The 134,303-nt window shown below is 40.3% G+C and overlaps 7 protein-coding genes and 1 pseudogene across 12 annotated transcripts; 2 read left to right on the top strand and 6 right to left on the bottom strand.

Moving 5' to 3' along the window:
* Positions 1-23,202: 23,202 nt before the first annotated feature.
* Positions 23,203-37,177, bottom strand: LOC134643363 (5-hydroxytryptamine receptor 3A-like). 4 transcript variants are annotated; one of them, XM_063495688.1, is made up of 14 exons: positions 36,696-37,177; positions 34,297-34,339; positions 32,921-32,965; positions 31,454-31,624; positions 30,793-30,856; positions 30,279-30,416; positions 27,864-28,027; positions 27,737-27,781; positions 27,270-27,376; positions 25,665-25,834; positions 25,368-25,531; positions 24,803-25,013; positions 23,732-23,941; positions 23,203-23,643 (listed from the first exon to the last, which is right to left on the bottom strand). In XM_063495688.1, exons 6-14 carry the CDS (start codon positions 30,295-30,297, stop codon positions 23,369-23,371), a joined length of 1,365 nt encoding a protein of 454 aa, XP_063351758.1. In that variant the 5' UTR covers positions 30,298-30,416; positions 30,793-30,856; positions 31,454-31,624; positions 32,921-32,965; positions 34,297-34,339; positions 36,696-37,177; the 3' UTR covers positions 23,203-23,368. The 4 variants fall into 4 exon arrangements, with proteins under 4 accessions (XP_063351758.1, XP_063351761.1, XP_063351760.1 ...); XM_063495691.1 differs by having other exon boundaries at positions 23,203-23,631; XM_063495690.1 differs by lacking the exon at positions 34,297-34,339 and having other exon boundaries at positions 36,696-36,713.
* Positions 37,178-46,159: 8,982 nt separating this feature from the next.
* On the bottom strand, positions 46,160-57,568 carry LOC134642770 (5-hydroxytryptamine receptor 3E-like; annotated as a pseudogene).
* Positions 57,569-58,088: 520 nt separating this feature from the next.
* On the bottom strand, positions 58,089-61,050 carry LOC134642769 (5-hydroxytryptamine receptor 3A-like). Its single transcript, XM_063494721.1, has 6 exons — positions 60,822-61,050; positions 60,508-60,677; positions 60,061-60,271; positions 59,602-59,784; positions 58,932-59,104; positions 58,089-58,100 (listed from the first exon to the last, which is right to left on the bottom strand). Exons 1-6 carry the CDS (start codon positions 61,048-61,050, stop codon positions 58,089-58,091), a joined length of 978 nt encoding a protein of 325 aa, XP_063350791.1.
* A 3,315-nt stretch (positions 61,051-64,365) lies between these two features.
* LOC134642768 (5-hydroxytryptamine receptor 3C-like) lies at positions 64,366-67,410 on the bottom strand. Its single transcript, XM_063494720.1, has 9 exons — positions 67,404-67,410; positions 66,830-67,079; positions 66,688-66,739; positions 66,450-66,556; positions 65,998-66,167; positions 65,735-65,901; positions 65,306-65,516; positions 64,760-64,945; positions 64,366-64,655 (listed from the first exon to the last, which is right to left on the bottom strand). Exons 1-9 carry the CDS (start codon positions 67,408-67,410, stop codon positions 64,366-64,368), a joined length of 1,440 nt encoding a protein of 479 aa, XP_063350790.1.
* A 1,767-nt stretch (positions 67,411-69,177) lies between these two features.
* LOC134643815 (receptor-transporting protein 2-like) lies at positions 69,178-70,053 on the bottom strand. The gene is made up of 2 exons (XM_063496385.1): positions 69,897-70,053; positions 69,178-69,505 (listed from the first exon to the last, which is right to left on the bottom strand). Exons 1-2 carry the CDS (start codon positions 70,043-70,045, stop codon positions 69,178-69,180), a joined length of 477 nt encoding a protein of 158 aa, XP_063352455.1. The 5' UTR covers positions 70,046-70,053.
* Positions 70,054-71,705: 1,652 nt separating this feature from the next.
* LOC134643656 (receptor-transporting protein 3-like) lies at positions 71,706-73,196 on the top strand. Its single transcript, XM_063496132.1, has 2 exons — positions 71,706-71,851; positions 72,763-73,196. Exons 1-2 carry the CDS (start codon positions 71,706-71,708, stop codon positions 73,094-73,096), a joined length of 480 nt encoding a protein of 159 aa, XP_063352202.1. The 3' UTR covers positions 73,097-73,196.
* Positions 73,197-74,234: 1,038 nt separating this feature from the next.
* On the top strand, positions 74,235-78,722 carry dynlt2b (dynein light chain Tctex-type 2B). 3 transcript variants are annotated; one of them, XR_010096393.1, is made up of 6 exons: positions 74,235-74,574; positions 75,116-75,249; positions 75,624-75,693; positions 76,370-76,433; positions 76,511-76,661; positions 78,502-78,587. XR_010096393.1 is itself a non-coding variant. In XM_063496272.1 (5 exons), exons 1-5 carry the CDS (start codon positions 74,528-74,530, stop codon positions 76,556-76,558), a joined length of 363 nt encoding a protein of 120 aa, XP_063352342.1. In that variant the 5' UTR covers positions 74,235-74,527; the 3' UTR covers positions 76,559-78,722. The 3 variants fall into 3 exon arrangements, 2 of the variants coding, with proteins under 2 accessions (XP_063352342.1, XP_063352341.1); XM_063496272.1 differs by having other exon boundaries at positions 76,511-78,722; XM_063496271.2 differs by lacking the exon at positions 76,511-76,661 and having other exon boundaries at positions 78,502-78,710.
* Positions 78,723-107,366: 28,644 nt separating this feature from the next.
* Positions 107,367-122,885, bottom strand: nmur1a (neuromedin U receptor 1a). Its single transcript, XM_063495441.1, has 3 exons — positions 122,789-122,885; positions 114,550-115,488; positions 107,367-109,223 (listed from the first exon to the last, which is right to left on the bottom strand). The coding sequence occupies exons 2-3, from the start codon at positions 115,460-115,462 to the stop codon at positions 108,844-108,846; spliced, it is 1,293 nt and encodes a 430-aa protein (XP_063351511.1). The 5' UTR covers positions 115,463-115,488; positions 122,789-122,885; the 3' UTR covers positions 107,367-108,843.
* Positions 122,886-134,303: the final 11,418 nt, after the last annotated feature.

The raw sequence follows: 134,303 nt of genomic DNA, 5'->3' as shown, positions 1-134,303 counted from the left end.
ACTGGGGTCTGGAGGGACCCCGAACCGCCATTCGAAAGTTACGATGGCAAACACTGGGGTCCGGAGGGACCCCGAACCGCCGGAGCAAACAACTCTCAACTTCAGATCATCATCATCATCATCATCATCAATGTCTCCTTCTCGGCAGTGTTCGCGTAAACCGGCCTAAGTGAGGACCTCGGACTCTCCCTGCCTCTCCATCCTGCGACCTCCTTCTGCTCCGTTCTCCTGCTCCTCGCAGGTGAGCGCTTTGCCGGATGGGCCTCGGGTTACGCGTAAATGGGCCTAAGTGAGGACCTCGGGCTCTCCGTTGCTCCTCGTCTTCCTTGCTCCTTCTCCATCATTCTCCTGCGCCTCGCTAGTGAAAGAGCAGCTGTTTGGCCTGCCTATTACGCGAACACCGCCCTCCAGTTGGACCTCGGGCTCTCCGTGCATCCTCGTCCTCCTTGCTCCCTCTACATCCTTGTCACGCTCCTCGTTAGAGTACGCTTAGCTTTGCAGAGGGCAGTGTTCGCGTAAACCAGCCTAAGCGAGGACCTCGGACGCCCCCTGCATCCCAGTCCTCCTACCTCCTGCTCCTCGGTTCTCCCTCTCCTCGCAGGGTAGGGCTTAGCCGGACGGGCCCCGGGTTACGCGTAAACCGGTCTAAGTGAGGACCTCGGACTCTCCCTGCCTGCTGGTCCTCCTTCCTCCTTCTGCTCCGTTCTCCTGCTCCTCGAAGGCGAGCACCTTGCTGGATGGGCCCCGGGTTACGCGTAAACCGGCCTAAGTAAGGACCGGTAGTGCTCTCTACTCCGTGGGTACACTGTGACCCCTTAGTAATGGCGATGGGGTATTTCGCAACCCCAATGCACATTCGTAAGTTACGATGACAAACACTGGGGTCTGGAAGGACCCCGAACCGCCGGAGAAAAACAACTCTCAACTTTAGATCATCATCATCATCATCATCATCGTCGTCTCCTTCTCGGCAGTGTTCGCGTAAACCGGCCTAAGTGAGGACCTCGGACTCTCTTTGCCTCCTAGTCCTGCGACCTCCTTCTGCTCCGTTCTCCTGCTCCTCGCAGGTGAGCGCTTTGCCGGATGGGCCTTGGGTTACGCGTAAATGGGCCTGAGTGAGGACCTCGGGCTCTCCGTTGCTCCTCGTCTGCCTTGCTCCTTCTCCATCGTTCTCCTGCGCCTCGCTAGTGAAAGAGCAGCTGTTTGGTCTGCCTATTACGCGAACACCGCCCTCCGTTTGGACCTCGGGCTCTCCGTGCCTCCTCGTCCTCCTTGCTCCCTCTACATCCTTGTCCCGCTTAGGTTTGCAGAGGGTGGGTTTCGCGAACACCCTCTTCGGTGAAGACCTTGGGATCTCCGTTGCTCCCCGTCTTCCTTGCCCCTTCTACATTACTCTCAAGTGCCTCGCTAGTGAAAGAGCAGCTGTTTGGCCTGCCTATTACGCGAACACCATCCTCCGTTTGGACTTCAGACACTCCTTGCCTCCTCCTCATCCTTGCTCCCTCTACATCATTCAGATGCTCCTCGCTAGCGTACGCTTAGGTCTCCGGAGGGCCGGTTTCGCGAACACCCCCCTTCGGTGAGGACCTCGGGATCTCCGTTGCTCCGCGTCCTCCTTGCTCCTTCTCCTTCGTTCTCATGCGCCTCGCTAGTGAAAGAGAAGCTGTTTGGCCTGCCTAGTACACGAACACCGCCCTCGGTTTATGCTCCTCGCGAGAGTAGGCTGAGGTCTGCGGAGGGCCTATTACGCGAACACCGCCCTCCAGTTGGACCTCGGGCTCTCCGTTGCTCCTCGTCCTCCTTGCTCCCTCTACATCCTTCTCAAGCGCCTCGCTAGTGAAAGCGCAGCTGTTTGGCCTGCCCATTACACGAACACCGCCCTCCGTTTATGCTCCTCGCGAGCGTACGCTTAGGTCTGCGGATGGCCGGTTTCGCGAACACCGCCCTCTAGTTGGACCTCGGGCTCTCCGTTGTTCCTCGTCCTCCTTGCTCCTTCTTCTTCGTTCTCATGCACTTCGCTAGTGAAAGAGAAGCTGTTTGGCCTTCCTATTACGCGAACACCGCCCTCCAGTTGGATCTCGGGCTCTCCGTTGCTCCTCGTCCTCCTCGCTCCCTCTACATCGTTCTCAAGCGCCTCGGTAGTAAAAGAGAAGCTGTTTGGCCTTCCTATTACGCGAACACCGCCCTCCAGTTGGATCTCGGGCTCTCCGTTGCTCCTCGTCCTCCTCGCTCCCTCTACATCGTTCTCAAGTGCCTCGCTAGTAAAAGAGAAGCTGTTTGGCCTGCCCATTACGCGAACACCGCCCTCCGTTTATGCTCCTCGCTAGCGTACGCTTATGTCTGCGGAGGGCCGGTTTCTTAAACACCGCCATCGGTGAGGACCTCTGGATCTCCTTTGCTCCTCGTCCTCCCTGCTCCCTCTCCTTTGTTCTCATGCGCCTCGCTAGTGAAAGAGAAGCTGTTTGGCCTGCCTATTACGCGAACACTGCCCTCCAGTTGGACCTCGGGCTCTCCATGCCTCCTCGTCCTCCTCGCTCCCTCTACATCGTTCCCCTGCGCCTCGCTAGTGAAAGAGCAGCTGTTTGGCCTGCCTATTACGCGAACACCGCCCTCCATTTGGACCTCGGGCTCTCCGTGCCTCCGTGTCCTCCTTGCTTTCTTTCCATCATTCTCAAGTGCCTCGCTAGTAAAAGTGCAGCTGTTTGGCCTGCCCATTACGCGAACACCGCCCTCCGTTTATGCTCCTCGCTAGCGTACGCTTATGTCTGCGGAGGGCCGGTTTCGCGAACACCCCCTTCGGTGAGGACCTCGGGATCTCCGTTGCTCCTCGTCCTCCTTGCTCCTTCTCCTTCGTTCTCATGCGCCTCGCTAGTGAAAGAGAAGCTGTTTGGCCTTCCTATTACGCGAAGACTGCCCTCCAGTTGGACCTCGGGCTCTCCGTTGCTCCTCGTCCTCCTTGCTCCCTCTACATCGTTCTCAAGTGCCTCGCTAGTGAAAGCGAAGCTGTTTTGCCTGCCTATTACGTGAACACCGCCCTCCAGTTGGACCTCGGGCTCTCCGTGTCTCCTCCTCCTCCTTGCTCCCTCTCATTGTTCTCAAGTGCCTCGCTAGTGAAAGAGCAGCCGTTTGGCCTACCCATTACGTGAACATGGCCCTCCATTTATGCTCCTCGCGAGCGTACGCTTAGGCCTGCGGATGGCCGGTTTCGCGAACACCGCCCTCTAGTTGGACCTCGGGCTCTCCGTTTCTCCTCGTACTCCTTACTCCCTCTACATCTTTCTCAAGCGCCTCGCTAGTGAAAGAGCAGCTCTGTGGCCTGCCTACTACGCGAACACCGCCCTCCGTTTGGACTTCAGACACTCCTTGCCTCCTCCTCATCCTTGCTCCCTCTACATCGTTCTCAAGTGCCTCGATAGCGTACGCTTAGGTCTGCGGAGGGCGGGTTACGCGAACACCACCATTTTTGAGGAACCCAGTACCTCCTACACACACACACACACACACACAGACACACACACACACACACACACACACGAGGCAGTGAGGAGGAGAAGGAGGTTGTTGCTACGCCTGCGTCGCGAAACCAGGGCTCATTGTGTGCGCGCCCGGAGTAGCTACGGGGAAACACGTGGGACAACCGACCAGTTTGGGGTCATGGTTTATTCAACGCGTATTTTCAGTGTGGTTTAACTTGGTAATCTGATCTGAAAGACTTTCCCTGAATGTGCCTTAATTTTACCTCTTTTTCCTTTCTCCTTTTCTTAGCTTACTGAAAATGTTGGCGACCAAAGGCCGGATTCAGGGACGTGTGCTGCTTGTGCTACTCGCGTTACGTGGGCAAACTGCTCGCTGTCATCATCGATACAAAGGTAAAGTGCAATCCCAGGGTTGTGTGCTGCTTGTGGTACTCGCTTTATGTAGACAAACTGCTTGCTGTCAACATCGATACAAAGATAACAAAAGAATAGCCTAGTGTAACGTAGTGTTTCATGTTTTGTTTTGTTTTTTTCTAGAATGATTCAAATGTAACCATCGTTTCCCCAACCCCGCAGGCTCTGCGACCCGTGAAGAACTGAGACTCCTTCTGGTCGGTAAAACAGGCTCGAGAAAGAGTGCGTCCGGAAACACCATCCTGGGGGATGCGTACGCTTTCAAAGAGGACGTTTCGCCCGAGTCTCTCACCGACAGCTGTCTCAGAAAAGAGGCAGAGGGCGACAAACTGGTGGGAGAGGATGTGGTGAAAATCGGCCAGCTGCGGCTGGTCACAGAGTGTTACAAAGGAGATTACTGAGATTCGTTTGTAACAAAAGGCTGATTCTTTCAATGCACGCATCCTACGGTGAGATTTATATCATGTATTCACAGCCACCAGAGGCGCTGTACAGCACCGAGTGCCTGAAACACAGACAGTTTGTTGATATTTTTTTAATGTAAACCTTCTTTTTTTTTCATGTAAACCTGTTCTTGACATATCTACTGAGATTCGTTTGTCTTGAAAGGCTGATTCAACCCTGTTGTTGACTTTTATTTTGCCTTCCAGATTGCCTCAGTTGTATCGTGAGTGTAATTTCAAATAAAATAAAATAAAACTCAGAAGCATCTGTGTGTTGTATTCTTCTTCTTCTTCTTCTTCTTCTCATTATTATTATTATTATTATTATTATTATCATTATTATTATTATTATTGTGATTATGCTTCATTTTCATGTACTGGGGTATCAATGACCCCCATGGTGCCACAGCAGCTTCTGTGCGTGGTCCCCAAGTGCTACGTTTTCTTTCCCGATCCCCTGACGAACCCATTAGAATCGCTCTGGGGCACTCTTCGACCCCAAATGATCATTCTGGTTTTTTTTAACATTTTCATTCACCGGTCTCTACTGAGGTTGGGGTACTCTGGGACCCCCGGGGTCTGGGGCTGCCCCGAAGGGAAGCATGAGGGTTAACATTTTCATTCACCGGTCTCTACTGAGGGTGGGGTACTCTGAGACCCCCGGGGTCTGGGGCTGCCCCGAAGGGGAGCATGAGGGTTAAGTGTGATTTTTATAGCAGAATTAACACCGTCACTCTCCGTCAATGGTTTGATTGGAATGTTTCCGGGTTTTTCTTTCCTTCTCGTTTTTTTTTCTCTTTTTCCCCAAGGACCCTTGTCCTTGTTTTCTTTCTTTCTTTCACTGCTTCGATCACCTGCTTCCACACTCATCCACAAACAACATCCTTTATTTCGACACATATGCACAGCAGGATCACGCACAGTCATGCGCCCAACGGCAGCACATTTACATCAGTCAGACAGCGCACACAGCCGTACAGGATACACACACTTAAGTCAAACGTACTCATATTAGTAAATATGCACACACATAGTCAGACTCAGGGAGCATCTCGCCACACATTTTTTCTCTCTCTCACTCTCTTTATTTACGAACAAGTGATGTACTCTCTCCACCTGTCTAAGCAACACACACAGCATACACCCCTAGTTATACACAGACATCTATGGGTGAACTAAGGCTACGTCCACACGTACACGGGTATTTTTGAAAACGGAGATTTTCCGTTTTCGTTTTTTTTAAAAATCCCGTCCACACGTAAACGCAGAAATGAAGGAAAACGCTGCTAGGAACATGCCAAAGCAACAGGTGGCGATATATTCCTAACCGTGTAGAAATGTTGGCCAATCAGAAGTCTAGAAGCCTGGGTGGGAAATAGTAAACAAAGATGGGGCACAGAATCAGAACCGAGTCCTATGTGTGGAGGGACAGTTAACTGTGTGTGTATATGTAAGCATGTAAACACTGCAGAGAGTACAATTAACAGTAACAGTATTGTAGAAATTCATTTCACCGAAACAAAACGTGGCGCACAGTGTGACGTCAAAAAAGGCGCACACCTTTGACGCTGCGTTTTCTCCGTTTTTCTCGTCCACACGTAAATGCAAAAACGGAGTTTTTGAAAATATCCACCCTGACAGGCGTTTTTAGAAATCTCCGTTTTCAGTGACCGAAAACGCCGTTTACGTGTGGACGAAAGGTGCAAACGCATAGAAAAATCTGCGTTTTCAAAAATACCCGGGTACGTGTGGACGTAGCCTAAGATTCGTTACATGGAATGTAAATGGAGCTGGCTCCAGAGAAAAGAGGTTAAAAATATTTAACCAACTCAGAAAACTACAGGCAGATGTTGTGCTTTTACAAGAGACCCACAGACCTCTCGAATGAACTTAAAACACCTGAGTTTCCTAATGTGTTCTCAGCTTGTTATAATTCTAGACAAAGGGGAGTAGCAATTTTAATACATAAAAATATTAATTTCACAGTACTCGATACAGTTATAGATCCAGAGGGTAGATTTCTAACTATTAAACTATCAATATTGAACAAAAAGCTATGCATTGTAAGTATATACGGTCCAAATGTTGATGATCCCTCATTCTTCCACGGTTTTTTTAGTGCACTCTCTGAACACCACCACCTTTCATTGTTTATACCTCAACCTTGGACTAAATGAAGAAATGGATAGGCTCAACACAACAGGAACTCAGCGTAATTGGCAGTCTACAAATATAATCAAACAGTATATGAGCGACTATGGCCTTTGCGATGCATGGCGCTCCCTTCACCCCACCAGTAAGGAATATTCTTTCTTCTCACATGTTCATCACTCCTACTCTCGTCTGGATTATTTTTTGGTCAGCAGCTCACTGCTGAGTGACATTTCAGACACTGAGATTCACCCTATAGCTGTCAGCGATCATGCTCCTGTATCTTTAACACTAATGCACAAGAATAATACTACACCAAGTAAAAACTGGAGATTTAACACATCACTGCTCAAAGATGAAGACTTTATTAAATATTTTAAAAAAGAGTGGACTTCATATTTAGACTTTAATGACACTCCCGGAACATCTGCTTCTGTTCTATGGCAAGCAGGGAAACCTGTGATGAGAGGTAAAATAATTTCTTTCTCATCACATAAAAAGAAAGAAGAAAACAAAAATATTCAGGAATTAGAAAAAACCATCAAATCCTTAGAAGAAGCCTACGCGTCTGACCAAGATCAAGAAATAATGAACAAAATATGCAAAACAAAACTAGAATTAAATGAAATTATTAATAAAAAAACAGAATTCCTAGTACAAAGACTTCGCTTGCAGAATTTTGAACACAGTAACAAATCCGGTCGATTTCTAGCTAACCAGTTGAAAATAAATAAAGAAAAAACAACTATATGTGCTGTTAAAGATCTATCGGGGAACACAATATATGACCCTGGAAGAATAAACAACATTTTTAGGGATTTCTATGAAACTTTATACTCACCACAAATAAACCTGTCTAAAAATGAAATTGATCAGTTTCTTGACAACGTAACTCTTCCAAAATTACTAGACAGTCAAGCAATGGCACTGGATTCGCCACTGATCCCAGGTGAACTCCAGGAAGCCCTGACAAGTATGCCCAATAATAAGGCTCCAGGTCCAGACGGCTTTCCTGCAGAATTCTACAAAGAATTCTGGACAATTTTGGCACCAGTATTCCACGGAATGTTGCAGGAAATCAAGGAAAATGGCAGACTACCACCAAATATGAATTCTGCCAACATTAGTCTCCTACTAAAACCAGACAAGGACCCTTTATTTCCCTCAAGCTATCGTCCAATTTCTCTTATAAATGTAGACCTCAAAATAATCTGCAAAGCTCTCTCAAAAAGATTAGCGAAAATAACCCCCCTTTTATTTCATCCTGACCAAACTGGTTTCATAAAAGGTGAAACCTCATCAACAAACACTCTTAGATTACTTAATTTAATAGACTACTCATGCAGTAAAAACATTGAAACCATAATATTATCTCTAGATGCAGAAAAAGCGTTTGACAGAGTTAACTGGAAATTTTTATTTGCAACTTTACACAAATTTGGTTTTGGAAACTCTTTCATAAACTGGATAAGAATATTATACAATTCCCCAACAGCTTGTATCAGGACAAATGACCAGACATCCTCCAGCTTCTGTCTCCTGAGGGGCACCAGACAGGGATGCCCACTCTCCCCTTCACTTTTTGCAATTTTTATCGAACCACTAGTGGCAGCATTTAGACAGGCTACAACATAAAATGTAAGAACGTAGAACATAAAATCAGTCTCTATGCGGATGATGTGTTGCTTTTTCTGCAAAACTCACAAACCAACCTTTCTGAGGTAATTACTCTAATAAGCTGGTTTTCAAGAGTTTCAGATTATTCAATTAACTGGCCAAAATCTACAGTTCTTCCCATTAACTGCTCCTTCCATAATTCTTCTTCTGCCCCGCTACATTCTGGAAATATTAAATATTTAGGTATTAATGTTTCTCCTAAGCTTTCAGACTTTTTTTTTAAGTATATTTATTGAGATTTTTTGATATAAGGACAAAAAAGAGACATAAAAATAAACAAAAAAAACCAAAAACAACAGATAACACAACAGCAAGGGCAAAAACACACAAATAAGGCAAAAGATTACACTGCAACGACAAAAATACTACTTCAACACTGACAATAAACAGAAATAAAACGCTAAGGTGGTAAGCTGGGTTATTGGTGATCGATCAAACAGGACTTTGTTTTAATACGTGGTCTAAAACTGGCTGCCACACATCAAAGAAATTACTAAGTTTTTCCGCTAATGTGTACCTAGTTCTCTCCATATGCAGTAAAGCAGTCAGTTCTGTCAGCCACATTTTGAATTGAGGTACAATATCCGACTTCCAGAGAGTCAAAATAATTTTCTTAGCAATTACCATTCCGAACAAAACTGTAGTTTGTGCAGCAGAGCTGAGGTGTAAAAGGGAAGAGGAAGATCCAAACAATGCAATTACTGGGTCCGGCTCTAATGTGCAATTATAGATATCAGAAAAAAATTAAAAAATGTCCAACCAATAGTTATGCAATTTGGGACAAGTCCAAAATAAATGAGTGAGAGAGCCTTCTCCAAGCTTACAACGATCACATATCGGACTAATAGAAGGAAAAATCCTGTGCAGTTTAGTTTTTGAATAATGAAGTCTGTGAAGCACTTTGAATTGAATTAACTGATGCCTTGCATTTATAGAGCAAGAATGGATCCTACACAGACTCCTCTCCCACACCTCATCTCCAATTTGCAAACCAAGCTCCTCCTCCCATGCCGTCTTCAAAAAGTCAGATTTAAGATTTAAATACTCAGAAAAAGCTTTCACAAAACCAGAAACCAACTTTTTAGAATCCGGGGAACTCAGGAGTGTAAAAATTAACCCCTCTTCCGGAAGAGATGGAAAATTAAGGATACTCTGACGAACATAGTTTCTTATCTGTAAATAATGAAAAAAATGTGACGCAGGGAGAGAGAACTTGTTCTGCAACTGAGTAAATGATGCAAACTGCCTGTCAATATATAAGTCTTTGAGAGTAATAATACCTTTCTGTGTCCAGACCTCAAACGAGGCGTCTAAACATGAGGGTGGAAATGCATGATTACAATATATTGGAGTATGGATCGAAGTGTCTGGTAGAGCACAACCTTTTTTGATCTGACTAAAGATTTTAACACAGTTCGAAACTATAAAGTTATTGACCTTGGTTCGCGGATTAGAGGACGAAAAAAGAAGAGCAGGGAGGGAACTATTCTCAACCCCACCACTTTCTATGACCACCCACGGGGGGGTATCGGCAGATATGACCTTTTTGTACCCTTCCTGCCAGTAAACAAGAGTTCTAGCATTTGCAGCCCAATAATAAAACTGAAACAGTGACAGAGCAACTCCACCCTTAAATTTAGACTTACATAGATGAACTTTTGATATCCTGTGAGTTTTAAAGCCCCAAACAAATGGTAATACTACTGAGTCGATCACTTTAAAAAATTGCTTATTCAAAAAAATAGGTAAGTTTAAAAATAAATATAGAAATTTAGGAAGGGAAACCATTTTGATTACATTAATGCGACCTACCATGGAAATAGGGAGAGCCCTCCATTTCTCAATGTCCTTTTTCAATTTTTCAACTTGTTCAAGATAATTCAACTTAAAGATCAATTTAGGATCCTTAGGCAAAATAACACCCAAGTATTTCAATCTGTCTGTAATTTTAAAAGGCAAAATTTTCAAAAAATCAACATCCAAGTTTGCAGTTAAAGCCACAAACTCACTCTTCTGCCAATTAATTGTATAACCTGAGATTTCCCCAAACGACCTCACCACATCTAAAAGTACAGGAACAGATCGCTCAGGATTTGACAAGAACAAAGCAACATCATCCCCATATAAAGAAATGTAGTGCTTGATATTCCCCAATCGGACAGGGTCAATAGAGGGCTCATTCCTAATGGCTACTGCAAGAGGTTCAATAGAAATTGCGAAGAGCAAAGGGCTCAAAGGGCAGCCTTGTTGTGTCCCGCGGTGTAAAAAAAAAGGCGCTGACCTATCTTGGTTAGTAAGAATGGAAGAAGAGGGATGCCTATATATTATATCAACCCATGATATAAACTGTTCGCCTAAACCAAACTTCTCCAGTACCCGAAGCATATAGGCCCACTCGACCTGGTCAAACGCCTTTTCAGCATCTAAGCTCAGTACTGCGATCTTGGAAGCCCCCCAGTGCCTATGATACATAATATTCATCAATCTTCGAACATTAAAGAAGGAAAACCTCTGGGGGACAAACCCAGTTTGATCCGGGTGGATAATTGATCCAACATGTCCATTTAATCTGTTTGCCAAAATTTTAGTGAAAATTTTCATATCCAAATTCAACAAAGCAATAGGTCGATAAGAGGAACATTCTGTTTCATCCTTTCCTTCTTTCAATAACAAAGAAATATTAGCTTCATATAGCGTACGGGGAAATGCTTGAGTATGGAAAGAATGCTTGAACATTCTCAATAAAAGCGGGGCCACCTTTTCAGAGTATTTTTTATACAATTCAATGCCAAACCCATCTGGGCCTGGGGACTTTCCATTGGGGAATGACTTAATAGCTTTCGAAACTTCTTCAATCGTAATATCTGAGTTTAAAGCCTCTCGTGCAGCGTCATTCATTTTCGGAAGATCCAGCTTCCCTAACCAATCAGAAATATTGCCCCAAGATTTCGACATATAGAGCTCTTCATAATATTCTCTAAATCGCTCATTAATAGCTTTAGGGCTAATTAAAATTTCGCCTGATCTTGATTTAATTTTATGTATAGCCCTACTAGCCTCTAGGCCTCTCAGCTGCCGAGAAAGAAGCTTATGAGGCTTATCTCCAAACTCAAAATGCTTCTGTCTGATCCTAAATAGCTGATCTGTTACTTGACTAGATAAAATTGTGTTATACTCAAACTTCCTTTTAATGATGTCTTGAAACAAAGAGGGAGAAGAGGTGGTCCTGTTCTGTGTTAATTCAATTTCTATTTCTAACAGGCGTTCTTTTTTTAACGAAGATTCAAAAGAAATAATTTCTCCTCGCATTACCACTTTAAATGTTTCCCATAAAATCGAATCAGAAACGTCTTGTTTATCATTAGTTTCCAAGAATTCTGATATTTTAGTTGTCATAAATTGACAAAAGGATGTCTCAGACAGGAGTGACGGGTGAAAACGCCAGTTACCCTGTTGTTTCGTACCACAGAAGTCCAGGACTAAAGAGGTTGGAGAGTGATCCGAGATCAAGATGTTGTGATAAGTTGAACATACAACTTTAGACATCAATTTAGAATCAAGCAAAAAATAATCTATTCTGGAGTACGATTTGTGCACTTGTGAAAAATAAGAGTAATCTCTACCAGTAGGGTTACACAGTCTCCAAACATCAACTAAGTTAGTAGAACTCAACATATTATTCAAAACAGTCGAAGCGTTAGACAGCTGGGAGATTTGAGTAGATCTATCCAAATGTTTGTCAAGTACACAATTAAAATCGCCTCCTAAAATTACATGAGTATCAGCGAGACAGGTAATAAATTAAATATTTGTCGAAAGAAAGCTGGGCTATCAAAATTAGGACCATATAAATTCAATAAAGTAACATGGGTTGCATGAATATGGCCCGTCACCAGAACAAATCGACCATTCGGATCACTAACCGTGGACTCATGTCTGAATGGGACTGTTCTACGGATCAATATAGCCACTCCACGGGCTTTACTGGAGAATGTCGACTGAAAAATCTGATTAGCCCAGGAGCACCTGAGCAACCTCTCTTTAGTCGGTTTCATATGAGTTTCCTGAAGATACACAACATCAGCAGCTAGCAATTTTAAGTGAGAAAAAACCTTCGCTCGTTTGTGCACATGCCCAAGTCCTCGCACATTCCAGCTCACAAATCTAATGCCACCACTTAGCGATGATGAATTAGGATTCACTCCAAAAATAATAAATAGCAGTGTACACATGAATTGCCCTTGTATAACATTAATAAGTACAACCTACCAACAACACAAAAAACATAACCCTCTTCCCCCCCATCCCACTTTCCCAAACAAAGAGAAAACCCCGCATACTCACAGAGGGTCCGCATGACCATTACGAAATAAACGGTCCAAGGTGACGAGCTTTCCAACCTCCCCCCAAAAAAGAAAAAAGAAAAAATATATATATATACCCTCAATGCCAACATAATTGAGAAAAAAATGAAATGAAATAGTCACATACATCCCGATGCAATGAGTTTCAAATGAGATGTCAGAGGTTGTTAATTAGTCACTGCCTTCCTGTATAGTTCCCAAAAAATCCTCAGCCTCACATGGCGTGGAGAACACTTTGACCATAGAGCCATGCGTTACTCGTAAACGCGCTGGATAGTAGAAACTACACCGAGCTCCAGCATCCATTAGGCGTTTACGCACGTCCTGGAAGACCTGCCGCTGTTTCACCACCTCCACCGGGAAGTCAGGGAAGATGTGAATCGCCTTACCATTATAGTTCAAGGGAAACTGCTCCCGAGCAAGCTGTAGTATCTTCTCTCTCACTTGAACGCGATGAATCCGCGCTATAGTTACCCGAGGATGATCTCTTTCCCCGGGAGTGCGACTGCCCAAGCGGTGTGCTCGGTCAATGTCCAAAGGCTTGTCAAAATTGTCCGCGCCCAAAAGTTTCGGGAGAAACTTAGACAAAAACTCCACCATACGTCCATTTTCAATTTTTTCGGGCAGACCAACAATTTTAATATTCTGCCGTCTGGACCGACCCTCCAGATCTAATACTTTTAGACGAAGCACCTCGTTATCCGCTTGCAATTTTAAACATGTTTTCTCAACAAGAGAAAGACGATGGTCGTGATCAGAGCTAGCATTTTCAACCTCCTGTAGCCGACCGCTGATACTCGTCAAAGATGCCTGTGCTGTAGCCAGAGACTCTTCAAGACCATCAAACCTTTCAGTCATCGTGATATTTATTTTCTGAATTTTAGAAAGAACCTTGAAAAAACTTTTATTACCATTGTCCGCGTCTTTAGCAGGCTCCGAAGTTAGCTCAGCTTCGTCGACTGGTTCAGAGGGAGCGGTGTCGGTCCCGTTCGGAGACTTATCCTGCTTTTTAGCTTTTTCAGCTTTTGATTTGGGCATCCTATTTGAGTTAAGAAACAAGTATTCTTCAGCAAAACCAAGAATTGTGAGGGATAAGACAATAAAGTCCAAAATGTGAAGAAAGTATGAGGAGCTCCACACAAACACGTCTACTCCATTCGGTGCTCACTAGCACCCCCCTTCCCTAAGCTTTCAGACTTAACTAAATTAAACCACATCCCACTTCTAAAGAAAGTAGAAGGCGATCTGACTAGATGGAAATCTTTACCCATATCACTCATGGGAAGGGTCGCCACTATAAAAATGCTGATCTTGCCAAAAATAAATTACTTATTTTTAATGATCCCTAACAAACCATCACAAGATTGGTTCAGATCTCTGGATTCATATATTTCTAAATTCCTTTGGAAAGATAAACCCCCGCGTATCAGCTTAAAAACGCTACAAAGAACCAAGGATAAAGGAGGATTAGATCTGCCTAATTTTCAACAATACTTCTTAGCCAACAGGCTTCAGTTCATTTCAGAATGGTTAAAACATACCTCCTTAGATGAGACCTGGCTAGATGTTGAACAGGCACTATGCAATGATCTAGAGTTTTCAGACCTACCATTTATCAACTCAAACATCAAAAGACATGAATGCTTCAAAAGTGTCAACATCAGCTCTTCTCTGACAGCATGGTGGGAGTTTCTAAAAATAACGGAGTCTTCATTAATCCCATGCAAACGTACACCTATCTGGAATAACCCTGACATATTACAAAACAATAATATGATTAATTTTCCAGAATGGAGTTGTAAAGGAATTAAATACTTAGAACATATATTAGAGGGAACAGAATTTATTCCATTTGACAAACTAGTTACACAATATGGGATCAACAAGAAAAGATTTTTAGAATATCAACAAATGAAATCCATAGTAAAAAAGAAATTTTACCTCAGTCAAGCTGAATTACAAACACCACCAAGTGCGGTACACTTTCTTACTCTTAAATCCCCCAAATTATTATCTAAAATATACAGAACACTTTCTAAAATAGATGAATCAATATCCCTTCCTATTGCAAAGTGGGAAGCAGATTTATCAGTAAGCTTAGACCAAAACTTCTGGTCTCAGGTATGCTTAAAAACCTTTAAATTGATTAAAAATCCCAGTCTGCAATTAATACAATACAAAATACTACATAGAGTGCACTATACTGGTCATCAGATGTTCAAGATGGGCTTCACATCTTCCAACAACTGCCCACACTGTCAAGGCAATACACCAGACAATTACATCCACGCTCTTTGGTTCTGTCCACCAGTGCAGAAGTTTTGGCGTGAGATATGTAAAGACTTATCAAAGTGTCTGAAATGTAAAATTCCAACCTCCCCTTTAGTATGCTTGTTGGGAAAATTGGATGATGTCACTACAGAAACTAATACAGTCCACATGGTTTTTACTGCCCTATGCATCGCCAAGAAGACGGTCCTCATGAACTGGAAAAATAAAAAATAATCTTAATTCTAGTTCTTGCACCTGGTATTCCCAGGCAGTCTCCCGTCCAGGTACTAACCAAGCCCAACCCTGCTTAGCTTCCGAGATCAGGCGTGCTCAGGGTGGTATGGCCGTAAGCTAACAATTGCTAATATAGAAACCATCTAATAGATCACATTAGTCTCGATACAGCCTCTGCCACCACATTAGATCAATCCCTCTGGGCTCCTTTGATCGGCTCCATCACCTAGCGGGGGTGGGGGGGGTCGTGGTTTGGTCCCGCCTTAGCTATTGTGGTTGATGTGGAGGCTGGGACGGGCTTAGGGTGCCTGGAGAACCCCTAGAGACGTTATCCCTGGAGGGCTCAACCCGGGGGATTGTGGTCATAACCTGATTAGTGGCTCTGGTCGCTCTTAGAGGGTGTTCTCCTCGTGGCTGCGTGCAGCGGGGCTGGGGGATGGTCTGTGCTGGCGGACGTAGGTTACTGGCCTGGTGGCCTGGCTGCCCCTGAGTGGATCCGGGGCAGGCGTGGGGGCTTGGGGTTCGGGGATGCTTCGCCTCCATGCTGGTGCTCTGGCTGGGCCTTGGGGACTTCGGTCCTCGTCGGTGTGTCGCCGAGGTTGTGGGCGGGTGGGTGCACGGGGGCTCAGCCCTGGCGCAGGGGGCCTCTGGTGCATCGGCCTAACTGGGGGGCTCTTCAACTGGCAGGGAGGTTGTTCCATCCTTGCAGGAGTCCACTCTGCAGGTGAGGGAGACACATAGGAGAGGTGGAGAATAAACCTAACCTGGGTGTCTGTTGTCTTGTGTAGTCTGGGAGATGATTGAATGTTGGGGTGGGTACAGTTTCCTCAGCGGTGGGGTAGGGTGGGCTTCCCCGGGTCCTGTGGGGCTTGGCGGTGCTGCTGCCGTAGGTCCCGGTCTGGATGGGCCTGGGCTCCCTTGCCTTGGTGGGTACCAGAGGACGGGGGTGCCTACTGGGGTCAGCGGGGGAGCTGGCCCCTCCCTAGAGCCTCCCCTGCATGGTGGCTCCCTAGGGCCACCATGCATCTTGCCCCTCCCTTCTTTTCCTCCCCATCCCCGGCTGCCTCCCTCTTCCCGCTCCACCACACCCACCCACACAGGTAGGGCCTTGGGGTGCGGGTGTGTCACCAGGGTGACAACAACAATTAACAATGAGCTCACCCGAAACCCTGGCTGATTAGGTCCCACACCCGCTTTCACACCTTGGCTCATGCGATTAGAGGATCACCAGGGGGTCCTTTGTCCCTCTTTGGGGGGATACTCCCACTGGGTTTAAATCTGGGACTCTCGGCCATTTGACCTTAGAACTGAAGAAGCTTCTCGGATGAGAGGTGAAACGTCTTCAAGCAACTTTAAGAAGTCCAGACGCTTTTCTTTCCAAGCTCCTTAGACCAGGGTGCAGGGGAGGCATTCCCCCCCCTCTGTCCCCTTCTGGCCACCTGTGCCTCAATTTTATTCCACAACTTAGACATCCACATTACTCACACTTTCATAACACACACATATATATAGGGCCTTGAGGGTGACCACGTTAACGGCGTCCAGTGGACGGTCTGTGTATTCAACCCTACCTCTGGCGCCGGTGCCCACCTCTCAATTTTAAATCCATGTAGACATTGAGGGTTCTCGGGAGGGGCCGTGCTAACACCTGCTGCTCTCTGGCAGCAGCACCATGCCCTCCCTTGTTTTAAATGCACTTTAGAACAACACGCAGCAACACTACACATGAGCGGGAGGAGGGAGGGTATGGGGTCTTCACACACCCCCGTTCTCTACTAGCCATCGGAGCGGGGGGCAGGGAGGAAGTGTTGGCTGTCCGATTGGCCTCCCTGCTGCTGCGGAGCCTGGGGCAGTCTGCTTGCCTCCGCCCCGTGGGAAAGGGTCACATCTCTTGGGTCTGGGTGCCGTTTCCCCCTCTGGGGGCGAGGGTACCTGGACCCAGGGTATAGAGTATGTTTGGGGAGTGTGATTGTGTGTACATGTCCATGTATGTCTATCCCTACGTTGGGTGAGTGCTGAGTGTTTGTATATGTGTGCATGAGGGTGGGAATGCATGTTTGTGTCTGTGTGTGCCTGTTTGTCTGTGTCTATATGTCAGGTCGGGTCTTAGACTCCACCTCTCTGGGAACACCCAGGCCATCCAAAGTGTGGAGGCCTATCTCCCCTCACCACACTCCCTGCCGGTAACTGATGCCCTCAGGGGTTGGTGCATTGGTGGTTCTTGGTGTGCGGGGCTGGGTGCTCAGGTTTGCACCAGCTCACTCCCGGTGGCTACTTAGCGGGGCCTGGTGCCTGTCGCTCGGTCAGGCCTCTTCCAGGGCAAAGGGTCGGCTCGGCTCGGTTCACTCTGGCACAGCTGGCTGCCGGCAGAGCCGGCGGGCACGCCAGTGCAGCCCCCTCTGGCTTCTGCTCCGTGGCTACTGGGTGACCCCTCGTCTGGGGATCTCCTCAGCCCTTCCCAGGAGGGTGGCACGGATGCCCCTCCGGTGGTCCTCCTTGGGCTCTCGCTCTCTGGGGCCTCTGGATGTCTGGAGCCTGGATCTCCTCCATGCCTGCTTCATGCCCTGGGGGACGGGGCTATGGCCCTCCACACCCTCTATCAGACCGTTACATGGGGAAACCTTTTGTATACAAGCGCGCTGATCCACACAGGTGTGCACACGGGTGTTCACTGTTCATAGACATAAACTACACCTTTCTTAGCTGCTACTTCAAAGCACATTGTGCGCTGTCTGTCCTGCGTGCTGCACCACAACATTCAATATTTAGTATTTACTGCTGTTTACACTTAGCTAGATTAACGTGATGGTGTTGTGTTTAGTATGTTGCTTTGTTTTTTTTTTGCTTGTTTTCTCTTCTTTTTCTCTCAACAGGTGATCCAGGAGATTTTTTCTTTCTTTCTCTTTTTAAGTGCCCTTTCTCACTGTCCCTTTTCCCTTCTGTTTTTCTTTTCCTTCCTCTCTTTCTTTCTCCCTTTCCTATCCCCCAGTCATGTCTGTCCTATCTGTAACAACTGAAAATAAAATAAATAATAACAACAAAGGTTGATCAAATGGACCAATATGGCAATGCCATGATGATCCATTTGGCAAAATAAATCCATTTGGTATCCTAGTTGGTCTTCAGACAACAATTCTGACGGCTAAAGAACCAAATGGGACAGACAAAAAAAAAAAAAAAGAGAAAGCAGCTTGGGTGCCTGAGGTTTACCATATAAATAATGGGCCAGCGCCTCAATCTGAGCTGTGGAAGGAATGAAAAGAAGAGATAACTGAGGTGTCCTTAAGCTGTCTTGTCAATGCTTGTACATGTATCTTCACTATATAACTGTGTAATTCGTGTTTTAGATTGAATTAATATTTTTCGGTGTGTTTGACTTATACAAGAATGACTTTTTAAAAATGAAAAAAAAAATTCAAATATAAATTTGCTTACTTTTGACTCTGACTGTTTATTGTAGTTTAGTGTTACAATCAACTTACATAACATTCAAGCTCATTAACATATAAACCATCACTGTCAATATAATTCTGGGGTTTTTTTTAAATCAGAGGTTTTATCCAGTAGCTCCCATTCACCCATGGTGGCCATCACACCCTCTGAGACATCTGTCATTTTTTCTACAGATCTTCCAAGAAAAATCTTCTAAACGATGTCTCTCGCTGTGCAGAGAAGAAATGTGAAGAGAAATCTGAGCTCACAAAAAGCCCTCACTCATTTTAGAGATATGTGAAAAGGGTTTCAACATTTTTCTAAACAGTAATAATCAAGTAAAACTCACGTAAAAAAGTGACTAGAGAAGGAAAAATCTCTTACCAAAGTGCATGTAGGAGTTGAATGTATAAGCACAGTTTTGTATGTCACAGGGGAAGGTGTAGATATCGAGGTTACAGGAACTGACAACTTTGACAGGCAGAGCATCATCCACTTTACTGTTGCTATGCAGGTACCCATGGGGAACAGGTGGTGCTTTGTTTTCCTCCATAATGTGAGACCAGATCAAATGCACCCAAAGATTATACAGTTTTATTTATTCATTTATTTATTGCAGCTTAACAGGTATAAATACTGGAAAGTTTTTTTATCATAATAATTGACAGTAAGAAAAACAAAGGTTATCTCCACATCTCTCCTTTTAAAGAACAATTTTCTGAAAACTCATTCAAAATACAATTTTCAGATTTCTGCACAGAAAATACTTGTGCAGTATTAGTTCAATTGTTTACCAAAACCTAGTGTACAGTAGTTTTAATAAATTATATGCCTGTTCAAAGAATTAAACATCAATTAAACAATCTATTCATTTATTTATAGGTTATCTCAACATTTCTCCTGTAAAAAAAACATTTTGTGGAGACTGAATCCACAATACTGTTTCTTGATGACTATTGATGATACTTACAGCTCAGCGATTACAATATCTGGAAGCCAGAATTTAGTTCTGGGGACATGCAGGAGGTCAGTACCAAACAGAGCTTGGTCCCAACTGGCGAACTTCAGGACTAAAACAATAAAACTGGTGTCAGCACAAAGAGCAGGTCTGAGTAGTCATTGCATTTACAAAATATAAATCTAAACCCTTAAATCGCTTTATAGGACTTGGATTATCATACTACTTTACATATCGCAGCTAAATAAATATTTGGACAGATTTTGGTACTGGACATTACCACAATGAGTTTAAAATTAAAGAACGCAGATGCATGTGAAGTGCAGATTTACAATTTAATTCAGTGGGTTGAACAAAAAGATTGAATAAAATGTGAGGGTCTAAAGCATTTTTTAAATGAAATCGCTTCATTTCAGGGGCTTGAAAGTAATTGGACAAATTAAATAATGAACAATAACAATGTTTGTTTTAAGGCTTCAAGGCTTTGGCCATGTTTGTGAACATATGTAATATTTATTTATAAAAACATGAAGCTTTTCTCTCAGTAATTTGTCCACACTTGAAGAGTTTTAGAAAGCAGTTATGGAAAATGTTGCAGCCTTTATAGACACTCATTGAATTATATATGAAACTCAGGGAGGTGAACATATCACCCCCAGAATCCCACACAGCATGACGAAAGTGGCGACATGGGCCATATGTCACTTACTTCAAAGACTGAAGACAGACAGTCCAGCAGGGCAGGTTGGTTTGGCACAGAACAGTTCACCATGTAAGCACTGCACAGAACTGATGAAACAGTTAAACAATAATATTGAGTCTAATTATGTTCCCATGTAGGTTGCCTTTTTTTTGTCCATGCCGCTAAACTAATCTCCCCTTGTGATAAAACAAAGTATTAAATTGAATTTTAACCGACATAATGTTGGTTAAATGTTGGTTTATATTGAGCTTAAAATTCATACCTGGCATTAAGATAACGATCATGGTTGACCCCCTATAATTAAAAGGAATTATAATCAAGACAATTTATAAATAATAGATAGCAGCAAAATATTGAATTAAAGTAACAGATGGAATAATATTATTATTTATTATGTACATTACCTAAAGACCAGAAGATTCCTTTTCATGATTTCCAAGTCTGTCTGCAGCTTTTCTGGGAAACCAACTCCTAATTTCCAAAGTCAGTCTTTGTGGCCAAGATGTACATGTTGTCATTAAACAAAGCGTGATGTGGACAAACCACGGGCAAATGATGTGGAGCAGGGAAAACTAAGGGCAGAGCGACTGCTTTGGCTGTATGTGTTCTGAGACAAAGTGCAGATAAACCACAGTTAATGTAATGTACCTCAGCGTGTGACTCGAAAACTGGTGAAGACTGACCACAGCAACGTCAGTGTCACACCTGCTGATCACAAGCAAATGAGAATAACCCGTGAGAAACAGGTGGTGTTTGGTTTCAAAACCACCTATCAGTCAAGCATTTATCATTATATATAACATAGAATAGAATAGAATAAACCTTTATTATCCCATGGATGAGAAATTTTGGTGTTACAGAGCTCTTACAGCAAGGGAAAATAAAATTTAAAAGGAAGACACAAGGTAGTCCTATAAATGTAAGCAACCGAAGTTCGTATATACAGGTATATACAGGTAACAATGTACAGAATATATATAGAAAAATTGTACGGAGATATGTATAAAATCTACAAAGCTATGTATAAAATGTACAGTAAACAAACAAGCTGGTGAGTAAGATGACCAAAAGAATATTAAGCTGCATTATAGTCTGACAGCTGCTGGTAATAATGACCTGCGGTAGCGCTCCTTCCTACACTGTGGGTGTAAAAGTCTACTGCTGAACGAGCTGCTCAGTGCTCGTACAGTCTCATGCAGGGGGTGGGAGGTGTTGTCGATGATGGATATTAGCTTAGACAACATCCTCTCCTCCCCAGCCTGCTCGATGGACTTCAGCGGACAGTCCAGGACAGAGCTGGCCCTCCTGACCAGTTTGTTGAGTTTCCCCGTGTCCCTCTCTGCCATTCCACCACTCCAGCAGACCACAGCATAGAAAATAGCAGACGCCACCACAGCGTCATGAAATGTCCTTAGGAGTGTCCTGTTCACCCCGAACGATCTCAGCCGCCGTAGCAGGTGGAGACGACTTAGACCCTTTTTGTAAAGTGCATTTGCGTTTGTGGACCAGTCCAGTTTGTTATTGAGGTGAACACCCAGGTATTTGTACTCCTCCACTGTTTCAATGTCCAAACCCTGGATGTTCACTGGTGTAATAGGGGGTGGCTTCTCGCTGAAGACAATCTTGCTGGCATTGATGCGACGATGGTTTTGTTCACACCGGCATGTTTATTGAAAACGTTTTTTTGTCCAGTATTTTTCCAGACTTGGTTTAAGTTATATACAGTAACAATGCATGCATTCTAATATTAATTTGCTCAGGAACAAATAAAACAGTGAAACAAACTTAACCCAACAGATATAACCTAAGTGAAGTGTGTTTGGTGACAATCAGTGATAGTTGGTGTTTATGTAAGCTGAAAATAAATGATTAAATACATAATTGAATAACTAATTTAATATGTAATTAATTAATTATTAAAATGGGAAATAAATAATTTCATAAATGTTTTCAATTAAGTGGATTTGTAGTTAATTAATTATATATTTAGTTTTGTCTATTCTAATTTATTAATCTCAAATTTAATCAATGATCTAATGATTTATTACTATCTAATGAGCATTTATTTACTTAATTTTGGCACTTGTTGCAAAACCAACCAGGGTGGGCTCGTTTGGCTTACAGCAGTTCAAACATCTGAAAAAACATCTTACAACCCCCTCCGGCTATTTTAAGGAGGATTCTCATTGCATCATTGTATGCGACATGCAACTTCGGCATGCTACATTGTTTGAAAGATGACCACTAGAGGGCAATATAGAATGGCGTGCAATATGCTTCAAACCAGGTGTCTCGAGTCCTCGAGAGCTAAGGTCCTGCAGCTTTAGATGCATCCCGACTCCAACACAGCTAACTCAGATGGTTGAATTACCTCCTCAGCATGCCATCAGGTTTGGCAAAGGCCTGGTAACAAGGCCAATCCTATAGATCTTAAGATTTTCAGTGTGAGTGATTATGATGGTGAGAATTGGAATGGAATAAATAAGAGCAAGGTTTAAGATCAAAGTTGACCATGAAAATAAAATCTAAAAAAAAAAAAAAAGCACATTGAATAATACATCATATGAAAATGCAGATTGAACTGTGTTTCCCCCCATCAAAGACGCCATAAATGTAGCAAAATCACACTACATGAAGGTATCTTAACCCTTTAAAACCATCTGTGTCATATTTGATACATGAGTTTGAGGGTTTTTGAAACTTCTGCATCAACAGCCTGAAATAAATTTCAAAATACATTTCTAACCATTAAAACTAACAAACAAATGCAGGATGTAGCAAATATGACACAAACTATGTTGAATTTAATATTTAAGATTTCCTCAATAGGGTCAATAAACAGTCCATTTTCAAAAAGAACACTATGAGTGCTCTTGTTTTATTATTTAATTATTATTTAATTTTGTAAATGAAGCCTTTTGAGTAATTTAGCACGAAAGATCAAATACATTTTCTATAGCATCCATTTTCTGTATGTATGTATGTATAGGGTTCACAAGAACTCAATATAAACCTGTCTTTAGTTCATTATTATCTATCAATTACAGTCATGAAAAAGTAAGACAGATGAAGGGTTTGTCAGAAAACAGGGCTCTGTTATTTATTTGTTTACATAATTGCCGCACTAAAATGACAAAACATGTATTGAATTATTGTTAAGGTAAAGAATTTCAGTCTGTGGTGTTAAATGCATTTACAAAAATGAATACAAAGAGTTTAAAGAACAGACAAGCTAAAAAGTTAAATTAGGCTGCATTGTATGAAATCACCCAGATAATGATGATGGTAATGAAGCTGACTGTTATGAAGATGATGTAAAGGATGAACAGCAGGCGGTCTATGATTAAACCTATCTGGATCCATTCCTCTGTGCTCTGGGTTTTGCTCAGATGCTGCTCCATCTGAAGGCGGATGGCCTGGAGGACTCTGCCCAGGCTCCTCAGCTCTAGCAGGGTTTTGTCCTCGCTCAGTGGCCCCTTCTGCTCCAGAGTCTTGTATTCCTCTGTCACTGGAGAGGAGACTGGCATTTTTATTGCGGGGAAAACAGAGAAGATTATGTCAGCTTTGACAATTTTTAAGAACTTGCTCATCCTAATCTTGTTTCCTACCTTGTGGGACTGGATTTTGGATCACTGTGTCGTTCTGATCTCTGGGTTTTGGACGAAGGCATACTAGTCGACCCAGGATTTTAAGAACAAGCACTCTGATCCAACGAGGAGCTCGAGAATAGTTTGAGGAACCGCAGAGGAAGTTTGTAATGACAATAGTTTCTAGTAGACTGGCCACCATCATAGCCAGGCACATAGACAGGAAAACATCTATAATAATAATGATAGTGGAATAATAATGTTAACATTTTACATTCAAATACAAGTTAAATTCAGACAAAACAATTAAAATGATGAATATTTTGAGTTGTTTGGAGTAAACAACATCAAACACCACATGGCATTATTCCCTCTTACAGTAAGAAGTCTTATTATTTAGATGACTGGAACGACCATTTACAGTTATTATATCATGCCAGTATTCAAGATGTCTTTTTGCTCTTGTAGCTAAAAGAGCTCGATGGTGACCTCTGCATGTGTGGCTTCTACATCTTGACCAAAGACCTGTGTTGTACATTTTGTGCTGGACACGTAAAGGCCCATGAAAAAGTAAGCATCGTGATTCTCTTCTTTTTCAGTCAGACTATTGCTGATTTTTTGCTGCTTGTGATCAATGTCCTATTGCATGACCCAATGTTGATCAAGCCTTAGCTGTTGAACAAGGGCCTCATATTTGACTCTAGAATACTTTCTTATACAGAGGATATCAAAAAATGAATAACTAAAAAAATAAAAATAAAAACTGAAGTGAAAAATTGGGCAACTTGGAAAACAGAAAACAACCCAAATCATCACCCTCCACCTCTGTGGTTCAGAGTTGGAATGAGGTGTTTGTGCTGACATGCTGTGTTTTTTTTCCACAAACATGGCACTGTAAGCCTCCACTTTCCCTTAGAAATTCTTGTTGAGTAAATTTGCTTTTCAGATCTTCTTTTACGCATGTAGCTTCATAATCACATTATGGTAGTTATATTGTTACATATGTAGAACAGAACAAGCAACTCTTCAGTATTTGGGTCAAAGATTCACACAGGGAATAAATGTATAGCATTCAATACAATGTAAACTTACTTATGAGAGGCAAGTTATTTTCAGTGATGGGCAGCAGGTCATTCATTATGAGCAGGAAGACTGTGTAGCCCAGGATCAGCGTCATCTTGAACACAGACCTGTCAACAGTATTGGGAGGCAAGATGAAGCTGAAGAGGTCCACAGTGATGAGGAAGCAGCTGGGGAGCAGGAGGTTCACTACGTATATCATGGGCTGGCGCCGCAATGAGATCTGCAGCAAAGTGAGAATTTAAAATAATTTCTTTCTACTTTGATCATACAGTACCTCATACAAAGAGCACTTAAATCTCATGTTTAACAACTTGTTGCACTTAAAGTCAGGCCCGTAAGACCCAGGTTTATATAACTTGGTTGTGAAATGTTGTCCCCATTTTAATTGTCCAATGCAAAGACTGTCAATCCCTTTCTGTTGTAGGAAATTAGTTCTGATCCAAAATTTTTAAGAAATCATATATTAGTACAGAAGGGAACAGTATACATCCTTTTTTTAATAGCATGAATATGAATTGAATATTTCTTATAGTATGAATATGATTTTTTTTTACGATGTAATGCAATTTCTTACATAGAAGTGAATTATATCATCAAAGCCTGAGGCTGTAGATGGCAGTGTGTATTTCTTTACTGCAATTCCAATTAGTTCCCATTCACCCATAGTTGCCATCATTGATTTAGAGTATTCAAACATCCTCTCTGGCGTCCCTGCCAGATGAAGCTGCAGATCATTACCTGCATGGAAAATAGTCAAAGTTTGTCAGACAAGGATATTCATTCATATCAATGTCAGTAAAATAACGGTATTAAAAACAAAACCGCTCAATTGACAGGATGTATTGTAATAGATCCTCATGGTCATACTTACTGCTGAGTGTGAATGAGTTGAATGATAAAGTGCAGTTCTGAATGTCAAATGGAAACAAGTAGATGTCAAGCCTGCAGGAGGTGATGGCTTTGATAGGTTGTGAATCACTCACAGTACCATCAGAAAGCAGGTAGGTATATGGCACCTTTGGAGCTGTGTTTTCATCCATGCTGTAGGAAGATGGAATACATAAAAATTAAAAACTCAAGCACCTGTATGCTGATATTGCCCTCATTAAATATTTCATACAAAACTTTATACAGATGATCGTAGATCAATGTTACGACCCGGCTCAAAAGCCGCAACATAAAAAAGGAGACGAATACCAGAGTGAGTGTGAGAAGAGGTTTTATCTTAAAATGGCATAGCAGGTTGGCTAAAACGGCTGACGCCACCAAGGCAAAAGCAAGTGAGCTCCCTGGAAGCTTGCCTCAGGTATGCTTTTATCCACACCTGACTAGGTGTGGCCAATTAGCACCAGCTGAACACACTGAGCAGATTAGAGGCTGCAGAGGGACCTAACATCAAACACTTAAGAATTAGAGTGCAGCCTAATATTAAGTGACTGCTTATTGTTCACTTGTTTGCTTCTTTGTCAGCTAAATGTCATAGGAGGCAAATAAAAAAGATTATATCTTCATATAGTGGATAGTAGTGTTACCAAGATACTCTATATGGCCACCCTATATATGTTTTATTTCTAAATAAAGCATTTAGAGTCACAACCCAAATATTTTCTGACGACATTATACACAGAAACGATACCTTTGCACTCTCACCTCTTTGCACCTTCTCCATTTTTTCTTTGCTACTTAGTAGAGTTAGCTCTTTATTGGCTGATAAGTTTAACTAGGCACAAACCTATTGCTGGAACAGCCGAGGCAATTTTACTGCAACTAGCAAAAGCAAGACGCAAGTCACCAGGGCTCTTTGTGTGATCTGGTGCACGAGGGAGGTGACCGAGATGAACGCTGTTCCTGCCGGTCGAACCCCAGCCACTCTCAGTCAGCTCCCCCGTAGCACTGCTCTTTATTGTGGTTACATGAATATGCATGTCTCATTAACATATGACATCTTAAACAGGTATGTATGTGAACAAAGAGTACATTGTCTGTGTGTAGTGTAGGTATGCGTGTGCGTGCGTGCGTGCATGCGTGCGTGCGTCTCAAGATGTGACCCTGTGAATGACTTCCCAGATCTGCTGGCACCTGGAAGTCCAGCAGTTCACCTAAACAAAAGGCACTTATACTTAAACAGATACAGATGTGTTTACCATACCATATATCAAAAAGAGAAGGTACGACCTCTCTCATGACCTTAGGACATGTGTGGTATGCCAGAACACTCAGGGAAAGGAGTGATCATACTCCTCTTTTTATGGTACACAGAGCCTTACTAAGCATGAGACCTTCTATCAATATACACCTGATTATATATCTCTAAGCGTTATTGATTATATGTTTCTAAGTACAAATGACAATCATAAAATATCACTCCAACATTGGGTAATGATGCTTCAGGGCTAGTTCTCAAGATCATACAAACACATAAAATAGAAACTCAATGTAATCTTGGAATGGATGGAATTAATTGGATGGGACTTACATTTCATTGATTATAATGTCTGGTACCCACAGGTTTGTTCTTGGAACAGAAATCCGGCTTGTTCCGCACTCTTCTGGGTCCCATTTGGTAAATTCATTTTCCCATTCCTGTGACACAAATCATGCAGATATAAACATGATCGCAGTATAAAACCTGGTTACCAGTTCAAACTTTGGATGTTTCCATCTGAAACCCACCCCCAAAACTAAACAGCCTGGTACCGTCTTTCTTCTTTTTAATAAGTCTCTCTGTATTATTGTAGGGTCTTGATCTCACAATATAAAGCAACAGTTGTGAATCGACACTATATAAATAAAATTGAATTGAAAGTCAGTAATGTGTTTGACATTTTGCTGTACAGAAAACTTTCAAGGACTTGCACTTTGAGCTATAAAAACAGTTCTATGGATAGCATGGACAGAAATCAACATTATTGATTGAAAACGTACTGTGAAGAAACTACTTACAACATCTTGCCAGAGAAATGTTGTGAGGAGCTGGTCTTTCTCATCCTGAAAAGGATGAATTTTTATGGCTTTTGTCTCATTCAGTATACAGAAAAGCACATATGTATACATATGACCTAATATTTACCACTCCCATAATGCCAAACACAGTTAAGAAAAGGCCAACGTTCGTGACTGTTGTTATGTTCACCACGGGTCGAATAGCTTTCAGGTTGAAGACTGGCGAAAGAGCCTCCAGCATTGAAGGTGTATTGGGATTAGAGCAGTGCAGCATGGTGGAGCTGTACTGAGCTACAAAGGAAAGAAGAAATGTGTCCTTGAGATTTCTAAAGGTGACTTCCCATTTGCTAGCAGCATATATGTTTTTTTTCTAACTGCATGAATGCCCACAAACAAACAACCTTCAGAAACCCACATAAAGCATTTGCGTGAAATGTAAAAATCTAAATATATAAATGCGTGTGTCTGATTTGTAAGTACAATAACAACTGCAATGTTTTGTGCATTTTTTCAACCCATCATTTAGGTGGACACACTACAGGTATAGAGTAAACATTTTACTGGTTAATGCTACAGTGAAATTGCCCTTGACTATTTATGTAGAGCAAGGGCGCAGATTTGGCATGGACGGAAGGGACATGTCCCCACCAATATCCAGCGATTATTGACTTGTCCCCACCAATAATTTGATCTCTTCGAGTAAAGAAAAACAAACCCGATAGAAAGAAAAAACAAAAAACAAAAACAAAAAACCAACGATTTGTCAAGTCTCATTCACCCAGCGGTGCAGAAAGAGTTAAATTACGCTCTCTACTGGAGTCCTACCTCATGTGACAAATATGGCCAATGTGATTGGCTGTGCCTTTCAGGGAGCTCTGTTTAGTTTTAGCAGCGGCAAGCTCCTCTCCTCCTTGCAGGTCCTCGCAAGGAGGAGAGGAGGATGGCAGCAAAAAGGAAGAACCTGGATATAAGTATTTTTCAAAGAAACCTGTAAGTCACTTAAAGCCAAGTTAACTCCTAAAATGTGTCCGTCATAATAACGTTACAGGCTATGCTAGGCTTTGGCCCACATCAGTCTAAAATTGTATGTAACCATGAATAACGTGTTTTGGAAACTAACTGCACAGCAGGCAGCACTATTAGTTATCTCAGTCTCCCAGAGTAGCATTTCTAATTTTGATTGAAACTGTCAGAGAAAACGGCAGCCTCGAGCAAGCCAGGATATTAGTTTACAGAGGCTGTTAAAGTTATATGTCTAACGTTAAAATGTTGGTGACACAATAATTTCATCCTAATGGTACTGACATATTCATAGGGTTAATTTTTGAGACAATATATCATGAGGTAATCATGATTTTGCAAATATTCCACCTTGTAGTGCAGTTTGCACAAATTGTTTTAAAAATGCACCCTACAAACATTACTGATGAGTCAAGATCTGCACAAATTGACAGAAACACTGAAGCAGCTACACATTTTATTCTTATTGTCATGTATGTCCTATTTGTCAGGTGACAGAAGAACCAACACAAAGCTCAATGGTGATACAAGATCACAGGTGAAATTGGATCTTGACTTGTTGGTTCATTACTGTATTTGAAGCACATGTGTGACTTCATGTATTTGGAATGTCTCACTGTTAATTATCACGTGACAGAGGCAAGTCTGCCATGTTGTATCTCGGACAGAGGTGAAGAGGCAAGGTCACATGCGACTGACTGATGATTTGGTGCTATAGATTAACGAGAGGAGAAGGCATGTGTTTGGCTCCTTCACATAGTGGACATTGAGTTGTTGTGTGGGACACCAGTAGTCCATGTCTGTTGCTGTAACAGTAGTTCATGTTTAGAATAATTAAAAAAAATAAAAAAATCCCAGCTCACTGATTTGATCGGGGCAATAGTGTGCCTAAAATGTTGCATAATTTTGCTGAAAGATCTTTTACTTTGTGGTAATCTTAGAGGAGTAGTTTTATGGACAAAAACTAACCAGGTCATTCAGTGTTCCCTTAGTGCTAATGTATAAGAGATGTTTGTGTACTATAACTGAAGTCATGTTCTTAAGTCCTTAAAGTCATATTCTGCTATGGTCATTGCTGTATTTGAAACTATTTTTTATTTTTGTATGATACCAGATTTATATGGAATATGGCTGAAGTAAACTAAAGTCTAAAATACTTAGACATTTGTTTAATAGTAATTTAACATTATATAATTCACATATAAAACTATGAATTGTAATTTTAAATGGTTTAAAAGCAAGTAGAATAGCATATGTAGGCAAGTACATTTCTCCTTTTTTAAATCAAGCAAAGACAAAGGAAAAAAAAAAAAAAAAAAAAAAAAAAAGAAACCGGGCAGGGTTCGGTGGTTGACTCATCCGTCCCCACAAATGCCAAAATCAAATCTACGCCCTTGATATAGAGGCAATCATATTTTGTATTGCAAGATTTTTCAGAGAGGCATTATCTTTTTAAATTGATCAAAATCTAAATTTAACTTTGTTCAGTGTTCAGATTTCTGAAAAAGTTCATTTTTAATACCTGCTTTTAAGCAATCCATGAAAGACCTTTGGGATCTAGTGCCTCATGTTTCCTCTTCCCTGAACTGTTATAAAAGTAGCTAACTGTCAGTTCGTGTTGTGCTGACAAAGTAAACAGGTCCAGTCAACTGCACCAACACTGGAAAGTAAAAAGAAAAAGAAGAAAGGAAAGCCCTTAAATCCAAAAATGTCAACTTACACTTTATCCTTTAATGGGTGTTATAACCTGACCCTTTGAAACCAATTTTGCATTTAAGAATATGAACAGGTATGATATTATTTTTTAATATTTAATAAGACATCTATAGAGACTGCAGATTGTGCACATGAAATACACAGTATAGCACAAAAACAGTTATACATAGTTTGCTGAACCTTTAAAATGCCTCACTTACATGTTTATTATTCTGGATTGTTTACCAAATTAAATGAGAACTCTGACGAAATCAACCCATAAAAACTAATAACATAAGAAACATAAATAAATGTGTATTTGCATATTATGCTTTACTTACCATGCATGAGCAGAGAGATGACGATGTATAGACGCTTAGAAGACATGACTTTCAGCTGGCAGCACTAAAAAAAACATTACAATTTTGACTTTTTAAATAAAATGAAAAACAAATTAAAAGCAAACAACAACAACACAACTTTTAACCTGATTGTTAAACCTTGAACTTAATTGTTAAAACTTCCTTCATCCTAGAGCTTGTATACATCTGGTATGAATTTCATGCTAACCTTCCTGTTATGGTTTAGCAAATTAAAAACAGTTATACATGTTTTAGATATAATGTTGTTATAAACATGAATAATGGATGAGGTGTCTCTTGGTCTTTAGAATTGGAAACTGATGTTTTAGATTTCTTGTGTTAAATGCTGGATGTCCTGAAGGTCCTTGCCCACTCTCTTTAGGTCCCGCACAGCCCTGTTCTTCACTGCTGGCCCCGTTGTTTCTTGAGGCTCCTCATAGACCTCAATATTTGAGACAGCAGTCGTGGTCATAAGGTCTATTTCTAAGTCAATTTGGGAAAAATATTCACGATATATCTTCTTTTACAATCTTTCATGACAAAATAACAACCACTCTTTGAATTCATTTATTTCTGTAATTCTGCATTTCCTCATGCTACTGATATTTAACCACAGCAAAACTACTTATTAACTACATACCTGAAGCTCGTGGTTTCTTATTCATTTGTGTCATCCAAACAAGAAATCCCAGAAACTGCAGAATAAGGACTGGGATCCAGCGAGGGGCAGGAGAGGGGTCAGCAGAACCACACAGCAGGTTGGTGATGAGGGTTATTTCCAGGAGAGCCAGGCAGACAGAAAAGAACAAGTCTACAGAGAGACAAAGGAACCCAGAAACAATACAAGTTTACAATGTCACAGTCTAAGCCACTAATCTATATATTTTTGTTTTAAAAGCTGTTCTTTAAATGCATATGTAAATACAGAAAGACAACGGAACATATGCATTGAAATGATGCACAGAAACAATGAAAGTTTACAATGTCACAGTCTGTATAGATAGACAGAAAAATTATCACACACACACACTCAAATTAAACAAAAAACAAAACAGTTCTTATTAAGTTTAGTGACGGCAGCAGGGACAAAGCTGTTTTTATAATGCTTTGTCCTGCATCGTGGAATTAGAAACCTTTGTCCTGAGGTAAGAAGCTGAAATTCACCCCGTAGAGGATGGGAACCGTTATTAAGAATTGATAAAGCCATTCGTTTTACCTGTTTAGAGTACAGGGATGCTAAACAGAGCTGTGACTCACCTGTCAGATGACTGGATCTTCTCACTATCTGATTCAGTGAGTTTCTCTGTGACAGAGGTCTGACCAAACCATGCCACCAAACAAAAAGATAAAACAGACTCATGATAAAAAAAGAAAGTTGAAATTGTTCAGTTAATGTGTTTCCTAGGGCAGTAAAGGTGCTGGTGACCACTGCTGCTGAACAATCATTAATCTCCTATCAACAATAGACAGCAAAGCAAAAGAATTTGATTGCTTACCAAAAACTGTTGTTTTAATACAGTATCAACCCATTCAAAGATTTCAAGTACACAATTTAATTTATTCATTTATTTTTTGCAGATGAACGGTACTAAATACCAAAAAGATATTTACAATAATTGACAATAAAGAAACCACATGTCTGACTTTTAAAGAGATTTCTTTATGGAGACTGATTACACAATAACATTTCCTGATGACTGTTCTTTTGAAAACACTCATAGCAAATTTCCATAACATCATTTACCAAAAAACTACTGTAGAGTAGTCTGATCTCCAAAATGTCATTTTGTGGAGATTGATTCCACAATACAGTTTCTAGATCAGTGGTTTTTTGGAAAATACTTGTGTAATTTGATATAAAAAGTAAATTATTTTGTAAGATGATAATTAAGAATTGGTAATTACAATATCTGGAACCCAAAATTTTATTCTGGGGAGATGCAGCAGGTCAGGACCACACTGAAACAGGTCCCAACTCACAAACCCATTGATCCAAGACTAAAACAGCAAAACTGGTATCAGCACAAAGAGATATTCATGACATTTACAAAATATAAATCCAACCCCCTACATTGGGAATTAGGAATTGGATTATTGTACTACTTACGTATCGTGGCCACACATAAGTGAGAAGGAGCCGAGCCTTTTCATCCTGGAAGACAACAAAAAATACTTTACCATAGGAATACACTAACACTGTGTCCTAAAGTCTTTTTAGAAAATAACTTGAATCTTTGAGGAAGTCTCAGTGGAGGTCTGAAACACAAAGAAATGCACACATTTCACAAAAGATGACAGAAAACCATTTACACTCACATTCAGGGTTTGGCCATGTGTAGCAAACTGGCCCAAGTTCTTGTGTCACAGAGAGTCTATGACACAAGAATTTTACTTAAATGTAAAATTATTTACTAAACATAACCTAACCAAGACACAAAGCTCACCAGTAGATTGATGTCCGGTAGAGTGGAAGAAAGAGTGAACAATTGGGCCAGCTTTTATAGCCCGCAAGACACAGGTGACCCGCATTAGCTGACGATCCTCCCATGCCATGAAAACAGCAGGCCATAGCTTTCATGAGTGTGGGAGTGTTGTAACACTATGTTTGCAGACATACGTAATATTTATTTCTTACAAAAGTGAAGCTTTTCTCTCAGTAATTTCTCTACACTTGAAGAGTTTTAGAAAGCAGTGATGGAAAATGTTGCAGTCTCTGTATACACTCATTAAATTATATATGAAGCTCATCTTCAGAGAGGTGAACATATCACTCCTAGAATCCCATACAGAGTAAAGAAAGTGCTGATATCGGGGCATGTTGTTAAGTTCTTGACAGGCCACATGTCACTTATTTAAAAAACTGGAGACTAGAGCCTCCAGCCGGGCAGGTTCATTTGGTTTCACCATGTAAGCGCTGCAAAGAGCTGATGAAACAATGAAACAAGAATATTGAGTCTAATTATGTTGTGGTGCGTGTGCAATGTGATTTGATTGGAACAAATTCAATAAATGTCTCTTTCCAAATGTAATTCTCAATACAGAGGAATTTAAATATTCCAGTATATGTTTCACTATATTAAACATAATGCTGAACTTTGGGTGGGACTTAAAAAATCTCAGGGTGTTGGTAAAACAGTCTTTTGTACATTTATAACAAGCATGTGCTAACAAAGGCTCATTTTATTATTAATTGTTTTAACCACCTACTCCACGGAAAGTTTGAATCTTTTTCCTCTGGCCGTCATTTTAGAGCAGGTTTCTTTTATACCTACTGCTATCTGACACTTTTTATTGTTGTTGTTGTTTAATTGTTTTGTTTTTTATTTATTGTGAGAGTGTTTTATTCTTATGCAATCCTTTACTCATTGGCTATGTGTCCCCATGTATGTCGTCCTTGTTGCTTCTAAACTAATTTCCCCTTGTGAGACAACAAAGTATCGAGTTGAACTGAATTTTCAGCAGCATAACTAACAAAATGCATACCTGGTATGAGGATAACAATAATTTTTGATGGATGGAAGACCCCCTATAATTAAAGAAAGATTTGATTAAAGTTACAGCAAATGCACTATTATTAGTTGTTGCTTTTTATTTACTCTTCCAAAGTCACCCTTCATGGCCAACATGTACGTGTTGTCACTAAATAAAGCGTGATGTGGACAAACCAATAAATTGTAGCAGGGAAATCTAAAGGTAGGGCGACTGCTTTGCTGTAAGTGTTTTGATACAAAGTGCAGATGAACTAGAGTTAATGTGATGTGCCTCAGGGTGTGATTGGAAAAATGGTGAGGACTGACCACAGCGCCGTCCGTGTCACGCCTGCTGATCTCAGGCAAATGAGAGTAACCCATGAGAAACAGGTGGTGTCTGGTTTCAAACCTGCCAGCCAAGCTTATTTATTGAAAAAGATTGCCTAGTATTTTTTCAGACTTGGTTTTAGTTATATACAATAGTAATATTATGTGACATTAATTCATTAACATCAGAAATAAATAATGTATTTAATGTTTTAAATATAATTATTATATTTGTAATTAATTATTTATATATCTAACTTAGTAATTACTACTTTAAAAGACACAACTGCAAAGGGCTGATGAGACAATGAAATTTCAATAACGAGAAATCACTTGGAAGAACTGAGCATGATTTATTGACTTTTATTTATTTATTGAGATGTTTTTGGCGATTAGACTCTGATGACTCATCATAGTAGAAATGACAGGACCCCCCAAAAGGTTTAAGAGAAATCTTACTGTAGCAGAGAAGTTTGACTCTACAGACTGACTGTTAGCTGTGCATGAGCAAAACTCTGAAAACAGACTATATAAAAAGGCATACTAAGAGAAAGTAGTGTTAACAAGAGGAAGCTGGGGAAGAGTCCAGATAGCAAGAGGAAAGAGGAAGCATAATGGAGAAGGAGTTTGAGTTAACGCCCAAGGGCCATCAGAGACCAGCAGAGAGAAGCAAAAGCTCGTGATTAAGCTTAGTGGCCATCAAAGGCTAGGAAAGAGGATTAAGAGAATCTCCGACCAGGCCTAAAGGCCTCTGTAGGTCAGGGGAGAAAAAGCAAGGCTGCAACCAGGTGGAAAGATCATCGCAGGCCAGGAGACAAGTAATGTAAGAGCCTTAGACCAGGCTAAGAGGCTGATGCAAGCTGAGAGACAGGCAAGTGTGAGAGCCTGCTACCAGGCTGAAGGCCATCATAGATCAGGAGAGAGAGAGAAAGAGAGAGGGAGAGCCTGCAACCAAGCTGAAAAGCCAACCTAGGAGGAGACACAGGTGGGTGTGAAAGCCTGTGACCATGCTGAAGGGCCTATGTAGGCCAGCAGAGAGCAAGCCTGCGACCATGCTGAAAGGTTGGCAATGGCCAGGAGAGAGTAGTGTAAGCCTCTGCAGCGAGGCTAGAAGGCCGTTGTAGGCGTGGGCTAGGGGGGAGCTGGAGAGCATGTGTAAAACTGGACTGGAGAGAGAAAAGAAGGTCTATAGTAGAGAATAAAGGTTTACGAGGCTCAGAGAATTAAAAACATAAATGTGACTAGAGATGGAAAAGACTTTCATACCACAACCAGGTATATGCTGATTTACCATAACTTTAACCAAAGCTTTAACTTTAATTTTACTGCTATCCAGTCCATTTGTGGACGAGAGATGGTGAAGAGTGCTGTGAAGCTGCTAAAGCTGATATTTGAGGAGCTTTTCAAATGTTGTCATGGACATGTAAAGAACCATGTAATAAACATTTAAAGAAGAGTTATTGAACTGTAGTCAGAGAGATACAGCTATATTGTCATGAATACACTATCAGTTCTTAACTTGTAAGAACAATGCCATGAGACTGAACTTACTGTGCAGAAAATGGGAAACAGCAGAAAATCTGGAGGTCTGCTACCCGATAGCTATTACCCCCTGATAGTACCCCCCAAATCCTGACAATGGAGCTGTGCAATGTGCGAAAAACTGCAGCCAGAAGAAATATGAAGACAAAGGAAGGAGCATAGTGTTCAAATTATTAAGCAGATATGACACATTTCTGAAGACCACTTTTAACTACTATGACTGAATAGCAGAAGGTGCATTTCAAAGCCAAGAGTGAATAATCAAGATTTTTTAGCAATCAAAGAAAACAGAGGCGACAGAGCTCCCAAGGTGGAATGCCAGTTAAGGAGAGATTTGTGTGGGGAGCTGGTGGTTGCGCAGCAGAAGTTGTATTTCTAATTTACAGCTCAGTCCAGAAAAATGTAAATATTGCATATTTTTTTTATCCTATTATGCAAATATCATTCAGTAGACATGCTCTTCTAGACCTTTTTCCTTTTTAGACCGAGCTGATCTTTTTATTGAAGTTTAAACTCAGATATTGTACTTCACAAAATCCTTACCTGGCATGAAGTTACTGATGAAAATTAACATGGTAGACTTGATTGATGGAAGTAGCACCTAGAATTAAAAGGAAGTGTATTGAAGAGAACTAATAATGTAATGTTAAAGTAAAGTAACAGAGCGGCTTTATTATTAGTGATTGTCAGTGGTAAGACATTATAAAACACATTGAAGGAATACAAAAACAGTCAGAGTTTTGTTCAGAGAACTACGTGCGCACGGGTGAGTGATCGGGTGATACTCACACCGAGGCTTTGCAGTCAGCTTTATTTATACTCAAGCATGTTTGCGTCACAGACACATGTAGGAAGAGATAACATACAACTCCTTACTAAGCATAAAACATATACGTTCAACTGCTAGTAAGTAACTGGTCAAGCCTATCTTAAGGGAAACAGAAGCCAGTTGGTTCCTGTTCACAACGGCAGACTCAGCAAGGGTGAGGTTTCCTGTGGCAACCTCCTTATGCAAGTCATTTTCTTAGAAGTCAGCAAGGCTCACCTGAATGTGTAGTGACAAGATACATGTAGTATAAAATATATGAACATCATTGTACATTCGCAAACCTATTTAGGGAAAGCATGTTATTTAATAAAACATTAAACAAAATCTCTTAACAGTGATGCTGTATTGAACCTCAGGAATAACGTAACAGAGGGAGTATGTAGGAGAAGACACCTTACCATGATGTTGAGAGTGAAATTCTTGTATTCCAGCTGTTTTTCAAATGGAACCTGTTTCCTCAGCATGCTACAGAATAATCATCCCCTTAAAAAATTCAAAAAATGTTGTTGTCAGTCAGACTTTCTGCTGGTTATCTGGGAAACTAACTCTTAGAAGATTAAAGCCAGCCTTTGTGGCCAAGATATACATATTTTCACTAAAGAAAACTTGATGTAGACAAACCCATGGAAAATGATGTGGAGCAGGGAAAACTAAAGGCAGGGGAGTGGCTTTGCCTATAGGTTCTTTCAGACATACTGTACATTAACCACAGTTGTTGTAATGTTTCTCTATGTGTGACACGCAAATGGTGAAGACTGACCACAGCAATGTCAACCTATGATCAGTGTGACTTACTGATCACAGGCAAATTAACTGTTCGTTTGCCTGTGTGTGCTGTGTGAGAAACAGGTTGACTTTGGTTTAATGTAAAACCTCCTTCCAGCTAACTTTTCCTTTTCAACAATTTTGCAAAGAAGAATGGGACAAAAATCCTCCACAGTGATGTGAAAAACGCATTGCCAGATATCACAAATGTTTAATTGCAGTTCTTTTTGTCAAGAGATGGCACATCCAATTATTTGTTTTGGGGTGAAATTGCTTCATAACATAGAGCCAATTAGGTTTTGATAACTTTTTATTTTTGTCATGGTCTGTCTGTCCTCACATTGCTGATTCTCCATTTTCTGTCTGTCTCTCTCTTCTTAGCAGTCTCTCCCTCTTTAACTGATCAAACACACACATCCACAAATGTGCAATAACACAAATGTGCAATAATCTTTCTGGCACCGTTGTATTTTTCACTCTGTTGTATATAGCATTTGTATTCTATTTTTATCCTATTGTATATTTTATTCTATTTTATTCTACTATATATAGTATTCTATTTTTATTCTATTCTGTACAGTTGTGTACTGTATTTATTCTTATTTTATTTTATTCTAATTGTCCTTCATAACTTTTGCACTGTCCACTTCCTGCTGTGACAAAACAAATTTCCCACGTGTGGGACTAATAAAGGTTATCTTATCTTATCTTATCTTATCTTCATCGTCATCCTCTGTCATGTGCACGATGTGTACACGTGTGTGTGTGTGTTCATGAGTTAGTTTTGATGCAAAAGCAGGGCCTTCCTCTGGTTCCTGCCTTCTGCTTCGACGCGCCTGGTGTAATCACATACCTATTTGTGATATCCTTGTTTTTGGCCACTGCTTAGGGCAGTGACAGACGTTCAGTCTTTGCTGGATCACTTTGGAGAAAACAGTGAAGTGTGGCTCTTTTACCTTCTTGCATTTGAGTGAAAGACTTTCCTGTTGTTTCCTTGTGAGCAGATTCTGTTGGAGACAATGTGAGTTGTTTTGTAGTGAAGACCAGATGAAGTTTGTAAAGCATTGGAGCTTGTACTGAAAAACAGTTTATTACTCAGCTTACTAAGCTTTTCAACACAGTCCTATTTGGCGACATCTGGTGGCCAAAAATATGAAGAGCATGTTGAATCAACAAATTAAAATAAACTGTTTCATCATGATTGTCCACTGTTTAATATCATGTGACATTTCTGTCTAATATCATGCTGAAAAAATAATTTTATGTCTTAATCAATAAGCTTTCCTTCTTTAAACGTGTGCCATGGTGTGGTCTCCTTTTGCTTGTGACTTCTTGACATTTGTAAACATAATTGATAAAAGCCTCCATGTGGTTATGTAATCAACCCGTGTATATATATATATATATATATATATATATATATATATATATATATATATATATATATATATATATATATATATATACTACCAGTATATGTATAATGTGTAATACTTTTGTATGATTTGAACTGGGGGTAGAATTTGTTATGAACTAGCAAAATAAAAACGTAACACACATGAGTTTATTCCAGTTGTTTTTTTATTTAGGAAGAGGCAGAACATCCTCTCATCCTCGCTGTCTTCATGTATCTCATTATGTCACACACTGGTTCGCTATTTCTTGCACCAAAATACACCAGAGATCCCGCCAATGATTAAAGAGGACATTAAAAGGCTGCACATATAAAAGCTAATTTCCATCACGGAGCCTTGCTCTCATAAATGGATGTAGATTTAACACTGTCTGTGAAGCTGGATTTAAAAAATAAGTGCTTGAATTTTGAGATGTTTAGTGCCATCTTCTGTCAGTATGTGGTTGGTTGGTAAACTAGACTTACATTAGTTTATGTTGGATAACAAGTGATGGGATCGATAACTCAAGGAAAATAACACTAAAATTAAAATGAGTTTAAGTCGATCACTTATGGGCTGCCCCTGGCTGCAACAATTAGTTTTATTTTAAGAAAACAAGGATATACTGTCCACTTTCACTCTCTGTCTCTTTAGCAGAAAGTGGCTTTATGTTGTTCTGGCTCGGGACTCTGGACAGACAAACCAAGCTTGACACAGTGCTTCTGTTTTTCTGACACATGTGCCGGAGCTTCAGCTTCAAATGGACAAGGGCGTAGATTTGGTTTTGGCATTGGTGGGGACGGGTGATTCAACCACCGAACCCTGCCCTGTTTCTTTTTTTTTTCCTTTTTTTTCCTTCTTTGCTTCTTGATAAAAGGAGAAATATACTTGCCTACATATGCTATTCTATATGCTTTTAAACCATTTAAAATTACAATTCATAGTTTTATATGTGAATTATATAATGTTAAATTACTATTAAACAAATGACTGACTAAGTATTTTAGACTTTAGTTTAATTCAGCCATATTCCATATAAATCAGGTACCGTACAAAAATAAAAAATAGCTTCAAATACAATCATAAAGAATATGACAATAAAAGAAAATGACTTTAAGGACTTAACAACATTACTTCAGTTATAGTACACCAACATCTCCTACACATTAGCACTAAGGGAACACTGAATGACCTGGTGGTATCTGTCACCTGATAAATAACAGTGAGACATTCCAAATACATGCAGTCACACATGTGTTTCAAATACAGTCATGAACCACCAAGTCATCATCCAATTCCACCTGTGACCTTGTATCACAGTTACTCTCTGAGCTTTGTGTTGGTTCTTCTGTCACCTGACAAATAGGACATGCATGACAATAAGAATAAAATGTGACTCATCAGTAATGTTTGTAGGGTGCATTTTTAAAACAATTTGTGCAAACTGCACTACAAGGTGGAATATTTGCAAAATCATGATTACCTCATGATATATTGTCTCAAAAATTAACCCTATGAATATGTCAGTACCATTAGGATGAAATTATTGTGTCACCAACATTTTAACGTTAGACATATAACTTTAACAGCCTCTGTAAACTAATATCCTGGCTTGCTCGAGGCTGCCGTTTTCTCTGACAGTTTCAATCAAAATTAGAAATGCTGCTCTGAGACTGAGATAACTAATAGTGCTGCCTGCTGTGCAGTTAGTTTCCAAAACACGTTATTTATGGTTACATACAATTTTAGACTGATGTGGGCCAAAGCCTAGCATAACCTGTAACGTTATTATGACGGACACATTTTATGAGTGAACTTGACTTTAAGTGACTTACAGGTTTCTTTGAAAAATACTTTCTTATATCCAGGTTCTTCCTTTGTGCTGCCATCCTCCTCTCCTCCTTGCAGGTCCTCGCAGCGCAGGCTTACCGCTGCTAAAACTAAACAGAGCTCCCCGAAAGGCACAGCCAATCACATTGGCCATATTTGTCACATGAGGTAGGACTCCAGTAGAGAACGTAATTTAACTCTTTCTGCACCGCTGGGTGAATGAGACTTGACAAATCGTTGGTTTTTTGTTTTTGTTTTTTTTTGTTTTTTTCTATCGGGTTTGTTTTTTCTTTACCCGAAGAGATCAAATTATTGGTGGGGACAATTCAATAGAGATTGACAGACCACGTGACTTTCACGCATTGCATGCCGGGAGGTGGTGGCAAGACATTCAAATTACCGCATTAAATGCAGGCATTTGCAGCACCGCAAAACGTTTATTCTCACGTTCCAATACCGTCTTGCTTTTTCTTTCCTCACCAAAAAAGGAATGTACAAAACGAAGGAGAACAATGCCGGTCCGTACAAAGACAGACTCGACGAAAAGGCAAAGAAAAGGACTTTCTTGTGATTTCATGTTTAGTGTCACATTACGGTGGACCCATCTTCCTGTACTCTGCACTTTATGGTTTGTGTTACCTGTTGTTCTGTTATGCACAGTGAATTATTAGAACGTGTTTAAATTGCTATAAATGTCTGTCACACCACTGCACTTTACAGCTGTGCTGTAAATTATCTCTTTATGTCCAGAATGGGCCAACGCAATCTTTCTTTTTAGTCTGTACTAATATACAGTGTCAGAACCAATACAAATAAAGTAAGTGTTGGACAAGTCTTTCATCAGGACTGTCTTTATTTATAACTGACAACAGTGTTACATGTTACTATTGAAGCTTACAGGACAAAGGCAAAATAGTATACCGTTGTGCATTAATAGTTGATTTGTTTAAAAACACAGCTGCACAACAAAACAAGAGCAAATTGGAAAACAGTTATTCATCACTTGCTTGCTTCACAACAACACTTGGGCACATATTTGTGAGCGCACATGATACAGCGACTATCTTATCCAGCAAAGTCATGTTCTCACCTTCACATGGCACCACAAAACCTAAACGGATGGTGTCGTTTAGGATAGTGTACTTGGACCGTAGACAGCCTATAACGTGTTCAACATGGATCCTGACATGTGCCAGTTTTCGTGTGTCCTCCACATCTTTTGCTTGTAGCTGACTGCGACCCCGTGTAAATGCTGGAATTTTTAAAGTGGCACCCATTAAGGCAACACTTTCCCTGATATCAAAACCCCGGTCTGCGAGCACTATGTCCCCAGGTGAAAGTTTCTGTAGAAAGCCAGATGTTTCAGCTATTCGTTTATCGCTGGTACGCCCTCCCCATCCTTTAGAAATGAAAGAGATGGTCCCCTGTGGTGTGATGCCAATGAGATATTTCATTGTGTGTCTACTTTTGTATGTAGAATATGTCTCCGCCATGGCGCGTAAATTTTGTGCCCTCTCTATGAACAGTTCAAAACAGTCAATAATAACTGTCACCCGGTCACCAAACATCTCTACATACTGGTGTGGCATACTGGCCTGTATGCAATGTCTTCCAGGCCAGTGCACCAATGGACTGAGGTGAGCGTATAACACATTTACAGTAATGTTAAACACAGTGGAAGTGGTTGTCCGGCTAATATCAAAGAGGTGTGCAATATGTGCAATTGGAAGGTTGAGTCTTAAACGCATGAGTCAACAAGAGCATCTGAAACTGGGAAATTTTCCTGTCAGTGTCTGGCAAGCTCGGGCTGATTTGTTGTAGCACCCCTATTAGTAAAGCAAAAGAAGGCAGCCCTGTGTAGAATTTAACTTTAGAGTTATCATCTTTCAAGAATTCCTTGTCTAATTTCTTTTTGGACAGTTCTTTTTTTAATATTAGGTTTTCTTCCTGCAGGTGTGCTATTTCTTGTAACCTTAGAGAACACATTTTACACTCCTGCAGATCTTCATCCTCGTGCTGTGGAGTTAGCTGCTGTGGTTCGATCTCAGCTGTAGTTTCCGTAGTGATTGGTGCTGAAAGACACACATGCACACAGACAAAGACAAGATCATTTTATGTGTAAAAACAAGACAGTGCTTAATGTGGAAAAAGTGGAATTTATTTATGTACATTGACAATTTTACCTGCATGGATTTCGCCTGGATGAGCTGTCTCTGCCCCAGAGGAACGCGGACCTTTTCGTGGCTGTTTTGATTTTAGATCTCTGTTTTAACCGATCAAATCTCGCTGTGGTAGAAGCTTTAAAGTCTGTGTGGCCCAGTTTGAGAGAGGGTGCCCAGTCTGGATCGCATTCCAGCATTTCGTAGGTTGGTTTGCCTACAAAATACAGCCAACATTACACACAGCCACAATAAACAAAGGAGCATAGCGCGATGATTTCTGTTCAGCGCCATATAAGACATATTAACTACCACAAAACACTTACCTTTGTGGAAATGCTTGGAGCAGACTAACATGTGCGGTGGAGTGTTTTCGAACGTTATATTAGGTCTTCTGATAGCGGCAATCCAGGCCATCCGTCGCCTCTTCGTGACTTCGGAGACATGGCTTGGACAATTTCTCTTCCACGCCGGAATCCGATGAAAACCAATCGCATTTCCCGTCGACTTCACGCGGCTGCCGTTCGCCCGGCTTGTGCAGTTAATAATACAACAGCTTCTTGCCATTTTATGTTTCTTTTTATCGCTGTGTAACTGATTTCTATTGAAAGCCTGTGCCCGCTATTACCTCCTTACCTTGCCACTACTTCCCAGTATCCTTTGCGGTTTTACCCCTCAATGACGTCACATTTTCAATCTCTATAATCGCTGGATATTGGTGGGGACATGTCCCTTCCGTCCATGCCAAATCTATGCCCTTGCAAATGGACCATGGCTGCTGTTTTGCTTTTGATTGAATTCAATTTTATTTATACAGCGCCAAATCACAACAACAGTCACATCAAGGCACTTTGTGTTGTAAGGTAGACACAATACAATAATACATACAGAGAAAAAAACCCAACAATCATATGACCCCCTATGAGCAAGCACTTTGGCGACAGTGGGAAAGAAAAACTCCCTTTTAACGGCAGAACCAGGCTCAGGGAGGGGCGGGGCCATCTGCCGCGACTGGTTGGGGTGAGAGAAGGAAGACAGGATAAAGACATGCTGTGGAAGAGAGACAGAGATTAATAACAAGTATGATTCAATGCAGAGAGGTCTATTAACACATAGTGAGTGAGAATGGTGACTGAAGAAGTAATACTCAAGCCGTCATGAGAATCCCCCGGTAGCCTGCACCTATTGCAGCATAACTAAGGGAGGATTCAGGGTCACCTGATCCAGCCCTAACTATATGCTTTAGCAAAAAGGAAAGTTTGAAGCCTAATCTTAAAAGTAGAGATAGTGTCTGTCTCCCAAATCCAAACTGGAAGCTGGTTCCACAGAAGAGGGACCTGAAAAATGAAGGCTCTGCCTCCCATTTTACTTTTAAATACTCTAGGGACAACAAGTAAGCCTGCAGTGCGAGAGCGAAGTGCTCTAATAGGGTGATATGGTACTACAAGGTCATTAACAAATGTGTGGATTTTATGGCTACTTTAGTTTTTATTATTTAGAAATGTTCAGTTTTACTTTAGCTCTTAATGTTCTGTTTTCATTTTTTTTTTAATCTTTTTTAAATTATCATTTATATTGTGTGGATATTGGTGGGAGCAAGATATAGATCCTAAGGTTTTCAGTGGCTATGACCATGGGGAGAGAATTAGAAAGTGGTCAATCAGAGGGACAGCTCAGGGTGGACAGTTTGGAGAAAGTTAGTAAGTTAGTAGTAGTCACTCAGTCTTGTTATTCTGTCTGTTTCATCTTACCCAGTTCCATAATTCAATCAAACAAAACAAAGTACCAACACTCTGAGAAAGTTTTGTACATTTTCGACTCAGTTGCTTGTTAAAACAAATTGTTAAATCTTAACTCACAGCTAGCGAAACAGTACGGACAGTTTTGTTTAACATGCCATTATAATGCTAGTGATGCTGTAGTTTTAGAGTCAAAGAGTTTAAAACTCTGTGTTTAATGCAAATATGAGTGATAAATAACTCAAAGACAAAAAGCCAAAGAAAATGCCGTGGAAAACTTAAATATTGATGGTTGAAACCAACAGCATAGACACAAAACAAAAGATTTACACAACATCAAATATTCTTAATATTTTATTTAAAGGTGACAGCAGCACATGAGGTTGATGTTTAAGAAATAAAATATTATATCCAAAATAGATACTCAGATCATCTTTAAACATGAGTCTCTAGGTCAAAGTTGACCATGAAAAAAAAAGCACGAAAGTATATTGAGTAATATATTATATGAAATTGGATGCAGAGCCATGGGGGACAATGTGGTGGACCACTGGAGGGCTCCACTAACACCCAGTTTACAAGAAGTGTTGATGCTGTGTTTTGGAGGGAAAAGTATTGAGTTGTGTGGTGATGAGCAATAAACCTGAGTGTTAATTGAGAGCTCTCGTGTCGTCTGTGTTTACCTCCACAACATAAGCCTTTCTTTTTGTTTGAGCTCTTTAAAACCTTATCTTTTCAATGCAACATTATGTGACTTTACATTGACGCGAAACAATTATTAATATAAATGATCTATAAAAACTACTGATGATGAATGTTGTAATAAAAGGTTGAGGTAAGCCTGTTGTAATGAAACATTTTATAAAACATCATATCTTTAGTATAGCCCTTGCCTAATGCGGGGGATTTGTGCACTCTTGTTTGATTATTTAATTTTGTAAATGAAGCCTTTTGACTCATTTAGCACCAAACATCAAATACAGAAAACTGGTGCTACAGAAAATGGATGTATAGAAGAACTCAAAATAATTATATAATTGTTATAATTGCCTTTACACAGCTTAGAATATTTGTAAGATTAAGTTTGTAATTATCTGGACTTTAAAACATCTTGTTTAATTTGCTTTTTGGTTCATAAAGTGATGAAAATATAAGACAGATGAAGGGTTTTGTTGGAAAATAGGGCTCTGTTATATATGTACTTGCATAATTGGCATACTAAAATTACAAAACAGGGTAAAGTATTTCAATGTATGCAAAGAGTTTAAAGAAGACAAGCTAAAAAGTTAAATTAGGCTGCATTGTATAAAACCACCCAGATAATGATGATGGTACTGAAGCTGACTGTTATGAAGATGATGTAAAGGATGAACAGCAGGCGGTCTATGATTAAACCTATCTGGATCCATTCCTCTGTGCTCAGGCTTTTGCTCAGATGCTTCTCCATCTGAAGGCGGATGGCCTTGAGGACTCTGCCCAGGCTCCTCAGCTCTAGCAGGGTTTTGTCCTCACTCAGTGGCCCCTTCTGTTCCAGAGTCTTGTATTCCTCTGTCACTGGAGAGGAGACTGGCATTTCTATTGAGGAGAGACAAGTGAGAAGATTATGTCAGCTTTCACATTTTTTAAGAATTTGCTCATCCTAATCTTGTTTCCTACCCTGTGTGACCGGATTTTGGATCACTGTGTCGTTCTGATCTCTGGGCTTTGGAGGAAGCCATACTAGTCGACCCAGGATTTTAAGAAAAAGCACTCTGATCCAACGAGGAGCTCGAGAATAGTTAGAGGAACCGTGCAGGAAGCTTGTAACGACAATAGTTTCCAGTAGACTTCCCACCATCATAGTCAGGCACATAGACAGGAAAACATCTATAATAATGATAGTGGAATAATAATTAATGTTAACATTTTATAGACAAATACAAGTTAAATCCAGACAAAATATTTAAAAATTAAAATCATGAATATATTTGGTCTATTCAGGGAATGGAGACAAGCCGTAAACTATTTAAGAAATATCCTTAGCCCCTGTCAGCTTGGTGAAAAAATTTGTCACAGATGACGCTTTAATCTACGAGACTGTGAGTCAACTGCTCTCAAAAATTCTGTGTGTTTGTTGTAATGCCTATATTGATTTTCCTAAATCTTGAGTCTGACATATTTGTCATGCATTATTTATAAATAATAATTAAAAAGACCCAAACTACCACTGAAACTGATAAAAATTAGATTAAAACTAAACATTTTCATATAATAAGAACTAAACTGAAATGAGCAGACCTACAAACACAAAGTTGAAACAAAATAACAAAAATAACTGTGCACTATAGCCAAAAACCTGGCACTTTGTTAATAATTTGATATGATGATTTGTACTTTTTAAAGGTATACTTTTAAGAATATATTATCCATTGTTTTCTTTCACACATTGTTGGAAAGGCTGTTAGCTGTGGGAGGGGAGCCCCCTTGTGGTGAGAGAGCACAGTTGCACTACTGAGCACATGTTCCAGTGATCAGAGTTGGAGCTAACACATAGCAAGAGCCACCTGGCAGACTGACTCAGCAGTGGATGTCTACACACGGTGTGAGTCGTGTGTGTCGCTAAAGAACTACCACACCCACACCCCTCACCACTTTTAAGCCTGCGGTTGCATTACTGTGTTGCTGTACTGTGCTGTTAAGCTGAGGAATCACAGTAAAGACGGTATAACCTTTAACTGTGCGTCCTGTGTGTTCTGACCGACACCCCAAGGTGAACACCACTGTTATTCAGCCAACGCCTATACAGTCCTGGGTTCAACCCAAATCAACATTGGTCCTTCGAGCCGGATGGTGCTTTCTTTGGATCCTAAGGATGCAGCCTAGTTTCTTCTCCAGTGAAGATGTCTCAGAATCAACTCGCCCGAGGCGCCAAGTACAACCTCCCCCCTACCTTGCAGACTATGAGGTGAGCTTGGTGGGCCACCAACGAGACATGACATCCTACCGTCACTCATACACAGCACAGTATGCACCCAGGCCAGAAGAGAGAAAGCAGTATGTGTCATCAGCAGTGTCTGTACAGACCTCCCGCTCATCTAGCCCGACGAGTCAGCCTGGATGGGAACACACCGTGGATGAATGGACCGCCTCTCCAAATGATCTGCAGGATATGCAGCAGCATGTTTCCAGTAGGGATGGCCTGAACCATCAGCCTCCTTCTCCTTTCCATCGACCATGGGAAATGCCTGCGGTTTCGGGTTCGCGGTATGGTACGGATGGCAGACCTCAGCCTTACGCCCAACCACGTGAACCAGGCAGAGTTGATTACCTGTCACAGCAATGGGACCAAAGACCACCCCCAATACAGGTACCCCCTCTGTCTTCCTCCCAACGTATGCAGCCCATCAGTGTCCCCACGGTTAGTTCCCATACATTTGAAATAGATGCACGAACGAGTCCATGGCCACAGTACGGCAATAGGCAGGACATCCATGCTCAACAAGAATACCAAAGGCCATACTTTCGCCCACCAACAGTTCAGAGTACTCCACCCAAGGATACTACAATGATTGATACATTGGATAGGATGATGGGTGAACTACAGCTGTTAAAGGAGCAGACACTGACAGCTAGTCGGCCAACCCCGCCATTTCCCAACAGTGCAACTTCCTTTCAGTTTGAACATCCACCTATCTTTCAGCAACATTTGAAACCTCCTTGGCAGGAGCAGTGTTCTGCTAGGGCGTATCCCAGTTTCCAGAGTCAAGCCCCCACCAAGATCTGGAGCCAGCAGCCCGTCGCCGAGGTACCAAGACCTATCACAACATCATGGCAATATAAACCTCATCCATCCCCAGCCTACCAGCCACCGCAGGTGATGGCACAAGAGAGAACATACAGGGGTCCAACTCCAAGTATTCCTGATCTCATTAGAAGGGACCCAAGCGAGTTTGCCCGGTTAAAGATCGCACTTGATAATCTGCTGCCACCAGATGCGACAGAGCTTTTCAAGTTTCAGATACTGATGGATCATTTGAAACTAGATGAAGCCCGTCTCATAGCTGATGCATATCTCAATTCTCCATCCCCCTATACTGACACTATGGCAGCCTTATCAGAGAAGTTTGGTCAGCCCCACCAGTTAGCCCTCAGGAAGATTGCCAGTGTTATGGATGCACCGGACATTCGTCGCGGGGACGTGGAGGCTTTCGAAAGATTCGCACTGCAGATTCGGGCTCTCGTTGGTATGCTGAAGACCCTTGGTCCGGATGGCGAAGTGGAACTGAAGTGTGGCTCTCACGTGGCACGGCTCCTCAGTAAGCTGCCAGCTGAAATGAGGTCTGAGTTTCGGAGGCACATGTGTCGCCATCCAGGGGTAGTATACAACCTAACAGACTTGTCGGAGTGGTTGCAGCTGGAAACATGGTGCCAAGATAGCAGTACCCAGCTTGGGGCTATAGGGCAGAAGGAGAGGTCCACCCAGAGACCAGAGCGCCTGAGAGAGGCGAAGTCAGTAAGGCGCATGGCCACCATCCTGCATGGCTCAGAGAATCTGCCGCCGAAGCAGCCTGTCGAGCCGGCGGGCAGCAAACCAGTTGCCCATAGCAAGAAGAAAGGCCCGCTGAAAGCTTTCTGCCCCTACTGTGATACGGAGGACCATTATCTCAGTCAGTGCCCCATATTCCAGTCTTTTGATAAGGCTCAAATCATAGACTGGATCAAAACAAACCAGCGTTGTTGGCGATGCGGCAGATCGCATCAAGCAGCCCAGTGCAATCTGAAGAAAGCTTGCAGCCTATGTCAAGGCAAACACCTTCAGATCCTGCATGAGGTCAACGTCAAGAGTGTGAAGGAGGGTACCTGCCTGGTGAGCTCTGCAACTGAAATACTCCACCTGGATAAACCTTCAGATTCTACCCGTGTTCTGCTTAAAGTGATCAGAGTTCTCCTGAGAAATGGTGACAAAACTCTGGACACTTATGCCATCCTGGATGATGGCTCTGACCGCACCATGCTGCTCTCCTCTGCAGCTCAGCAACTGGGCCTAACAGGCACACCTGAAGACCTAGCCTTGAGAACTATCCGTCAGGATATCCAAACGTTGCATGGGGCCTGCGTTTCATTCACACTGTCCCCTATCCTGCAGCCCCAGAAATCCTTCCACGTAGCTAATGCCTTCACTGCCCAGCGGCTTGGCTTAGCTGAGCATTCATATCCAGTTACCATGCTCAAGAGAAGGTACAGACATCTGAAGGACTTGCCCCTACAAACCTTCAGCAGAGTCTCGCCCCTGTTGCTAATTGGGGCCGATCACCCACATCTCATAAACCCTATAGAGCCCGTGCGCTTTGGATCACCAGAAGGGCCAGCTGCGATTCGAACCCGACTGGGATGGACTCTGCAAGGGCCTGCAAAGTCGCTTGAGCCACAGTTAGAGTCTCAACAGTGTCTGTATACCTCCTGCAGCCCCCCATCTGTTGAACTCCAGAGGCATGTGGAGAAGCTGTGGCAAGTGGATATTCTACCCTATAAAAGTGAGAAGGAGGTGACAAGGTCGAGGGAGGATCATGAAGCCCTGCAGATGCTGGAGGCCAGAACAAGGCGCGTGGATGTTAAGGGAGTGCTCCGGTATGCCACACCCTTATTGAGGAGGAAGGATGCACCACCTTTTCAGGCCACCCAAGAAGCGACACTGCCCAGCCTGAGGAGTATGGAGAGACGTCTGAGCAAAGACCCGGTTAGGGCCGCTGCGTATATGGCCGAGATGGAGAGGTTAGTGACCTCCGGGTTTGTAGCCAAACTGCAACCGGAGGTTGCATCTCAGAGCCAGGAGAGTTGGTACATACCTCATCACATGGTCCAGCACAATGGCAAGAATAGAGTGGTCTTTAATTGCTCTTTTCGACACAAGGGACTTAACCTGAACGAGTCCCTATTGCCTGGCCCTGTCCTGAGTCCTTCTCTGGTTGGAGTGCTCCTGCGCTTCAGAGAACACAGCATAGCCATCAGTGGTGATATAAAAGGGATGTTTCACCAGGTGTGCCTACTCCCGGAAGACAAACTGCTCCTGAGGTTCTTTGGCGCAATATGAACCGGGATGAGCCCCCTCACATCTATGAATGGCAAGTCCTTCCCTTCGGGACAACATGTAGTCCCTGCTGTGCCTCCTTTGCGCTCCAGCGGCATGTCCTCCTGCATAGTGAACCAGGAGAGGATGTGAGGTTCTCCATCGAACGGTGCTTTTATGTGGACAACTGTCTGCAGAGTGTTTCATCGATTGAAGAAGCCCAGCAGTTGGTCAACAAACTACGGCAGCTTCTGGCATCCGGGGGCTTTGAAATTCGGCAGTGGGCTAGTAATAGGCCTGAAGTGATCAGTCATCTGCCATCTGAGGCACGGTCAGAGAAACTGGAACTCTGGCTGTCACAGGACCGACAAGAAGCACATGAATCAACACTGGGACTGAACTGGAACTGTGAGACAGACACCCTCAGCCTCAAGCACCGACCCATTGACTATGGAGAGCCCACTATGAGGAACATATACCGAACCCTGGCTAGTCAGTACGACCCACTTGGGTTCATCATCCCCTTCACCACCAGGGCCAAGATTATTGTTCAGCAACTCTGGGACAAGCATCGCGATTGGGATGACCCCCAGTTACCTCACGATTTGCTGCACCAGTGGAAGACATGGAAGGTGGAGTTGGTGCACTTATCAGAGTTGACATTGCCACGATGTTACACACTGCCGCACAGGGATCAGTCTGACATTGCGAGAGAAGTACATGTCTTCTGCGATGCCTCAGAGCGAGCCTATGGTTCTGTGGCGTACCTGAGATCAGAAGATCCAGACAGTAATGTGCAGCTGTCATTCCTCATGGCCAGATCACGGGTTGCTCCGAGGAAGCAGATTTCTATTCCCAGACTTGAACTCTGCGCGGCACTCACTGGAGCCCAGCTTGCAAAGCTACTTCAGGCAGAGCTGACTTTACAGGTGACCTCATGTACGCTGTGGTCAGATTCAACCACCGTCCTCAACTGGTTGCATTCCGCATCCTGCCATTTCAAGGTGTTTGTTGGCACCAGAATTACAGAAATTCAGGAGCTTACTAACCCCAAAGACTGGCGATATGTGGATTCTACAAGAAACCCAGCTGATGACATCACAAGGGCAAAAGTCTCACTGAACTGGTCAGCCCAAATAGGTGGACCCAGGGACCAGAGTTTCTCCTCCTACCTCCAGACCGGTGGCCCTCCAGCCCATTGTTGAGTACATCAGACCCAGAGGATGGCACTGAGCTAAAACGCTCTGCCATATGTCATATGGCTAACACGACCCCGGGCAATCAAACCCCAGAGGCCCAGCGGTTCAGCACATGGGCAGAATTAGTAGAAGCCACAGCAAAGGAGATTCAAAATGCGGCAATTCAGGGTGACCCAGCTGGGAGTAACTCACCTACTGCGGGGGCCTACACCGAGGCAGAGCAACAAGTTTTGAGACAGATTCAGATGGACTGTTTCCCAGAGGACTACCACCTGCTACAGGCAGGCAAACCTATACCGGCTAGCAGTCGGCTTTTATGCCTAGCACCGCAGTACGATGCCAATCTTAAACTGATCCGGGTTGGTGGCAGGCTGCGGCGAGCAGAGAACCTTGATCTGTCTGTGGTACACCCTGTGGTCCTGGATCCCACCCATGTGTATACCAAACTACTCATTCAAGATGTGGATGCACGTCTCGGTCATCCTGGCCCAGAGAGAGTATTTGCTGAGCTTCGGCGGACTGTATGGATCCTGCGAGGTAGAGAGGCCGTTAAGCGGCACCAACATAGTTGCATGGATTGCCGTAGGTGGAGGGCAAACCCAGCTTCCCAGCAAATGGCTGACCTGCCGCCTGCCCGCCTCCGGCTGTTCAAACCTGCCTTCTATTCGGCTGGCATGGACTGCTTTGGTCCTTTCTGGATAAAGATAGGCAGACGCAGGGAGAAGCGATGGGGCATTTTGTTTAAGTGCCTCACTACTCGGGCTGTTCATATAGACCTCCTGACCTCCGTCGACACTGACTCTTTTTTGATGGCCTTCCGCAGGTTCATCGCGAGAAGAGGGAAACCGGCAGAAGTTTACTCAGATCAGGGGACAAACTTCAAAGGAGGGGAAAAGGAGCTCCAGCAGGCGTTCTCCAGCATGTGTCCAGACCTCCAGCAGAAACTGGCTAAGCAGCAGATTCGTTTCCGCTTCAACCCACCTGCAGCACCCCACTTCGGAGGCGCTTGGGAAAGGGAAATTCGCTCTATCAAAACCGCCTTATACACCTCTGTTGGCTCTCAAACAGTGAGTGAGGAGGTACTCAGAACCGTTCTTACAGAAATCGAGGGTATCCTGAATGCCAAACCCCTAGGTTATGTTTCTGCGGATGTGGCTGACATCGATCCAGTGACCCCAAACTACTTGCTCATGGGGCGGCCGGACAGCTCCCTACCTCAGGTAGTGTATCCCGAAGAGGCAGCGCTAGGGAGGCGAAGATGGAGACATTCACAAATCCTGGTGGACAGGTTCTGGTCATCCTTCATCAGACACTATTTGCCTAATCTCCAAACTCGCATGAAGTGGCAGAGACCCATGGAGGACATAACAGAGGGAGCAGTTGTTCTGCTGGTGGATCCACAGCTCCCCAGAGCATCATGGCAGATTGGGAGGGTGATGAAGATTCTTACTGGATCTGATGGCCACACCCGAACAGCAGAGGTGAAGATACGTGACAAAACATACACCCGGCCTATAGTACGTCTGATTGTACTTCCGGCGATCAAGAATGAGGATGACCAGGTGGGGGATCCTTCGTCTGCGTAGACAGCCTATCCATGGAGCCACTTTACACTGCAAATTGGGGGGCGGCTATGTTGGAAAGGCTGTTAGCTGTGGGAGGGGAGCCCCCTTGTGGTGAGAGAGCACAGTTGCACTACTGAGCACATGTTCCAGTGATCAGAGTTGGAGCTAACACATAGCAAGAGCCACCTGGCAGACTGACTCAGCAGTGGATGTCTACACACGGTGTGAGTCGTGTGTGTCGCTAAAGAACTACCACACCCACACCCCTCACCACTTTTAAGCCTGCGGTTGCATTACTGTGTTGCTGTACTGTGCTGTTAAGCTGAGGAATCACAGTAAAGACGGTATAACCTTTAACTGTGCGTCCTGTGTGTTCTGACCGACACCCCAAGGTGAACACCACTGTTATTCAGCCAACGCCTATACAGTCCTGGGTTCAACCCAAATCAACACACATGTAGCTTCATCATTACATTATGGTAGTTATACTGTTATATCTCTAGGTGGGTCAGAACAAGCAACCCTTTAGTATTTGGGCCAAAAAGTCACATTGGGACGAAATGTATACCAAACCAGACAATGTAAACGTACTTATGAGAGGTATGGCATTTCCAGTGACAGGCAGCAGGTCATTCATTATGAGCAGGAAGACGGTGTAGCCCAGGATCAGCGTCATCTTGAACAAAGACCGGTCGACTTCATTGGGAGGCAAGATGAAGCTGAAGAAGTCCACAGTGACGAGGAAGCAGCTGGGGAGCAGGAGGTTCACTACGTACATCATGGCGTGGCGCCGCAATGAGATCTGCAGCAAAGTGGAATTTAACACTAAGGACAGTGCAGTTGTTCCCGGGTGTTTTTGATGTTTTTAGAACTTTTAGATGTATTTGATTTAAATGTTCTATAGATCCTAGGTTCCTCAGATATACAAACCAAAGAGTTAAATATCTGATAATGAAGTGAAAACTCTTCTTTCGGATTACTTTCTAAAAGCCTTTGCCTTTGTGTCTTCTGTTTTCTTATAGTATGAATAATTAAATCATACAATAACATTATAGTTTTACAGTGTAATGGAGTGTCTTACATGGAAGCGAATTTCATCATAAAAGCCCGATGCTGTAGATGGCAGTGTGTATTTCTTTGCTGCAATTCCTATTAATTCCCATTCACCCATGGTTGCCATCATTGATTTAGAGTTTTCAAACATACTCTCTGGAGTCCCTTTCAGGTAAAGCTGCAGAGCACTACCTGCATGGAAAATAGTCAGTTTGTCAGACAAGACTATTCATATCAATGTCAGTAAAATAATTTTACTGTATTATAAACTAAACCATTCATTTCATAGGACAGATTGCAATAGATCCTCATGGACTTACTCTTGAGTGTGAATGAGCTGAAGGTTAAAGTGCAGTTCTGAATGTCAAATGGAAACAAGTAGATGTCAAGCCTGCACGAGGTGACAGCTTTGACAGGCTGTGAATCCCTCACAGTACCATCAGAAAGCAGGTAGGTAAATGGGACCTTTGGAGCTGTGTTTTCATCCATGCTGCAGGAAGATGAAAGACATAAAATTTAGAAACACAAGTATAACACAAGTACTGTATGCTGATAGTGCCCTCATTAAATGTTTCAAACAAAACTACCTTCATTATTAAAATTAAGTATACTCAGATAGCTACATGGCAGAAATAGAAAATGTATGAAGAACGGGCTTACAGTTGATACACAGAGTGCCGCCTAATATTAAGTATGACTGCTCAGTGTTAAGTTGTCTGCTTCGTTCTGTCTGCTAAATATCATAGGAGGCAGATCAAAAAGATTATATCTTCATATAGTGGATAGCAGTGTTACCAAACCGCTCTATTATCCTATCCACCCTATTGTTATGTTATTCCATTGACATCAGTTGGACCCCTATGTGAATCGCTACCTTATAGTAGTGGAGGGGTTTGTGTGTCCTATGGATCCCAGGGCTATGCTGTCAGGGAGCTTTTGTCCCCTCGCATGGCAAATTGGTCCTGGGTGAGGGATCACACAAATAGCGCTTCAGAAGACCCTTATGTGTACACGATCAAAGGAACCATTCACTTTGTTGGGGATGGAGTTAGTATCCTAGCGCAGGGCCCCTTTGCTCGGAGTAGAGCCGCTACTTCTCCATGTTGATGTCAAGGTACTGGGTGTGACCCAGTGTTTGTGTTTTTGGTTAAATATTCTTTGATTATTGTTGTTCTTGGTTTTGGTTATCTTTATTTCTTAAGCTAAGTCTTAGTGCTCCCTCCCTCAGTGTTCATCTTAGCCTGTGTTTAGTTTCTGTTCCCGTGTCCCACGTTTCATGTCTAGTCACCCCTGTCTCTATGTTCCCTGTGTCTCCTCAGTCAGCCGTGTCTCCATGTCGCAGTTTGTACTCTTGTCTCTGTGCTCCACGTTCGCTCTGTTTTCCCTGTCAGCCATGCCTCCTTGTCAAGTCTGCGTCTCTGCACCTGTCTTTTGTTTCTTGTTTTACTTTGATAGTCTTGTGTCCTGCATTCACTGTTTTGAGTTTTGCTTCCCCTTTGTCTCGTTATGTCAGATTAGTCCCAGCTGTGTTTCCCTCCTGTTTTCCATTCCCTCGTTACTCCCTGTTGTATTTAAGCTGTGTTTTCCTCTGTCCGTTGTCGTGTCATTAACCATCATGAACCCTCTCTGTGCTACGTGTGTTTCCTCCGTACTCCCACTTTAAGTTTCCTAGTTTCTTAGCTTTTTGGTTTGAGTTTCATGATTCTAGTTTCTTGTTTTTGGTTTTGTTTTTTGTATCAGTGTTGGAGTTTTTCTAATCTGGAGGAGGTGGCTGGGGAGAGGGATGTCTGAGCTTCTCTGCTTCTGCTGCTGACCCCGCGACCAGATAAGAGCAAGAAAATGAGTAGATGGAAATCGTTTGGAGTCGCAACTCAAATATTTCCTGACAACGGTATGCACAGAAACCATGCCTTTCTACTTTCACCTGTATGCACCTTCTCCATTTTTGTTTTTGCTGCTTAGTAGAGTTAGTGCTTTATTGGCTAATGATGCGTCAGGGCTAGTTCTCAAGATCACACAAATACATAAAAAAGAAACTGATCTTAAATTATTGAATTACTGAAGATGGCACTTACATTTCATTGATTATAATATCTGGTACCCAGAGATTTGTTCTTGGAATTGAAATCCGACTAGTTCCACAGTTTTCTGGGTCCCACTTGGTGAATTCATTTTCCCATTGCTGCAACACAAACCATGCAGATATAAACATGAACACAATATAAAACCTGCTGGCTACCATTTAAAAACTCGAGATAATTAAATTTAAAAGGGAACCCCAAAAACTATTCTTTTATCTTAACACTTTTATGACTTTTATGTCACTAATGGGTTTGGCTATTTGCTGCCCAAAAAGATTTCAAGGACAAAACTTAAACTTTGATCTATAAAAACATTTTTTTCTGGATAGATATGGGTAGAACTCAGCTGTTTCATTATTGCTTGAAAATGTACTATGAAAAAACTACTTACAACATCTTGCCATAGAAATGTTGTGAGGAGCTGGGCTTTCTCATCCTGAAAAAGAAGATATTTATTTATTTATCCTCAAAAAAATAAAAAATTGCCCTCATGGAAAATTGCTTTTGACCATTTTATGCTCTTTATCTTGTATAGTATGCAGAAAAGCACATGTGTATACATATGATCTAATATTGAAATGGTTTTATGTTAGTAAAGGTGTCATTTACCACTCCCATAATGCCAAACACAGTTAAGAAAAGGCCAACGTTAGTGACTGTTGTTATGTTCACCACAGGTCGAATGGCGTTCAGGTTGAAGACTGGCGAAAGAGCCTCCAGTGTTGACGGTGTATCAGGGTTAGAGCAGTTCAGCATAGTGGAGCAGTACTGAGCTGCAAAGGAAAGAAGAAATGTGCCCTCGTGATGTCGCAGCAAATATGCTTGTCTGAATGCCCACAATTACAACTCTGGCAAATGCGACCCAAATACGAGTGAGACATCATGTATATCTACATTTATCTAAATCTAAACTTGACTTTATCAAGTTTCAAATTTGAATTTCAGTTTTTAATCTAAAAGTAAAATCTTCAAAAGGTAGACAGGAATGAATTGGACAGCATGGTGCATAACATTTCTGGCTAAATGTGTATTTTAGACAATTTTTGTCTTTAATGGGTGTTACAATCTGACTCTCAGAAATCAGTTTTGCAGTTAGGAATTTCAACAGGTATAACATCATTTTGTAATAAGATTATTTTTTAATAAGATGTCTATAGACACTGTAGATTATGCACATAAAATAAGTGGTATAGTGCAAATAATAAACACAGTTTGATGAACCATTACAATTCGTCATTTATATGTTTAAATACTATTTAGTATTTTGGATAGTGACTTAGAATGAAAACTGTGAGAAAATCAACACATAAGAATTAATTACACAGGAGATTCAAATAATCAGTAATATAAGAATTAGTTATTTTTTAATAATATAAATAAATGTGTATTAGTATATTATAGGAACTTACCATGCATTAGCAGAGAGATGAAGATTAATAGAAGCTTTGAAGGCCTGACTTTCAGCGAGCAGCACTGAAAACATTAAAACTGTGGTTGTCAGTTTGAGTGGTGTGCTAGTGGCGTGGGCATCTTTTTAAAGACAATCATTACAGGTCATTAAAAAAAATCAGCGTTCAAATTGAACCTAACTGTTAAACCTTGACATTCGTTGTTAAATGTTTATTCATCCTAGATCTGTTATACATCTGGTATGAAATTTATGCAAACCTTCCTATTATGCCCACAATGTAAAAGCAGGTTTAGATGTTTTAGATGTTAGATATACATAATAAACATCTAGTTACAAGTATGAATAATGGATGAGGTGTATCTTGGTCTAGAAACTGATGTTTTAGATTACTTGGGTTAAGTACTACACAGTAATATGGTTTAATCATCATTGTATTCTTAAGTTGCAGATAAAATTACATTTTGTAACTGGTAACACTGTGTAAACATATTATTGATATAATCTCAGGAAATACAGAAATATCTATTGGGCTTTTCAATAAGAGGGAGAGCCTCTGTTTTCATGATATCACAACATTATTTTTCCATGTTTTTCCAGTCTTAAAAACAGATTAAATATCCAAGGCTCCATCCTAAAAGACCATAAGGGTTGGCAAACATATTTACAATGTATTTTTTGTACACTCAAAATAGATAAATATTTGAATACCTGCATCCACTCCTCTGAGCCTTGGTTGACCTCCAGGTGGATGTCCTGGAGGTCCTTGCCCACTTTCTTTAGCTCCTGCACAACCCCGTCCTCCACTGCTGGCCCATTTTTCTCTTGAGGCCCTTCATAATCTTCAATATTTTCCACAGCAGTCGTGGTCTTAAGGTCTATTTCTAAATCAATGGAAAAAAAAGTATCAGATTCAGAATCTTTTAGTGCCATAATGCTAAAAGCACAACAAAATTATATGCTACCCCATTCATTGCAAAGCAAGGGAAGCAAAAAATCAGTCTAACTATTGAAAAAATACATAAATAGAAAATAAAATATGTTCTGAAAATAAATATAGTATAAACAGTATAGAAATAGAAATAAATAGATAGGTACATGTGTGTGTAATTGAGTCATTATTGATTGCACAGGTTGTGACGAGAACATATCAATGTTCAATTTTGGCTTTTATTGTCCTGTGCTGCATTCCTGTGGATTGCACCTGGAGTAGCTCATGTGCCAGGGACTGCTTTGATTTAGGTCTTTTTTTTCTTTTTTTTTTTTACAACTTTGCAAAATAAATTATTTTGAACTCTGTAAAGTCAATTATTTCTGTAATCCTGAATTTCCTCATGCTACTGATTCTAAACCACTTCAAAGCTACTTAAAAACTACATACCTGAAGCTCTTGATTTCTTATTCATTGGTGCCATGGAAATAAGAAATCCCAGAAATTGCGTGAGGACTCGGATACAGTGAGGGACAGGAGAGAAGTCAGCAGACGCACACAGCAGGTTGGTGATGAGGTTTATTTCCAGCAAACTGGCCACCATCAGAGGGAGGCAGATGGAAAAGAACACGTCTACAGAGAGACAACGATGTGTGCTGAGACCCAGAAACAATACAAGTTTACAATGTCGCAGCCTAGTTGACTGAATTTGTGCATGTGCCTGGATATAAATATTAGCATTAAATACTGCTGGTATGGAAACCTGTTCCATGTAAGGTTTACATATTTTTCTCTATACTGTAATTTTTTAAACACTCTAGAAGTATGTTCCCAGTCCAGTTTCTATTCAAACACAACTGTAGCCGGTTTAAAGAAATCACTGTAGACTTTTTGTTGAGTGCTGCTCACATATGAGGAGTATGGTGTTTCCAGTGACCGGCAGCAGGTCATTCATGATCAGCGGGAAGATGGTGTGGCCGAGGATGAGGGTCATCTTGAAGGCGGATCTGTCCACGCTCTGTGGAAGCAGCAGGAAGCTGAAGAGGTCAACTGTGATGAGAAAGCAGCTGGGGAGCAGGAAGTTTACCGTATACATAGTGGCCCGGCACCTCAACATAATCTGTGGAAAGAAAAGAAGAGATAATTGAGGTACTCTTAAACTGTGAACCATGCTTGTCATTACCTGGTACATGAATGTTTGCTATATAACTGTATAATTCAGGATTTAGACTGAATTTATATTTTTTAGGTGTGTTTGACTTATGCAATAATCTTAAACATTTTAGAAATATAGGGAAAAAATTACAATTGATTTTATCTTACTACTTATTGTAGTTTATCATTACATCAACTTACATGAAATTTAAACTCATCAGCACATAAACCCTCACTGTTAATATCATTCTCTGTTGTTTTATCTGAGGTGATATCCAGTAGCTCCCATTCACACATGGTGGCCATCACACTCTCGGAGACTGTTGCCTTTTTTTCTGCAGGTCTTCCAAGAAAAATCTTTATGTCCCTCACTGTGCAGGGAAGAAAGGTGAAGAGAAAAATGCTCTCTTAACTCAGAGTTCACTTAAAGCCCACATTCAATTTAGAGATAATTAAAAAGGGTATATAATAATAATCAAGTAAAACTGATATGCATAAGTGTTAAATGTTCTTACCAAAGTGCAAGCAGGGGTTGAAGGTATAAGTGCAGTTTTGTATGTCAAAGGGGAAGGTGTAGACATAGAGGTTACAGGAGCTGACAGCTCTGACAGGTAGACTGTCATCCACCGTACTGTTATTACACAGGGAACAGGGTGTTTTTTGTGAATAGACATGTGAAATCAGAACATGGCATAGATTTAAGGCACTATTAATGTTGACAAAAACCCTTAACACTAACCCCATTATGTCACAGAGAAAAACTAAAGGAATTATTTTGTAAAAAATGTTCTTGATGTGTCTTTTTGCAAAATATTTGGGAGAACAATTTTCAAAATTCAAAAATTCAACATTCTCAATCATGGGATTAAATTTAGGGTTTTTAATTAATGGTAGTCATATTATCTGGTCTGCATATAAGTTAGATTTGTAATTGCAAGACAAAGGCACAGAGGATTTGTGGCATTTACAACAACAGAATACTCCACACAATGCTGAAACATTCATTTTTAGAGTTTCTAGATGACTGTTCTTTTGGAAATGCTTGTGCAGAGTTTGAGATAAAGAGTAAATGATTTTGTACTTACAGCTCGTTGATTACAGTATCTGGAACACACAATTTGGTTTTGGGGAGATGTAGCAGCTCAGTACGCCACTGAAATGTGTCCCAACTGACAAACTCATTGATCCGAGACTAAAACAACAAAACTGGTATCAGCACAAATAGCAGGCAAACCCCTGCATGGCTAAAATACTAGAATTATTGCAGTACATACATATTGTAGCCAAATATAAGTGAGCAGGAGTTCAGGAGTTTCATCCTGGAAGACCAGAAAAGAATTCTCTAACACAGAAAACACAGAAAGCCTCGCTTTGAAGAAGTTTGAACTTGTTGGTGACAGTCCTTCAACTCAAGAGTTTCAGATAGAATCGATACCAAAAGATAAAATCTGTATACACACTAACAACATTGTAAATAAGCTCATGTGACAAGTGACATACCGCTCCTAGTATCTCACACAGAGCGAAGAAAGTGCTGACATCGGTGGATTTTGTCATTTTCTCCACAGACCATATGTCACTTATTTCAAAGACTGGAGACAGACACTCCAGCAGGGCAGGTTTGTTTGGTGCAGAGCAGTTCACCATGTAAGCACTGCAAAGAGCTGATGAGGCAACGAAATTATGAATCTGAGTGTAATTACGTTGTAGTGTTTGGCTTGCAATGGGATTTGACTGAAATGAATTCAGTACTTGTAAATTCATTTGTCTCTCTCCAGATTTAATGCTCATACTTTTACTGTATTTAACATCATTGATTAGCTACTGAACACACTGTTGTTAAAGCGGAAACTCAAATACTTTCATTGTGCTTAACAACACATACCTGGCATGAAGATCAAAATCATGGTTGGCTTGAGTGACGGAAGAAGCTCCTGGAATCACAATCAGGAAGATTTATGGATAAAAAATGGTAATAACATTTTGGATTCAAGTAACAGATATGCACTATTATTAGTACTTAACTTCAGCAGTAACACTTGTGACAATGTAACGAGAAAAAATTCCTTACCATAATGTTGCGAGTGAAAGTGTTGTATTCCAGCTGTTTTTTGAATGGAAACAGTTTTATTTGGTATACTACAGAATAATCATCTCCTTAAATAATTTCCACATTTTTAAAAAAAATTGTTGACAGCTGTATTAGTCAGCAGCAGCAGAGCAAAGGTGTGTCTGCTGGTTATCTGGGAAACTTACTCTTGCAAGACTAAAGTGGCAAAGATATACATATTGTCACTAAACAAAGCGTGATGTGGACAAACCTTGGGCAAATGATGCGGAGCAGAAGGCAGGACAGCTGCTTTGCTTGTAGGTGTTTCCATACAAAGCACAGATAAACCACAGGTAATGTAAGGTACCTCAGTGTGTGACTTGAAAATGCCGAGGACTGACCACATCAGTGTCACACATGCCCATCACAGGCAAATGAGAGAAACCTGTGACAAGCAGGCGTTAGTCTGCCAAACAAGCTTTTATTATTTTATGTAAGTTTTTTAAAATAAATTTAAATTCACCCATTCTGTGAGAACTCCTTTATGAGTTATGTATCAAGATATTTTGTGTCAGGTCGGATTTTTAGTCCACATGTGGAAGTTTTCGATATGTGATCATAATGCACCAAAACAAGAAGAATCCCAGGCTAAGTGTTACTTTGTTTGTTTATCAGTGAGCAGAAAAGTGTTAACAGACTAAATTATATTCTAGTAATTAATTTAACTATAACACTGTTATACCTATACTGCAATAGCATGGCTACAAGCTATAAAACGTAATATTAAGCCTAATACTTTCCCATATACATTTAATGACTGTCTTCCTAACTGTGATGGAGAACGTGCAACATTTTAAATAAAAGACATATCGGGATCATGTCGGCATATCAGATTCTTATATTTGTTGCAATATCTGGGTTTTTTTTTTGATTGATGATAATTTGATTTCTCACTCCACAAAAGTAAAAGCCACCAACAATTCACTGTGCTCCTGATTATTTAGTTTTTAGTTTAGCTTCAGAGCTACCTCATAAACATCCAGTATTTCAATGAAATTTTCAACAATTTTTACACTCAGTCAGATTTACAGATGTTGTCTAGCATGATAGGTATTTATTCATAATCAAATCTCATGATAAATACTAAATCTAGATCGCTATGAACTACATGATCTATAAATACTACATCAGTGCATGATATAAAAACAGTGACCTGTCCTGAAGCATCATATCAATATCACCTTTTGTCATTTAATTTACTGAACACTAAAACTCCTAATATTTGTAAAAATATAAGAAAATACTGGGGGAAAGTGTTTAGAGTGTGCTTGAATGTCTTAAGACTATACTCACAGTTCACCATACTTGAAGTGAATATCCTATATGGCCTACCTTTGTGTTAAATAAAAACTACAGTGCTGAAACTGGAAGTTTTAAATGTCAAATGGAAAGCAGAAGATGGTGCCGTGATTGGCATAACGTCTCAAAGCTAAATTCCCTGTTTGAACGTCATTGCTTTGGGACCTGTCTGTGTGAAGTTTTTATGTTGTGTGGCTTGATAGGTTTGGTGCTCTGGCTTCCTCCCACAGTCTAAAGATTGCACTTAAAATGATTTAAGTACTTAGAAGGAATCCATTATACTATATAAATCTATATATATAATCTACACAGGGATATGATTGTGCATTTTGAAATGAATGTCACTCACAAATTTAATGAAATTTTACAGCTGTTTTATTTTGTATACAGTGGTTTCCTCCATTTAAAAATTGCACAGTACAACACAGAAGGATAAAGATGAATGATTATAAATGCAGCAGAGCTAATTTAAAGTCCAGTATGAAACAATAATACAAAATACAGTATAACTATACTATACATACTGCATAAATGTGCTCTAAGACAGTAGTTTTTCACACCATCTACAAAAATGACAACATATTGGTCAAAATGCACTAACATTCAACCCACTAGCACAAATGGAGAGCTTTAAAACACATGCCAGTTGCCTAGTTATTGTACGAATTAACCCAGATAATGATGATGGTGATAAAGCTGACTGAGATGAAGAGAATGTAGAGGCCAAACAGCAGACGGTCTATGATGAAACCCACCTGCATCCACTCCTCTGAGCTTTGGCTGTCCTTTAGCTCCTGATCAACCTTCAGGCGAATGGCCTGGAGGTCCTTGCCCAGTTTCTTGAGTTCATACACAGCCAGATCCTCCGCTGATTGCCCCTTTGGCTCTTGAGGCCCCACATAAGTTTCAATAGTTGCTACAGCAGTCCTGGTCTTAAGGTCTATTTCTAAGCAAAGTCAAGAAGAAATATTCATAGTCACCTAATCTTGTAACCTTTACATTTCTAAACTCGCTACTTATGTTTAATCACTATAAACCACATACCTGAAACTCTTGGCTTCTTATTCATTCGGGGCATACAAACAATAACACCCAGAAATTGCAGAAAAAGGACTCGCATCCAGTGAGGGACAGGAGAGAAGTCAGCAGACCCACACAGCAGGTTGGTGATGAGGATTGTTTCCAGCAGACTGGCCACCATCAGAGCCAGGCAGAGAGAAAAGAACACGTCTACAGAGAGACAAAGGAACCCAGAAACAATACAAGTTTACAATGTCACAGTCTAAGCCACTAATCTATATATTTTTATCTTAAAAGCTGTTCTTTAAATGCATATGTAAATATAGTTTAAAAAAAAGTGAACAGTGTTTACAAATTTGGACATAATAATATTGATTTTACTGTTCCACACATGTTATGTATGTGTATCTATAACAAATATATGGGATGTAAGGGTTCCCTTAATTTTCTTTAACCAGTACCTTTCATATCATAGGTTTTTTTTTAGTATAGGATAAGTTAATAATTAAAAAACATAACTATAAACAGTTTCAAGAAATCACTGTAGACATTTCGTTGACTGTCACTGACTTATGAGGGGTATGGTGTTTCCAGTGACCGGCAGCAAGTCATTCATGATGAGCAGGAAGACGGTGTAGCCGAGGATGAGGGTCATCTTGAAGGCGGACCTGTCCACGCTCTGTGGTGGCAGCAGGAAGCTGAAGAGGTCGACTGTGATGAGAAAGCAGCTGGGGAGGAGGAGGTTGACCACATACATAGTGGCCCGGCGCTTCAATCTGATCTGTACAATAAGGGAAAACTTGGTCAGGTATGTTTGTGCTGTGAAATCTTCTTATCGTGACCAAGTGGATCGTGTATGTGAGCAAATCGTGATTGTAGCTGTGTTGGATTTACAAAACAGGCATTATGGACACATTAATATGAGATATGTGAACAAGCCCAAGTATCTTCTCCTTTCTGCCTAATTACAGCAGTTTATTGGCACTGCAATCCACCTACATGAAATTCAAGCTCATCATAATAAAGATTCTCATTCTCTCCATCATGATTGACTTTAAAGGCGGTGATTTCCAGCAGCTCCCATTCACCCATGGTGGCCATCACACTCTTGGAGATCTGTGTTATTTGTTCTGCAGATCTTCCAAGAGAAATCTTTATATCGGTTGCTGTACAGAGAGGAAAAGCAAAGAGGAAAATACTGAGCTAAAGTTGAGCTCACTAATTGTCCACATGTAATGTATATGTATAAAATATTTTCTGACCATAGTGCAAGTAGGAGTTGAAGGTATACGTGCAGTTTTGTATGTCGAAGGGGAAGGTGTAGATATCGAGGTTACAGGAACTAACAACTCTGACAGGTAGAGCGCGATTCACTAGACCATTACTGTACAGGTACAGATAGGGAACAGGCGGTGCCTTGTTTTCCTCCATACTGTAAGAACAATTAGAAAAATTATGGCGTGAATAACAAACATGGCACCTATTTGAACATTTGCTAAGTGTCTAGTAGTTAGAAAATTATGGACCTATGAAAACAATAGCAACTTCACAGTTACATATAATAAAATTGCTGAGAGATGACCAAACATTAAAAAAGACAAATACAAAAATGTATTTATTATTAGGGAAATATAAGGAAAAGACTTGTTTTGGTTCCATAGATTATAATATGTGTATGCTTTGAGAGGCACAGGCTTGGTAATATATCACTTACAATTCATTGATTACAATATCGGGAATCCAAAATTGGCTTGAGGGAAGAGACATCACGTCTGTACCACACTGAACTGGGTCCCAGCTGACAAATTCATTCATCCACAACTAAAAGAACAAAACTCATGAGAATGGACAGATCACGCATGCTACACGTAATCATGATGGGTTTTTTTTTTTTTAAAGATTATTCCTGTATCACAGATGAACAAATGTAGCGGCATCATTGCAGTACTCACACACTGTAGCCAAATGTAAGTGGTCAAGAGTTGTGCCTTTTCATCCTGAAAGACAACCCAGTATATGCCAAGGGATTAAAAAACATTGGTGTTGCTATGGAAAGAGAATCCTTTGAGCTATGTGGATGTGGTTTATCCATTTCTCTTAGTAATTTGCTTAAAGAGTTTTAGAGTGCAGTCTGCATACACACTTGTGATGTGATGTGATATTCTGATAGGTGAACATACCACCCCTAGAATCCCATACAGAGTGAAGAAAGTAGTGACATTGGTGCATGTTGACATGTTCCTCACAGGCCGTATGTCATTCAAGTTAAAGACCGGAGACAGAGCCTCCAGCAGGGCAGGTTGGGTTGGCTGAGAGCAGCTAATGGTGTAATTACTGCAAAAAGCTGATGAGACAATGAAATAATATTGAGTGTAATTATGTTGCAATGTTTGGCTTGCAATGAGATTTTCACAAGAAAAAAAAATCAACATTTATCTTGTACTTTGTAGAAATCATTTGGAATTTAATGAATTCTGTATTGATTTGAATTTCCAATTTATAACTCAGTACAAGATAATTTCACTAATCCTGAAGTTATTTTACTCTGTTACGCAAACATTGTTCAGTACACACCAAAAACTTTCTTCTTTTTCTTTTTGAAACTGATGCTGACCTGTTGTTGAAAATGAAACTCAAATACTCATAGTATGGTTCAGAAAATTCTTACCTGGCATGAAGATACTGAAAGAAATAATCAGTGTAGACTTGATTGATGACAGGAGACCCTTGAATAAAAGCAAGTACAATCAAAAGGTCTGATGGTTAAATAATGAAACATTTAAATAAAGTAACAGAGGATGTATTGAATTGGTGGTGCTGTATTGAACCTAAGGAATAACATAACATAAACACAATGTAGGTATACTTTACCATTTTGAAAGTGAAATTGTTGTATTCCAGCTGTTTTGGAAACTGTTCTTTGATATACTAGTGAATAGTAATCTTCTCAAAAATGGACACATTCAAAAATTTTTGCTGTCAGCCCTATTAGTCAGCACCTACAGTCCTAAAGTGTGTCTCCACTTATCTGGGAAACTAACTCTCGCAAGTCTAAAGTCAGCCTTCATGGCCAAGATATACATAATGTCACTAAACAAAACGTGATGTGGACAAACCCATGGAAAGGTTGTGGAGCAGGCAAAACTAAAGGCAGGGCAAGTGCTTTGCCTATAGGTGTTTTCAGACAACATGCAGATAAACCACAGTTAATGTACTGTACCTCAGTGTGTGACTCGAAAAATGTTGAGGACTGACCACAGCAATGTCAGTGCCACACCTGCTGATCACAGGCAAATGAAGAGGTGTTGCTGTGTGACAAACAGGTTGACTTTGCTTTCATGCAAAACCTCCTATCAGCTAACCTTTTCCTTTTTTCAACAATTGTGCAAAGAAGAGTGGGCCAGAATTCCTCCACAGTGACGTAAAAAACTCATCAGCAGTTACCACAGATGCTTGATTGCAGTTCATGCTGCCAAAGGATGACATAACCAGTTATAAGGTTTAGGGGGCTTGTACTGATGTTTGAATAGCTTTTTTTAAATCATGAAAAACAGCAAGTTATAATTTAAAGGCAGATTTTTATTTATTCTTTGTATTATCTTTGTCTGCACTACAAACACTTCATAAGGGCAGTTTAATTACAGTTGCATGATCAGTAAACGTGATGCACTAAAGTCTCCTCTTGCACTGACGAATTTGAAAAAAAAAATGGAGAAATAAAATACATTTCCAGAAGATTTTTATTTTTTGTATTTTTGTAAGAAAACAATATCGCCTGAGAAAACAGCACGTTTTCACCCCCCCCCGCCCCCCCCCCCTTTTGTTTTACAATTAAAAAAGTAACATAGGAGAAAATGTACTTATTAATATTTATGAACATGATCATGTTTCTTCTTAAAATACCAATACAATAAAATCTTTGCATATTTTTTCTTGAAGAATGGTGTTTTTTTTCTCTTTGAAAAAATTACCCAGGCTCATTGTAAAACAATGTATTATATTTACCAACATTCATGGTATGTACCATGCTTCATGTGTAAGCTGTGTGTGTGGCTCTAAATCAAAATTAAAAAAGAAGATGTTGCCCACCTCTCTTGAACAATAATGTAATGCTTATTTTTTCAAAATATGTATTATTTATTTACAAAATCAGAAAATACGAATTTAAATGTGAAAAGTGACTCCTGTAGACCTTCATGTCATATTTAAATCTTGACTTATTTAATTTATTTGTAACAGTAAATGTATAAGAGCTTTTGTGCTAAGGAACGTTTTTAACAAACAAAGCAATATATTAGCTAAAGCTGTCTGCTACCAAGCACAAATAAAGGATAAATACAAAAATGTGCATCTGCTTATTACATAAAGAAGAAATACAATAAAACAGAATGAAAGAAGGCAAAGTTATGATCGAACAGAAACAGGCTGACTTTAAAAGTAGCTCATTTTGTACACACGCCTTTGATGCACCCCTCACAATGTGTGGGCTCATGGGGGCTATCGACGTCAAAGCTTCTGAAATACCGCTTCCGTCCACCAGGGTTTTTATGGTAGCACTTTTGTTTTATTTTCTCCACCAGATTCTCCATGAGGATGTGTACATTGTCAGATTCCACGCTGGGATTCTCCATTGGAGCTTCGGAGCACATCTTGCAGTTCTGGCGTAAGGGCCTCACCTTGACAGTGCCCTGCCCGTTTTTCAGGCACATGTGGAAGAGCACCTTTACCTTGTTGGAAGGCCATTCTCTTCTGCACATGGAACATTTAAACCTTGGAAATGAAAAAGAGCATGTGTTACTTTACTAGAAGAGAAAGTCTAGAGTGATTATTTTTAATACGAGTTTAAACTTGCATCGAATTGTTTTTTAACGAGATGGCACCCACGCAAGGAAGTGAAAGGAAACAAATGATGTCAGCTCCATCTTACATCTTCAGTTCTAGTGTTGCCAGTCTAAAAAATATGCTCCCATCATTGAAACTCTGGAATATTCTAGATTTTGATTGCACTGAACATTTAATGAACTAAGCCTCGTTAGCAACTACATTTATTCCCTCATCTTTAATGTTCTCATCTTCATGCACAGTAATTGGCCTAATGCAACTATATTTTTATATATTAACCTATGAAACATACCATACTGAATATACAAACCACACTGACCTTGCACCTGTGTTCCTGATGTACTGCTTCCAGCCCATGTGTAGATTGTCAGGCTCAATATTTTCATCATACTCTAAATACCAAGAGTCTCCTCGTTTAAGACTCTGTGCTTTAATACGAAAGATACGCATCCATTCAGGTGGCAGCATCTTTTCAGTTAAAGTGGTCGCTGGTAGCTGAAGAAGAAAGGTGACTCTAACAGCTGATGTGTGCAGTAAACAAACAGCTGGTGAGAATGAGTCATCCTCCTCAAGCTGCGAACTTTGACTGTGGCTCTGCCAGAAGAGTTTGTGGGGAAGACAAAACTTACAACTGTAAAACACGCTATCTTAAGTTTCAGTTACAGTTTTGTACAATCGATACTAGGTGGTGCACCTGAAGACTGAGAGAACTGAAACTGAAAGCGTTTCTTGTTAAGCAACACTGACACCTTCTGGTTGCTTTTCATGCTCCTCTTTGCCCAGGTAGACTCAGAAGGTTTTTCTGTATTGCTATACTTTTTTGCACACAGTCGGTGTGGCGAAAATGTGCAAAATGTTTTCACTGTGTATAAAAAAAGACATTAGTGAACATTTGTCAATAGAAAATTGTAGTCAGTATAATCTTTTAATAATATAAGTTTGCATATGATAGAATACTGCATGATGACCTCTTTATAACTCAGACTGTTTTGAATTCACTGTGACCCGTTATCATGCAGGGAAGGAGCAGTACCTGCTAGATAAGAGCTTAATAAGCAGTTTCACTTTGTACCAGGTAGAGGAGCCTCTCCTGGCACACGCACACACGCGCACACACACACACACACACACACACACACACACACACACACACACATATCCGCACATGCTCACGCATCAACATTCCACTGAACAACCGTATTCACTGTTGTATTACTCTTCTTGTGTATAAATAAAGACCAGGGCAGTGGCAGAGTGCGAGTTCCGGAGCCCTCACTCCAGGTGCAGGTGCTCTGTAACTGCCCTTGCATGCAAGTAAAACTGTGTGTTTCTCCTCTCTGATTCTCAGCTGAAGAAGTGTCTTAGAGTACATCTCTTGACAACATTAGTGGAAAAAAGTAGCTGATAAAAAACATTAGTGAACACGTGATTCTTATCATCGTGCTTATAACTCAACTCAGCACTATACCTACCTGCACTCTACTGATTTTGTTTTTCTTTTTGTGGCTTCTCCCTGGTAGCAGGTAGCTCTGCATATATATGTCTGTGCGCATGTTCAAGCAGGTAATCTTTTACTTGTTAAGCAAATGTGTGAAACTCTACACTATGGAGTCATTAATTATAATGTATAATAAGAATATATAACATTCATTTATTTATTTGCTTTTTCTGGTAACATAAGAGCAAAAAAGATGTTAATTTTACATGTTCACCACTTTATTTATTTATTTATTTTGCCAGAGTGAGAATATTTCACTCAAAGTAGTGAATGACAACAAATGTATGCACAAAGGTTAGGAGTATAAATACAGTCTGAATTCCCACCCAGGGAGAAGTGTCGAGGGCAACATAAACCAGCAGGTTCCAGTGTTGCATACTAGAAAACATTTCAGTTTCATTTCACTTACAATCTAATGATTCGCCATCTAATATTCTGATGTTCATTGTGTAAACCATAACTGAAACTTAAGGAAGCCTGCTTTTGCACTGGTAGCTTTCGGTTTCCTCTCAGCTGGTACAGCCTTATTTAAAGTTCACAGCTTGAGGAGTCATTCTCACGAGTTCCTTGTTTACAGTACAGATCAGCTGTTAGGGGTTTCTTTCTTCTTCAGCCGATTTAATTCAAAAGATGTCACCAGAATGGACACAAATCTTTCAGATTAAAGCAGAAGATCTTAAGCAAGGAGACTCTTGGGAATTACAATATGATGAAAATATTGAGCCTAATAAGCCAAACATGGACTGGAAGGAGTACATCAGGAACACAAGTGCAAGGTCAGCATGCTGAACAGCTGTTAATTACTGCAGCAGGTTTGCATGTAGTATTTGCATGAGTATTAATATTTACACTATTGTATATTTGTGTTACATTAACATGTCTTACATTACGTAATGTGCGTGATAACAGTACAACATCAATACATTTTAGTTATTAAGGAATATTTGTTCATTCCTTGTTTGGTACAATTCCAGAGTTTGAATGATGGAAAATAATTGGAAGTGGTATAAATACAATTTTACCTAAAAATACAGATTTTAGTCTACCAATACTTGCCTGGAAAAGCTATTCTAGCAATTCTAGCTCTATCTGGTATAATGTAAACTGGAATAAGTAACATCAGATGATTTGTTTTCCTTTTATGTTCTTGTTCTTTACTTTTCAAATGTCATTATTACACTATTAATTAGCCAAATAGCTAATAATTTGGTCTGCTCAGCTACATCTAAAAATATATTTATTAGATTTTCCTCTTTCTTTTTATGACATGTATTGTATTACTGTGGTGGCACATCACTGTAACACTGTAATGAATGTACTCATATTCACCTATCCATCCACAGGTTGCCACTGAGTATTCTCTAAATAAAACAAAAAAGCTGAGTTAACAAATTTAAACATAAACATTATATGAATCACACATTCATCCATCAGAGGGGACACAGTTAAGCATGAGAAACTCAGTTATATCTCCTCCCACTGCCCTTGTAAATGCATTTGATTCCACCGAACATCTCTACTACTTACAGATGTAATTCTGAATGCAACACAGGGCAGCTATCAGCTTTTACACAAATCATGAGTTTAGTGCAAGTTTGTGTCGTTAAATGAAAAATTCTGAATTTTTTAAAAGTAATTTTGACTTATACTGAAACAGACATGCTCTTTCTCTTTTTTTAATTTCAAGTTTCGAATGTTCCATGTGTCGAAGAAAGTGGCCTTCCAACAAGGTGAAAGTGCTCTTCCACATGTGCCTGAGAAATGGGCAGGGCACTGTCAAAGTGAGGCCTTTACGTCAGAACTGCAAGAAGTGCACAAATGCTCCAATGGAGAATCCGAAGAGTGAATCTGAGAACATAAACACCCTCATGGAAAAACTGGTGGAGAAAATAAAACAAAAGTGCTACCATGAAAAGCTCGAGGAAAGCCACCGACCTTTCAGACTCTATGAAGTCAAAAGTCCCCATGAGCCTAAACACTGTGAGGGGTGCATAAAAGGAGTGTGTACAAACAATCTGTAGTTTTAAATCTATTTACTTATAATATCTGATTCAGGGGCTTTAATTATGCTGTTTGCCTCACATAATGGTAATGTCAGTGCTCAGTCATGACTTCAAAGCTGAAGGGTATACAATTCACAAATTCTGCACAAGCAAAACATGAAGTCCATTTGTGATTAGACATGTGAAAATTTACTGTTTACAAACAAATTGCACCTAAGTCAAAATTGTCTACTTTTATCAGTAAATGTAGCATAATGTTTACAGGAGTCACTATGTCAAAATGATTTTTAAATAAAAAAAAAAACCAAAAACATAATGGTGATGTTGCAATAAGAATTTGGGACTTTATGATATTGTTTCTTCTGTTGAATGCATTGTTGTTGAGGTGGATAGCAGTTTATTTATTTATTTGTCTTCTGTTTAATGAAGTAAGCTAAATGACATGAAAGATCATATACAAATGTATATTATTATTATTAATATTTATATTTGTCTTTGTCCCCTGTTGGTCTGAAGTGTTCTATATAATGAGCAACTGAAATGAAACAAGTGCATCTTTGTGCCTCTTTGCTAACAACCTCTGTGGTTTAAAGTAAGAATAAAAATTGCTAAAAGATGTAGATTTTGCACATATAATGACACTATTTAGCTAGCATAAATTAAAAATTAATTAAAACTTTTGAAATCGCTGTGGAAAATGTGTCTGCATCTCTATATTGTCAGAGCTGGAAGTTGTTCTTTAAAGACAAATTTACTCACATCTTATCAGTTTTGGGTCTCTTTCTTCAGGTACGCTGAGCAATGGGAAGCATGATTTCATCAGACTGCAGCTAAAAGGCCTTAGAACCAGCTGCATTCAGAAGTCACGCAGATACCATGAGTAGCCCAGTAGTTGAAATTATTACAGATATTAAAAAACGTCATTTTAAGACAGTGTGAATCATGTATGAGTAAAGGCAGTAACACATCACTAATGGGGACAGAGTATAAATGCATTAGGTGGAAAAAAGAAACGATTTCCTAAGTAGTAGAAGGTTTATGTGTTTAGGTTTACAAGATGATGAAGGAAGGCTTGCAGACAGCTGTCCACATGTTGTAGCTGTTTACGATCACCAGGGGGCAGTGTCACTGAGGCCTACTACAGCTTCTACTGCTGTTGATCTTTCAGCTAGTCACCGAGAAGAGCGGAGTTAAATCGAAACTGAAATCGAGTGTTAAAAACTGTGAAAAGTGTCCAGTAGCGCCATTATCTGTGATCTTCGTGCTTTTTTTAATCAACTTTAATGTAAACGCGGAAGAAAAACGAACCGGATAGCTAAGCGTTACTCTTATTTTGAAACAGGAAACAAGGGAAAACGTCGCCATGGTTACGGGTAGCATTTGGCTAGCTTCTTAAAGACGCTCTTCACTTTTATTTGCTCGATACTGTAGTTTGAGTACTCATATACCATGGGGGAGTCCGATACTTACCACATACGACCCAATCATCAGCAGAAGTGAGTTGATTCATGTGGTTAAACGGCTTTTTTCACACAAGTAAAGAAAACTTAATTTAGCCTTTTAGCTAGCTGATTCGCGGTCTACTTTTAGCTGCGCAGTTGTTCCAGCCTTGAATAAATTACATCTAACGTCAAACTTAATTTAGTAGTATAAATACTATCATTCGTCAGTCAAAATAATGTGGTTACGTGTGCAAACTTGAATTTTTAACCGAAGTTTAGTCTGTTACATGCTCATGCAGATTTATCTGCAGGAACTTTACCTATCTTTCCTGTACAATGCAAATGTACCAGGGCATTCAAATGTGATTACTTTAGGCATGTAATTACAATATACAGTGCCATAGGTAAATAAGTTTAAAATGAAAAAACAAACAAAAAAAAAACAACTTATAGCCTATTGAATATAGAATGTATTGTTCACATGACGTTTATTAGCATGCATGTTGCCATTATTAAGATATTTGTGTATCAGAGGCTCATTGTGCTCGTTGGAAGGTTCATTTGCTGTCTTGTTGTTTTCCTGTAAATCTTGCAGGTTCAGGCCAGCTGTTGTGAAGGAGTGTATTCGTGAAATTGTGAGGGAGCGACTGTCTGGGGTGCAGTACAATCCAGAGGAAGTCCCAGAGCTGACCCGTTCACTGGCAGACTCTGTGAAGGACAAAATAAAGAGTGAGTGAAGCATTGTCGCTCTCATGTGCTGTCAAAAGGACAGAACAGTCAATTATTTCTGAAAATTTTAGCTGCAGCTTAAAATGACCACTTTAATTATAGAATGTGAAGTTGAAAAAAATCCTGCAGAGACCTGACAACTTTCAGCAGTGGAAATGCAGCAATGACAAGACTAAAAGGGTTGTGGATCTTCACAACAGGCTGTTGGAGCAATAAATATATTACAGCATAAATTCCTGGCCCCACAATATTAATGAATTATTTCCCATTTAAACTAATTTGATTAGTAAAAAATATTGACTAATATTTATATTACACAGTATTTTTTTCTTTTGGATGTACATATAAAATACTCATATTTTCTTTGTGAACAGATGCAGGATTTGACAAATATAAGCTTGTTGTGCAGGTGGTCATTGGAGAACAGCGAGGGCAGGGAGTCAAGTAAGTCTTCATTTGGTACTGGAAACATTAGTGTCTTGCTCTTGACTTTCAGAAACTGACTTTGACACAGGGATTCCGGTTAGGTCTCAGGGCTCAGTGTATTTTTTAGACATGTCATATGTGGTACAAGAGACCGGATCAAAATCAAATCAAATCACTTTTATTGTCACATCACATGTGCAGGTACACTGGTACAGTACATGTGAGTGAAATTCTTGTGTGCGAGCTTCACAAGCAACAGAGGTGTGCAAAAATACAATAACATAAGAACAAGCAAAATATAAGAATGGCTAAATCTGAGAATTATATGAATAAATATATGTACCTTATAAGAGTGTATGCATATTACTGAATGTGTATACTAAATATGTATATCTACGTGTGTGTATATATGTGTGTGTGTGTGTGTATACATATTTTACAAATTCATTCAGGTTATTATCAAAGATCTGCTCTTCATATTTACATCATCAGTATCAGCAAACACCTGATTAAGGTAAAACTGTAGTGATTCAAAATTACTAAAAATTTGAAGTATCAGTAAAAGCAAACGGTAGGACCGTCTCAAGAAGACACAACCATTATTTTACATTTTTTCAACATAGTTTTTTTTAAGTAGTTCAAACTTTAAGATTTTCTTAGCTTGGTCTCTGTTTGTGTTTTTTTTTCTCCCCAGGATGTCTTCCAGGTGTTTTTGGGATGCTGACGCAGACAGCTATGCAGAGGATGTTTTCATGAATGTAAGTGCTCTGCTCAGTCACATGTTCATCACTCGAGAGTCCGCTTCCTAAAAAGCACTCTGATTTTCCCTCCACAGGACAGCTTGTTCTGTGTGGTAGCAGTTTTTGGAAGCTATTACTACTGAGGAAGAGAGGATGGACCACAGGAAAAAAAGACTTTTACATGAAAATGAGCTGGCCTCAACTAAAGAAGCGACACACATCTGGTCTTTAAAATGAAAAACCTCAGTGAGATTTTGTGGCTTTTATTTCTTACCTCAAAACATTGTAATTATATAAAATGATAAATATACTGTTACTGTATACAAGGTTACAATACATTATGTTCACTTGGGTCTATTATATGCCCAAGTTACTGTTTATGAGAATAGCATCTGAGCTCTGTGAGTTCTCTGAAAGCTGACTGCTTTTAATGTGCAGTTTCCAGCATTTTTTAATACATGTAATAATATGATCATCTGCTCTATGCACAGGCAGGTTTATTCCAAAAGCCTTTAAAGTGGCATTGTCTTCATACAGTTTCACAAAAGTCTTTAGTTTGTTTTATGCAGTAAACCAAACAAATGAATAAAGGTGAGATTTAATATATTTGGTGACATTTTAATTTTTCACATCTACACCTATTAATATAACTTTATTTACCCCACACTGCTGAAATTCAACTGTCACAACAAAAAGTGAATCAAAGACATACAAAAGGCTATTGTTGGTATAGGAAAAATGTTATTGTGAAAAAACAAAAGATTGTATTGTTATTTCGAGCAGTTGACTTAGCAGAACTGATCCAGCAGAGGTCAGTATCTGCCTGTAGTCGCCAAAATCCAGATGCACGGATTTTTTTTTTTTTTTTAATTAAAGTTATGTGTGTTCGGGTCGGAACCGCCACGAGTCCCGACTTCGTCAAAGGAAAAACAAATTGTTCAGCAGTTTGCGGCGGGACTCCTGGTCCCTGTTTCTCCACAGAACACGAAACAACTCGGAAACAGTTTTAGGTCCTGGTTGCGTTTAGCTTTAAAAAAAAGTTCATGGTAGAATTTCACCAGCAGTTGCAGTCTAAGATGGTGGAGTTAGTTTAGGAAACATCGGTATGAATGTCTATCCGTGGGAAATGGCAGACAGGAAGGGCCTGCGCTAACTGGTCAGCAGCTTTCAAAATAAGAGCTCAGAGACTGTCTAAGTATGTCCAAGATGAAGTAAAGGAAATCGTGAATTGCCTAGGAAACCCACCTTCTGTAAATATACAAAACATTAACAAATTATTCTTTACTATATATTAACATATATTCATTAAGTGATGCCGTTTTGAACAGTGATGGCATCAAGCTGAGAGCTAATTACACAAGGCTCTGCTGACAAACAGGTCATAAAAGAACAGGAAAAGATTTAATTTGTATGTTTATAAGTTGTATGTTTAAATGCTTAGTTTTATTTACTGATGCAGGAAATGTATGAACCATTTTATGTTATATATAGTGTTAAGCACTGAATGTTCTTGATTCTGAATGAATGTTTCAAGCTAAAATTCATTGATGTCAACACATTTTTCTGTCTGGTTGTTCAGTGTTGCTTTGGTTCCTGAATCAAAGTCAGTCTGACTGCGATCTAGTGCATCACAGATTCAGCCATCATGAGTTTGTTGGCTTATTGCGAACATTATTTCTGTGGTGTTTTCATTATTGTGATTATTTAATGGCACTTTCAGAAGTGAAGTGATCATAGCTTTGCATGCTCTACTATCTTTTCATCCTTTTATGTCAACGACAAATGGACTGTATAAAGCTGCAGAAGTAATATTGTGTGTGGATAGAACAGCACCATAATCAAACCATGCCTGAAAAGCTTCCCTGCACTTTGTGACCATGTCATTACGTATTACCTTTTTTTTTCTTCGTCAAGCTGGTTCCATCACTTTGTAGCTGGAATTTTAAATGAAACTTTAGCTAATTGTTAGCTACTGGGTCATTAGTACCCATGATAATTCTAAATTAAACTCTTTAGCATTTAGTTTAAAAAATATGACATAGTGTCATGTCTAAAGTTTTTTTTTTTCCATCTTGATGACATGTAGGCATCTTCCATACTTGTGCCCAGAAGTCTCCCTGGACTGTGCCCAGAAGCTGTACTGACACCCTGTCTACACTCATAGCCCCCTGGCTTCTTATTGAAAATAAAGTGAATTGCAGGTGTTGCTGTCTGTGTGAAAAACATGTAACATCTTTGTTCAACAAAATCCATAGGTGTTTAATTGACTGAGATGTGGTTTCATCTGCCCTTTGGATGGAGGCATTGTCAGTTTGGAAGCGAATTCTCATATCAGGATAAACCTGTTCAGTAATTGAATACATTGGATTACAGATAAAGTTTTTATTGATTTGCAGTGACCCTTATATCTAAGGAAAAAAGTCATCCCATCAAAATATCCACCACAGCATAACAAAGTCTCAGGAAGCACTCAGGACAGGGGTCAAGGGTTAAGATGTTTCCTTTAAGTCTTTTTTCTGTCCGTAACTTAACATTTTAGGGACTATAATATACCAGTTCATGCTAACATATACAAGATATGGGACTGTTGTGCAATAAAAGGTTAGTAAACTCCAGATGATTGCATTACACATTTCAGCCTTGTTTTTGCAGTAGAGAAACTGGAATTAGCAGAAATGGTTGTTATGGGTATATGGTACACTGGTTATTAAAAAAAATGGTACAAATGATACAAAACATTCTAAACTGACTAATTAGTTCATATTTGTGGCAGGGATATCTCAGTAGGTAGAGTGGTCGCCCCATGATCGGGAGGTCGGGGGTTCGAATCCACTGAATGGTTACCATGCGGTACCCCTGAGCAAGGTACTGTCCCTACACACTGCTCCCCGGTGTGGCTGCCCCACTGCCTTACTATTATTTTAAAATAAACTATAGTTTACAACAACAACAAAAAAAGAAATACTAATTTGATGGCAATGATGAAAGTGCCATAATGGCATTTAAAACAATAATAAACAAAACCATAAAGTCCACACGTTACTCAACACTATACAAAATACCTTAGGTTTAGTTAAATTTATGGCTTTTGGTAATTATTTGGTCACCTAGCAACAATCCACACAAAATGGTGCATGCAGCGACTTTCTTATTTTTCATACAGTCAATATAACTCATGCATGCTGCAGAAGTTGTGGAATGCATATGAAGACAGATATCCGCCAGATAAATGAAATATGTTTCTTTTTTCTAGAAAATTGAAAAATGTACATTTCTTTGCTTAAACAGCCCAGCTGTCTCTCGTCCTCAAAACCTGAAGTGCCAAGCAACATTCAAATGTTTAAGCTGTTCCAGAAACTCAGTTGGGTTTGCTTTTGGAGCTCTGAGATTAGGGGTCTCTCACCAAAGCAGTATCGTTTACTGAGATTATAGGACAGACCTTTAAACTGTGGTCACAGGTATTACATAGAGGTGTAACTTTAAGCTGTCACCCTGGTTCCATTAAGATGAGGCTGGCCTGAGTGACCTGGATTGTGGCTATAAAAGGGAGGGTGAGTGCTTATGATGAGGGAAGCTTCTTCCAGAAAATCCTAAAAAGCTGTTTCAAAGGCTTACTTTTGTTCCTTAGCCAGACTGCTCAACTGTCTTCCTCCAGTCTCTCTGTGTATTCTGTCATCTCTTGGGTTGCACTCAGATATTGATTGAAGCTGTTTAAGTCACAGGTTAACTGATCAGCTTATGATCAGCTTACCACTAACATAATTATCTGTTATCCTGTGAACAGTCTGTAAATCTTAAGTGTGAAGCAGCTAAGGCCAAGTCAAACGTGCACAAGGTTGTCACAGTTGTCTTTGTTGGTGTGCAAATATAGTAGTTGTGTTCTGCCAGACATCAACGGAATGACAAATAACAACTTAGACTGCACGCTAAAATAATGACTTCAGGGCCTTGCATTACTTTGCCAGCCCAGCACAACACCAAACTTGGTAACTTCTTTCCATTCAGAAAGGAAATACTGCAAACATTGTGAGACAAAGCAGAAGAAGCCTAAGCGCGTTGGTATTTGAAGCACCTCAGGACTGCTTTTTCTCATCAGGCTGGGTCATGTTGAAGCAGACAGTTACTTAAAACCAACAACACTGACACTTTGACCAAATGTAATAATTGTATGACACACCAGGATATTCAGTATACAGGAAATTCAGAAGTCATGGCTGATAAGCAAGTCTACAGACTACTTAAGGCCAGGAATACTGCTTTCAGATCTGCTGACAGTCTGAGGGCAGCCAGGGTCAACCTGTCACATGGCATCAGAAGAGCCAAACACCACTACATAAAAAAAAAAAAAAAAAAAAAAAAAAATCACTCCGAGATAGGAAAGGCTTTAGGAGTCTGGGGAAAGGCATTTAGACCATCACCGACTACAAACACCCACCAGAGACCTTTGACAGTAACATTGCTCTACTCAACAACCTCAGCACCAAACCTCCACAGAAGACTTGTCACCACTGAGGAAACAAGGCTTGCAAGGCTGCTGTTCCAGGCGACATACCCGGTTGTGTATGGAGCTCAAAGATGTTCTCAACAACATCTTCAAAACTTCTCTGAGACAGGCACCCCATATCAAAGTTACCACCATAATACCAGTACCTAAGAAGACCTCGCCATTCTTCAGTGATTACCACCCTGTTGCACAGATCCCCATCTTCACAAAACATTTTAAAAGGCCAATCATGTAAGCCATCCTCCCTCCCTGCCTTGACCCTTTTCCCTTATCAGGCAATTTCCTTTTTCCTCCACTCAGCTCTCACCCACCAGGGCACACACACACACACACACACGCACACACACACACACATGAAAAAATAAAACTTATGTCAGAATGCTGTTCATAGACTTTAGCTCAGCATTCAACACAATCATCCCCCTTGGACTTAGTATGCAAACTGGACCAGCTGAGCCCGAACACCTCACTTTTTTAATAGACTTCATCAATGGGGGACCACAAGCACTTTGGGTCAACAAGAACGCATCGACCACCATCACGCTGAGCACTGCAGCCCTCCAAGCATGTGGCTTCATTAACTTTGTGGATGACACAAACGCAATGTGGTCTCACCAAAAAAACAACACCGAGAGGCCAACCAACCCGTCGTGTGGTACAGTGGCAATAATGACTTCTTAAATGTGGAGACAACAAAAGGGACTGTTCTGCTGTGGAAAGGGTGAGCAGCACCAAATTTATGGATGTGCATAACACAGATGACCTTTCCTGGACAAACAAAAATGCATCTATGGTCAAGAAAGCCAGTACACACAGTAAACTTCCTCTGCAGATTGAGAGAGCGAGAGCCCCGGTGCTGATTTTGTGCTCCTTCTACTGAGGCAGAATTGAAAGCATCTTGACTACCTACATCACTGTGTGGTTCGAAAAATATACTTCCTCCAACCACAGCAGCGCCATTTACTGCAGTGCACAGTAAATAGCGCAGGAAAGCTCACTGCTGTCCCCCTGGTCTTCTTCATGGACCACTTCGTGGGCTCAAACCTTTACTGTACATGCATAATTCATATTCTTCTAATTTTGAATTATTCTTATTTTGTTTGTGGACTGGGTGAAACAATATTTTACTCCTGTGTATGACTGGCAAATATGGCAGAATTGACTTTGAAATATGTATTAGGTTATTGCAGACAAAGGTGTGATGAGTTGATTACCTTGTTTCACTGAGTTATATGGAAATTAGAGCTGATGGAAGATCAGTTAGAATCCAGCAGTGATGGTGGCATCACAGTGGCAGTGGCACCATTAAATGATGTCTGAAATCATGCTTTTCTAGATCAAACAGACAATTAACAAAACAACTGAGTTTGACAGGGGAATTTATTTCATATAAAATTGCTTGCACAGATGGAAATGACTCAGGCGCCACTTATGTAAATGTATATAAACTTCTTTAAATACATTTAATCTAATACTAAAGTATTAAAATGAATTTATTGATCTTTTGGTCTACTGTGGCTTTCACTGTGAGCACCATTACATACTTTCTCTTATTTATGCCAGTGATTACCAGCCATTTATCTGTCACATGTGCCATTTTCAGTCTGTCTGATGTAGAGTTAGGTTTTTTTTTTTTTTTTTTAAGTGTTTCTAAAGGTATTAGATCAAAAACAGGTGAGACACATTTGTATTTACTTTTAGTTGATTACATTCCTGATGTACAGTTTTTAAAATGTGGGCTAAAACACAATTTGGATTTTAACAGTTTATTAGAAGTTTGGGAATTTTGGAAACATCTCATGCTCTTTGCATTTAAAAAATAGCATTTTTATATTGGCTTTTCCTCCTATATATTATTTCCTCACAAGTTCCCTTTAACCACAGTTAGCAGTTAGCAGTTGTGACAATTAGGAGTTATTTAAAAAAGATCTTCAGTTAAGGAATTGAGATCTCTTCTGTCTCAGTTTGTCCATGAAATTGAAAAGTTGTGTCAAATCACCCTGGAGGTCACTTTTATATATGTTTCTGTCTTAACAAGTGCCTATCCAGTGGGTATTCTGGGCAGCATGAACCCAGAGACTCATGTACAGTAAAACCTTTGTTGGTAATCAAAGAGGTTAGATGTATCTTGTAGTTGGCCACTAGTTTTGCAAATCCTCTCCAAGCCATTAATGTTTCATTTTCAGTGCCCTGGGTGAGGGAAGGAGATTCTCATCTACGTTTTGTCCCCATCCACCCTCCCTGTGATGTGGTGCGGTTGTCCTCTTTTTCTTTGCATAAAAACACCCGAAAGCACAATGTTTCCACCTCCATGTTTGACGGTGGGCACAATGTTCTTGGAGTCTTTGGCAGCATTCTTCCTCCTCCAAACACAGCAAGTTAAGCTGATGCCAAATAGCTCGATTTTGGTCTCATCTGACCACATAACTTTCCCCCAGTCCTCCTCTGAATCATTGAGATGTTCAGTGGCAAACTTCTAACGGGCCTATGCATGTCCTTTTTTGAGCAGGGGGACCCGTGAAGCATTTCAGTCCTTCACGGCGTAGTATATTACCAACTGTTTTCTTGGTGACTATGGTCCCAGCTGCCTTGAGATCACTGACAAGTTCCAAATTTTGGGCTGGTTCCACATCGTTCTCATTATCACTGAAACTCCATGAGGATAGACTGAGTGCTTCCATGGACAACTGTCTTTTATGTATCAGCTCGTTACTATATAAAATACACCTGGGAGCCAGAAATCTTGCTGATTGATGGGGGATCAAATACTTATTTCATTCATGAAAATGTAAAATTATTTATGTCTTTTTTGAAATGCATTTTTCTGGATTTTTTGGTTTTTCTTCTGTCTCTCACTGTTCAAATAAGCCTACCATTGAAATTATAGAATGGTCATTTCTTTGTTAGTGGGTAAACTTACAAAATCAGCAGGGGTTCAAATAATGTTTTGCCTAACTGTGTCTATAAAACCCTCATCAGGTTGTTTGATTGGTAGGCCCCAACCAAAAGAAGCTGGTTAGAGCCCACCGAACATTTGTGTCCAGGGTCTGTAATTTGATTATTTAGGCATTGCACTTGGCATCTTCCCTGGATTTGAGAAGATCCTCATCTGAAAAAAGGAAAAAGAATTATGGTGACAGATTAAATAGACATGAAGAGCTGAACTGATCATGAAACAATTAGTCAGTGATTCCTAGTTTGATTGGTATATGTAGCGGGGTAGATTTTATTTCTCTGGATATAAAGCAGAGTTGAACTACTCTGAACTTACATTTTACACTACCGGGTACTTGTGAATATCCCCATGCACACATTTAACCTCCACCCAGTCAGCCTCCAACAATGCCCTGGGGCGAACCAAATCTCTCAAACTGATGGTTTTGTGTGTCTTCAATTGAATGTCAGTATATTTAATTTAAAAGTTTGAATATTTAGAAGCTTAATCTTTAGGCCTAATCTTTATTCTCCTGTTATGCCCAGAAACCAGTTAAATTAATATTCATCCAAGAAATCAAATCTAGCATATATTTGCATCTTTTTCACTAATTAAAGCATCTGCTTTTTAAATGCATCCCATTCACACTAATCATCTCACAGCTGATAAAACTGAATATATATATTTATAATGTATTTGAGTTCATTCACAGTTCAGCTGTGCTTCACAGCCAGATTAAAAAAATCAAATTTTCCAGTGCACTAAAATAATAAGTAAGTAAATAAGTTCAAACTGAGCATCAGAATGAGGCAGAACGGTGATTTAAGTGAATGATAGGAAGGCTAAAAGTAATTCACATGCAACTTGTTACAACCAAGGTATGCAAAACAGCATCTTTGAACAGCAGCAGAAGACCCCACCGGGCGCCACTCCTGTCAGCTAGGAAAGGAAACTAAAGATACAGTTCACAGCAGCTCGCCAAAATTGGATGATAGGAGACTGGAAAAACATTGCTTTGAGAAACATTCAGTGATTCACACTAGAACTGGTGGTGTAATGGCGTGAGGGACATGATTTTTGGCACACTTTGGGCCCCTTAGTACCAAATGAGCAATGTTTAAAGATCACAGTCTATCTGAGTTGGTTATCATGACTATCCCTTTATCAGCACGGTGTATCCATCTTCTCTTGGCTGCTTCCAGCAGCCATCATGAAATGATAGTTTGATCCATACCTCTGCTAACCTTACCTCCAACAGCTGATGACAGGAAACTTAGCTCTTTACTACGGAGCGTCTGCTTCTTGGTCTATTAAAAATGTGCAGCTGCAACACAAACTCCAATGATTTTGCTTGTTTTCAGTACTGCCTGATGTTTTCCTCCTCGGTTACATTATATCAGATTTGAATTAAAAAGGCTGAACAGAATACATGTTTATCTCAGCGTAGGCTCCTTAACCATTCCAGACATTTGATATCACCACCCACAGTGCATTGCAAAGGACTAATGGTGAGATTGATATTCCATCCATCCATCCATTCACTTCTGCTTCTCCTTTTCAGGGGGCGCTGAAGCCTATCCCAGCTGTCTTAGGGCGAGAGTTTTGAGATTGTTAAAAATATTATGAAAATTAAGTTCTATAGTGTGGCTCGATTTTTACACTGGTGCCGAAACCCTGGCGCGATGTCCGCTCCCCAGCCCGCTCCACCTGCTCCCCCGGTGGCTCCGCCACCCACCCAGCCGCCCGGCCAACCGCTGCAGATCTTGGGCCAGATGATATTGGACATAGCGCGATGGCGGCTCGTCAGGCTGCCACGCAGGACCACCAGCTGGCGTTGCTTCGCCAGCACTCGGAGCAGCAGACCGCGGCTCTGGGGCAGCTGCTGGGGACTGCGGCCGCGCCGGCACCCCCCCCTCCACTGTCGGTGACGTTGCACCGGATGAGGGATGGGGAGGACCCGCTGGTGTTCATCGAGGCTTTCCAGGCCACGGCGGTGGCCTGTCACTGGCTGGAGGAGGAATGGGCCGCCCGGCTGCTGCTGCTTCTGTCGGGCGAGGCCCAGACGGCGGCGCTGGGCTTGCCCCCCGGCTCGCGGGGGGTGTTTTTTTTTTTTTTTTTTTTAATTGTATATTTATTGAATTTTAAACTTTATACTTACACCAAAATTAGACAAGACAAAAACCAACATAATAAAACAAAACAAGACAAAACAAAACAAACAAACAAACAAACAAACAAACAAACAAACAAACAACCCGGCTCAAAAAAATAAATAAAATAAAATAAATGAAGTATCCAGACATTTTAGATCGCGGGGGGTGTTTGAGGATGTGTGCTGGGCGGTGCTGGATCGTTTGGGCCTCTCCCCGGAGGATTACCGCCGTCAATTCAGGGCCAGCAGGATGACGGGAGGGGAGCGGCCGTTTGCATGGGCTCGGCAGCTGGAGGATGCGGCAGGGAGGTGGCTGCGACCGGGACCCTCGGCTGGGGAGGCACGGCTGCTGAATCTGATCGTCCTGGAGCAATTCGTGGGGGGCCTGCCCGAGGCAACGGCTTGTTGGGTCCGCTGCCACTGCCCGGCAGATCTGACGGCGGCGGTTACGCTGGCGGAGGACCATCTGGTGGCCAACCCGGGATCCAGCCGTGAGGAGTCGCGGCGGAGCGCCTGTATTCCCTGTGGGAACGGCGCAGGCAGCGGGGTGGAGCCCCAGGAACCCGTTCCGGCCGCTGCTTCCCGCCGGAACCCCGGCGGCCGCCGAGGTTGCCCCGGAGCCACGGGGAGCCGCACAGGCGCCGGGGCTGGACTGCTGGAAGTGTGGGCGGCCGGGGCACCTGCGCCGAGAATGTCCGCTCATGTAGGAGGGGCAGGTGTTCCGTGTTGCCGGCGCTCCAGCGCCGGCCCCCAGTCCAGGAGGGACGTATCGCTGGTAAGGTGTCAAGGGGGTATTCGCCATGCTTTGATGGACACGGGCTGCACGCAGACCCTGGTCCACCAAAGTTTGGTTCGCCCCAGGGCATTGTTGGAGGCTGACTGGGTGGAGGTTAAATGTGTGCATGGGGATATTCACAAGTACCCGGTAGTGTCACTGTTGCTGAAATTCAGGGGCAAAACGCATAGAGTGAAGGCGGCGGTTAGCCCGCGCCTGTCGCATCCCCTTATTTTGGATACGAATTGGCCGGGGTTCCACAGCTTACTGGGGCAGTACGCGGGGATGCGATCGCGGTCTGTGAATTTATGTAACGTTTGCGCGGCGCTCAGCGGTGACGCGGGGTCGACCGACACTGACTCTGGGGGGGAGGAGGTGGCGGGGACTTCCACGGAAGCCCCACTGCCTCCTGTTGTGCACCCCACGGAAGATTGACCATTTTTTCCTCCTTTGAACTGTTGTATGGCAGAAAGCCGCGGGGGGTGCTCGACCTGATTAAGGAAAACTGGGAGGAAGGTCCGAGCCCTGCGAAAAGTGAAGTTCAGTACGTGCTGGACCTGCGAGTAAAGCTGCACACACTGGGGAGACTCTCACGGGAGAATTTGCTCCAGGCCCAGCAGTGGCCTGTACAACAGAGGGGCTAGGCTCAAGCAATTTTCACCGGGAGATAAAGTGCTTGTGTTACTTCCTTCTTCCAGCTCTAAGTTACTCGCCAAGTGGCAAGGGCCCTTCGTGGTCACACGGCGAGTGGGGGACGTTGACTATGAAGTGGTGCGGTCGGACAGGGGCGGAGCCACGCAGATTTACCACCTCAACCTCCTCAAAGCCTGGAGGGAGGCGGAGACCGCTTCTCTGGTGAGCCTGATAAGAGAGAGAGAGATGAGTTGGGGCCGGAGGTGCCAAAATCTAACAAACCCCGCCTCCCTCCATTGTAGTGACCATCTCACACAGGCCCAGAGGGCGGATGTTGCTGCACTGCAACAGCGCTTTGCCGACGTGTTCTCCCCCTTACCCGGCCGTACTTCTCTCATAGAGCACCATTTTGAGACGCAGTCTGGCGTGACGGTGCGTTCACGGCCCTACAGGCTGCCGGAACATAAAAGACAAATTGTTCTCCGGGAATTGAAGGAAATGCTGAGGCTGGGAGTAATAGAAGAATCGCACAGTGCTTGGTGTAGCCCCATCGTTCTTGTGGTGAAGAAGGATGGGTCTATTTGGTTCTGTGTCGATTATCGCAGGGTGAATGAGGTGTCACGTTTCGATGCTTATCCCATGCCCCGGGTTGACGAGCTCCTGGACCGGTTGGGCACCGCTCGCTTTTTCACGACACTGGATTTAACCAAGGGCTACTGGCAGATTCCCTTGTCTGCAGAGTCCAAGGAAAAGACGGCCTTCTTCACTCCGTATGGTTTGTACCAATTTGTTACGCTTCCGTTCGGCTTGTTCGGTGCCCCTGCCACCTTTCAGTGCCTCATGGACCAGGTGCTGCGGCCCCACGCTGCCTATGCTGCCGCCTATCTAGATGACGTCATCATCTACAGTGACACATGGGCGGAGCATGTGCGGCGTGTGGCCGTGGTGCTGGAGTCTCTGAGGCAGGCGGGGCTCACGGCCAACCCGAAGAAGTGTGCGGTTGGACGGAGGGAGGTACAGTATTTGGGGTACCACTTGGGGGGCGGGCAGGTGCGACCTCAAGTGGAGAAGACGGCGGCGATTGCATCCTGCCCGTGTCCCAAGACGAAAAAGGAGGTGAGACAGTTTCTGGGGCTGGCCGGCTACTACCGGCGGTTTGTACCAGGGTTCGCGGACCTGACCAGCCCTCTAACTCAGCGGTCCCCAACCCCCGGGCCTCGGACCGGCACCGGTCCGTGAGTCGTTTGGTACCGGGCCGCGAGAGTTGAGGCTCAGGTGTGAAATGTATGGTTTTCAGGGTTTTTATCGGTTTTCAGCGTTATTTTGTTATCGTTTTTATCGTTAACTCGGTTTTCCTGGGTCTTTTCACGTGTGTTATGAATAAATCTTCTTTAAACCGGTACTAGTTTTATTTTGTTGTATTTATCCGCGACACCTTAAAGGCCGGTCCGTGAAAATATTGTCGGGCATAAACCGGTCCGTGGCGCAAAAAAGGTTGGGGACCGCTGCTCTAACTGATCTCACCCGCAAAGGTGCCCCGGATCTGGTCCAGTGGACGGAGCGGTGCCAGGCGGCGTTTGTGCAGGTGAAACGGGCTCTCTGTGGAGAGCCGCTGCTGTTCACGCCTAACTTCTCCCTCCCTTTTTGTCTGCAGACTGACGCCTCGAACAGAGGGCTGAGGGCCGTTTTGTCCCAGCAGGTAGGGGGAGTTGACCGGCCGGTCATCTACGTCAGCCGGAAACTCATGGACCGCGAGTCACGGTATAGTACCGTGGAGAAGGAGTGCCTAGCGATCCGGTGGGCGGTCGACTCCCTTCGCTACTACCTCCTGGGACGCCCATTCACCCTCTGCTCAGACCATGCCCCGCTGCAGTGGCTCCACCGCATGAAGGATGCCAACGCCCGGATCACTCGGTGGTATCTGGCTCTGTAGCCCTTTAAGTTCAAGGTGATCCATAGGCCGGGCGCGCAGATGGTCGTGGCCGATTTCCTCTCCCGCTCGCGGGGGGGGGGGGGGGGGGGGGTAGGTTCGGTCGGCTGGGCCCCGGCCTCAGTTGGGCGGTGGGGATGTGTGGCGTGGGTGTGGTCTCTGGCCGGCTGCAGAGGAGGGGTGACGCAGTGAGCTCCCGGGGCGGCGCAGGGGCGGGGTGAACAGGTGTGCTGAGAAGTGAAGGTGATTGTCACTCTTTATATGTTCCAGTGACAGTTGGAGGCGGAAGAGCGGACGTGACAGCAGAGAGCGGGAGTGACTGTGTCCCAGTGAAACTAAAACCACAGTATTAATAGAAGTATTGCTGTCCCCACACCTGTGTCCCGTGGATGCTTTACAGGACAAACATTACATATAGTTTTTAAAAACATCAGATTTAAACTGAAGATTTTTAATATAATAGGATATAAATGTCTTCAAAGTGCAGGTTAATTTTAATTAAACTTCAACCACCTTTTTCTTCACCAAAACCAATATTAAGACAGACAGTGCTATTGAGCAGTTGATGAATTTCAGAAGGACGCCCAGCTGACAGGATGTGAATGATCACAATCGTGTGAAAAATCTGCACATTTCTTTTTAGTTTCATTCAGAAAACAGTGAGCTTTGTTAACATTGCACTAAAACATCAAACCTCCTCACATTGCTTCTGTCCTTTTTCAGCAGGCTGTATAAACCACTTGTAGAGTTGTATGTTTTTTCAAGAACTGCACAGCGAGACTTTACAATGTAAGAAATTATTTTGATCTAGTTTTTTTTTATGTAAATGCAAATACTAACTGCTGTGTGTTTGTCACTCAGGAGACAGCGACTGCGGCATTTTGTTCATACCCTCTATTATAATTTGCTTTCATCACCCTACTGTCTGCTTTTCTGGAAGCAGTATAATTATGTTTTACGCTAGATACACCTGGAGGATGTTGTGCCTGAATGTAGTAAATGGTTGACATGCTTCACTCAGGGATTCTTTTTTTCAGCATGGATCATTTGCATTTTTATGTTGTCCAATTAGTCCTGTGTTTCATCCTTAATTCATTAAAAAAGAGGTTTGGATGGGCATATGAATTCAGAATTCCCATTTTGGTTCTTTTTAAATTATTGAACTATTTATTCAAGCAGTGTTTCACAGAGTGGTGAAACCCTTCACATATTTAATTCTTTAAAATAATCATAAAAAAAATCAAATACTGGATTTAAAAGACTGGCGAATCTTTTTTTTTTTTATTGATATTTTATAGACGCTTGATTTTGGGGGGAAACAGTGATTATATTTTGACTTAAAAACGACTTCCTTAGTTTAATTCAATTATGTTTGTGAACAGTTGTTAAAGATTTATATCCTCAGTAGGAGGGAAGGGCTTAGAGCTGAGAGCCACACTAGGGGAGGCTGGAAAGTGGTGAGGAAGGAACTAACAAGCAATTTGTTTTTCTTTTGATCTTTGCATGGGATTTGCTGAGAACAGCAGCCCAGAAGAAGCATTGCTTATTATGTCCTGTTTAAAATAGTCTCAACCACCACTTAGTGGACATCACGATGTGGGTGTTAAAGCTGTATCACAGAAACCAGCTGTGCCTTTGTCTTTGTCACAGGTATTAATATTCAATTCAATTCAATTCAATTTTATTTATATAGTGCCAAATCACAACAGTCGCCTCAAGGCGCTTTATATTGCACAGTAGATCGTACAATAATAGATACAGAGAAAAACCCAACAATCATATGACCCCCTTGGAGCAAGCACTTCTATTAATACTATACTAATACTATTAATAGCACAATGCTTAAAAGTTGGCCCTTTATCGGTGAACAATGCTGCCATTTATCACATGAAGTTTACACCAGGTCATTGAATAAAACACCACAGACACATTTTCTATTATTTTAAAAAAATATAATGGACAGGTCGGCTTTCCTCACAGTTTATGTTTGGATGTGCTATTTAAACCTTCCACTTTTAGTTTGCCTATTCCCAAAAGCATGCGCAGTGATTAAGCAGGTCTATTGATTTTTCAGAGTAAACACTTTTCTCTTGAGCCTTAATTGCTTTTCCGGCTTAAAGCCAGCAGATGCACCTAAATACTTGCCCCTCAGAAATTATTTCAAACTGCTTTGGCTCAAATCACGTAAGGACAAACATGTGGAAAAAAAATAAATAAAAAAATGGGGAGTTGAAGGAAGTTGGAGGGAATGTTCATTAAATCTTGACTTAAAATTTCCTCTTTAAATTTTTCCTTTTATCTCTTTATAAACTTTTTTTCTGGCTCTATGATACTTCATTAAAAATGATGATTGTTGGAGGTGCTTGGTAAGGTTTACATTCAGAACAACATAATAGGATCAATTTAAGTGCATCAATAAATCAAACCGGGAGAGTGAAGGGAACAAAAACTGGAGTTTGAAAGAGGAGGAGGACATATCCACAAGAAGTCTTAAAATACCGTTCGATGTAGCTCAGATTTGTGTCTTCTTTTTAGTCGCTGCCATATCTTCTGCATAGTTTAATCTGGCAACCTGTAATTATCATTGTGGCTGACAATGATAATCAAACTCCCTCTCAGTAGCTATATTTATAAAATAGCCATAATTACTGGATTGCAGGATTTGCATGAACACAGTCGATGCAGTGGTCACCATAAGTTCCACCCAACTATTAAGCATTGGTCGTTAATATAATTAGGCAAAAATAATTATTGGTGGCAGTTTGTGTGTTGTTTTTGTGCACACTTTGTGAACACTCTGGGTTTCAGGTTTTTTTTTCTTGGCTTTTTTCATTCCCTACATGCACTTTATAATCTTCTTATTGACGCTCATGTATTGCTGTAAGCCTCAAAGTGAATTTATGCCAATTCAGTTATTTTGTTCAGCAACACATTTCACTCACTGATGCAGCGTGTTATACACATTGTCTGCTTGTATCAGATTTATATACTTTCCACAGAGTAATTGTGTTTTTATTGCTGTTATTTATTTTGCTGTTTATGAGCAGCTTTGATGTGCCGCTGTTACTGTAGGAGAATATTAGCTGCAGTCATTCATCGTTGAAGTAAGTGTTTATATTCATTCACTTTTCCTTGGGAAATAAACAATATGAGAAGGTTTCTGGTGAAAATGATTTTTCTTTGAGTTGCTTTATGTTTGGACTTTGAACAATCCTGACCGGCTTTGAAACCAAAAAACACAAACACACAAAACAAAGACCAGCCACCTTTTTTTCTGCTCTGTATCCACTTCGTTCTCAATTACAGGATAAGTACAGAAATATAACCAAAGCTCATGTCCAACAACAGAGCCTTCTTTCTGACACCTTAAGCTACAGGATGATAATCAGGTTCAATCTTAAAATGTACTAAACTGAATTCTCTATTTAGCCCTCTACTGTGTAGAAAACGCATCCATATAATTGTTTTTAGACACTACACTCAGGAACACTTGGTAACATTTGGTTACCTAATTAATGAGTCACCATTTGAACATTGAGGAAAATAAAGAAGTGCTGTTTGTGCTCCTGTTATTAGGAAAATTCCACCTTTAAACGGCATCATTTAAGCTCTTGTTCACTTGGTGAATGAAAGCTTGTTTGATGAAGTGTATATTATGAAACTTCGGGTACTTTTTAATGTATTTAATTACTTTCTTTTGTCTCCTGATGAACAGCAGTTGTTGTGTTTGGAAGATTACCTTAAAGTAGTTTTATCAGACTGCAAAAGAAAAAAAAACACACAGTGTACTGTACACATAAATACAGGCAAATATATTTCCAACATGAGTCCTTTCTTTCCAAAACCTCTGATAAATCAGCTAGTGTGAGTCTTAATGGGACTTTGAAGTGTTGTGAAGTGGCTTGCATGTTTCTCCCTTTGGTGTTCTTGTTTACTGTCATAGCTCTGTTTCACAGCCTCCACACTCTTTTTGTTTTACATATTTAAATTATGATTCTGTTAATGATTTATTTTATTTTAATAATGATTTATTTTCTGAATAAACAATGACACTGCTAGGCTTAAATTGTACTAATGCAACAGAAACTTTTTAAGTTGTGGTTACAAATAAATGAACAATTAATGCAGTTAATATAATTACATTGCTGTCACTGCATATGATCTTAAAGATAATCCGGTGTAAGGACTGAAATACATTCAACAAAGTATTTTTGCTCTCTCTCTCTCTCTCTCTCTCTCTCTCTCGTGGCCTTTAATCAGGAAGTGAAGATTAATCAGTTTTGCTTTATAATTATGCATTTAAGGGGAAATTGCTTTCCTCTTAAAAACCAGAAGAAAGTGATAATTACACAAAACAGCAGGTAACAATTTTAAAATGAGTACATGCTGTGTCCTGTCCTTCTGTATAACTGTGATATTAGTTCATTGTTAGGTGGTTTTGTCAGCCAATGTGATGACGTCAAATAATACTATATATTAGTTAGCTTTTGTGGGTATGAATTTGACTTTTTTTTGTCGTGAAGTAAAAACAATGTAATACTTTTATAACATTTTATTAGTGCAATAATGCTGAAAATGGGTCATTTTAACCCACTGGTAACACGATGACATTAGAGTATGAGTTAAACAGTACCTTTAGTAACCTTCAGGAGCACGAAGCTTGATTTAGAATTAGGGATGGGTATTGATAAGATTTTCACGATTCTGATTCCATTTTCGATTCTGTTTAACGATTCGATTCTTTATCGATTCTCTTATCGATTCTTTTTAAAAAAGGAGAACACTAAGGTCGATTAGCTTAGAACTTTGTTTTATATCTTCTCTTTGAACAAGATAGAAATTTAGGAGTAACATGGCCTTACAAACCCAACAGTGAGATCTTAAGAGATCCACAGCCTATGGCTCTTCAATGGGGTGTCACAGGGTCCCCAGGAAAAAAAATTGTAAATGTAAAATAATAAAACAAATATTCTTCTGTAGCAATAACAAAGTACAACATAAATTATTCTGTAGCAATTACACAAGAATATCCAGTAATGTCCCTGCCTACAATTAAACACATTCACTTACCGAAAATCGGGGGCATCTGCTGTGGCAAGCCTTTTACCACAAACTTAGTCACTGCTCGGTGACATATTCGTCTATCCTGGCCTGAAAGGAGACGCTAACGGTAGACTGCAGCGACAACTGCCAGCATCTGAGCCAGCCAGACTCTGTCTGTCTCTCTCATCATGGTCACCTAAATGCAGCACACAGTAATGGCAGGTTTTGTAATAAGGCAGATCACGCTAACATAATATGCGGGAAATCTACGTCCTACCTTATGTAGTAATCATTTCATCCTTACACTGCAGCCTTCCACACCATTCAAGTGGAAGGCCATTCAACCCATCGTGTAGCTACATGTCACAGGAGGTGCAGCTTCTGTAGAAGGTTTAGGTGAATGTTTAAAAAGGGATTCCAGTCCCCAACATAGATCTGACACACATGTACATTTATAATAAGATGTAGCTCAACTGCTGAATGTGTAGGAGGAATTTGTGGATGAATAAGCGAACAGATGAAAGCAGTGGCTGTGCCTCAGGAAGTAGATCAGCGGGTATTTTAATTGGAAGGCTGGTGGTTTCATCCCTGGCTGCTCCAGTCTGCATGCCAAGCTATCTTTGGGTAAGATACTGAATAGAATAGAAAGCTCTTACAGTAGAAAGATAAGGAAAAAAGACATAGACATAGAAAAAGTGTTTGGATGAATGTGTGAGGGAATGATGTGAAAAATACTTTACAAGAACCAATCCATTTATGACTACAGAGGGACACAGATGTACAGTCAAAAAATGATATTATAAGTAAATCATATTATAAGTATATTTATTTAGTAATGAAGAGTTATTGAGGAATCCTCCCCATATTTTGTCTGTTACATATTAAAGCCTTCAAAAAAATATGAAAAAAAGGAGTTGCTAAAGGGCTTTAGTAGATGCTTGTTACTTAATAACAGATTAATTATGAGAGATTGTTCCTGGTGATATCAGGAATCAAAATCAAATCAAATCAAATCAAATCACTTTTATTGTCACATCACATGTGCAGGTACACTGGTACAGTACATGTGAGTGAAATTCTTGTGTGCGAGCTTCACAAGCAACAGAGTTGTGCAAAATACAATAATGTAAAACAAGCAAAATATAAAAATGGCTAATCTAAAAAGTAATAAATATATGTACAATATGTAAAGGTATATACATTACTGAATGTGTGTACTAAATATGTTTTTCTACGTGTGTGTGTTTGAGTGTGTATATAGTATGTATATACATGTTTTACAAATGAAATAAAGTAAACAATAAAATAAGATATATAAAATATACAGAGGTTGGTATGTGCAAAACAGTGGTATTTATATACAGTATGGAGTGCATAATGTTGAAGTTCCAGTAGTGAGGGTGAGGTGTCTATGAGGTGTTCAGCAGTCTGATGGCCTGATGGAAAAAGCTGTCTCTCAGTCTGCTGGTACGGGACCGGATGCTGCAGAACCTCCTTCCTGATGGAAGTAGTCTGAACAGTTTATGGCTGGGGTGACTGGAGTCCTTGATGATCCTCCCCGCTTTCCTCAGGCACCGCTTCCTGTAGATGTCTTGGAGGGAGGGAAGCTCACCTCCAACTATCCGTTCAGCACACCGCACTACTCTCTGGAGAGCTTTGCGGTTGTGAGCGGTGCTGTTGCCGTACCAGGTGGTGATGCATCCAGTGAGGATGCTCTCAATGGCACAGCGATAGAAGGTCCTGAGGATGCGGGGGCTCATGCCGAATCTTTTCAGTCTCCTGAGAAAGAAGAGGCGCTGCTGCGCCTTCTTCACTGTTTTGTTTATGTGTACACTCAACTCTAAGCTCTGTCTTTAACTTGCAATGGCTGGTGGTGGTTAAATGGTTGGTAGCCGCAGTTGCAATGCAGGTGAATGCAATGTGCATGTAAGTTCAATGAAGCTGGGCGCATTTTTCATTTATTTGCTTACTTTGTCTCCTGACTGACACACGTTATTACAAAGAACAGCATCAAATTCTCCAAACAAAAGGCAGCTCAGAGCACAACCTTGAAGTGGTTTTGTCAGGCTTCATTTTTCCCATTTTCGATACATACAGGACATCAGTGATGGCCTTTGAATTGCAAGATTAGATGCCAATTTACTAAACATTACATTCCCACAGGGCAACGTAAGGAGGAAGCATTACCACAGAGAGCAATTTACTCTTTTTTGTTATAGATGGCTGTTTGAAGGGCACAGGGAACAGGTGCATTTTTCCTTCACCTTAGAGTTTATTGAAATATTGTCTGGTTTCTACAGCAACCATGATCTCTACCATTATCTGTTAGCCAGAGACAAGGCTGTGTAAATTGGTAATCTTTGAGTGCGTTAAAGAGAGGTATCTAGGGAAACCGTTATCAGGATTAGGAGCTTCTTTACAGAGATGCTTTTGGCATGACTCATAATCATATCAGTCAAGACAAATCCATACACAGTATTGTGTAAGTCTTGAGCCATCCCGTCAGCTCTTTAATACTTTAATACACATCCTGAACTTTCTCAGACAAGTTTCCTTTAGGTAGTGTTCAGGAATAGTTCTCCAGCGTTATTGAAGGACATTCAAAGCTCTTCTTATTTTTCTTTTTTGCGCCTCTCTGCATTCAGTTATTTACATTCTCTTCCACAGCATGTCTTTTGTCCTGTCTTCATCCCCTAACCCCAACCGGTCGCAGTAGATGGATGCCCCTCCCTTAGCACGGATCTGCTGGTTTCTTCCTGTTAAAAGAAAGTTTTTCCTTCCCACTGTCGCCACAGCTTTGCTCATATGGGGCCATATGATTGTTGGGGTTTTCTCTGTTTTCTTTGTATTATTGTAGAATCTTTGCCTTACAATATAAAGCACCTCGAGGCAACTGTTGTTGTGATTTGGCACTGTATAAATAAAACTGAATTGAATTGAAATTAAATTCTCTGGATGTCGACTGCTTTTTGTTCTGTTCTCTCAAGATGATCCCACACTGCTTCAATAATGTTGTAGGCTCTGGGGGAGGATAGTGTTCCAGGTATACTTTTACTGCACTGGCAGTGTGTTTGGGATCATTTTCATTAGTTTTCTGCTTTCATAAATCCATCAATTCTGACAAGATCCCAACACAAAGTGTAACAAAGTGTCTAAAAGTTCAATTTAAAACTTCTTTGCCAAGTTGTCTGTTGTGAACAACACAACAGATTAACAGCGGTTCATGCCTTGTGTTAGATGCCTTGTGTGGCTTAACAAATAAACAAATAAACGAACAACACTTTTTGGTGAAAAGCCGACAAGAAAACTCACCACTGCACTAGTGCCTTGTTTTACTGGTAACCTTGGTAACGAGACATTTAAGACCTTAAAGTCCAGTGTGTCACGTTCCATTTGTACCGTGGTTTGATTTTTATAGCAGCAAGAGTGTTTTTTATGCAATCCTGTTTTGTAGTCTATCTTTATGCGCGTCTGCGGAGTCAATAAAGTGCATCATTGTAATTATGTATAATGTAACTTAATTTTACATGACCAAAATGCAAAATAGTCACTCAAAAACACAGCTGTTAAAAGATAGCAAAGAGGAAACCATGCTTTCTCTTGCTTCGCTGGTTTTAGCAAGACTAATTAATCTATAGTTTAGCATAAAGGTATTGTAAATGTTTTATTTATTTATTTATTTTCAGCCAGTGTCTGGGTCTGTGTCTGAGCAGGGGTGGTTTCAGTGTCCCTCATGTGGACATTTTGACATCAGTCACAGCCTATACCGAGGGACCCAGCTTGTCTGCTTGATGCTGAAATGTTGAAAGTAGGACAGGAAAATAAGCCCCTTTCACGATTGACCAAATTATCTTCTTTTTTGGTCCAAGATGCACCAGATGTTATTACGGCTTCTTAGTTCTCAGTGTGTTCTTCTCATATCTCTGCCTTTTGTTCCTAACTCTTGTCTTAGATCATAATGACATCTTTAGAGTACACAAGGGGGATGAAATGAGCCCATAATACACTGTGTCCACCTTGTTTTCTTTTTTGAACTCAAACAAGATCTAAGCTTATGTCAGCTGTGTGAGATTAATGTTGTTCCTATTTGACAGGGCAATTTCAGCCGAGGGTTCATCTTTTGTTTCCACGCTCCCAGATGGGTTTAAGTGGTTGCGTTTAAGGTCGTGTGTTTGCATTTTACATTCTACTGACAGACTCTGTGTTGAGAGTTGTGGCGATGAATTCATCAGGCCTTGTTTTCCTTGTCTTCACCTCTCCCCCTGGGGATGGCTGTCTATAGCCGTTTTCACACATGCACGGGAGCCGTGAACCTTTCTAGGCATTACCTGGCAGAGCTGTGTGTGTCGATGAATATCTTTAAGCAGTCTTTGCAGCACTAGCTCCCCTGTACAAAGTCTGTTTAATGTCTGACTGAGCCAGTATGGGAGAATAGCAGATAATATATTCAGAAAATTCAAAGCTAGTGGGTGTGATGTCCTGCCTCCTGCACGCTCTATCCAGGTGTCACACCTTGGCTAAATCCAACAGAGGATTTCAAGTGGTGAGAACGTGCCTGATGTCAGTCTACTCCTGTGTGTGATAAGTACCAGTGCCCACATCTGTCCCAGCATCAGGTCTTCAGCCATTTTGATGTGTCAAATGACACGATTTCTGAGTTTTACACCAAGTAAAAATGCCTAATTAAGCAATCATGACATAAGATTTTATTTGAGTTTGTGCGCATTTCAGTGACTATGTTGTTAGATATACATTACATTCGCTACACAAATTCACAAATTACCTCATAAGAACATCTGTTCAGCTGCTTTATAATATGTCATTTAGCCAATCACATGGCAGCAGTTCAGCGCACTCAAGCATGTAGACATGGTCAAGGCAAACTGCTGATGGACTCAGCAGGTTAAAATGAGAATCAGAATGGGGAAGAAAATGATATTATTGCAAGACAGATTGGTCTGAGCGTTTCTGAAACTAGTGATCCACTGCGACTTCCACACACAACAATCACTATGGTTTACAAAGAATAGACTGCAAAGGAGAAAATGTCCAGTGAATTGCATTTCTCTGATTGAAAATGACTCTTTGGTGTCAGAGGTCAGAGGAGAGTGGACTAATTGCTTTGAGCTGATTGAAAGGCAACGACAACTCAACTGGAGAACATGCCGAAGCTTGGAGCGGATGAGCTACAGCTCAAACTCCTTAAGGAGGCAGCACAGTGGTACAGTGGTTAGAAATGTCAACTCACAGCAGGAAAGTTCTGGGTTCAAACCCTTTCCTGGAGCCTGTCTGGGTGCAGTTTCCATGTTTTCCCTGTGCAGGACCTTTCTGGGTACTTAGACGTCCTCCCAAAGACATCTGTATGTGTTAGGTTATCCCGTAGTTCTAGTTTGGTCGTAGGTGTGTAAATATAGCATGAATGGGGCATTAATCCTTGGATCCACTGGCACTCTGTACAGGGTTCGTCCTGCCTCTCAGCCTATATGGCATATGGCATCTTAAAGTAGGCTCCAGCCTAGTTTAAAGACATTTTCAATCCGCAGTATGCAAATTTAGAGTCAATGAAAAATGAGCATTAAAGAAAAATGAACAGAAGGCTTCTTTGGCAGACAGGTAGTGCTTTAATAGACTGTGCAAGGGCAATAGAATAATAGAATAAAAGTGTTTCCTTTGATCTTCAAGATGCATTTTTAAGTGGCTCATTCAAGTTGACCTCGTGTCCTGCTGAGATTTCATTTTCAGTGATTTTCAGACATTTTTATTGAGGGGGAAGGTGAAATTCTGACATCGCTAAAATGCATAATTTGAGGCCTTTACAAGCTTTAAGGGATATAAGCTACATCCTTCAGAGAAGTGCCATCATTACTCACCTCGCCAGGGGGCAAAAAGATAAAACAGGCAGCATCCAAGATGGATATTTGTGTCATGGAAATGTCCTGCGTCTATCCACCATTTCTTTTCAGGAGGCATGTGCAATAGTATCAGAATTAAATATTTAGTAGAAAAATACATGTGCACTGCTTAAGACTGAGGGTTTAGCCATGCGCTGTGTCTCATGAGCTTATTGCAAAGACAGATAAACCTTCCACGCATATCTAGTAATCAGAAATGAAATCTTCAGATGTTTATTAGTCAGTAAGTTTATTAGCATCATTGTTCATTCTGCAAATGAGAGAATTTAAACTGATGATATGATTTACTTTTTAATTTCCATTGTAAATCGTGACAGCTTTAATAGAAAATGTAAAATTGATAGCATTTTGGTGAATGGCATTGCTTGTTTTTCTATGAACCCTCCAAAGACGTGTAAACAACACATAATTCAAGTGAGCAACAAAAAGTGATTACTTCAGTTTGAAGGAGGTGATAGCTGCATGTCCATTATAAAATAATTTCAGGTTCTTCGCTTTGTCATACAATTTAAATGTAAAACCTTTACAAAGTGTTTTACAGGTGAGGCAGAATGAAACAAAAATGACTAAAAAAAGTCAAAATCGTGGAAAGCTTTTCATAAAAGCATCTTTTCAAACATGATCTAAATAAAGCAACTGACTCTACCATCCTAATTTCTTAATTTGTAGGTTGATAGAGCGTTTCTGAGGTCTGATTGCAAACACTCTGTCCCCTTCTTTTCCCCCGGGCCGTGGAAAAAGACAACAAACCATTGCTCGAGGATCTCCAGGTATGAACTGGTGCGGTCAGTAGATCTTCTTATGCTTCTGCAGAACCATAAAGGATGTGACTGTGAGACATGAATCATTTTAGTTCTGTTTCTATGAAACAGATGTAACAGATGTGAGAGCAAAGCAAAGTTAAAGATGCCTCCTTTGTGTAGTTATCTTGTCATCCACTGCACCAGCCTCCTCATAATTTTTGCATGACTGCGTGGACATAACCATTTCTCTCTGCAATTGTTCGTAACTTAAAGTAACTTTATAAAGAAATTACAGTTAGAGAAAGGTAGCACAGGGATTCAGAATACTGACGGGGAACAGAAAGACAGAGCATGTTCTCATATCTCATATTTCCAAGGATGTAAGACCTCATAATATCTTACAGACTTGTATAATGTCCAGTTATCTCAGTAGGGCAGGATTCCATGTGTTTTGGACTCCACTCAACTCCCTGTCTGGCTTCTGGAGACAGGCACTCTCTGTACTTTTAAGATTAGGCTTGAAGGTGTACTTTTGATAAAGTTTATAGTCAGGGCTGGATCTTTTTTCCCAAATCAATTCAATTTTATTTATATAATACCAAACTGCTTGACTGCAAATTATGCTGTGGTTATGCTGCTACAGTCTCGTGGCGGTTTTCACAAAGCCATACTTAAGGAAAGGAGAACAGGGGGGAAAGGCTGAAGTATGTCAAATTACACAAGAACTGCACTGAAAATCCATGGCAACAGGTCTTACTGGTGCATCTAGAGGCTAGCGCTGAACATTATTGAAGCACTGTGGGATCGTCTTGACCGAAAATAGAACAAAAGGCAGAAACATCCAAAGAAGCGCTTTGAAGAAAGCTTGCCAAAGAAGGTTCAAGCAATATAAAAGACTGAAGGGAGGTCACACTAAATACTGACTTTCTCTCTATATGGTATTTTCATATATATTTGACGAGGAAAATGTAAAGAGATAAGGTGTGGATCAAGACTTTTGCACATATTACAAGATAGAGAGAGAAAGAAAGAGTGTATATTAAGAGCTCCAGTGAAAGGCAAGTTTTCCTTTGATATGAAGGGTCCTTATGTGGTCACATGTCCAGGCTTCCTGAATAATTACCTTTTGGCAGGCTCATTTCTGGGATTAAAATCCACTGCAATGTTAAGAAATATTCAACAGTTAGAAGGAGTTCTGTGTATTTTGTCTTTGTGGTGCCATTAAACATGGCAGGACTTCAGCTTTACCCCTGCTGTGGTTAAATTATTACCACTTCAAGTGGGTGGTACAACGATTTGCCCACATCACCCCATCAAGGTAAAATTCATCTTGTCTGTGATATTTAATAGTCTTGCTGCTAAGCCTTGGGATGATGCAGTTAGGCTAAGAACTTCAAACGTTTTGCACCTTTATGTTATCGTATTGCAATTTTATTACTATGTTAGAGCAATGAGCACCATTAGACAGAATACTTTAGCTCCTTTATTTCGATCTTTGGCAGAAGGTTTGTTCTAAGGCATTTGTTAAGTGTAAATGATCATATTGAAGCCATAGCTTTTTTATGTATATGTTAGTACTGAAGATTTACATTTAGAGGTAACCATTCCCCGACTCTCCCACAAGCTACATTAGTTACAATAGTAACTAATGTAGCTGAACCCCTCCAGGAAGAAGGTGCACTTGAAAATTGAAATTGTTCCAGGGTATTTTGCGGCCAACACAGGTAATGATGATGGTGATAATACCTGTGGTCTAACAGAGCATTAGGAAGAGAGGTAATGTGGCTGACTGCTGGTCAGTAGAAATGAAAAGCCAATAAGCTGCAGGAGACGAAACAGCAGAAACATCACATTAACACCAACAGAATCAACTGGACATTGTCCACTTCTCTCATTTATGTTTTTTTTCTAAATCATCACGCTGCACTTCCAGTTCCTTTTCATGTGGTATTTGCAAGTCCTATTGCAAAAGAAGAAAATGGACACAAATAAAAATGTCTTATTCTAAACACAGGCTGCAGTTATTAAAAATATATACTTTTAATTTCTGAGCTGGCTTTCTCTCCCATGATGCTCAGCATCAAGTAAAGTGACCAGGTGAATGTGCCAATCACAACGAGTGGCACACTTATCAACCAAGTGCAGTTTGTGCTCATACAAACCAGCACATCAATCATGAAACATGTTTGTTTGTCTGTTACATTCTGCCTGAAGACCAGACGATACTAAAAAGAAATTCTTCCTGTGTGGAAACTCTTTACAGAATTAAATATGACTATTTTTAATAATTTTCAGATGGATAAAATGAAGAAATGTGAGGATAGAGCCAAACCACCCATCTATCCATTTTCTGAAGCCTATCCTAGCTGTCAAAGGACAAGAGGTGAGGTACAACCAGGACCAACAACCACACACTTACATTCGCATCCACAGTCTGTTTAGACCAGTTAACTTCATAAGCACCTCTTTGGACTGTGGGAGGAATGACAGGGAGGGAGAACATGCAAATCAAAGCACCCAGGTGCTGAAACTTCTAAATGGGAAATTCCTTTTCCCATAGTGTCAGTATTAATGTTTAATAAATGCTTCCTTATTGCATGCCCCACAGCTGATCCACACGGTTTTATTCATTTAGCCATCCATCTGTTTTCTTCTGCTTCTACAAGCCAGGGTTGCAGTGGGGCTGGAGTCTATCCCAGCTGTCACAGAGCAAGAGGAAGCATACATGCTGGACAGGCCAGCAGTTTATCATGAGGCTTACATGCAGCGAGAGCCAGACAGTTATTCACAGGCACAGGAAGAGCACAAAAACTCCATTTTGCAAAGCGCCAGCCAGCCAGTGGATTTGAACCCAGGACCTTTGAACTGAATTGAATTGATTAACACAGCTGATTATTTTTAGCATCATCTGAGTTGCTGATGTAGGACCTCACTCAGTTTCCCAAAACGCTCCCTTTTCACACCTCCACTTGATGTTCACCCTGGGGTCCCATATACAGCAAGGATAGGTTACAAGGCTACATGATGTCACCTGATCAGACTCCTGATTACTCTTTGCTTTGCTTCACACTGGCCCAAAGAGAAACCCCAACCAGGCAAGTGAGAACAAAGGGACCAAGTTTTTCTTGCCTCATCATAGTCTTTGGTTAGAGCAGGATACGTTTGTTCAAGTATGTAGATATTTCACTACCGCTGTTAAATTACTGCATGTCCCAAAGCTAATTAAGAGGAAATAAAAGGCAATCAAGTCCCTTTTATTTAACCGTGTCGAGGACTCACCGTCCAGCAGCACACATGGATCTGGACAGAGACCGGCGTGATAAGTCAGAACAAATGGGCTCCATTCACCACTACATTGTTGGATTACTCTTACATGGCTGGTTAAGCACAGCAGGAGCCCCGACATTATTTCACGCTGCTGTCTGGATGGGGCAGTCAATTAGACTTAGTCATCATCTTAAATTAGATCAGAAGACCTCCTCAGGTCCTACACTGATTTAAATATAAAGTAATTATATATATAGTTATTACAATTCAAATATGAAAGGATTAAAAAACCTTGAATTATGAATTGCCATCACTAGTAAATATTTGTTTTGTATGCACTGTATAACTTCTAATCTCATGATATGATTTATACATGAATGTGGAAACGTTCATAAATGTTCTCATATTAAATTTGATCAAACATTATATGTAGATATATCGGGAAACTGTGCGTACTGTATATCTACAATACTTACATGTCTCAGTAATGAAGCCCTGTGCTGCTGTAACATAACATGTTTATCTATGGTGCCTTAGTAGAGTTACAGAGTTGTGGGTTAGATATAATATGAAATCTAGTAAGTGGATGAAAGTCTGAGGATAAAACAGTCTGCATTTCTGACATTTCTAAATTTTCCCCTCAAAAAGTCAGAGTCAAGTAGCTTTATGAGAAATATCTCACAAAACTACAAGGAAAAAACCCTTCCCACTCTCACCCATTCTCTCTTTTGCGCTCTCTCCTTTCGAACAACTTTACTCCAAAAAGTAGCCTGACCTCGCACACAGTGTTACATTTGCAAAAAAGCCTCCTCCACAAATTACATGTGTATTATAAAAGCATTTACCTTTTTCAACTTGTTCAGATATGTCAAGTAGGTACATGTGAAAACTGCAGATGTTCCAGAGAATCATGTGGCTGATGGTACCTGTTGGTAATGATTACGCTGATCCAGCAGATCCCTCAGGAGAAACGTTCTGCCTGAAAACCAGATATTGTTTTAACAACAGCTAAAACTACGGCTCCTCCAGCCCTGAGAGATTTGATTATTTTGAAATGCCTTGAAAATCCATTACCAATGCCTTTTCAATTTTAAGGAAGAGGCACACATGATTAATACCTGTAAATACACATCACTTGTGTGAATTTCCTTCAGTGGACTTCTGGCCCTGAGCACAAATAGCTTGCTAAACAAAGCCAGATATAGATTTTTAAAATTGTTTTGTGGTGTCATACAGTTATTTTAGCAAAATAACAGGTCGGCAGGAATTAAAATGCCAGTGTTTTCAGAATTCACTAAAAATCCAGTTTAAACAGAAGACCATTTGAGAGGTGATGACACATACTGTGAACAAATCTGCATCCCTTGAGTTTTTAGTGAACAGATTTTATTAGTTATTAGACGCTCTCGTTCTGATGCGCTTCCCCTGATACACAGTCCTCATTCAATTAAATTCAATTGTATTTATATAGCGCCAAATCACAACAACAGTTGCCTCAAGGGGCTTTATATTGTAAGGTAGACCCTGCAATAATATATACAGAGAAAAACCCAACAATCATATGACCCCTATGAGCAAGCACTTTGGCGACAGTGTGAAGGAAAAACTCCCTTTTCACAGGAAGAAACCTCCGGCAGAACCAGGCTCAGGGAGGGGCAGGGCCATCTGCTGCGAGAGAAGGAAGATAGGAGGAGACTCATGTGCAATGTGTGGTAAAAAGTTTAACTGAAACTTTTTTCTAAATGGTCCTTTTTGAGATAAGAATTCCTAAAAGCGCATCCCTTTACAGTTTCCCTGTTGAGCTACGATGAATAGATGAAAACGAAAGGATCTAATTTCAGGAGGCGGACTGTGAAATTTGTTTCCTGCTGTTGTTCGTCCCCATTGGTTTAGTGTTGTCATGAAAAATGTCGAATCCGTTTATTGTAATTGATTTTACCCTTTTGATTTTTTAAAAAAAAACTTTCATTACTTTCCCTGTTGTGCCACAGCAGGGTGTAAACTGGTAAGAAAAACAAACCGCTGTATTGCTCACGCCATCTGTGACCATCAGCTGCATTTCTCACTCCTGCTGAGCTTTTGACTTGTCCGAGGTTTCATTCTAAAAATTTGCCTCAACTTAAACTTGTAAAAGCAAAAGCACAGCCTGCCAAAATGTCAAAGCACTTACCCTATTGTTTTCTACTTGCTACCCCACACTGCCGTCAGCTAGACATGTGGTGTTTTGCAAAGCAGTGCAACACTCAGCATCCCAGGAGCCTGCAGCACTTGCTAAAAGGGTCCTCTGTGGAAAAACAGTGATGTTAACACTCTGAAATCTGAACTGCAGCTTTTCTGAGTTATCTTCTAATGTAGACCTTTGAAAAATCTGAAATGTAGCCCTGTAGGTGCTTTGTTATGTGATATGTTGTTCTGGCACAGAAACAAAGTACTCAAAACTGTTTTTTGGGGGAGAATAAAATGGTAAGTGGCTGATTAATTGACATGAGGCCAATTTTCACTGAGAGTACCATGAGTACCATGTGACATGTGCCAGGACACGCTGACTTGAAAATCATTTAGAATGTTGACCCCTCATCTGCATGTCTGCAGATAAGATTGTTTTAGCCGTTGTCTTTGTAATGATGAGAATGTGGATCCTATAACTTGTTATGTGTTTCTTGACCACAACACGTAGTCTCTTCTTTTCCTTGTTTCTGTTACACACAGGTGGCTGCAGGAAATAAAGTTAAAGTGAGGAGATTTGTTTTTTTTTTTGTCTTTTTCAGGGGTGGTGAGGCTGAAATAAGGACAGTAACGTGAACTGTTGTGACGCATCATCACTCACCTAGTCGCTATTGGTATGGAGTCCCTTTGCTAATAACAGGAACGACAGGAGAGTGTGGAAGTGGGACCTTAGCCGGATGGTGAGAGAGTTTAGGTGAGTTTTCACTACATGCTTGATCAATTAAGATATAAAGTCAAGCTTTGCCATTCCTACATTTCACAGTGGGGCTAATCACTGTGAAAGTAACATTTTATTCCTGAAACAAAACTAAACAAACAAATTCTAGACTCAATTTAAAAATGGGTTTGAATGTGTATTTTTAACACATTTACAGCCAAGATTGAATATGTTTTGTTTTCAACACAATACTCCGAAAAAATCCACTCAAAAGGTTTGAGTGTAAACGTTACATCTTTGAGACTTTGAACGGCAACAGTGAGTAAAGAACATTTATATTACAACTCTAAGAAGTACACAAAGCATAAAAACACCAGTATAAGCAGTACACATACACATTTTTCAAATGCACATCAAGGTAGTTTGTGATTATAGAAATAACCAATAATATGAAATACATACAGTGTAGTTTACCTCTTACATCAAAAGACATTAATATTTTACATTCAAAATTGTATTCATAGTATTTTAACAAATAACAAATAAATTCAACACAACTGGTCATTTTATTATTTTGTCTGCAAACTGTATGTCTAGATTACTCCTCAATAATATCATCATTTAAAGCATTTTCTACTGTACACACAAATATGGCTTCTTTCTGACTTTCACATTTATTGGTTCACATAGAAACAAGTCTGTGTATTGGCAGATATTTGGGGAGTTATGTTTAAGGCCCTGCTTAAATAAACTGTTTTTTCAGTGGCCTCCTGCCGTTATTATATAAAGAAACCTGTAGATTTCAGGACTAGTTGAGTTCCACGCTTCTCTCTTGTAGTGCAAGTTGAGAATGCAGGTTCTCAGAATACACCGATGTCATAATTTAAAAGTATGCTATAACCAGCTATCCTTCATTCTAAAATGCTGCAGCGAGAGTACTGACAGGGACTAGAAGGAGCACATATACATACTGTAATAGCTTCTCTTTATTTGCTCCCTGTTAAATCCAGAATCTAATTTAAAATCCTCCCCCTGACATGCAAGATGTTAAATAGTCAGGCTGATCTTAAAGACCTCACAGGACCATATCATCCAAATAGAGCACTTCACTGACAGACTGCAGGCTTACTTGTGGCTCCTAGGATAATCAGAAGTAGACTGGGAGGTTTATATTGTTAACTGGTAATTATGTAACAATGTGCTTTTTGGAGTAACAACAAAGTAATGTAACCACAGCGATGTACTGCATTACTTTTTTTTGCAATGTATAGTAGTGACCTGTGTTGAGCACTTTATACACAGATAGGACTTCAGGAAACTCAGGCTGACATTCTAGTGTACATTCATGGAACATATTTTATAGCTGGATTGGCATAAGCCTCCCCTCTTAAAAAAGTTTAGTGTTCATGTGGGGTGTGTGATTTGCTGAGTTATGGGTTAAGTTTTCAAAACAGACAGCGGTCTGACAGCTTCAGCAGAGGAGTGCACTTTTTTTCTGCAACTCTTCCACTTAAGACTATTTTAGATATTTTGCTGATGCATCTGTGCAGTCTGGATGTTGATGACAGCTGATGGATGCACTGACTCAGAACAAGCAAGTCTCTCTTAATGTGTCCCCCATAACATGACATAAAATGTGTTTGTTTGTTTTTAACAAGAAAAACTGGTCTCATATTTCATTCTCACTTCTTCGTCTTCTGCCTCAACAACAGCAGCTCCGTTGCTGAGCGCCGCATCACTCAGGGTACTGCGAAGTGTCACCCGGGTGACACTGAGCGAATGTTTTCTGGGAGTGATGGGATGTGGCCGATGGCACATGACCTCCTTGAACATTTCTCTAAAGCGTGTTGACATGAGGTTATACAAGATCGGGTTGACTGCTGAGCTGAGGTAGAAAAACACTCCGGAGGTGATGTGCACATACTGGAAGATTTCCAAGTGGGTGTCAGTCCAGTCACTGATGAAACTCCACATTAGCCGGTCAGTGTGAAATGGAGCCCAGCAGATTCCAAAAACCACAACCAACACAACTGAAAAACAGCAAGAGAGAGACAAGGACACAATGAGAGGGGATGTTTCAACATTCACGTTTTTCTCATGCTTAACCAGAGTCCAGAGTTGGGACCAGGAAGCAGAGTTGCAGTCTTACACGCCTCTCTGCAGCTTCTCTCCTCCTGCTACCCCCCCAAAAACCCATCTCCATTGAGACTGTGTCAGCTCCCAAAAAGACAAAAAACAAACCAAAAACCAGCAATAAAAAACTTAAACATAAAAAATCAAAAAGAAAGAACAATACAGAATCCACATCTGAACCAAAGAGTAAAACAGTGAAATGTTGATTATTAAATATTAGGTCTCTCTCCTCCAAGTCTCTGTTAGTACATGACTTAATAATTGACCAACAAATCGATTTACTCTGCCTTACAGAAACCTGGTTGCAGCAGGATGATTATGTTAGTTTAAATGAATCAACACCCCCGAGTCATTCTAACTACCAGAAACCTCGAAGCACAGGCCGAGGGGGCGGTGTGGCAGCAATTTTTCACACCAGTCTATTAATTAACGAAAGACCAAGACAGACTTTTAATTCATTTGAAAGCCTGATGCTTACCCTTGTCCAACCCAGCTGTAAAACTCAGAAACCAGTCTTACTTGTTATCATCTATCGTCCACCTGGGCCTTACACAGAGTTTCTCTCTGATTTCTCAGACTTTTTATCTGATTTAGTGCTCAGCTCTGATAAAATAATTATTGTGGGTGATTTTAACATCCATGTAGATGCTAAAAATGACAGCCTCAACATTGCATTTAATCTGTTATTAGACTCAATTGGCTTCTCTCAAATGTAAAAGAACCCACCCACCACTTTAATCACACTCTAGATCTTGTTTTAACATATGGCATAGAAACTGAACATTTAACAGTGTTTCCTGAAAACCCTCTGCTGTCTGATCATTTCCTGATAACATTTACATTTACAATGATTGATTACACAGCAATGGAGAGTAGAGTTTATCAAAGTAGATGTCTTTCTGAAAGTGCTGTAACTAAGTTTAAGAATATAATCCACCCACTGTTATCATCTTCAATGCCCTGTACCAACATAGAGCAGAGCAGCTATCTGAACGCTACTCCAACAGAGGTCGATTATCTTGTTAATAATTTTACCTCCTCACTACGTACGACTCTGGATACTGTAGCTCCAGTGAAAACTAAGGCCTCAAATCCGAAGTCCCTGACTCCGTGGTATAATTCTCAAACACGTAGCCTAAAGCAGATAACTCGTAAGCTGGAGAGGAAATGGCGTGTCACAAATTTAGAGGATCATCATTTAGCCTGGAGAAATAGTTTGCTGCTTTATAAGAAAGCCCTCCGCAAAGCCAGAACATCTTACTATTCGTCACTGATTGAAGAAAATAAGAACAACCCCAGGTTTCTCTTCAGCACTGTAGCCAGGCTGACAAAAAGTCAGAGCTCTACTGAGCCAACCATCCCTTTAACGTTAACTAGTAATGACTTCATGAACTTCTTCAGAAATAAAATTTTTATCATTAGAGAAAAAATTACCAATAATCATCCCACAGATGTAATATCGTCTACAGCTACTTTTAGTACCATTGATGTTAAGTTAGACTCTTTTTCTCCAATCGATCTTTCTGAGTTAACTTCAATAATTAATTCCTCCAAACCATCAATGTGTCTTTTAGACCCCATTCATACAACACTGCTTAAAGAAGTCCTGCCATTAATTAATTCTTCAATCTTAAATATAATCAACCTATCTCTAATAATTGGCTATGTACCACAGGCCTTCAAGGTGGCTGTAGTTAAACCTTTACTTAAAAAGCCATCTCTAGACCCAGCTGTCTTAGCTAATTATAGGCCAATCTCCAACCTTCCTTTCATATCAAAAATCCTTGAAAGAGTAGTTGTCAAACAGCTAAAAGATCATCTGCAGAGGAATGGCTTATTTGAAGAGTTTCAGTCAGGTTTCAGAGCTCATCACAGCACAGAAACAGCTTTAGTGAAGGTTACAAATGATCTTCTTATGGCCTCTGACAGTGGACTCATCTCTGTGCTTGTCCTGCTAGACCTTAGTGCAGCGTTCGATACTGTTGATCATAATATCCTATTAGAGCGATTGGAACATGCTGTAGGTATTACAGGTACTGCGCTGCAGTGGTTTGTATCATATCTATCTAATAGACTCCAATTTGTTCAAGTAAATGAAGAGTCCTCTTCACACACTAAGGTCTATTATGGTGTTCCTCAGGGGTCAGTGCTAGGACCAATTCTATTTACATTATACATGCTTCCCCTAGGCAGCATCATTAGAAGACATAGCATAAATTTTCACTGCTATGCAGATGATACGCAGCTCTATCTATCCATGAAGCCAGGTAACACACACCAATTAGTTAAACTGCAGGAATGTCTTAAAGACATAAAGACCTGGATGGCCGCTAACTTTCTGCTTCTTAATTCAGATAAAACTGAGGTTATTGTACTCGGCCCTGAAAATCTTAGAAATATGGTATCTAACCAGATTCTTACTCTGGATGGCATTACCTTGGCCTCCAGTAATGCTGTGAGGAACCTTGGAGTCATTTTTGACCAGGACATGTCCTTCAAGGCACATATTAAACAAATATGTAAGACTGCTTTCTTCCATTTGCGCAACATCTCTAAAATTAGAAATATCCTGTCTCAGAGTGATGCTGAAAAACTAGTTCATGCCTTCATTACTTCCAGGCTGGACTACTATAATTCTTTATTATCAGGATGTCCTAAAAACTCGCTGAAAAGTCTTCAGCTAATCCAAAATGCTGCAGCAAGAGTACTGACAGGGACTAGGAAGAGAGAGCATATTTCTCCTGTTTTGGCTTCCCTTCATTGGCTTCCTGTTAAATCCAGAATTGAATTCAAAATCCTGCTCCTCACTTACAAGCTCTTAAATAATCAGGCCCCATCTTATCTTAATGACCTTGTAGTACCATATCACGCTATTAGAGCACTTCGCTCTCGCTCTGCAGGCCTACTTGTTGTCCCTAGGGTATTTAAAAGTGGAATGGGAGGGAGAGCCTTCAGTTTTCAGGCCCCTCTTCTGTGGAACCAGCTTCCAGTTTGGATTCGGGAGACAGACACTATCTCTACTTTCAAGATTAGGCTTAAAACTTTCCTTTTTGCTAAAGCATATAGTTAGGGCTGGACCAGGTGACCCTAAATCCTCCCTTAGTTATGCTGCAATAGACGTAGGCTGCCGGGGATTCCCATGATGCATCGAGTTTTTCCTTTCCAGTCACCTTCTCACTCACTATGTGTTAATAGACCTCTCTGCATCGAATCATATCTGTTATTAATCTCTGTCTCTCTTCCACAGCATGTCTTTATCCTGTTTTCCTTCTTTCACCCCAACCGGTCGCAGCAGATGGCCGCCCCTCCCTGAGCCTGGTTCTGCCGGAGGTTTCTTCCTGTTAAAAGGGAGTTTTTCCTTCCCACTGTCGCCAAAGTGCTTGCTCATAGGGGGTCATATGATATGATTGTTGGGTTTTTCTCTGTATTTAATATTGTGCTATCTACTGTACAATATAAAGCGCCTTGAGGCGACTTTTGTTGTGATTTGGCGCTATATAAATAAAATTGAATTGAACTGAATTGAATTGAATTAACCAATGCAATATATGAGTATTTGAGCCTGTGTTTATTTTTAGCCCTTTCCCAGCCAAATAGCAGTCGTGACTTAAAAACATCATCTCAAAGAAAAAGCAGAATTAAGACAGTTAATTGTTTTTAAATGCCAGACCACATTTTCACCTTCTCTGCTTGTGGTTTGGACTTTAATTGTGCATTCTACTTAGTTGAGACATTATTCTGTCTGGCAAACCTCTCAACTGGATTATTGTGGCTGAAAATGACAACAACTGATAAAAAAATGCAATGAAAAAAAGATTTTTTGTGTTACTTTGAAGCTAATTTCAGTTTTCTTGTGTCTTAACAGACTCTAACCAGCAGAGTACAAGTTTTTTGAGGCATTTACATTTCCAAGGAAATTTATTCACCAAAGTTGAGGATTGATTTTTATTTTAACAGAACCTGTGACATCCTTGAATAAAAATATGTTTTAAAAAAGTGGCAATATTATAGATGTTGAGGAAAACTGCAAAAATATGAGACACACTAATGAAAGAGGAAGTATGTTGAAAAGAGAACAGTTACCAGAAAAAAATCTTCTGCTTTGTTTTGGCCCAACTTTTCAAAGGTCAGTTAAACTGTATCCAGAACATTCCCAGGGATTTATATCATCTCCTCAAGTGAATTCAGTGAAAATATTTCTTTTAGTGCTGCCATGTTCAGAACAACACTCTGACTTTGTTATTCCAAAGGTGTCTTGTACAGTGTGCACATCTCACCTTTGCACAGACAGTGAATGAACATGAACCCTTCCTGAATTTGGTTCAGTCTGTGTGACTGTACTCTAAGAGGTGAAACGGTAACTTCACATAGTTATCGCTTGTTATGATCTTTTAAGAATTTTACAAAGCATATAAGATGTACATTGAGAAAAAGCTGTTAATTAAAAATAAACTGACAGAACTAGCTTGTTGTATTTGGCTTGAACTATCTAGAATATTGTTTGCTTGAGAAAACAAAAAGCACACCGATGTTCGTAATCACACAGTTCGACAGGTTTTTTGCAGGCTCTGACTGCAAGTCCCCTGCTGGGTATCAAAAGCTGGGCTGTTTCTGTTGCTTTCATCAAAAGCATCCAGTGACTTTTCTTGACAGTTGGGCACGAACTGCCTACTTTCTTTGAGCTCCTTTGATCTCTTCCTTTCAGGCATATTGTTGAAATACTATGACCTTTTAAAAGTCACAATGCTTCGATATTTTGCACTTTGTTGAAGGAATATGACCTGAGATGAGGATGACAATAACCCTAGAGGTCTTACTATCATGCAACCGAACGCTGCTTTGAAATAGAGGTCAATAAATTATTTATGTCACATCTGAGAAAGACTGGCAATTTAACTTCACCTTCACCACTGAGTGATGCAAAAGCACATGTGAGCCATGACAAACCCTTTTAAAGCTGTGTTTCTGATAGAATATAACAATGTGACACTTGATTTAACTTTTTCTTCTTGTTTTTCTTATTATTAAAACATTTATTTTATTGATTTACATCAGACTACAGACTTACTATCCATATGGGATGGGATTATGTGATCACACCAGCAGTGTCCCTAAAGGTAAAGTTAACTAACTCTAACTAAGCACTCAATTCTGCAGAAACTACATAACAAGACTGTGAACTAGAAGGTAAAAGTTGGCACATTAGCAGATCCATATACTTACACAACATTTTAGTGACTTGCCGGCGACGTGCCTTCTGCTGTTGTGTGCGGATGTTACAGCAGCTGTCTTGTCCGAAACCAGATTTTGGCTCCAGTTCCTGGTGCATCTTTTCACGCTTTAGCTGCAGCCCAATGAGCATGTAAAGAACACTGATTGTGAGCATGGGCAGAATAAAAAACAGCAAGGTGGTCATCTGGATTGTCAGGTTGTACACCCAGCGTGGTTTCACTAACGTGCACACGGCTGAGTCGGGAATCTCCACATTTATGGTTCCAGCAGAGTCTGTGGAACAACTGTGCAAGAAGACAATCCCATGCAGGCTTGTATTGGGCACAGCACACAAAACTGATACACCCCACACAGTGAGAATGACTCTCTTAGCATGAGTACGTGTCACATAATACTTTGCTCGCAGCGGGTGGACCACGGCGATGTAACGCTCTATGCTCAGTGCCGTCACGTTTAGGATGGATGCCAAGCAGACCGTCTCAAATAAGAAGGTCTTAAAGTAGCAGCCTCCCGTTCCCAGAAGAAAGGGGTAGTTCTGCCACAGCTCATACAGCTCTAACGGCATGCCAAGCAGTAGCACTAACAGGTCTGACACGGCCAAGCTGAACAAGTAGTAGTTTGTTGGCGTCCACATGACTTTGTTGCGTGCAATGACGGTGCACGTCAGCACATTACCCACAACGCCTACCAGGAAGATGATCAGATACATCAGGCAGATGGGGAGGAACACAGGTGATCGACGAGGCCCCAGATATTTTTCCAGGTACCCCTCCTCTGTCAGATGTGTGAGATTATGAAAGGTCCCATTCATGCCATGAGTAATATTGGTGCACGCTTCTCCTTTAGGACAAAGCCACTCTCCGTTTTCAGTCATTAGATCAAACGAACAGTTGAAAGCTGACATCCTGCCGACTTAGCCGAGCTCACTGGCTGGAAAAAAGTAGAGAAAACTGTTATTAGCATCAATCCAGTTGAACACACAGTAGACAACACTGAATAGTGAGAATAAATAATGAGTTTCAAAATAAGTAAGGAAAGAATCAGGAACTGCATGATAATTATTAAACTAAGAGTATTTCCTGCCTCACCCTGAATGCAGGACTATATAGCAGATAAATAAACTGTTACTTCTGGCACTTACCATATCACTTAACTGTCAGGTAATGTTCATCTATATGTATATGCAAATCATTACAGCACTGTGCAAAAGTTTTGCGCCACCCCCATTTCTTTATATCTAACCTCCAAGGAGCCAGACTTTATTGTCATTTTTAAAGTAATCTTGAGCAGTAGCTCTCCAGACTTCTAAAGGTCCTTAAATCTGAGGAAACTGGACAAGTGGAGGACAAAAGAAGAAGTGGGAGGCCTAAAACAATATCCAAAAAATCATATTTTTCACAGTGTTGTCAAAATGAACAGAGAAGGTTAGGAGAGAGGTACAACCGTGACTGTTTATAGCCATCTGTAGAACAAGGTAGAGGCTCTGTCATGGGGTGATCTATCTAAAGGTCAGACCGCAACATTACTGAAGCACTCAAAAAATCCAGCATCCAAAGAAGGGCTCTGGATCGCACTTCAGGAAGCCTGGGTAACTATTCCTATTTAAAGAAATTACAAGAAAGCTTGCCTTAGAGAGATTAGGTTGTTTTGAAGAAAAAAGGTGGCTATACTGTACAAAATACTGATTTTGAGACTCATCAGAACTATACAAATGTTTTTTTTCCTTATATATTGTTTTCCTTTTCATGTTTGCACCTGTTTCAGGAAGTAACCTCACGTTGCAAAAAAAGAAAAGAAAAGAAAAATATAAAGAAATCAGAGGTTGTGCAACAGATTATGAATTGATTACTGGATTCCTCATGTATTTGCATAGCAATTATAACCAAACAGATATTGAGTAATTAGTTCAATTTACGTTAAGCAAATGATTCCTCATCTTGATTAGCTTAAAAAATTATCAATTAACCATTATTAACCTTTATACCCTAAAGTGTTTATTTTAACCTTTTTGAATCTGTCTCTCTCTTTCCTTCTCATTCCCCAACCGGTCGCAGCAGATGGCCCCGCCCCTCCCTGAGCCTGGTTCTGCTGAAGGTTTCTTCCTGTTAAAAGGGAGTTTTTCCTTCCCACTGTCACCAAAGGGCTTGCTCATAGGGGGTCATATGATTGTTGGGTAAAAACCCAACAATCATAATAACAATCTGTATGTATTACTGTAAGGTCTTTACCTTACAATATAAAGCGCCTTAAGGCGACTGTTGTTGTGATTTGGCGCTGTATAAATAAGATTTAATTGAATTGAATTTTAGCAAGGTTGGACTGTTGAACTCATCTTCACTGTGGCTAAAGAGACTTTTGTCACTGACTGGTGTACGTGCAATTATCTGTCTGCATTTTTTATTTCTCCAATTATTATGCAAGACAGGAATATTTAACATCAACCGTGAAAGCAGAATGTGCCTTTCCACACAACTCCATGGTCAAATATTTCAGCTGACATTCACACTGGCCAACTAAAAACTATAATGATGAAAAAATGAGTGATTTTTCACTGACTGCTCAGTATGGTGTATCACACTAACAAACGAGGCAGAGTAGACAAATTACTGATGAGTTAATAAGTAATGAGTGAGTCATTATACATCTCTGTTACAACACATTTGTCATGACATCTAAAATAGATTTTTTTTAACAACCTTTAATTCATCTTTCTTTAATTACATCAGTTGTTACTGTTGTTTCAGCTGTTGTTACTGTTGTTTTTACTTATCTTCTGAGTGGGTGAATAAGCTGAAATTGCTATCTGTTTCCTGCACATATAGATCTTTAAAAGCTTTAAGATGTGTGATGATGTTCTGGAAACTAATGTGAAAGGTAACATCCTCAGCCAGACTGTTTTGTTGACATCAAACACAGGTCTGTGAAATACAGTCAAGCACAAATTCTTCTGTGAGACATGTTTGAAAGAGGGACCAACAGATGCTAAACCTGTATTTTTGAGGAAGCGACTGTTTCCAGTCTATATTTTGTTGCTATCACATTTTGGTTTTTTCAGTAAAATAACAGACTTGAAGTTTTCAGACACTTGTTCTTATTCCTTTTATTATTTGTTTTTCAGATCCGTGATGTTGCTGTTGCTGGCTTACTCTAACCACTTTGCCCTCTCAGAGCCATTCTCAGCTGCAGCTCCATCGATAATGCTCTGTTAAGCATCCACTCAGCCAAGAACCAAAAAGGACAAAAGACAAAATTAGTGGAATTTTTTTTAAGGAGCTTAATATTTTACTTAGAACTCAGTGGAGCTGAAAACAGCACAGAAAGGAAAATACGTAATGAACAACACTGGAGAATCACCACTACTTTTAACCCAAATGTATGTCTTTCCAGTTTGCTGCTACAGTTATTAGCAAATATTAATTGAACAGGCAAAGGATTCAGGTTGCATTTAGCAACACTTGCAGTATAAAGTAATTGCTAGTTTGTGTCTTTTCATGGGATTTATTGACATTCAGAAAAACCCCCCGATTACAAGCACAATTCATTAGTCTATTTATCATTTCTTTGGATTTATTTCACCTGCAAAGGCCGACAGGTCTACACTTGGAGGCAGGAGGAGCCTGCAATACAAGAAGTGTACTGGCATTCTTCTGTTTTCCATTACCTTGGCCCTTTGATGTCAGGTGGGTGGAAAAGATGAGGATTAGCGAAAGTGGTGAGACTCTTTGAATGTCCACATAATGGTAAATGATGAATGACACTAATTTATTTTGTTAGTGGGGAGCTATTTAACATTGACTGTACTGTATGTAATTACGGCACACATCAAACAGAACATATCTAATGCTGAGACGGTGACATTTTATTGACTTTTAAAAGATATATGCTAATTTATGAATTCAATGCCAGTGACAAATTTCAAAGAAGTTGTGACAGGGGCAAAAAAAGAAGAAAAAAAAAAAATAGAGTCGCTAAAGACCAAAACCGGAGTTTACCTCATTGGATCATCTTCAAATTTCAAACAATATATCAGGCCTTGCAGAGTACCTAGGTAGTTCATTGTTAGCACCTAAGGTCAAAGTTGACCTTGAAAAAAATTTCCGAGAAACCATATTGAGTAATATATCACATAAAAGGGCACAGAGAGAGCTGTACAACACACTTATTTATTTATCAATATGGCATCCTGTGATGTCACAAAGATAGCTTAAAAGACTGAGTTTGTGATGGGGGTATTCAGACTGAGTTCTGTGTGAAAGAGCAGGAAGTAAACAAGCTTCCTTTCTAATTTTCAGGGTATTTGTTACTCGTCCTTTGTGGTAATTTGTTATTTTCTGGTGGATAAACAGTTAAATATTTCCAAGGACACTATAATAGCTCTGGTATTAGCTAAAGCACCTGGTGTAGCAGTTGAATTTACATTTCTGAGATGTCGGTAAGATCTAATATTCCAAGTGGATGGTGTTAATGAAAGGAAATGGTTTCTTTCCCTGATTCATAAAACACCACAAGGAGTCTTTTCAACAATTACATGTGATGGTAGAGCCTCTATATCTCTAGCAGAGTTTCTGTGCAGTGCATTGCTTTAAGTATTATGTATTTTACTTGGTGATTAAAACCTTCTGGGACATATGGACAGAAAATGTGCTGAGTGATCTGGCATGTTTTTTGCATACTACTGCACTGGGCACATCTAATCCATTACAATGAATTGTATACCACAAACTATTCCCCTGTAACTGCAGAGTGTACTAGCTTGCCATAAATTAGATGTAGTGTCATAAGTATTTCCATGTTCTAGTCCCTGACGTCTAAGTTAGTTCTATTTTATTGAAAGAAAAATGCAAAAGGATTTTACTATATTTGCATTTTTAAATTGCATTTTAAATTAAGTTTTTGAGAGAAGCTTGGATATAATGACACAGAATATGTTGATTCTCATTCTATTCCAAGAAATAACACAGTGCATGCAGTGCAATGAATAACAAATACATCCTGCATCCATACAAGTTTGGATACAGAACTGAGAATAGATCTGGTGCTTATAGCTGACCTATTGTCTGTCTACGAATTTTACAAGATTCTGGTCGGATTACCAATTCATTTTTGTGTGACATACTGTTCCATTTCTCCATTTTCTTCCATTAAACCAATTCAAGATCGGGAGGCGAGCTGGACCCTATCTCAGTTGTCTTAAGGTGGGGGTACACTCTGGTATACAGTGTTACAGTTTCTTCACGCAAGCCTTAAAGACAAAAAAGCATGGATGACCTGTAATGTTCTACTTCTAAATTAGAATAAACTAAAGTGTTTTAGCCCTAAAAATGTGAAAGGCAGGATAACAAGGTACTCTGGATGGTGTTACCTTGGCTAACCTTTGATACATTGACCTGTATGTCTCACATATAAAATAAGGCCTTATGATTGTTTTCTTTCACACTGTGCAAAATTGTCATCAGTATTGTCAATTATTGTAAGTTTTTAAATCTTGAATATTGTAATATCAGACTTTCATATTATATGTGATATATATTAACATTAGTCCCAATGACTCCCAGAAAGGTCTGCAGGAAGACTATTGGCATAAACTAGACAAAGACAATTCTAGCACCCTCTTTGGGATCACTTTCAGGACTTCCAGCAACCTCCAGGCACCGCTCTAACTAGTCTCTTGGCCTGTGTGACTGATGGCTCATAGTAACTATGGCTACCACAAGATGCTCTGCAGCACGCAAAATTGACCATTAGTAAAATATAGCCATATTGCACTAATTTAACATTATTCATTATTAAACTCTGGCTCTCTTCCACAGTGTGCCCCAGCCGGGCACGGCCATTGGCCTGAGCCTGGTTTTGTTTGAGGTTTCTTCCTGTTAAAACAAGTTTTTTCTTCCCACTTTCACCAAAGCGTTTGCTTATAGGGGGTCATTTGATTATTGGGGTTGTCTCTGTATTACCGTAGGGTCTTTACCTTACATTATAAAGCCCCTTGAGGCAACAACTGAGCCCATCAATAAAAAATTATTTATAATTTCCCTACCTCTCTTATGCCTTTCTACATCTTTGAGTTTATCACATTTTAACATTAATAAGGTTTTTCAAAAAAGGAAAATATAAAATGCCATCCACTGGGGCCAAGTTGCATGATGAAAACATCTTCTGTGTTTAATGGTATTTGCTCAGCACCTGAAAGTACTGGATTTAAAATAACCTACCACTTCAGATAAAAATGAAATATTTTTACCTTTACTACTGGTCTATAGGTACAGTAGCTTTGCTGGATATAAGAACAGTGATTGTGAGTTTACTGAGATCTAAAGGTAAGAATTCATAGACAAGGATGAAAAGGGACAAAGTTTGTGGTTTGACTGCAGATGTAGGACCTTGGAGTAACATTAGTTTCTGTCTCTTTGCCTGAATATCTGCCTGGCAGCTGCAAAACATGAACCCACTTGACATTGCTATGTATAAAACTTGCAAATGGACTGATTTATTTAGTTTGGTGCCAGAACAGAATACCACATCATTCTGACTGACATAACACCTGCGTGTACACTGCCCTGAACTGTAGTTTTGTTTTTTTAACCTGTCCTGTCGGGCAGCTTTAGCAGGCACAATCATGATCTGAATGCCTCGTTGTGCCAGACACATTTGTTTTGTCTCTAAGTCTCTATAGACAATTTCTTTTTATTACATTTTTTTATTATTCAGACAAATGTATCTACTGTGTGACAATGCCAGACCTCAAGGCGGGGAGAAGAAACTCTTTAATTCAGTTTAATGGAATTAAGTTTCAATTCAATCTATTACAGCCCTGAAATGTATCAAATTAAACTGATGTGCATTAAACTGAATTAAACAACAGATAATACAATATAGCTAATACAGGCCTGGACTGTTTTAAACAGAGTTGCATTAAAGGAATTCAACTTTACAGAAGACGCTAAATAGGTGTAGAGAGCCATGATGAACTATGGAAGTAACATGTATTGCCCTAAAATGAGTAAGAATAGCTTTCTGAAAGATTGTATATTTGATCACACATTGGGTACTTATAGAAATCACTGAGGAAAATGGAAAAGCATCCTTTTTTGAATGTTAATTGGTCATTGTTTGAGGCCAGTGAGCAATGAAATCAATTATCTAGTCTGCAGCTGTTAACACAACACCACAATCCATATGTTACCCAGAAGCTTTTTCCAGTTGTCAGAGCTTTTGTCCCTGAAGTAGAGACCATACTTTTCGCTTTTCTGCTATGATTTAATGAATAATCAAAATCGTGAGTCCAAATCATGTCAGTGGACAAAAATAACCTTCTGTTTCAGCAAAGTGGCCATGACACCGTCTCTTATGAAAGTCAAAAATGTCATTTCTTGATGGGTTGGAGTGTTTTTTCACAAGCTTTAAAACTGCATGAAGTCAGTACAGGTTTGCAGGAATTATACAAAAGCCAAACGGGGAACTTTAATGTCTGACTATAAGCCATTTTAAACTATGACTTTAATAACAGTGCACACTTTTCAATTTATTTGGGGGCACTGAGAACACAGAAAAAAAAGAGAAAACAGAACATATCTCCTTTTTCTGTATTTTTTTCTGTATCTTGCAATACTCATGATTTATTTTTATACCTCACTGCTTTTATAATTTTTGACACATCACATTTTCATTCATTCAACACGTTCTTTGTTCTAAACAAGTCAAATCACGTAATAGTCTCTAATGGAGTTAATGCCACAAGAAAAAGACCTGCAAGTGTTTGAACCTCATTTATCTACTTTACAATATGTAAAGATGTAATGACTGATTGATGGGCTAATTAACAGCTGATGCACCAAGATACAAAAAAGCCAGAAATGCATTGTTTTGGATTCAATAAAAACTTGTATGTGACACTTGTAAAAGAACTTATGAGCTGAAAGAAATCGAATCTCTTCCTTTTCAAGTAAATATTGACTTGATCACATGTAGCGTATAATAATTTGGGAGAATTAAGAGAGAGATCTGCAATCCTCAAAGGAGACACTGTTAAAGCGCTGTTACTGTGTAAACAAAGGTAATTACAAAGTAGTAGTTTAATGAACTGGTTGATTACACAATGGCACCCGAGATTTTTTTTAAGTCTGAACGATGAAGTGACTCCTATATCAGATAGTGGATAAACATTACAGTGATTTACTTTAGCTCTGCACTGGAGCATCTCTAGCTTTTTACTGGATATAAATGCTCTTACCTCCAGTGTGTCCCTGTGTTGTTATTCCTTTGCGTAAACTCAGGTTGAAGCCTTAAGTCTGAACAATGTGTGGCTCTTTCACTCCACTCTCCTCCTGGTCTGTCGCACTCTCCTCCAGCCTGACTCTCAGTTACACACATACATACATATTGCGCGCGCACACACACACACACGCTCTCCCCCTTTCTGCCATCCTTCCTGCACGTCAGACTCTCAGACATGAATGTTCAAACACAGGCAGACATTTAAAACCACATTTATAGTTCTTTCCATTGCAAACACTTAGATTCGAATGACTATGATGATATTAAAGTAGGAATACGAGCTGCGCTCCCTTCACTCAGAACTCCCTTAAGGTTGAGAATAAAAACCCTTGCAGATACTCAGCTTTCAGTTTTAATTCAGTAGACTGTAAAACATACTTTCACACAATTCCGTGTGTAGCTGGTAATTTTCCTTAAACCTCGTTGTTAGAGTGGCGTAGCAGTGGTTTTCACAGAGAACTTATCAGTTGGAAATTAGTTTTTGTTCATCTCCTCCACAGCTTGGTGGACATATCTATATGTGACTATACAGGTTGCCTACACTAAGCTGTTTTTGTATGTTTGAAGTGTATTCCTCGTCTTCGGTTTTTGCTAACACAGTTTTATGGATTAATATTCTTGCAAAAGCAATGTATACGTGAATCCACCAATAACAAGGCCCAAACTGACTGTTTTACCTGAATTTGGCTTCTATTCCCTTTGTCTTCTAATGCTGCTTAGTACCACGTCTAACGAGCCAAGCATAGCTCTCTCAAAGTCCTGTGTTGCCTGGTTACACATTGTATATGTTGCAATTTCACTATGGACCTGCAGACCTGCACAGAAAACAAATAACAACTTTTGTCTTAAACAGACACATTTTTCATGTCTCCCAACAATTCAGACACCAATCAGCGGTCTTCAGAGAAAGAGCCCGCAGTATCCCCAAAGACGACACAACAGGAGATGAGCATGATCAGGAGCATGCTTCTTGTTTTCTTTGACATTCCCGGTGGTGCAGAGTGAAACTGTCTCCCAGGGTCAGACTGTCAATGTAGAGTTATAACATAATCTTGTTGAGGTGTCTGAGGGAGATCATTCCCTCACTGACAACTTGAACTGTGGTTCACCCCACTGTGCCATCAAAAGCACAAGAGCTGCACGTTTTTATAAATTATTTTACTGTTTTTTTTATATTCTATTTATTTATTGTTGTTTTTATCTTGAGAAAAAGTCAAACTGAATTTCATTGTACACCTTCTGATGACAATAACTATTCATTCCATCTATTGAAATCTTTTTGTTTTTTCTTCACACTAAAACAAGCATAGTTACCATCTGGCATAATTGCCATCTTTCTACTGCAAGTGAATTTTAATTTGAAAGCTGTGTGTGTGTGTGTGTGTGTGTGTGTGTGTGTGTGTGTTCTGTCCTGGTGTATAATAAATACTTAAATGTGCCAATATCTGGGACTGTTTCAGGGCACTGTGCAGCTGGGGGAATTGTTGAAGGTTCAGTACCGTAGGTGGAGGTGAAGTGTATGCACACCTAACCTTTCATATGCACCAAGCATATAATCAAAACCATAGTTAGCTCCCACCGTGATCACCCTCTAATTTTGCTGGTTGACTGGTTTTTCTGAATGGGAGATAAAGAGGACGCACATTCACAACAGGTGGTTAACTCTATGTGTGCTGTGCTGGATTCTGATACATAGCTGACTGATTCTGCTGAGAACGATTTATCTATATGTTCCTAATTTACCATTGTGTGGACAAATTTGCATCCCACTTTTTTAAAATATATATATTTTAAACAGGAAATATAGGGGGACATAAATATATGGAAACAGTTATTCACTCTGACCAACAATAGTCCTTCATGTTTGGCATTCATGCCTTGTTGAATTAACATAAGTTGAAGGGGTTTGCATAAAGCTCTTATTTGTGACTATCTAAAGTGACCACACTCACTGGGAATTAAATGCTGGGCCAAGTACGATAAGCACTATGTTCGGACTTACTCAAGCTTGTTTGTGCTTGTTTCTTTAAACAGTCCAAAGATATTTAAAGGTTTCAGATTTTGCACCAAAACTTCTGTAAACTGCAAAATACAGCACCTAACATTCCAACAAAGCACCCTAAATCTCCTCTGCAGCCTCAGTAAAGTAACATTGAAGCGACGCATGACGCCGCTCTCAGCCCGCTGCTGGTGGGAGAGTCTCCAGCTGCTGTCTGCAAATACCCTGACCATCCCGTATGTTGGAAAATAGCACACAGGAAGGGAGGGCGCTAACTGGTGAGCGCCAACTGAACTTTCAAAATAAAAGCGTGGTCTCTCTCTCTCTCTCTCTCTCTCTCTCTCTCTCTCTCTCTCTCTCTACACACACACACGCACGCACACACACGCACGCACGCACGCACACACACACACACACACACACATATATATATATGCTTGTGTGTTTTACGTTATGATTAACAAACATATGATCCTACCCTACTCCTTTCTGTATAATAAATGATAGCAATTTTCATATTGCTTTCAAATAATGTGCTGATGGCCCATATAGGCATACAAGTGTATTCATACCATTTTACTGATACAATAAATTCAATATTTTCTAACACAACGTTGTTGAGGCTTAATTTAAAGTAATCTGTCATATTTTTTAAAATGCATTTCAGCACGTTTCTATTTGGTTGTTCACTGTGCAGCCCTGTGATTATTGAGTCTGGCACCGGCCAAATAAATAAATAAATAAAAATTGACTTATTTAAATCTGAAATTGACATCATGCACATAATTGATTGACTAAACATAAGAAGTAACTACCTGGAGTTGTCTTACATCAGCTTGAATTTTTACATATATTTTATATACATTATATTCTTGTTATTTCACATTTTAAAAAACAAGCACTTTTTAGTTTTTCTTGTATAGCAAAGTTTGTGTGTGTGTGTGTGTGTGTGTGTGTGTGTGTGTGTGTGTGTGTGTGTGTTTTCTTCTTCTTTTTTTATGTAACCAAAGCATTAAATATGACCTTTTCCAGAACTACTCATGCAGCAGTTACAGTTTATTTTCTTACTTTTGATGCATCCGGGTAAGAACTGGCTACAGTGGCAACATAAAGTCTAACAGTTCACTGTTTATTGCAATAATCTGAGACATGACACTTTCAAGTCTAATTAACGATATGTTTGGCATTTTACTCTTATTGTTTGCTTCTTCCAATTTGAAGGTTATTTTGACCTAAACCAGGATGCACCTGTGGTTTCTTGTAAATGGTGGTGAAATACTGACAGCACTTTCATTATTATTTACCCATGTTAATAGGGTTTTTTTTTTTTTTGTATATTTTGTACTGATTCAAATTATACCTAAATAAGTGTCAAAGACAAGAGTAGACACTGCTAGAGCAGCTGAAAGAAGAATCGGAGAATTTTTTTCTTTGTTGAATAGTCATGCATGCGATCATTTGAGTCATTTGAGTCATGAGTCATCGGTGACAATGAAAACGGTATTTCCCATCTATGATGATAAAGTGTACCAAGTCTCAGCGGAAGGACACAGGACACATATGTAATCTTCAGATAGTGTGAGAAATGTGAAATACAGATATATGACGTGTGTAGTAAATATACACATGCCATATATCTGTATTTCACATTCCCATGAGACCAATCAAATTTTCTAATCTGTCCAATAGTACTTTTTCAATTAGAAATGTTAAATGTTGCGCTAAGATCAAACAGTACTATAGTAGTCAGTTTGCTTGAGTCTGGATTCAGGCAAATATCATTTAATATCTTTACAAGAGCAGTTTGTGTGTGGTGATACTGATGAAAACTGAATAGCTAAAAAGCTGAATGACCAGGTTTAAAACAGCAGGTAACTGCATCATGATTGTTAAATTGTTCCATTTTATACAAGTAAAATAGCAGGAACTTAGCAAATATGGAAAATAAGCTTTTCTCTCTTCTAATAATATCATGTGACTTGACTCGTGTCAGTTTTATTTCATGAGCATCTGAAACCACTAAAAATTGTATGACTTACAGGCTTGAAAACGCTCTTTTGTTATCATCAGAGGATCAACTTTGTCACCTGCTTCACCTTAGAAAACTCTTCAGATTCAAAGTGACAATGAAAAGATGTCACTGAATCCCATGACATACCTCAATTACTTCTGCTCAGTGCATTCATAGAACCTCTGCACAATGTTCCCTCTAATTTTTCATGTGTCTGAGCGAACGCACAAACTCCCTGAGCGGTCCCTTGGACCACTGTGAGCAACAGCAGATGTGTGCACTGTGGTCACGCCAGCATCGAATCCATCCAAGTTACATGGTTTATTAAAATAATCAAATTACAGCATTTATGTTATTCTACTTTTAATTAACTGGTTTAGCCCACTTACAATGAAAATTTAAAAAAAATCTTGTTCATGACCTGTGTAGTATGTTAACACTATTGGAAGTAAAAATAACTTGAACTCCAATTTTGAAAACACAACTTTCTTTTTTTTCTTTCTTTCTTTTTTTTTTTTAAAGGTCTGACTTGTATTATGAGTATGAGTCTGTGGTCTGGGAGAGAGTCCTGTAACTCTCTGTCTGCAAAATACAGTATATAATGACCAATGTTGGGCAATTAATTATATAGTTACTTCTTCAAAAAAGTAACTGAGTTATGCAAACAACAAAGTTTTTTGCAGCTGTTTACCTAAAAATGCAGCCAAGGCGTTTTTTTTTAAATAAACATTTCAAACTACGGTATTTACAGAACAATCAGCTGTTCTGCATCAAATTTGATGCCACACAAATTATTTGTGCCACTCCAAAAAATAATTTCTGTCCACTATGAGATAAAGGAGAACAACAGCCTGATACCTGCAGGACTGACAACAGGAGATGTATCACTCCTGTGACACCTGTAACATTCAGCAGTCGCCTCATTGTTCTGACACACACAACAAAACTATTGACTACACTACACACTAACTACACAAGATTTGCGCTAAATGTCTCAAATCTCTCACATCTCAAAACACCGCCGTCACTCCTAAAAGTTCCCCCCTTTCCTAAACATCTAAATGCCATGTTGCCATGTTTTGGTTGGTCGACCAGGTTTCATTTTTCGACCAATAGGAAAGGCTGGGGGGGTTGGCGTTGTTTTTGCTCACAGGTGGAGAGTGCTTTTGAGCGTTTTCCTTGTAAAACGCCGTTTTTACCGTTTCTTCCCGCAGTAAATATAAACAATGATAGTATTCAGGAAGAAAACCAAACATTGCATATATTTTTATCATAACTCTGGTTTTATGTGGCCTATCAACACAATTTAAAAACTGGTATAAAGTCCACCCTTTTCCGTCAATTGTTCCGTCTGTCCTGCTCACATCTCCAATGGTTGTACACGTTGTCATTAACGTGGCTTCACTCCACATCAGCCACGCCGCTTTGCTAGCTAAAACACCAGTGTCGGCACATAAGGACGCTGTCATAGCCTGTCAACGACGTTGATTAGCTGCGTATATACGAATGTGAATCGCATTATTGGCTGGACTATGGGATAAGGTGGCATCGTTCTAATCCCATACAGGAGCAGCCAGTCACTTACTGACTAACACTGCAAAACAGAATTGTTAAAGTTTTCATTTTAATTTCAATTCAGGTTAGTTTTTTTTGTGTGCGCAACGCAGATTTTCTGTGCGCAGAGACCGTGCCAGCAGTGCGCAATTGCGCATTCGCGCAGCTTAGAGGGAACATTGCCTCTGCAGCATCCTGCATGTTTTTAATGTGGTTTTCCACTTTATCCATTTTTCTCCTGCTGCTTTGTCTCACATTGTGTATTATAGCTTTGAAGCCCTTAATGTGAACATCTCAAACTGCATGCTGATTCTCACCATACTAATCTTTTGCAGTATATTTACTAAGCTTTTTTATGCAACATTTTTTCACATGTGTAATTGAATTTGATTATTAGCTCTCATAACCACTGTTCTAGAGATGGCATGTAAAGGAAAATTGGGAAAACACACAGTATGCGGGGTTACATTTAGATGATATCCAGCTGTTTGAAAAAGAGTATGTTCTTTACATTTTTTTAGAGTTAAGTGGTTAGTTCCTGAAAAGACATGTGTAAGATTAATCTAAAGTAGGGAGTAACTGGGCAGATGAAAACATCTGGATCAGTAAAATGACACAATAATATCCTCACTCAACTCAAGATGCTAATGCCAATAAAAACAACTGTGTGGCAGGCACATTGTAGACCCAAACGCAGAACTTGGAAAGCAAGCATAAAAAACAGTTTTAATGCTGATTGCTCACCAAAGCACAAAGCACACAGCTACAGTACATGGGACAACTCAACAAAGGACAGGGGAAGACACAGGTAATAGTGAACAGGTGGGGAACACAGCTGCAGACACAACTGAGTCAGGGAAGTAAAATTCAACACATAAAGAAACACTATCTTAAGCAGGAAGAGGGAAACATGATTAACATGACACAAAAAGACTATTTTCTAGGCACACTTTAGGCCCTCTAAGACCCTGCTGAGCATTGTTTAGTCACCTCAGACTACTTGAGTAGTGTAGTTAACCATCTCCACCCCTTTATGCATTCTTCTTCTGACACCTGCTTCCAGCAGGATAACCATCATGCCATTAAGCTGCATGATGCTATCATGTCAGTATGAACCAAAATCTTCCAATTCCCTCTGTATTTATTTGAGAAATGCAGAAATGATTATCTGGAAGGCAGTTTTAACTCGTGACCATATAATTAAAGAACTTTTTAGAAGTATTTGTTCAATCATTTGCAAAAACAGTTGGGGCCAAAAATAATTAATTTCCAATCCACTGGAAATTAAATATGCTAATTTAGACTGATGAAACATTTCAGCCTCTGATCAATTAAAACACCAGGCTGAGGCAACATAATTTCATGTGAAAGCTTCCATTTCACTGAGCAATAAATCAGATAGGGCTCTTTGAATCTATTCCAGCAATCACGGCGAATCACACAGCTTGACAGAGCCTGATTCAGTGAACATTTCAGGAGAGTAATTGAATGATTTAGTAGCAAGCAGGCGTCTCATGGCATTTTAGTTTTTCATGAATGACAAAACCTTATTGAGCAGCTGTTTGCCTGCACCTGACAGGACAGATCCATATTAAATGATCACCCTGACCTTTTGTTTGTTCTTACTATGATCTGGGGGGAAAAAACACAATAATGAACAAGAAGGAAAGATGAAGAATATCTTTGTCTGTCTTTTTTCATAATGGTTAAAAAAACAGCTACCAGATGATAGAAAGAATAGCAATGTGTGATGTGGATATTACACATGTCCACAGATGTTCCTTAAACATTACAATCAGGGGTGTTTTATGTATGCCTGCAGCTGTGCTCAGTAGGGCAAAACATTTAAATAAAAATGAGTTCCTGTTTTCAGCTCTTGGAGCCAATGTTTTATCCTGTTAATTCTGTGTGCTTTCCGTGCAAGTCCCTCCAGTGACACTGAAAAGAAAGACACACTGAGCTTGATTGTCAGAGTTATTGTTTTAGGCACTGTGGTGTCAGTGTGGATCGTGTTATAGCTATGACAGTATGATAGCTTGTCCTTTCAGTGAAATCCAGCAGTTGTTGACATCCTTTGACATATCAGCTGGCTGAGATGCCTAGAGGTTATAGGCCAGCCTAAACAGCTGATGACAAGTGGCTTTTCATTACAAAACACAAACTGCAAATTTATTAGAAAATCTAGACGTCCAATTTTAGAAATGAACAAAAAAGGCTGATGAAAAATTTGATTTCTCTTAACTTCTGGTTGTTGTTAGAAAAAGAGAATATTCTGTCCTTGGCATGATTTTAGCCAGAGGATATGCTGCAAGTTGTTGATGTAGTGTGAGCATATTATTGCTAATTTATAGAGCCAGACTTCTTTGTCAGTGTGCTAGGCATATCTAAAGAACTGGACTTCAGTTTAGCCTTTTAGTTCCCATTCAGAACAGCTTTACATCTTGGACTTAAACTCACCAGCTCCTTGAGGATGTTATATCCATGTATGTTGTCACAAGAAAGTTTGCTGCTCTGATATCAGCTTATAGGCCATTACGTGAGGTGAGCTGGAAAGAGATCAACATAGTGCCAGGCTAGGTATCTGCTATTTGTGTCAGGAGGAAGGAGGGGGAATAATGTCAGAGCCATAAAAATTGTCCTCCAGCAGCTTACTTATGAGAATCTGAAATGTTACAATATGCCTAGCAAAGTCGAAACTTTAATAACAAGGGTTCATGAGCTAGCATCAGTGTGAGAGTGAGAACACTCTGAAAAAATACAAAGTAGACAAAAGTTTACAAAAAGGATGGCACAGTTGGGGGATTAGGACAGCACATTTTGTCCCACAGGCATCAGCTTGTCAGCTTTCTTCAGGCACACAGGTTGAGTTTATTCACGATGAGTCAGTCTTTACCGCCTAATGCCTTTAGCCACAGGAATGATCACTAAATAAGCCAGAAAGGCGGCATGTGCACATGCACATCCACAGATTTAGCAGATCTAAGCAGGACTTTTTTGCTTGCACATTTCCTTCCCTATTTTTCTGCTTATATACAAAGTCAAATGGGTTCATTTGGGTGTTTTTCCCTCTTTCATCAGTGACCCTTCTGTATACTACATTGAACCTAAATTCATATGCAGGTTACCACTGCTCTGTATCAAAGGTGCCAATTTCATGTGTTATTCAGGACAAGCCAAAGGCCAAATCATGAATATACACAGAATGACAGCCGGAGTCATGATGCATTTTAATTTGTACTTCTTTCTTTTTTCACTGTTAGTGAAAAAGACAGAGAGAATATGAAGCAGTTTATGTGAGAACAGACAGCTGCTTTGTTATGCACGGCTCAAAAAAGTCAAAAGGACACTTTTTTATAAGAGTAAAGCATCAAACCATTTTAACTTCTGGGATATTCATCTGGTCAGTTAAGTAGCCGAGGGGGTTGTTAATCAGTTTCAGCAGGTTGGTGTTAATGAAATTAGTAACAGGTGCACTGGAGGAGGCAACAGTGAGACAGTAGTCTGACTGATTTGGCAAGGCTAAGTGTCACTGCTGGGAGCATGAGGTAATACATGGATAGGTTGCACAGGTAGCCCAGGTCCTCCAGGATGGCACATCAATACGTGCCATTGCCAGGTCTGCAGTCTCTCCCAGCACAGTGTCAAGATCATGGAAGTGATTCCAGGAGATAGACAGTTACTCTGGGAGAGCTGGACAAGGTCTTAGAAGGTCCTTAATCAATCAGAAGGACTGCAGCATCTGCTCTTTTGTGCAAGGAGGAACAGGATGAGCACTGCCAGAGCTCTACAAAATGACCTCCAGCAGGCCACTGGTGTAAATATCTTTGACCAAGCAATCAGTAAAAGACTTCACGAGGGTGACCTAAAGAACTGGCGTCCTCTTGTAGGCACTGTGCTAACTGCTGGACTCTGTGGAGTCTCACTGGCACTTCCCATAGAATATCAGGCTTAGCAGGTCCACCACTGCTGCCCTGTACTTCACACTGAGCACATGTGACATTTGTGAATGGATCTGGAGAAGCTATAACATCGTTCAGCATAACTGCTTTGGTGGTGTATCAGTGATGGTCTGGAGAGGCATATCCATCTAAGTTCTATAGGCAAGGCAATGGTATGCTGACTGCCATTAGTTCTCAGGATGAAATCCTGATCCTATGCAGGTGTAATGGGTTCTGGGGTCCTCCTGGTGCACAACATTGCCTGGCCTCATGTGGTAAAAATATGGAGGTAGGTACTTGAGGATCAGGGAGGCGATACCATTGACTGGCCCCCACACTAGCCAGGAGCTCAGATCTGGGAGGAAAACACATGCATGATTATTTTCTGATTTGTTGTCAAGGTGATCCTTTACGTTTTTTTGAGCATCATATGTTTGAAACTCTGTGTATTGCTCTTAGTATAAAAAATAGCAGGTGGCTTGACAATAACATCGTTAAACATCAGGAAAATGGCACAGGTGTGCTCCAAATCATAAATTGGGAAGTAAATGTCCAAGATCAGTGTGTTAGTGGATGCTTTGCTACTGCCAGAGGGAGGCGCTAAACAGAATGTGGAGACCACAACATTAACATCACAAACAAACTAACTTATATAACAGGTGAGGTCTGGTATTGGCCCAATGACAAACCAAACATTATTTTACTCATTATCCCTGTATGTGTCAAAAGTCGTGGTGGTACAACAGAGAGAGCAACACTAGTTTAGAAAGAGTTTCCAGATTTATTCTTAAAATTTTTTGCAATTCTTGTTTTATGCAACTAACAATCCTGGGACAGGTATTCAGACTCTAGAGGAACACCAGGATAGACCTTTTGATCATCTACAAATAATAATAATAATAATAATAATAATAATAATAATAATAATAATAATAATGACTATTTATTTAATAAAACAGGGTTAGAAAGTGCTTCACAGTTCAAATAAAAACCACATATTGAGGATAAGTGTGCATGTTAAATCATACAGACGCATAAACACACATAATCAGCCATAGCGACAGACATTCACACAAACATACATGTGTGCTTTCAAACTATGGCAGCAAATGAAGGGGAATGGATTAAGGAAACGATAACTTATAAAAATGAGTTTTCAGCATTCACTTAAAACAAATAACAGAGTCAGCCAACCTGACTGACTGAGCAAGGCTGTTTCACAGTTTGAGTGTCACACCCTCAAAAGCACAGTCACCTCTGGTTTTAAATGGGCTTCAGTGAGCTTGTACAATGTGAAGGTATAAGATATTATTGTATTTTATAATATTGCATGTTGTTTGTTGATATGATCTCAAAATGGGTGGAGGTTTTTCTTTTAGAAATCAGGATGCAGGTGGAGTGGCCAGTGCCTTCTTGAGAGAAATTTCTGGAGAAACAGCAATGGCTGGCATGAATCCAAGTGGTTCATGCCAGGCATTGCAAGGGGATGCAGATGTTACTGTCTCTTTCTAAAAAGAAAAAAAAAAGCTCCCTGGGCTCTTTAAAGCCCCTTTATTGAATTAAAACTGGAAGATAGCGCTATCAAATATAAAGAATATAAAGACTCAGGTGCGTAATGATGAGGGATGCAGGGTAAACTAACAAACTCTGACAGACTGATGCCAGACATGCAGCAACAAAATAGCTCCAAGACTGGTCGACCAGCTGATGTTTTTCCTTTGTTCTCTACCCGCTGGCTTTTGGGGAGGCAGTTGTACGCAGGTGTACTCAAATGTCTAAGAATAAAAAGGAAGAGTGAAATAAAAATTCATAAATGAATACATTTACTTTAATACATCTATCTATCTATATTACAAATTTAGTATTAAAAACCTAGGTCTGCTGCTATATCCTTACTGTATGTATTTCATATATGCATATTATTTAGATTTTGCAAATTTAACAATTTTATAAATAGTCAATAGAATTT

This window comes from Pelmatolapia mariae, linkage group LG15, assembly GCF_036321145.2.
Source record: "Pelmatolapia mariae isolate MD_Pm_ZW linkage group LG15, Pm_UMD_F_2, whole genome shotgun sequence".
Taxonomy (NCBI): Eukaryota; Metazoa; Chordata; class Actinopteri; order Cichliformes; family Cichlidae; genus Pelmatolapia; species Pelmatolapia mariae.
Note: the sequence above shows the minus strand (reverse complement) of the source record. Positions and strands in the feature narration are given on the sequence as shown.

Bases quoted from the DNA above. Each gene is read 5' to 3' on its own strand.
- LOC134643363 (XM_063495688.1), bottom strand. The intron at 27,377-27,736 runs GTAAGTAGTTTC...TTTGTGTCACAG, and splicing joins CATTTCTCTGGCAAGATGTT to GAATGGGAAAATGAATTTAC. The intron at 25,835-27,269 runs GTAAGTCCCATC...ATCTTCCTACAG, and splicing joins GACATTATAATCAATGAAAT to CATGGATGAAAACACAGCTC.
- LOC134642769 (XM_063494721.1), bottom strand. From the start codon at position 61,050: ATGGGGTTAGTGTTAAGGGTTTTTGTCAACATTAATAGTGCCTTAAAT. The intron at 60,272-60,507 runs GTAAGTTGATGT...TTCTTTCCACAG, and splicing joins CTGATGAGTTTAAATTTCAT to ATTATGTTGAGGTGCCGGGC. The intron at 59,105-59,601 runs GTATGTAGTTTT...CCATTGATTTAG, and splicing joins TAAGAAATCAAGAGCTTCAG to AAATAGACCTTAAGACCACG.
- LOC134642768 (XM_063494720.1), bottom strand. The intron at 66,557-66,687 runs GTGAGTACTGCA...TTGTTCTTTTAG, and splicing joins CTTACATTTGGCTACAGTGT to TTGTGGATGAATGAATTTGT. The intron at 66,168-66,449 runs GTAAGTGATATA...TTGTTCTTACAG, and splicing joins GATATTGTAATCAATGAATT to TATGGAGGAAAACAAGGCAC.
- LOC134643815 (XM_063496385.1), bottom strand. From the start codon at position 70,045: ATGCTGCCACCTGAATGGATGCGTATCTTTCGTATTAAAGCACAGAGT. The intron at 69,506-69,896 runs GTCAGTGTGGTT...TTCATTTCCAAG, and splicing joins ATCAGGAACACAGGTGCAAG to GTTTAAATGTTCCATGTGCA.
- LOC134643656 (XM_063496132.1), top strand. From the start codon at position 71,706: ATGTCACCAGAATGGACACAAATCTTTCAGATTAAAGCAGAAGATCTT. The intron at 71,852-72,762 runs GTCAGCATGCTG...TTTAATTTCAAG, and splicing joins ATCAGGAACACAAGTGCAAG to TTTCGAATGTTCCATGTGTC.
- dynlt2b (XM_063496271.2), top strand. From the start codon at position 74,528: ATGGGGGAGTCCGATACTTACCACATACGACCCAATCATCAGCAGAA. The intron at 74,575-75,115 runs GTGAGTTGATTC...TAAATCTTGCAG, and splicing joins CGACCCAATCATCAGCAGAA to GTTCAGGCCAGCTGTTGTGA. The intron at 75,250-75,623 runs GTGAGTGAAGCA...CTTTGTGAACAG, and splicing joins TGTGAAGGACAAAATAAAGA to ATGCAGGATTTGACAAATAT.
- nmur1a (XM_063495441.1), bottom strand. From the start codon at position 115,462: ATGTCAGCTTTCAACTGTTCGTTTGATCTAATGACTGAAAACGGAGAG. The intron at 109,224-114,549 runs GTAAGTATATGG...GCTGTTTTTCAG, and splicing joins GCAAGTCACTAAAATGTTGT to TTGTGTTGGTTGTGGTTTTT.